We start from the raw sequence: 144,179 nt of genomic DNA on the forward strand, positions 1-144,179 counted from the left end.
GATCATCCAAATACTTAACGTAAGTAGCTGATTCTCTGAACAGTGTAACTCCAGGTGCCGGCTGATGGCTGCCTTGTTTGGAACGTCACTGATGTGTTCCTTTTGAGCTCTCCACAGCTGGAAGGGCTTTTTCTAGGTGTAGCTGGCGATGGAACACGTGCCTTCATCTCATTTCATCTTTCTTCGTTTTCACTGCTTTTTCTCGGGACATTCTGAAATTTTGGGCTTTTCCCAAGTTTTACTCATCAAAGACTGTATTTCTGGAGCCTGATAGGCGCGTAAATCTGGTCAGGAGAAGAATTCATCATCAGGAGTTAGAGGAGAAAGAGGAGACTTCTGAGGAGAGAGACTGGCTTAGGAGGAATTGCATTTTATCGGGGATCAAAATGTCCTACTAAGGCCATTCACCGTGACTTTCCAGGGGTCTAAAGCTCCGTGGAATGCCTCCTCACTTACCACTGACTTCTTTTCTCCCTTTCTTTCCTTCCTTCCTTTCTTCTTTTCTTCCGAATCAAAGGTTCTCATCAAAGACAATAATAGCTGTTAGGAACAAATATAATGCTTTTTACTAATTTATTAAAATATTACAGTTTAAACAGTTTTCATTTTTTTTTTCCAGCGGGGAACCAGGAGCCTTGTCCTGCTTTCCGGCATGAACCAGGTCACACTCCAGTGGGACGTGATAATAGCCCTTTACATTTTCTTCAGTTGGTGTCATGCAGGTATAGTATTTTGAGTATCTATCCTGTCTTTTATTCAGCAAGTAAAATATTAAGTACTTTTTATTTTCAAGGCATCATGCTTGGATTTCTGAAGAATCAAAAATTATTAGATTGGGAAAAATTATCTGTAATGAAATTTAAAAGTCCAACCTCCCTCCTAATGCAGGATTCCCTTCTCAAACATCCCTAACAGACGGCCTCTAACTCACAGATGAACATTTCCACGAAGGACCTTACTACTTTGAGCTGGAATGTTCTCTCTTTGAGCTTTGGTGACTGTTAGATGATAATCCATCAGACGTTTGAATTTAACTCAATTCCACAAACCATTTGTTGATAACTGATAATTTACACAACCATCTGGCACTATGACTTTGAGAAATCCAGGAAGGGGGTCATCAGAAGTTCAGGAGGGGCACCCATCGGCATTTGGGTGTTCCTATTGGGGCCAAGAGCGTCCTGGGCGGGCGGCAGAGATTCCATTACTAGGAGACAAGCAAAACCAAGGCAGGGGTCTAGACCTTAAAGGAAGCTTTGCAGATCATGCAGGTTACTCAGAATAGTGACAAAAGCAAAACCGTTTTCTAGACAGTGGGGTGCAATTATATTACAGATGGAGAGGTAGCCCCATCCTCAGACTGGAGTCCCTCAAGCAGGGTGTTGGACCTGCCAGAGTCAGGCCAACAGCTATCCAAGAAGATTAAGGGGAAATAAGACACTAACTACTTTTTCCAAGTTTCTTGATATAGGCAAATGATAAGGAGGACTTCTGTCTATAGGGTCAAGTGACCAATATACAGCAGAGGGAAATAAGATGAGCCCGGGACGTGGTGTTAGAGGACTCTCTGATGTCCGTTAGATAGTATGCTATGTATTTTTGCTCAATCTGCTATGAGTATTTCTAATATCATCCAGACTACATTTTCCCAAGTTTTCTACTACAATGTTATGTTACTCCTTTTCAATAGCTTAGCTAAAATGAAAAATAACATATTTAACTTTCCTCTGACTAATTTCATAACGCATTAAAAAGAGAAATTAACTTATTTTTGTATGACTTATTCTTGTGTAATCCATGTTGACTCCTACGGATCACTGATTTTCCCTATACACTGAAAAATCACTGACTTACTAATACATTCCCAAATGTTGGGAAACTCAGGGGTACAGAGTTTCTGGGGTTCTTCTTTCTTTGATTTTTGAAAACCAGGACAACATTTGTCCAAATCTGGTCTTCTGACATTTTTGACATTTTCTATGTATTCTCAAACACTACTCACATTGGTTCCATGAGAGTATTCACAGGTTTTTTTAAGGTGCTGGAGATGTAGTTTGTCTAATCTTGAATGTTGAACTCATCGAAAGCAGTCAGATGCTTTCTTAAAACTTTATTTTCATGCCTTTGGCTTCAATTCCCCGTTGATAATGATGGAATTACTTTTGTCACTACTTCAACATTTAAATATTTATAGTTTATATGTAAATGTTCATTACGTAAATGGAAATATTGAGGTACATTTATATTATACAACAAGTTAATTCTTTAAGCTTTGTATTCCAAAGATAAGGGTCATTTAAAATCAACTACTGACCTTTAATTATCACTATTTTGATAACCTTTTAAGATATTTTAATACAAGCGTTTCCAGAAAAGGTCTATAATAAATTTGACAGAAACTTTAGTATGTTTTCCTTGATGTGAATTGAATTTAATTAAGATTGCATTGCATTGTCATTGGGGTTTATGAAAATCACTTTATATAAATGGTTCTTTGTGATAAAACTAATACATTCACCATATAATTTTTTAAACTGGCCCTGGAGTCTGCAGTGCCAACTGTTATTTCTGATCTTGCCTTTGAAAAACGGTGTAGCCTCATAAAGCCTCAGTTCTCTAAAATGGGAGAGGGAATTCTGTTTGCTCTTTAGACAATTAGAGAAGCTTTAAGACCGACTCTAGCTGTGTGTCATGCTGTGAACAGAAGCATGGCCAAAACATACTATAATAAACTGATCCATTGAAAGACACACACAGTCCTAAACTCTTCTCCAATGGAAATCACTTAATTAATAGAAAAAGATACATTTTAAATGCAATGGTATATTCCTCTGAATCTCCTATTTTAATGTTTTACATGTAATTTATTATTTTATCTATTTGTTTCCAGGAATTACAAATATAAACTGTTCTGGACGCATCTGGGTAGAACCAGCCAAAATTTTTAAGATGGGTATGAATGTCTCCATATACTGCCAAGCAGCAATTAAGAATTGCCAACCAAGGAAAATTTACTTTTATAAAAACGGCATCAAAGAAAGATTTCAAATCACAAGAATGAATAAAACAACAGCTCGGCTGCAGTATAACAGCTTTCTGGAACCACACGCCTCTGTGCACTGCACCGCGGAGTGTCCGGGGTATTTTCAAGAGACATTGATATGCGGGGAAGACATTTCTTCCGGATGTAAGTGTCGCATTCAAAATGCAAATGAAAGCTAATCTAATGATTAACTGGTAATTACCAATCTTGTCTAAAAATAGAGGCAAATTGAAATAGTTCACTCCTTACAGTAGTTTAAGACAGGAATTGCAAACTCAGACGTCTTCAGGGGCCGGGGTGGTGAAAGGCACGCGTTAAGGAGGCTGGCGGGCGGTGTGCAGACGGGAAAGCGTGGAGGCGTCCACAGGGGCGGCTGCTGTCCAGCTGCAGCATTTATGAGGGCCCGGTGTTCCTAGATCTTTTGACTCTGCAAAAGAAAACAGAAATGTGAGTTTTTAATGTGAGCTCTACAAATTTTTAAATGTCACCAATGCACTCAAAAACAATTTTTCAACACTAGGCTGGCCAAACACAGCACATGTGAGGGGCAGCATCCTCAGGTTAAAAATGTGGCTCTTTTAATCTGCTTTTCACTTATGTTTTTTCTTTATTTGCTTTCCAAACTAATATCATTAACCTTGAAGCAGATTCCATTGAGAAATTTAAGGCTAAGATTTAGGGAGAAAAAACAGTTGCAAAACTAACTAGCTTTGTCTTCCTGCTATAGTCTTTACCAGCTGTGTGACCTTGGGAAAGTTGCTTAACCAATCTGAGCCTCAATTCCATGTCTGTAAAATGAGGCCAATTATCCCGGCTGTGGTAAGCACCAAATTTTAATAATTTATTTGAAAGCATATTGTAGACTTTAAAGTATAACACTAATGCGCCTAAACCTTGAAAAATCCCTCCTTTTCATAAAGCATGGGAAGATTCGGATACAATTCCCTGGTCCTAATCCTACTGCCCCAACTGTGAATGACTTTGTTTGCTATTATAGTCGTTAAGAAAAAATTTAATCAAGTTAATATTAAAAATATTTGCTAAATTCAATTTATGTTTAAAGTATTCTGGAGATGTTTAAGTTATTATAGTAATATGGGCTGACTTGTGTAATTATATACTCAATTCTTGGTTCTACTATTGCAAAGGATACATCACTAAGTTCAGCCATTGTGCGACTGAACTCTGGGCATCTGATCTTGTGTGATTTTCAAAAGACAGAAGAGCGAAGGTGAATTGGGGAAGGAAAGAAATAAGTTTTACAGTCACAGAATAAGGTTGGCACACTTATGCCTTAACCTAACGGTAATGTGCTAAACTTGTGCTAAATTGTGGGAATTGAAACCACAGGCAGACATCTTATCTGATGTATGAAGACCTTAGCTTGTCCGCATCCTCAGGAAACATGAAGGACCCTTAATGCTTAAATACTTTACCACTTATCCTTTGGGGTGGAGGTGGGGGTGTTGAGAGAACATACAATTTCTTCAGAGGGCACGCAAGCCACCTCCACGGCTATGGGAAAAGGCTGGTTTTTACTTGAAGCCAGAGAGAGAAAGGAGACAGAAGAAGTGTGGCCTCCTTGCCTGTGTTGCAGTTGGTGACCGAGTGCTCCCGAGGGCTCTCCCAGTGTCAGCTGAGGGCCTCGGCCCCCAAACACAGCCACCAGGCAATGCTTGGGGTCAGGGAATGCCTTTGCTCCCCCTCCGGCGCAGTATCACAGAAGCACTTATATTTCGGGCTCATGGCAGCTTAGAAAGAGCATCACTCTTTCCATTTATTTACTCATGAGCTGTAACTTCTTACGTAGACCTCTGGTTATGAGGGTGAATTTGTAACTGCCAGGTAAGAATTGACTCAAACCCCTGGATTCAAGAACGCTGTGTTCTTGGGCTCTACATTCTTAGCAAACAAAACTTCCTGTTTAAGTAGGTCAGAAAAAGGTTTTTGAGGGTTTTTGTGGTCCTCTAGAAATCACACTGCTTTCACTGAGTCACAGGATAGTTGTCCTGTGAGCTTCACTATGTCAGCTTATCCTCACTGTTGTGGACAAAATGATTATGTGTATTTTTTTAGACTGGAGAGAAATCAGAAAAGGCAGAAGATGAATGAGTCATTGCTTTCTCTGAAAAGATATCAAAATATATTGAAAAGTTTGGCTACGTTAACGTGTTATTTGTGAAATACAAACATCACAATTTCCATTTTTAGCCACAATCTTAAACACTTCTTAAATTCTTACCTGTGATTAAATGCACATATTATGGAAAGTTTGTTCTATCAGACTCACACCAATCATAGGATAAAACACTATAAGATGTCTTTCTTCATTTAAAAATACCAAATTAAAATAAACCATACATGGAATAGTCATGTTTCCACTTAATCATTTATTTAAAAATTTAAATCTTTTACTTAAATTTTAGCCATCTTTGATTTCTACTTATTGTGATGAAAGCAAACTTGTTATCCAATAAAAGTCTCTGAATGTTCGCCTTTAATGCGGCTGTTAAGCATCAATACTGGCATAATTAGGCTGGCCTGTGCTCTCCTTGGGCGAGGAACTGAAGAGCGATTTTCGCCAGAAGCATTGGGCCTCTCTTCATTCCAGTTCTTCTTCTTATTACCATTTTATTCATCAAGGCAATCAATTCATGGGATACACTTTACTGGCAGGTTACTATGCACCAAAAATGTGTTAAATGCTAGAAATTGAATGAAAGACTAACAGCCTCTGACTCAAGAAGCTCTCAGTAGAAAACGATCCTTGGCTACTCTTTGAATTGACAGGGCACCTGCCTGTGATTAATGAGAGCCCCAATAATAAAGGAGGGGTTGAACTGGTAGGAAAGAGCACAAACTTCAGCCTCATCCTTGTGTATTTCAGGGTCTCCCCTAGTAACTGGCTGTATCACAGGATTTTATCCTTGGACATAGAGTACCCAGGCAATGAGATCTAACAATTTGGTCTTAGTTTCACAACCGTGGTCACACTCCCATCTTTACATCGCTTCACATTAACAAATATTGTCTTTATTTGCATATGTGTATAGAATCCATTTGATGTTTTGCACAGTTAATTAAACATCAGACATTTATAACCCTGAGCATTCACTTCCTATAGAATGCTGTGGGATAACATAGCCCAAAAGATAGACAGTTGTCTTTTATGAAGCTAAATCAATGTTACTCTCCATCTGAAACCAGAGGAAAAAATTACTTCAGCACAAATCACTGTAATCAATGAGGGACCACAACACAGTAAATATCTAAAATGACTTAAATTTATGTTTCCACACCTACCTCCATTAAAGCTCAAATAAAACTTAAAGGATTTCTTTACCCAACTTGGAGCTCCATTTCTCCCCATTGTAACTCAATGCCACAACTCATCCAAATGTTTTAAAATGCTTTAGTGTGTTCTTACTGTTTGAAAAGTTTTTTAATTGTAAAATCAAATTACATTCATTGTAGAAGTTTTTAAAAATTTAGACTAGCAAAAAAGAAATAGCGACCATCTCTATAATCCTGTAATCTCACCACTAACAGAATCCCTCTTTAATAATTTGAAATATGTCTTTCAAGTTTGTCTCGCTCTCTGTCTCCCTCTACCCCTCTGTCTGTCTGTCTGTCTATCTTTCTCTCTCTCAAATGAGACCACTATATTATATTATTTTGCAACCTACTTTTTTCACTTTATCATGTGGTCATTACTTAATTAAACATATTTCTAGTGCTTTCCAAAGACCAGATGCTTAAGTTGTCCTCTATCACTTTATTTTTGAATGTATTTTAGGAGTGTATTATAGTTTATTTAACCTCATTTTTATGTATTAAGGTCATTTCCAATTTCTTCATTATTATGAGCAATACTTTCAGGCACAAACTTTAGTCAAATATTTTTGGATATCTATGAATATTTCATGAAGGATATATTCCTAGATGTAAAATTGCTGGGTTGCAAGATATTACTCCAGTTTTTAGAGATCAGATTGTGATATGTAAAGTGTTCTGCATAAAGGTTGCCCCAATTAGCACTCCCACCAGCAGTGTGTTAGAAGATTTCCCTGAGTCCTTTCCAACACTGCAGATTACCATTTTTCAAAATCCATGCCAATTTGATAAGTCTAAATGACGTCTATTATTGTTTCAATTTGCAATGAGGATAAATTTTTTCGTATAGAATATTTGTTTTACAAGTAATATTCTTGGTCAGTGATTTGCAGGTGAAGTGCAGGAATATATTTCTCTTTAGGGTAAATCTGTGGGTGTGGCTTCTGGTGCATAAATATCCGTGTTTTTACTCACTATGAGCCCCCGTTCTCCCATTTGTCTGGTCATTCTCTGAGTAGTCTAGTTTCTCAGACAGAATTGTGTATGTAAGGCACTCTGAGAGAACCACAACTGAAAAGCTAGCATATGATCAACACTCAGTATTTCCATCCTTCATTTTTGGTCTTGGTAATTTATTATTGGATGATGTAAATGAAAATTCCTGGGGCTGTTCTGTCGTTATGGGGGTTTCATGGCTCCAGAGGCCCCAAGGGCTCCTATGATGTCATCAGAACCCTCTCGTCTTTTCCCACCTCTTGGGTGTTGTTTCCCCCTCTGTTGGCTTCACTCTTAAATAGACTGTTTCACTATGACAGCAAGATGGCCAGCCAGCAACTCACAGCCACACATTACTGAGAGACAGCAATTTCAAGCGAGAAGAAAGTGCCTCTTTTACATTGGCTCCAGAAAAAGTCCCTGGGAGAATTGTGATTGGCTCTTCTTGAGTCATATGTTCACTTCCAAGGGAAATACTCGATAAATCAGCCTAGGTCAAGGCACACTTCTGCGTGGAGCCCAGTGATTGACAGCTCTTGGGCGGAGGTAGAGTGGGTGGGGATGAGGTTGGGTGTAAGGGGAGATAGATGTCAGTTCTCAAAAAAGAAAGATGCTAGCAGAGAAAAACTAACAATGCTGTCCGTAATATGGCCACTCAGAGAAAGCTGAGGAGGGGTGAGGGAAGGGAGAAAGAGAGAACCTTGAAATAGAATTCCGTGAATACCAAAATTTTTTTAATCTTTTTTTTATTGTGGTAAAATATGCACAACATAAAATGTACCATTTTAACCATTCTTAAGTGTACAGTACTGTGGCGTTAAGAACATTCACATTGTTGTGCCATCACCACCAACATCCATCTCTAGAACTCTTTTCATCTGCAAAACTAAAACTCCGTATTCATTAAACGATCACTCCCCATTCCTCCCTCTCCCCAGCCCCTGGCAACAACCATTCGACATACTTTCTGTCTTTGTGAGTTTGACTATTCTAGATACCCCATATAAGTGGAATCATACAGTATTTGTCCTTCTGTGTCTGGCTTATTTTACTTATCCTGATGTCTTCAAGGTTCGTCCGTGTCGTAGCATGTGTCAGAATTCCCTTCCTCTGTAAGGCTGAATAATACTCCATTGTATGTACGAGCACTGAACTTTTAAAGTGAGTGGTGGAATAGGCGCCAGAGGAGAGGACAGTCTGCTGGAGGAGTAGAAGAGCACTTTGGAGAACTCTTTCACGGGAGTCAAAAAGACAGAGGTTTTAAGAACCAAGTGACCAAAATACCAAATGCTGCACTGATCAAGCTCAACGACGATAGCAAAGAGACCCTGGGATCTGTCGATGAGAAAGTCAGTAATGACCTTAGTGACAGTGTTTGGTGGAATTGTGGGCTGAATTGTGATTGTTTGGGATTCAAGAGTAAACGGGAGAGATGAATGGATAAAGAAGATGTGGTGTATATATACAATGGAATACTACTCAGCCATAAAAAAAGACAAAATCATCCCATTTGCAACAACATGGATGGACCTTGAGGGTATGAAGTTAAGTGAAATAAGCCAGACAGAGAAAGACAAACACCACAAGATTTCATTCATAAGTGGAAGATAAACAAACACGTGGATAAAAAGAACAGATTAGTGGTTACCAGAGGGGAAGGGGGTTGCGGGGTGGGTGAAAGGGATAAAGGAGCACATAAGTATGGTGACGGATAAAAATTAGACTACTGATGGTGAGCACAATGATGTCTATATAGAAACTGATAAATAATAATGTATACCTGAAATTACACAGTGTTATAAGCCATTATGATCTCAATAAAATAATTGAAACAGAGGAAAAAAAGAGTAAATGGGAGATAAAGAAAAACACCAGTATAATGGGCTCTTTTAAAAAGTTTAGCTGTGAAGGAAAGGAGGAAGATACAGTGGTAGCTGATGGGAGAGAATTTGGGGAGGAATTGGTTTTTTGAAAGAGATGAACTTGATCATGTTAACATCCCCAAAGGAGTGGAGAATGTAGTAAAAAGTGCAAAGGAGAAGGGTATGTGTGATGGCAAAGTGGGTTGCAAAGTGAGCCGGTAAGGATGGCACCGGGGAGGTGCGGAGAGCAGGTTGACCCAAATGAAACGGAAAGTTTATCAGCTCTCTACTTTATAAAGACCTTTTGTTTCTATGGTGGCTCCTAAGTGATCCATTTTGTTGCAGATCCACCAGATGTCCCTGACAAGGTAACCTGTGTGATTTATGAATATTCAGGCAACATGACTTGTACCTGGAATACCGGGAAGCCCACCTGCATAGACACAAAGTATGTGGTGCATGTGAAGAGGTAGGTTCCCTCCTCCACAGCTTATCACGAGCACTTCCCCTGCAGCCCGGCCAGTGTCCTGCCTCCAGCAGGATCCAAGAAGCCAGCCCCAAACAGGAAATGTACCCTGACCAGCCCCAACTCCCTAATTGTGATTGGAAAACTTCCAAAGCCCTTCTCAGGCTGTTGATATTTTCACTCTGTGGGGCAGTGGGTTCTCTAATCCTTCTGCCCTTTTTATTCATCAGTAGGTGACGGGTGGCAGGGCCTAAGGGTGACACAACACAGCGCAGTTTTAAAGAACCTTTGCTTAAATCCCAGCTCTATATCCTTCTAAGGTTTAGGCAACTTAATCTCTCCAAATTGCCATTTCTTTATCTTTAAAATGAGTCTAAAAATAGAACTTAGTGCACAGGATTGTTCTAATTATTTAAGCAGAATTTGGCCTCTAAAGGACCACAGCCCACAGTTAGCACTAAATTCATGGAAGCTATGACTTATTAATAATGACCTCCAAATCTTAAATTCGGTGTCTGTACGGGCTGACCATCTCTCCTGGTTTGCCTGAGACTAAGAGAGTTCCCGGGACACAGGATTTTCAGTTTTAAAACTGAAGGTAATAATTAAATGAAAGTAATAATTTTCTACTTGGAGTCAAGAAGGGCTTTGTGGAAATGCTCTTTTGTGTTCTAACCATAGCCAGACTTCAAGAGCCAAGACAATCACGCAGCCAAAATCTAAGTTTTGCACTTAAAGAGAAATGGTTGATTATAAAAATTGTGTTACTTCATAGTAAATTAAATTGGGGGAAAAAAGCATGTTTAGATCTTCTATTTAGAAACTGCAAAATAGGAAAAGGTTCATATGAAAAATCCCTTTTCCCTCCTCAATGTCCATAGTTCAAATCCTTCTTCATTATGTTTAAACTATATCCATGTGCATCAGTCTGCTTTCGACTCCTCCGACAGTGTTAAAAACGGAAATAAAACCATTAAATTCAAAAAAACAAAGTTGTGGGCAAACTGGGATAAGTTGGTGACCTTATCCATGTGCCTTGTTTTGTTATTTTATCTTTTTTTAAACAGAATGCCTTCAATAGTGTATCTGAAGTACACTTTTTCTGTTAGTAATTCTCAAAAATTTCATAAACTCCTTATTTTTAAAAAAGCATTTATGGGACCCTACCGTCTGGCAAGCACTGGACCCAAAGATTTCTATGTGCTACATCATTTTATTTCCTATACAACTGTGTGAGGTACATACAATTGTTTTCCGATTTTTGCAGACACAGTGATCGAGGCTTAGCGATGGTAGGTTGGCGTAGGGCCAAGCTGCTACAGAGGGAAAGACATGGGATTTGTGCCCGGGCTAGACAGGCTGCCTTCTTCCTAATTTAGCTCTTTTCTGCTGAAGCGGTGGGGAACCAGATCACAGGGCGTAGCTAAGAGATGCCGTCCAGGTGTCATCGTTATGGAAGAGGATAACCTTGCAATCTCACTCTCTCTCTCTCTGCCTGTTAGATACTCAGAATAATTGTGATTAAGTGAACCGTAAAAAGTAACACCTCTTCATTCAAGAAATTCTGTGTAAAAACCAGACAGATACTATGAATACATTGCTGTGTCTAGAGTTACTGGCTGCCTGGCGTGGGCAAGAAGCTCACATCTTTCATTCTAAGGAGAGGGTAGACTGAGGCGCCGTCAGGCATCACTGAGAGATGGAAATGCTGAGATCAGGGAAAGGTCGTGTTGACAGATGATATACAACATGCTGGGCGCTGCGCTCCATACCTCGTGTCCATTACATCTTCAGTCCTCAGCTCAACCACACGAGGTGACTATTTTTGTTGTTCCTATTTTATAGGTGGCTTGAGGAGCCCCTATTACCTCTCCACGGTCACTTGGCTAAGGAGTAAGGGAGACAGGATTCTAACGTGGGTCCGAGACGTAACCTCTACCCCTCGCTTCTGTCCCCTAGAGAGGAAAAGAGGCCGTGAGGACAAGAAACTACAGTCTCATTGCTAAGTGAACTTGAGGAATGTGAAAATGAGGGCAGTAAGGGAGCAAACCCCACAGTTCAAGCTCGCAGAAAAACTAGGTAGTGCCTAATTGACAGAGAAAGCCTGGTGCCTGTCTCCTAGAACCTTTTACTGTCTCGTGGACCCACTGATCTTGGTTGTTGGCTAATTCTTTTAAAAAAAAAAAATACAGTAGCTTTATTGAGTAGAATTTACATACCATACAATTCACCTTATTTAAAACATACCATGCAATGATTTTAGTACATTCACAGAGTTGTGTGACCGCCACCACAATAAATTTTAGAACACTTTCATTATGCCAAAACGAAACCCATATCTGTTAACAGTCGTTCTCTATTTCCCCTCAACTCTCCCAGCCCTGCATCCGCTGTGGGTCTGCCCACTCTGAACACTTCATATAAAAGGAGTTATGCAATACCTGGTCCTTTGTGACTGGCTTCTTTTGCATAATATTTTCAAGGTTAGCTACGGTATAGTATGTCTCAGTACTGCATTCCTTTTTTATGGCTGAATAATGTTCCGTAGTACAGATATATCACATTTTATTCATTCATAAGTTGATGGACATTTGGGTTGTTTACACTTTTTGGCTATTATGAATAATGTTTCTATTAACATTCATGTACAAGTTTTTGTGCAGACATATATCTTCATTTCTCTTGGTCAGATATTTAGGAACAGACTTGCTGTTTAACCTTTTGAGGAGCTGCCATAGTGTTTTCTAAAGCAGCCTCACCATTTTATATTCCTACCAGGAGTGTATAAGTGTTCCAATTTCTCCACACCCTTGCCAACACTTCTTATTATCATGTTGGTTGTTGCCATCCTAGTGGGTGTTGGTTAATTCTTTCAAGCCCCACTAACCTGCTTTCTCTGGTTCCTGACAAAATTGCATTGTAAATTTGGAACAGACATACCACAACTTGAGAAAATGTATTTGTTAGACAGAAACTTGCCAACCAAGTATTATTTAGTATCGTAAAAATATTGTTTAGTATCATAAAAATATTTTCCAAATATTTTATAAAATTAGTAATTATAGATTTCTTTTAAAATCCATTAATGCATTCAATTATATATATTTACATTATTTAGACATGGCCCTTGAGGGACGTATCTATTTTACAAAGCAGGCAATATTTGTATTAATTATGAGTACTGAGATTGTTTTCAGTACTCAAAATTCACTCTAAAAGCATTAAGAATGGATTTACTAAAGATTACACTGTCAGAGATATCCACTGGAAAGAGCAGAGGCTTTAGCGTTTTACACTGATTTCCAGTTCTGAGAATTATTCAGTCAGGTAGCTGTCTTTTATGATGCAAATATCAGAAAACTCGAGTGCAGTGACTCCATCAGATGAGGCTTTACTTACATCAAGCCAACATGGTAGGTAGTCAGAGCTGGCAGGATAATTCCAGGATACTGCACGGTCCAGGCTCTTTCCACCTTTCCCCACTGCACTCTCTAGTGTGTTGGCTTTAATTCTCAGATGCTGCCCCTCTACGCTTCTCATCCAAGTTCCAGGCAGGAAAAGCGGTGAAGGGTAAAGGACATCCTCCCATGGACTTCTATGTGCATCTTATTGGCCAGAACTGAGTCACACGTCTACTCTATGTGGATGGGAACCCGGGAGAAGGGCTTGTAGATGGATTTTAGTACCATCTTCTAACAGTATCTGCCATAGTTGCTAGCTGTGTGATCTTAGAAAAGTTATTTAGCTTTGCTGAGCCTCAGTCTCCTGTGAAATGAGGATAATTAATACCATACTGAGTTGTTATAAAACTTATAAGAAAGCAAATTATAGGAAATGGCGCGCAAATAGGAAATGCTTAGAAACAACAACCAAAAAGGTGACATTAGAATATTATGGTGACACCCAAGGCTGACTCCCTAGGCTTGTTTGGTTCATTCTGACATCAAAACTCAACTGATTTGGGAAAGAAGATTAATGTAAAGCCACAAATAACTGATCGTTTACAGGATATTATAAACAATCATGTTGTTTACATTATTTTCAAGTGACTAATTTTGGACAGATGACTTTCTAGAAAGAGATGTTAAATGTGCTCTAAGTAAGACTAATTTTCTAGCTGTTGTGTATATGTCAATAGTAAATTCACTCATTCATTCAAAGTAGAGTGTAGACTCAACATGGGCCAGAATTTTTGCTTGTTTCGTTCACAGCTATATCTCTTGAGGCTAGAATGGGGCCTGACACAGTGTAAGAGCTCAATCAATATTCATTGAGTGATTATTCTAAGTGATAAGTAGAAATAGACATTTTCTGCATTCTCCCATTATAGCTTCTTTAAATAATAATTACACAAAGTTGTACATATTTTAAAAATCAGGTTTTTTTCACAATCTTTCCTGAAATCCAACAGTAAATTATAGCCAAACTTAAACAAATCTACCCACATTTTGAATGGATAGAGTCCAGATTAATGAAATTTTATCATATTTTAAAGAGGACATAAGGATGTGAAGGATTAGCACAAAAATGAATGTTTTCCTCTAGCAAATTCTAAGAATGACCTCCTGTAGGCACAAATTGGAAACAGAAATGAACATCCGTTCCTCTCACAATTAATTAAAACTGCGCCCATGAGTTGAAAAAAATTAGAGATGAGAAAGTCAATTTTTCGAACTGTCAAAAAACTCTCCCTCCAGGAAAAAGTTGACTTATAATGAATTTTGTGGTTGAGGTAGTAAGCATCAGGTTTAAAAAGGCTCTTTTAGATCCTGGGTTTTTAGGGTATTTTCCACTCGGGCAGATAGGTAGAGCTCAGCATCTGCAAGGTTTCACTTCCAACTTCTGTGGTTCCATTTTCCTGTAAAATCACAAATATAAGAGGTGTTTTGCTCAGGCCACCCACTTGTTCCACTGGTGGTAGAAAGGTGCCATTCCCTCCATGGCAGCTTCTGGGCCATTGGGCCTCCTTGGGTGTTGGCTTGAAGTTGTAAAGTAGAGGAATTGTGTCTATTGCTTCAAGAATTTTCTCTCTCCCCAGTAGCTTTGGGATGACGCCATTAGCAGAGCTGTATGGCCATTCACACACCTCCTGTACCCCTCTGTATTTGCTATGTATCACTGTGTGGTGATAGAAAAAATAAACCTCTGCTAATAAGCATCTACCTACTGTTGTCCTATTGCCTTCAATAGCTTCATGTAAATACGTTCTTTCTTTATCTTGAAAGCTCTTGTAATGTCTGGTGCAGTGCCTTCTACTCAATAAATACTTTTTAAATGAAAATGAATGCCTGATGGCCCTTCATTCTATTCCATTCAAGTCAACTTAGCAAATATTTATTAACATCTCATGTCTTCTTGGCACTGTGTTAAACTCTAGAGGTTCTTTTTTTTTAGACAGGCACCATCTCTGTACATGACAAGCTCATAAGCTTTTTAGAATAACACCAATGGTGGAATTTTCAGGCACCGTGAAAGAACAATAGGGCAATTATTTTTAGATGAGCTGCCATTTCAGACCCCCTAAAATCAATTGCCTGCTCTGCCAGTTCATCAGCCCTGCTTGTTTTTGCCACATCTTCTTCTCCATATGCGTATTCCTGTTAACCAGAAAGAGTTCTTAGATATTATTCCAAATATTAAGACTCTGATGTTTCAGGAATTCTATTAGGGCTCAATAAGCAGTTCATATTTTTCAATTCATTTCCTCACTGATTCTGTACCTCTCCTCAGAGAGCTAATTACGGCTGGGGACAAACACGAGCTTTACTGACTGATATTACCTTATACGCATGACCATGGAGCTCACCTGGGCCCAGAGAGCCACCCAGTGGTCCGCCTACATTTTACTGGCCAAGTCACTCCCAACTGAGCCAGATAATTCATTATTTCTTCTCTCATTTCTGGCCTCCAACATATTTTCTCCCTCCTTATTCTCTTCTGGTGACCTGCTTCCTCTTTCACTGAGAAAACAGGAGCAGTGAGAAAGGCCACAATCTACTGACATCTGTACCCACACACTTGATCTTCCCTTCGACTACTGTGGATGGACCATCATTGTCCTCAGGCCAACTCTCCACTGTGTACTCGCTCTTACCCCACCTGCTTCCTGGAGGACGTTGCTCCAACAATTTTCCTCTTCATCTTCTGCAGCATCACTTTTTCTATTGTTACTAGATTGTTCCCGTCAGCTTCCAAACACGCTGTAGCATCTGCCCTCTTGAAAAATACAACTCTCCCTTGGTCTCTCTCCTCTGTCACCCTATTTCTCTGCTCCTCTTTACAGCAAAACTCCTCAAAAGAGTTGTCTGTGCTTTCTGCCTCTCCTTCCTCTCTTATGTCTTTTTAATCTACTTTAGTCAAGTCTTTGCCCTTCACTGAAAGAGGTCTTATCAGTGTCACTAATGACTTCCCCATTGCCAAATCCATGGGTTTATTCTCAGTCCTGATCTTCCTTAGCAGGAGTATTTACTACCAGAAGCATCTAATTTAGCTTTTTCTTCCTTCTTTTGGCTTCCAGGACACCACTCCCTTTTGGTGTTCCTATGTCCTTCCTAGATGCTTTTCCCCAGTCTCTTTGGCTGATTCCTCTTCATTTCCAGGAAAGTAATAGCCTCTGAGCTCTATCCCAGGATCTCTTGTTAGCTCTATCCACACTCGTTACCTAAAAGATCTCATCCAAATGTACGGTGTAAAACTCCCTAATTTAACCATCTCCAGTCCAGACATCTCCCTGAGCTGCAGCCACCAGGTATCTAACATCCTACTCAACATTTCCTCTTAGACGTCCAGAAATATCTCAAAGGTAACATTTTCAAAGCCAAACACCCAGTTTCTTCTCCCCAGACTTGCATTCCCCTTTCAGTAAACGGCAACCCCATCCTTCACATTGTTCAGGTCAAAATCATTGGAGCCCTCCTGGATTCCTCTCTATCATGCCCCTCAACAATTGATCAGCAAAACTTACTGGATCTATCTTTAAAAATTTGACCTCTTCTTACTACCTACAATGAGACCCTGGTCTAAGCCCCTCATCTCTCATCTTGGTTAATGCAAAGACTTCCTAACTGTTGCCCTAGCTTCCACCTTTGCCCTTCTACAGACCGTTATTCATAAGTAGCCAGAGTAAACCTTTTCACACACACCTCAGGTCGTGTCATGTCACTCCTCCGCTCAAAACCTCCTGTTTCATGCAGAGATCAAAGCCAGAGACTTTCAGTGGCCCTATGTGACCTTACAGTGCCTGCTTATCTCTCCCTCCTCCAAACCTCTCTGATCTCATTTCTAACACCTTTCCATCTCCCTCACTCAACTGAAGCTTCCTTGACCTCCTTGCTGATCTTTCAACAGTCCAACTAAAGTCCTACCTTGGGGCCTTTGCATATCACCCAGAATGCCCTTCCTCCAGAGGACCACAAGACTTGATCCTCTATTGTTCTAGTGTCACCTTCTCAGATGGGCCTTCCCCATCTCCCTAAAAAAACCCCAATCCCTACTCCTAGCACTTCCTAGCTCCTTTTTTTGCTTTATTTTTCTTCTGAACATTTATCACCACAGGATGTATTATATATTTACTTCTTTCCACCAGAATCTGTGCTCCAGGAAGATTGGGATTTTACAAACTGTTTTGGTCAATGGTGTAGCACCAGGGACTAAAGTAGTGCTTGGAACACAGTGGGCATTACATAAATAACTTTGTGAATGAGTGATTAAAGCAACGGAAGACACCATTCATGTTTTCACCACAGATTAACAGTGTTTACTGAGGATCTATTAACTACAACTAGGGCTGGGTGCACAGGAAACTTCAGAGAAATATACATCATGCTGATTTCCTTCAACAAATAATTTAGGCATTATTAGCACACATACAAAAGAAATAGAAATAATTCAAAAACTTTGTAATGTACAGTTTTATGTGAAAATAGTTCTAAAGTATAGTCAGGCATTATTACGGGATTCTTCATCTAAATTAGCTGCTTTGTGGTCTAGGTGCTAATATGAAGGTAGACCTTAAAAGCAGAATTAAGTTACCTAGTGACTATGGTTAATGTCGCTTTGAGAATACGTTTCCATTTTGACTTGCGGTCTCAATACGTGTGGTAAAAGAATTAGCCACAAACCAGTTAAGAACATGTAAGTGGTTTTCTCTAACTGGAAAATACTCAAAGATGCCCTACTTACGACTTATACATAGTTACCATTTTCTTATTTTCACATTTGAATTCTTATTTGGCACGAGGTTAGCACAATTTATGACAAATTCTCTGTTAATGTGTTTATGTTCCACCTTATTTCAGAAAGAATATGAGGCGAAATTGTAAACACCTGAATTTAATGGCAGACTCTGACTTCAGATACAAGCAAAGAAATTTCACTTGTTGAGATATAACAATTTTTTAAGGTTTCATTTGTATTCTTTAGAATGTTTAAAAGTCCCACGTCATGAATGATGTGGGGTCGGTGAGTCAAGGAGTCGAAAGAAAGATTTCTTGGACTCTCAAGGTCTGGCAGTAGTGCTCTTTTATTCAGAGAATGGTATGGAATAGCATGGGGACAGGACCCATGGGCAGTGAAGAGCTGCTGCAATGTGTTGAGGGTTAGGGCTAAATTTATAAGGCATGGGTACGTGACTTATTTTTACTAGACAAAGAAAAGATGATGTAGAAAGTCATTAAATGCTTTCAGTGCAGATGGGGTCTGGTTATTGTATGGTCATATAACTTTAGATGTGAATCTGGTCATATAGATTGGCATGTAGGCCAGGATGCCCTGGGCTTCTCTCCCTGGGGCAGCCCTAATCCACACCATAAAATTCATCGGGTCATATAGATCGGCATGTAGGCCAGGTCACCTTGGGCTTCTCTACCTGGGGCAGCCTTGATCCACATCAATTAATACCTTTTAATTCATAATAATAATTGTTTGTTTAATAAGCCTTTTATTATGGGTTAGTCCACCTGTTCCCTGCTTCCTTACCTCATTTCCTATGACAACAACAACAATGTTGTATTTCTGTCCTAAAGATGAGTAAACTGAAGTATGTAGAGGGTAAGTAACTAGCTCCAAGTCCCACCACTGATCGAGGGGCAGAGCTGTGATTTGAAACTAGCGCTGCTTCTAAAACCCAAGCCCTGTGCTGTTCGTCACCATGATCTGTCCTTCTTGTCCTCTCCTGGTGTCCGTAGAGTACTCCCTGCTCGTGACAGAGGAAAGAGGCAGCACCAGAAAATATGTACTGAGAGCTAAAAACCTGAGCTGAGTGGAGCAGCTGCCGCACCTGCACGCTCTGAACCCTGCCCCCCAGCCGCCCCCCGTGCCAGCCTCAGAGAGACCCCTTGATTGCCTGCTGAGGTTATCAGGCTCTGGTAGCGGCAATGTTTAAAATATAGATAGGTAATTTCTGTAGTATTTTGATTCACATACGCATTTATCGCTTGGTAGTGTAAGGCTGGTTCGTCCTTTCCTCCCTGGAGTTCTGTCTCAGCAAGCTTTCACTCTGGATTCCAACAGATCTGAGTGGCTGGCAAGTTGTCATCCTTGCCGGGATATTGTGGGGCTGGAGAAATTTGGGAGTTGCTGAATAGATACACAGTAGTTAACAGGACCTGAAGTGGAGCTCTCGGGATTTCATGAAATGCCAGTGATTTTTAAACTCTTTCTTCCCCACAAAACCTATCAAATCAGTCCTCTGGGACAGAGAGCAGTTGATGGTTCTAGATACAGACATCAGGCCAGCGCTTGCCTCAGCAGCACAAATACTGTAATTGGATCAGTGCAGAGAAGAAGACATGACCCCTGATCAAGGATGACATGCAAATGCGTGAAGCATTTCTATTCTCTAAAGACAAGAATGTAGGGTACTTGTCTTTTCCCCATTGTTCAAATTCCAAGCTTATTTTCCTTCTAAGTTAGCATGTGTATGTCAGGTTAGGTTTCACAATGCAGTACAATAATATACCGAATAGATAAAATAGAGACAGAGCCTAGACCACGGCCACAACTACCAAAACACAGAAGAAAGATAAAATAAGAAAATAATATTTTAAAAAATCCTTCACTTTCTTTTGTTGGCTTTTAAGGATGGTGGAGAGAAATTTGTTAAAAACGGCATACTGAGGCTATCAGAAAGGCAATACGCTGTTGACCTCAATGGAGAAACTGGCATAAAGTGCTGATTTACATGGAAAGAGAACTGGGCTGTAAATATGCTATAGTTCTGGTCTCAGGCAGATGTCCAAATGCGGCTCCCAGGGAGAGCGTAGATACGGGGTGGTCGTCCGTGTGGAATAGCGATTGAAGATAGGAAGGTGAATGAGCCAAGGGGAAGAGCAGAGGAAAAAGGCAGGTGCCGAGGGCTGCCCTCAATGTGGTGGAGTTAAAGGAGCTGGGGGGAGAAGGCAGGTGGAGGGTCGGAGGAGAGATGTCACCAAGCAGATGTGAGAAAGAGATGAAGGAGCTGTCGCCCAGAACACAGGGTCTGGGCAGCCAAGGGGAGTAAGAATTTTAAGTAATCAAGAGAGGCAGATGCTAAAAGGAGGAGTCAGAGGACTTTGCACTGGAAAAGATGCCATTTTAGAAGAGCCGTTTCACAGGAAAAGTCAAGGCAGAAATCACAAGAGGCTTAAAGAACAAATGGAACTGTAACAATGTAATTACCAAGGATGCAGAAATTCTGACTGAGAAGCCGAAGAAGAGGAAATAAAAAGATTGGTAGTTCAAAGGGTTCCTGAAATGTAAACTCAGTGAAGTCTAGTGAAAACACTTTCCTGTTATGAATGGACTTGATTGTAGATAACAATGTTTGAGAGTCTGAGGGGCCGATCTTTATCTCCGCAGATGTTCCTCACGAGTTCTGAACCAACTGAGGGAAATCAAAGAGTCAGCAGGAGACAATCAAAATATGAAAATATTCGTATCTTAAATCTTTTATAATATGTATTCCTGATGAAGCTTGATAATGGAGCACATGGCTTTGGAATGTGGCAATGGTAAACTTTCTAATACTGGTCCTCCTGGAATAAATAGGTTTCCTGCCGTCGCCCCCAGTCACAGCCAGGACTGGACAATGCAGGTCCCCACACGGGGACTCGCTCCTCTAACTCTTACAGCATCTCGGAGGAGCAGACCCGAACAGGTCACCTCGGTGGTCTTTGGACTCCCGAGAGAAAAAGGGAGAGAGGAGAGGACTGAGGCTCCACCAGCCAGATCTTCATGGGGAGAGTCATCCCCAGCTTCAGGTGGAAGGGTGGGACAAGAGACAGGAGGTTTGAGGACAATCTCTCCTCACAGAAACTGGAAAAGGAGGGAAGAAACAGTCCCCAGCACTCTCCTCACCACTGCTCCCAACCCCACTCCCTAAAAAGATGGTGGAGTAGACATTTTTAAAAGATTTAAAAGAGAGATCAAACTTTCTGACCAAAGCCAACGTCAACTAATAACATTTTACATTTTAGCCTTAACAAATAGCATTTGAAATTTTACTAAGTTTAATTGGCTGGTTAGAGACGCTCAGTCACTCAATTATAGAAACTTAGATAAATATAATTTGAAGTAATAATTTAATAGTTGTCTCTGTCTCTCATTCCAAACTGGGTCTCTCCTTCTCTCTCCCCCATCCTCTTCAGCAAGAAACGACTTCCTTTCCCCGCACCCAATCAGCCCCCACATCCGGCCAAAATCCACCGAAGGGCTTTCTGACCTGCTCTGATCTACTTCAAGTTACTTCTTGCACATTCACGCTGCAGAGTATTGAACTCGTTGAACGTTCCAAAAAATGCCATGTCATTTCATTGATTTGTATTGGATCAGGCTGGGTTTTCCTGCCTGGAAGGTTGGTCTTCTCCTCCCCTCCCCTCCCCAGATCTGCCATCCCGTCCTGACCCCTCCTCCCATTTTACCCCTCACCCTCCACCTACGTCTGGCAGCAGTGTCTGACTGAACCCTAGGCAAGGCTCCTTCGCAGAGGGTGCTCATTTATTTCAGACTACGTCCGGAGCCCACTGATCCAATAGGCGCAGCGGGCAAAGTGCCCAGGGCCCTGGATACTTTTAGGAGTCCACAAAGATGTTTCATTTCACTTAAAATCAGAAGAAAAAATGAATGTCAAAGAAAATATTTTAACATGTGTAACGTTAATATATTTGCTTTTGTATGGTAAAACACAACTTATGTGAACATACGTGTGTATATATATAAACATAAAGACCTCCGCCCCACATATATACTTTTTTTTCTTGATGGAAGAGGGGGTCAAAAATACCTGGGCCCATGAAAGTCATGCTGTGGCCCTGGACAGTCTTGCATTTCTTTTTTAAAATTCTCAAAATAAAATCAATTTTGATTCAGTTTTTTCAGTAAAAGTTTGCATTCTGAAAGCAGCCTAAACAGGTAGCATCCAAAGATTGAGGAATAATTAATTCAAATCAGACATAACTGGTGATTATAATCTTTTTTTTTTTAAGTTTAGAGACAGAAGAAGAGCAAGAATATTTCACCTCAGATTATATTAACATCTCCACTGATTCATTACAAGGAGGCAAGAAGTATCTGGTTTGGGTCCAAGCTGCAAATGTGCTGGGCACAGAGAAGTCGAAACCGTTACGAGTTCACCTGGATGATATAGGTAAAGAACACGAAAGTCTGTAGTGTCTTTACAAAGAAACAATTAATTTGTGCTGACCTAGTCAAACAAAGTCCAGGTCTGAAAGGTCCTGCAGATCATGATAAAGAAAACAAGAAACACCCATAATCTACCTGCCCAAGACAACTCAAAGATAAGGACTGCTATCGTTGCACTGTGTATCCTTCCAGTCTAATTTCTACACGGGTGTATGTGTTCTTACAAATACTTAGTGATAACTTCTTATGGTTCAGCATTATTCTAGGAGCCAAGGAGAATAAGATAGACAAGGTACCTGCTGCCCTAAATATCTTGCAATCTGCCAGAGAGGATGGAAAGAAACAAAGATTACTGTAGAGCGCTATGAGTCTGATGTTGTGAGGAGCACAACAGGCTGAAGAATTCTGCTCTAGACACAATTGTGCAAGTTATGTTTTTGTCTGGTTTTATTTTGAAAAGTTTTGCAAAATACATAGAAGACTGTGGAGAATCATGTCGACATCCCTATGTTCACGAACCGGATTTAACAAAGGTTAACATTTTTTGCTTCAGATATTTTTAGACTTTGCCTTTTTTAACTTACAGTATGGAATAAATATTTCTATTAATTTAACCTACAATATTATTTTTAATGAATGTCTTTAGTCCCTTACTGTTGGAGATTTAGGCTGTTTTCAAATTTTCACCCTTATAAGCTATGTTGCCGTGAACAACCTTTTGGCTAATTTTTTCATAGTAGTTGGTTGTTTCCTCAAGATAAATTCCAAAAAGTAATTGCCCTTGAATCTTTTACACCTACATCCCAGGCCTAAAGCCACCAAGTGTGAACCACCCTTCATTTGGAGATCCCAGGGGCAATTATTCCTGTTTTATTATTAAGGGTGATTTCAGCAGGCTAACATTTACGGAGCATTTTCTTCAGTGCTAAGCGCTTTCACATACGTTATCTTATTTAGCTCTCACAGGAACCCTATTTTGTAGGAGAGACTATAATTTACACACGGGGAAACCGAGGCCAGGCAGCATTAGGAAATCTGAGACTGCAGAGCTAGGGAGCTTCTCATTCCAATCTCCTCGACTCCTGTCCTCGGTCTTTATTTAAAAGCACATGCAATGTGTCTGACAGCTCCTGCTGATTAAGGACCTAGAGGATGTGATGCCTTCTCTTGGGGTACAACATGGGCATCTTTGGGAGATCACTGGGGTCTTCTATGGAAACTAATATCTCAGCTTCTCAACTCCCTTCTTCACAAAACCCAACTATCTCAACTAACAGGATTAGTCTAAAAATCTGTCCGTATGCTCTGGATATTGGATTTGAAAACAAACACTGCTGACTACGGTGGAACGACAACTCTATTGTATTGTATATTCTTGGAGTTATAGTTCTCTTGACCATAATCTACACATTTTTGTAAATTTACATTTTGAGGCGTAATGCTGTAATATGACCTTTCTTAAAACAGGTTCCCTTCAATGGGTTAATGACGTTTAAAGGCTATCATGTCTAGCATCATTCTGGCAATGTCATTTTTAAGAAGTAAATTATTATTAATAGTATTGCCATAATTATTATCATTGTGGTCTTATCATGATCTTAGTATCATCGTATCTATTTATTGAACACCTACTGTGTTCCAGACAATTAACATGAACATCACATTAAATTCTGGAAACAATCATACATGGTACTACTGTGCCCATTTTATGGATGAAGAAAGAGATAAAATAATTTGCTCAAGGTCACACAGCTAGTAAGGAGGAGAGCCACATTTGGTTCCAGACTTGCGATAGGTAACCACCGCCCCCCCCCCCCCCCTTAAAGGGAAAGTCTCCTCTGGCCACCACCTCCAAACCTGAGTTCTCAGACTGCAGACCGGGAGCCTCTTGTTCAGAGTTGTTATTTCTCCTCCTCCTTTCTCACTGAACAAAGTGGAAAAATACCAGTTGACAGTGTAGGAGGCTCCACCCAACAGAGCGCCAGATTCTTAATGGATGAGCTATGTTCATTCGTGACACTTTAAGAATGAGACATTGCAAGTTAGATAAATGGACTGTTCTATGAAACAGAGGACAGAAGACTCTCCTGGGAGCCATTTGCATGTAACAGCTCCGGGATTGGGGTTTAATTAAGTTAAGGAGGCTGTGCTGAAAGGCAGGGCTGAGTTAAGAGCGCAGTAACACCGTGCCAAAAGACATGCGGGGGATGCTTCAACCTGTAGAGAAATGAATTTGAATAGGAAAGTGCAGTGCTTCTGGCTGCCATTTTCAACATTAATTCTCGTCCCCATTGAATAATTATGGTAAATACATGCTTTTGGGAAGATACCAAACGACGATAATCTGGTTCTTTATTTCAATACAAGTGGAAACTGAAAATATGGCATATATGATGATTTGATAGTTTTGGGCTTTTTTTTCTTTTGCAATTTATAAATATTTCATGGCCAGCAAAACTGAACAATATATTGTTTATGGATAAACACATGTGAAGTAAAAAAATATAAATGAAAAGCGATAGAACCGTTACCGTAAAATGAAGGATAGAAGTTTCCTCTGGTGGGCGAGGAAAGGAGGCTGGGAATGGTGTTCTGCAGCCAATGAGTCACGCCTTCCTCAGGATCTAATTGAATTTGTTTGTTTTCCAAATGCATGGCTGGTCATTTCAAAATATTTATCATTTCCTTCTTATTATAGATATTTCCTTTTGTGGTTTTATCATATGATTTATCAGATGCTAAGCTCTCTTTTATAGTTGGGTCTGGATTAGACAATTTTTTAAAAATGTAAGATCTTATGGGAATGTTTGAAACCTGGGCAATGAGAGCAAAAATACAACCTCTGGGTCTTGTGTAATAGGCTATGTGATCAAGTACATGTTATATAACATAGGTTTATTTGAAAAAATATGAGCTCATTCAGACCTAAAGGCTTGGATCTCTACCGCGTTGGCCTGCTCTGTGCTAAACCTCCAACCTGAACCTGACTTCCTGGGATCTGCATTTCTCAGGACTGAACAGACTTTTGGCTCCTCCTCAGAGCAGTTCTCTCTGCAAAAGGGTCTCAGCATGCTTGTGCCGCTACACCAGTGGAAGCCAAACTCAGAGGGGAGGCAGGAGAGGGCGGGTGATTTACCTACAGCATTGAGGGAGCCGAAATGGCCCAACTGGTCTCATCGCTCTGCAGATCCACTTCCCTGATTCTAGAAATCTCTGAATACTGATTTCTAGGAAACCTACTAGGAAACTCAGATGATAAAAGTGCAGTGCAGTAACCTCTTTAATTAGATTAATTCTGCTACTACTACTTTTGTGTTATGCTAGGTTTAGCCCAGGGATTTTATTATAAGACTGTGCTACTAGAGAGCAAATCTTTAATTTTTATATTTCTCTATACCTATGCACATAATTTTAGATGACAGTTATTGATAATAAAACAATAATTTTCCCAAAGAGTAGTTTATAAACTTAGAATAAATGAAAACTATTTCATAGAGAATATTAAACTGTAACAATGGTCCCTAAAAACACACAAACAGGCTCTTGAGCTCTTTGTTAAAAATACATCTAGCAAAATTATAGGTTTTCACTCTTCTATCCTGCATATGGGAGAAATGGAAAGTGCCATGGTTCTATTCTGTTTGGACAGAACAGACTCACAGTATTTACACAGTTTAGAAATCTAGAGATTCCAGTTACACCACTGTTCCCAGTACATCAAAAGAACTAGTAGGATAACCAATCAGAATTTCAGTTCCCTTCTCATAGTTATTATCATAGAACAAAGCGATAATCGGTAAAATCTTAGAGTCTTGGAGACTTGCTTTGTTCAAATCATACTTTCAAGTACAGGTTTATTTTAATGGAGAACAAAACAAGTTAGCAATAAATATAAATATTCATACAAATTTCCCTATAACACAAGAAAATCAAAATAATATTGTGAAAGGTCTCGATTTAACATCTTATCATATCAAATTCTCTGAACTGAATTTGGGATGCGAAATATCATCTCTCCCTAAACAGATGCACAGAAGAAAGGATAACTCCTCTATAGCTTTTTCACCCTCTTCTGCTAAGAACACCAGGCTCTGGAATTTCATTAGTTAGGATTGTAATGGGGTGGGAAGTGGGAGAAAGACAAGACCGTTAGAGTTCCATTTAAAAGAAATGGAGAATAGGCTGAATAGAATTTTACTGAATAACAGCAATTTTCTCCTACATAATAGATTAGAAAAAAGAAAAAACTCATTAATTATTCATTAGATCATGACTGTTTTTTAGTACTGTGAGTTTTAACATGTCTATATATTGATGAAAAGATATCGATTTCTCTCTAGGCAAGTTTTAAATCTGGGGTTTCGTTTCTGTTTCTCTGTTTTTCTCTAGTGATACCTTCTGCGTCCATCATTTCCGGGGCGGAGGATATAAATACTACAGTGCCCAAGACTATAATTCATTGGAATAGTCAATCAACAATCGAAAAGGTTTCCTGTGAAATGAGATACAAGGCTACAACAAACCAAACTTGGAATGTAAGCCGCCTTTCACTATTCTTTAGCATGAAAGTGAATGGAAAAAAGCCAACCAACCATCAGTGACCACAGCGGACCTGTAATGATCTATTTTACATGTTTTTATCCGATGGCTGGTGTGATATTCAATCCACTCTGGTTTTAATGATTACCATATGCTTCCAAACAGAGGTGTTTCCTAAAAGGTCCTCTTGCCTTTTGTAAATTGCTAAATGGACAAATGTCCAACCAGAAGGGATCTGTCTATTTAGCTCCTTGCAATTCGGTGTCTCCAGAGTGAAATTTACATCCAGGATCACAGATGTAAAATTTAAGGATTCCATGCTAAAATTTAACAGAATCCAGGGAAATAAAAACCGAGATTTTTATTTCAAAAAGAACTTCAGATTTATGGGTGTCTCTTTTTAAATGAAAAATGTGTAGTTCAAAAATGTAAGATTTTTAGTAGCATAGGCTCAGTCTTAGATGAGCATAAGGTAAAAAGTGAAAGTCTAGACAAGCTAACCATCCTTAAATACCAACGGTAAGTTACCACGTGTCTCAAGAGAGGTACAAGGTTCATTAGTAAAATCATATCACACGACAGCATCTGTGAACATTATAATAAGAACTCACTAATTTGAACTATGGGGGAACCCCAGTCTGATTGAAAAAGTTCCAATTTTGGTGTATTTGAAAAGAAATGCCATTTTATTATTTTCAAATACAATAAACTGCCATTTAGTCAACATAGTTAAAGAATGGAGTCTCCAGCTTTGCTTAATTAAGAGTTATGTATCACGTGAATTTACCAGTTTTCAGGGAGTTAAATGAAATGGTATGTATTTAACACTAATCTTTGGGGATTAGCGTGACTCCAAAGTCCTCTGCTGTTCCCGCCTCATCATGCTGAGCTTCGGTTTTCCTGTAGAGCAATGGGTTTAAACAGTGTCAGGAAGGCGAGGGTACAACTCTACTGATTTCGTGATGTTCTCTAAAGATTGCTCTTCCACAGTAAATCCCTGATGTCATCTTGTTTATTTCCTCCTGTTCACTTAGATCAGAAATGTGAACTTTATAGCTGTCTAGCTTACACTTAGATGCAAGTCCATGTTCTGTGTCCTTTGGTCAATGACTAAATGAAGATCCTGCTGGACTCCTTGATGAAATAACTAGGGCACCTGTGTGCACAGCAACCCCACACTGAAAGCCTGGGACAAGCAAGATGAAAACAAAACAAAAACCACAGACAATCTTTTGCATATGTAAATTTTATGTAAATTTTAAACCAATATGATCAAAATTCACAGGTCTTTGATTTTGAATCAATGGGGTTTTACTCAATAGGACACCTGTGGCCCTTGTGTAGTGTCACGGTCATAGGATGATACTGAGAATATGAGACTGCCTTATTTGGTGTAAGTAGGAGAAGGTAAGAGGCTATAAGAACATTTAGAAAATAGAAAGGAATTATATTATCAGTGTCTCTAAATCGGTTTTCAGAAACCAGCTGTTTCCCGGTTGAAACTCTTGTCCTCTGCCCCCATTGGTGTGCTACATAGGCTACTGTGAGACCTAGTAACCTAAGAGGTAAATTTGGGCTCACTTTTCAAAATCTCTTTATCGGAAGAAGGCAAATGAAGGAGCTCAGAGAATGCTTGTCTCATTTAATCTTCATAACAAACTTCCAAGACAGGTGGTGTCAGCTCCATTATAGAAATGAGGACACAGGGCTCGAAGGAGCTTAAGCCGAGTTCTCAAACTTACTCTGTTAGTGACTAAGTGCCTCTCACAGACCCTCCATCTCTTTGGGCACCCAAAAATATTCAGAGAATGAAAGAACAGGTTTTGATTAAAAACCTGCATCCTATCCCTTCTACCATGATTCCTCACCCAGGCAGAAAAAGGCGGATTACTATTTCCCTCTGGAAAGTCCAAGTCCAGTGGGTAAGAGCCAGAGGGAAGCTTTGGTTTTGACATCTACCGCCTCATCAGTTTCCTCCGGCTCACACATTGAGTGCTATCTGCCTGCGTGTGGGGAGACCGGCGGTCAGGGTCACAAAGACTAGGGGCACACACCGGACTGGAGACGTGCTCCCACCTCGGCGCTGCCTCCCTCAGATTTGCTGGAGGAGGCTCTCTGCCTCAGAGTGGCAGGCAGCGCGCAGGAAAGCCTGGCGGCTGAGCGCACAGGCTCTGGGGCACAGCCTGGCTCTGCTACTTTGTGGTAGTGCCACTGTGGGCAAGTTCCTTGTCCTCTCTGTGCCTCATTATTCTGTTACCTAAAATGGGAATAAGATAGGCACCTACTTCCTATGGTGGTGGGGACGATGAAACGATGTAAGAAGGTAGCCCAGAGCCTGGAATAGAGTTAACGTGCACTGAATGCGGCTGTTACTGTTACTCTTCGTGTAAACCTCAAGGGGAGCCACGCCACAGGCATGGTAGAGCAAAGGTGGCCCACCTGAAAAATCAAAACCAGCGCACTGAGGGGGCTTTTCAGCCACTTCCAGCTCAGCTGCATAAAGACCACGAGGCATCAGCCAGGCCTTCAGGTGATCCTGCAAGGCCGACACCACAGAGAGAATATTTATCGACTTATTAGTCATCTTCACAAACTGTCTCCCTGTTCCCTAAAACTTGTGTCAGAATTGCACTCACGATCCTCAGCAGCAATCTTCGCCCCCTTCTGTGCCCCTACCTCGGGAGCAATCGCCATGCTGTATATACTCACCCCCCATCTCCATTTCCCCATCCTTTAACTATCGGCCCCTGGAAAACAGGGCTGGTCCATAATCATTTTTGTATCTCCATTAATTTTTATAATGTCTAGTTTATGTAGATGATATTTTGAAACATCAGCTATTAGTGTTATTATTTGCCTTTAATGGTGCCCGACAGCAGTGACATAAGGTAGGGAAATGTTGGCTATAGGTTCCGGTAAATGGTAATTCCTTTCTCCAATTAAGCTAGACCAGGGTATTGGCAAACTTTTTATTCAAGGGCCAGAGAGTAAACATTTTAGGCTTTGAGGCCATTGGTCTCTGTCCCAGCTGCTCAACTCTGCATTTGTAGCGTGAAAGTCACCATAGAAAATAAGCAAATGAAGGGGCGTGATAAAATTTTAATTTTGGACCCTGAAATTTGAGTTTCATGTAATTTCCATGCATCATGAAATATTCTTCTTTTGACTGTCTTTCAACCATTTAAAAATGTAAAACCCATCCTTAGCTCATGGGCTGCACGAAATCAAGCATTCATTCTTTTCCAGGAAAGGCTAACCGAACAGTCCACAGAGGAAAGGGCAAATCCTTGGTCCTTGCATTTCCAAAGTGTAAATGCTGGCCTAAGACAGAAGACTTGGAGGAACATGTGATTAGTCAAGACTAAGTTTCCCAGGCATCGCCCCCTCCCTCCTCCAGCAAACACAGGGGAAACGTTACCTGGGCAGAGAGAGGGGTACATTGCAGGGTCGGGTAAGGGAGAGGAACCAAAAGAGTTTAGACACTAGTGGGTCACAGAGAAGGGCCCACTGGGCCATGTCCCAGGTTGGGAGTCGGAGCAAGTGGGATTGTAGAACTCTCTGCATAGATTGGAGATTCCTCTTCCCTTCACCCAAGGATGCTCCCAGACACTTAGACATAACCCTAAGGAAAGAGGTACCTCAGACTGATGGCCCCACCTTTAGAATTGAGGCTCTAAATAGAAATTAACTGCTATAAAAAATAAAGCTGTATTTCTTGCTCTCAGTATCAAACTCTTTCCATAGGCACTGTTAGGTCCAGCTCTCTCAATGTGCGTTTTAGCCTCTCAAGGATCATTTTGAGGCATCATCTTGTGCTTGCAAGGTCCTAGGCAGTCACCAGCTTTGCCTCGTAGCAGAAACAACTCTGTTAACAGTTCCGTAAAATTCTTCTTTGATAAGTGGATGAGAGATGAAAGATGATGAGGTGAGAGTGATGAGAGAGGGTGAGAGCGATGATAAGAGATGAGAGGATGGTGCAAAAAGACCGGGCAGTGTTCCACTCTGCTGTCTACAGGGGCGCTAGGAATCGGAATGGACTCGACAGCATTAACAACAAAAATTTCTTCTTTCTATTTTGAAACTCTGGCAGTGCTTTAGGGCATTTCTCTTCTTCAAGAGGGCTTCTCTATAAACGTAATGGCGAGAGACATATTGGAGAATAACAACTGCCCTCCAAGAGAAGCGAATATGAAGCAGAGTGCATTTGAAACTCAAACTTTCAGCACAAGTAAAATCTCTCCTGGATTCCAGGAGACCCCAGATGCCGCCAGTCATATTTACAAAGCAGGAAATTCCAAGGGCCATGGGTAAAGACATGGCTTATGGGAACTCTCAATGTTATCTTATAGGGAGCATGATATCCCCCAAATAGATATTTTCTTGAATCACGTTTTCAATGCATTGCAAGTTTTAAAGATTTACATTAAGATTTGGTTTTAACAGAAGAATCCCTAAATGAGGTTGATAACTAGCTCTTTTTTTTTTAATCTTGATAATTTCAACTTTCTCTTTTGCGAGTGTCTGGTAACTGTTTTCTCCTAGTTGCTGCATGCATAAATGCGTTTCTAGACATACGTTATGTTTTCCTTTCAACCGCGCTTCACCTTTTCAGTAAATCTGCTTATCACACAACCTACTGAAGTGCTGTGTAAATGCCTTGGTTTCTCCCCTCTCAACCAGCTCGTTCGGGGGGCGTTTTTCATTATGTTTCACAGTAGGCTGTAGTGCCCCAGAAAATGATGTGTAAGTTTATCCTTCAGCTATTTTCTGCTTCTCTTCCACTGGATTTTCACAGTTCAACATTCTTAGATATTTTTTTGTCTCACGCATACATATATATTAGGCCTTATAGAATCTGCATAAATTTGCAATAAGAATCAATTTAACAGCTCAGCTTGAGTAATTTTTTCTACAAGTCATCATTAGCCAGTGAAATTATTTCATCGTTCGTGAGTAATTATTGATCTAAATATCCAGCTGCAGGGAGAGAGATCGAGAAGGAGGAAGACAGACTGGATTCAAACAATTGCTAATTGGTCCCCCACTTCCCACCCTATTAAAATAAGCTACTCCAAAATTAAGGATATGTTACGTTTTGGACTTTCTTGGGATTTAAAACCTTGAGGGAGTTGTCAAGCACAATGCAATGTGCGTTTCACTTTCTGGTTATTTATAGCCATGTTTTCTAGAAAGCACTTTATTGCTCGTCGTTTTCCCAGGGTCTAGAAGAGTGCCTGGAACATCATAGGTTCTCCATCCATTTCTGCTGAATGGAGTAATTGTTCGTTTTAAAGGCACACCATATCATTTCATTATTGTGATTCGTCCACTTTAGGTTAAAGAATTTGACACCAATTTCACATACGTGCAACAGTCAGAATTCTACTTGGACTCAAACACTGAGTACGTATTTCAAGTGAGATGTCAAGAAACGGGTAAAATTTACTGGCAGCCCTGGAGTCCACCTTTTTTTCATAAAACACCTGATGCAGGTGAGTGTGTTTACATATTTAATCTCTTAGGCTTTTCTTTTGCCCTCTGACTCTCTTCTAAGTACATATACGTTTTTTTCCTTGACTTCTATCAAAGTTGACTAAACCAACTAGGGCAGGTGGTAACGTTCAAATTGTTGTTTTGCTTTGATTTTGTTAAGGCTGACTACAATTTACATAATGGCTCTCAAACATTCCTGGGCACGAAAGCCAGCTGGCACGCCTGTTTATGGTCCCTGCTTCCAGAGGGCCTGAGTCCACGGGCCTGAGGTAGGGGGTTGGGAGGTGCTCAACAGTCAGCTTTTCTGCCAAACGTCCTGGGTGACTGTGGGGCTTATAATACTCTAAGACCTTGTTTTGAAAAGCATTATTAAGAGTTACATTAAACTCTTTAGGCCACACTGATAAACTATATTCACCTAAGAGAGACACAAGTCAAATCATATCAATGAATATTGATTACCTACTATATGCAAAGCAATTAGAAAGAGTTAAAACACTTCAATATATGGGATTATTTCTGTTCTCAACAAGATCTAGTTGCCCTCTTGTTTATCTTTAGATATTTCCCTGCTCTTATTATTAATTTTCTATCCATTTACATATGTCATTCAATAAAATCTTAGCCAAACAGACTTCAGTTGTAAGCAAACAATAAAAGGAATCTATTGTAATTGTCATAACAATGCATAATAACTCCATGATGGCCCCATTAGGCTGGAGAGGTCTCCCTGCTGCAGGTAGCTTGTACGTTAGATTTAATTTTTTCTTTTCAGAACTGAAGGGCTTAATTATAATCACAGTATTGTTCATATCATCTTGTTATTATATAACATCTTGAAATTGTATTTTATGTTTCAAAGTACTTTGACATACATTATAAATATTGATGGCCGCCAAATAAGTAGAGGGAGCTGAAGCGGCGAAGTCTAACTACAAAGTTCTTTTGGCGCCCCCTAATGCCCAAATCTTAGAAACACATTATCCCAAGTCTCAGTTCTCTCTTTTCTTTAAAGATTGGCACCTGAGCTAAAATCTGCTGCCAATCTTCTTTTTCTTCCTCTTCTTCTTCTTCTCCCCAAAGCCCCCCACTACATAGTTGTATATTCTAGTTTTGGGTCCTTCTAGTTGTGGCATGTGGGACGCCGCCTCAGCGTGGCCTGATGAGCGGTGCCATGTCCGCGCCCTGGATCTGAAATGGCGAAACCCTGGGCCGCCTAAGCCGAGGGAGCAAATGTAACCACTCGGCCCCGTGGCCGACCCCATCAGTTCTCTTTCTTAAAAGTTAGTTTTTAATTTAAAGTATTCTGTCTTCAGTTGATATTGTTAAGAATTCTTAGGACTTTACATGCCATTTTATAGTAGTTAGAATTTAGTTGATAATCCAATTATTTTAAGATGAAATCTGAAATTGTCTAGCAAGATTATTCAAATTGATACTTAGCCACTTACGACGGATTACTATGAATAAGCTTGTCTGATCTTTGCATCAGCCATGTCTGGAGGTGTAATTGGAACCATTTTACAAATGAGGAAACCAAGGCACGGCTTGCTAAATAGCACGTTGCTAGTGGGTAATGGTACCTAAACTAGAACACAAATTTCCTTACTCACCACCAGCCCTCAGCAATTTCTTTTTAACCAATTACAACAAAGTGGAGGAGCAGCTGCCTAAAGTGTCTTGCCAGTTAAGTACAGGACCACAGATGTTCTCCCTTAGAGGTAAAGGTCGTAAGCCCCCAGGGGAAGGGTGCAGGAGCCCCACAGCCACCCTGTCTACATGTACAGTCTTTGTTTCCAAAGGAAAAAATCACTGAAGAGGCAAAGACACCACTTAAAATTAGATATCCCTGAAAAGTTGCTTCTATCCAAGTTTAACATGTCATCAAAGAGGAACCATCAACACATTCCTTTCTAAGACACATGAAATGAGAGACAGTGAAAGTGTGTTGGGGAAAGTGCTAATATTAAATCTTTTTGAAAATTCATCTTTTTTCTGCTTGTAAAAGCAATGCAAGTTTATTGTAATTTATAGCCTAGATATAACTGCTGTTTATATTTTAATGGATTTAATACTGTTTTTTTCCTATGCACACATTTTTTTAATGATTGTTGCTGTGGTGTCTATACTGTTTTATATCCTGATTTTCTTATTTAATCTATCTTGTGGAGTTTAAAAACCTATTTAATGGCTGCACAGCATTCCAGTTTATGGATGTACTATAATTTATTTAATCATTTACCTATTTTAGCAATATCTAGGTTATTGCATTTTTTTCATTATCAATCAACTTCTTTAAATAGCTTTGTATATAAACTCTCCTTATGTCTTTAGGTCTTATTGACTCAAGACTTAAGCACATTGTAAGATGCTTGATGTAAATTGCCAAACAGCTTTTTAGCAAATCTTTAATATCAATTGCTTTTTAAAAAGGTATCCATGGAGAGACAGTCGCTCATTTAGTCATTTGTGAAGCGTTCATTTAGCCTCTACTGTGCACCAGGCACTTGCTAAGTATTTGCAGAACCTCAGTGAGCAAAGGAAAGAGAGATCGCTTAATTCTGGAGAAGGCAGTCAACAAAAAAAATAATAAAGTAAATTACATAGTATTACAAATAAAGAGATAAATGAAAGCAGTAAGAATCAGACCTCACAACTGGACTTTGAATTGTTTCGCAATTGAAAAAATAAAAAATGCAGTTCTGTGACACTTTAGTTAATCGACTTGTTTGATAATGGGGTTTTTGCCCAGTCAAACTTTCCCAGTGATTAATTAAAGGTTTATTTGTTTACGAAGAAACACAGCCCAGGCAATAGTGCTCCCTCCATGCAAGAATCTCCTGTTTTGTTCTGTAAAATTCTTACACGTGTATCACTGAGTTTATCCATCCCAAAACAATGCGCTTTCAAAATTTATGCCCAGATGGCACCAGAGGCAAACCACCAAGTGGGTGTGGCTTGTCGGTGGGCCCTCCTCGTTCTCCTGGGTCACCCTACCTCTGGAGAGTGCCCGTCCTTGGCGTTTAAAGACCTGGTCTCCAAGAGAAACGGAGCAAACTCAATTAGAGCGAGGGTTAAATGACTTATGAGACTTACTCTCTTATGCTTCCTTGGAGTGGTCAGACTTTAATGGAAAACAAAGCCTTACACGAAAAAAGAAAAAGAAAAACTCAGTGTCTTAGAATGTAACATCAGGCTTTAGCAAACACACAAGAGAAGTTTCTCTGGGTTAGAGACTCATATTTTCCTATCCTGGTACAATAGCAAGAAGCTAATTCAGTGACTGAACCCAGGGAGACTTCAGGATAACAAATAATAATCGATAACCTTGACTGGAGGCTCCCTGAGTGTTAGGCACTGTGATAAGCATTTTACATGTGAACTGTCATTTCCTCATCACTGCAGCCCTATAAAATCATTATTCCCATCGTGCAGATGAAGAAGGTGAGGCCCAGGGAGATTAAGCGTTTTCCCAAATGTTATAAAGCTGGTAAATGGTAGAGCCAGGGCATAATCAGGCTGTGGGATTCCAGCACCCCCACTCTAGCTCTGCGGTTCTCCTTCCCAAGAGACCCAGGAGGGTCCCAAGTCAGCCTCCCGTCAGCCACCTCACCAAATCCTCCTCCACACATTGGCTATAATAAAACTATGCCAAAAGATCTTCATTTTTCTTGTACTGTTTGTTATGAAAATGCGAACAACTATTAACCATAAGATGCTATCAACTATTTCGAAATCCTTTGGCATGAATACAAGACGTGGAAGCAGATTTGGGTTAGGGCAATGAGAATGAAACCACAGGACTCCAGGAACCTTGGGACTGGATAAGGCAGTCTGAAATGAGGACAGAGTACAGGGCGACCAGGTGGCCCTGCCCAAGACAGGACCACTGCAGGGCAATTCATAATGTGTTTTTCCAGTGGCCCTGGTCCAGTAAAGTGTCTAGAAAGCAGTGTTTCTCAGACTGGGGTCTGTGGGCCACCTGCATCTGAAATGCTTGAGAACCAGTTTTAAACGCAGACTCCTGAGCGTCTCGCCGAGCGATTCCTTGGCAGTGACGTGAAGGAACCACTGCTCCAGAGGGCACTCTTTAAGAGGGAGAAGTGTCATGAAGGATGGCATAGGGGGTGGGCAGGAAATGTGGACAGAGTGGGGGAGACCTGATTGCTGAAGCCATTGCCTTAGTGGTGATGGTTTGGGGAGCAGGAAAGGGTGGGCATGTAAGAGCCTCAGGCCATTATCTCTTGTACCATCTGGTCACCTCTCTGCTTCCTCCTCCTCCTGCCCACCACTTCCTGAGTCGCTGATCGTCCCAGCCCACCTCAGCAGCTAGGAGCCCCAGAAGCACAGGACGTGGGACTATGAATACGACGTCCCACGTTACCCCTCTGCCCTCTGGATGTGAGGTTTCAGCTGAGGCTGAGAACCACCCAGGACTGTGGTCGGAGTTTCTAGACCTCCAACCCGGACGGTCACTGTAAAAATCCCTGGGCTCTTTACACAGTATGGAAAGAGCCCCAAAGGGGAAAAGATAACCTGTCACCGTAGAAAACCAACGCTGAAAACATGAAAGTCAGCTCCCTAAATTCCCCACTGCCGATGTAAAAAGGTGAGAAGAGGGCTCCTAGGTAGGAGTGTTGCTCAGTTCTGCACCGTGATACGGGTCCCTTCGTGATGAGAAAAGGTGCAAACTCCATAATCCCTCTGATGACAAGTCAGAGGCCTGATGGAAGGGTAGTCACATTTCATAATGACTAATTAGCTTGCTGGAATTGCTACCTGCAGTAGAAAAGTTTCCCAGAGAAATCGTATTATTCTTTTTTTGACAATTCTCCAAAGGAAGGCAAGTATGAGCAAGATATTAAACCACATTGTACTTTGTTCTCACAAAATACTAGTGGTTGTTGCATTACCAATGACTCCTTAGAGATTCTTATTAATTTTTCAGGACTTCAGGACATTTAGTGGCTAAAAGAGCAAAAACAAATGTTATGTCAAATGGAACTAAATATAGGTGATATTAAGTATAACGCAAATTAGAGGGTGGCACCCAGAATGTACTTTTCAAAAATTCCATTACTTATAATTAGAGATTTCTGATTCATTCATATTGAGATGGGTTATAAATTTGTAGATTCATGGTTATTAAACAGACACACAGTTTTCCTTGAAGTACTAATCATTTTAAACCTTTGTCTGGATTTATTTAATCTTCTTCATGTCCTGTGCCTAATAAATCACCAGGGTTCTATAGAATAAAAACAGCTCATCAGAGTTTCACAATCTCTCTGAGGTTTGCAATATCCACCCATAAGGAACAAAGATTATGCTTTTCTATGAGGAAGGAGTCATCTCCTGTATTAGTTTCCTTTGCTGCTGTAACAAGTTATCACAAACTTAGTGGCTTAAAATACAAATGTATTGTTTATAGTTCTGAAAGTCAGAAATCCAAACTCCGTATCAGTGGGCTAAAATCAAGGTATCCGCAGGGCCATGTTCCTTCTGGAGCTCTGGGAAAGAATCAGTTTCATTGCCTTTTCCAGATTCTGGAGGCTGCCTGAGTTTCTTGGCTCCTGGCCCCATCTTCATCTTCAAATCCAGAAGCATAGCATCTTCCCATCTCTTTCTCTGACTCTGACCCTCCTGCCTTCTTCTTAAAAGGACCCTTGTGATTTCACTGGACCCACTCCTGTAACCTAGGATAATCTCGCCATCTCAAGTCCCCTTTGCTATATCAAATAATCTGTTCATAGGTTCTGGGATTAGGACGTGGACACCTTTTGGGGGGATGTCATTATTTGTCCTACCACATCTCCTCACTTATCCTCTCACCATATGCTATTGTAATTTCTACCAGTCATTGTGATTAAGAGCAAGCAAAAGAAATCAACTCCGGTTCTCTGAAGCAGAGAGGGAATTATTAGAAACATAGCTGGAAACAGGTAGGAAAGCTGGCAAAGTGGTCGTAAACAGTATCCAAGGGAGAGCAGGAGCCAGAACCACAGCCGGAATCGCTGCCTAGGAAGAATCTGGTGAGGACTCTGCAGCTGGCACTGTGGTCACTGCCACAGCCTGCTCTGTGCCCTGGACACCTCGCTGGTGCTGCTGTCACCAGACCTTAGACAAAGCTGCTGCTAGACGGGATTTCCTGGAGCTGTGTGTCCTGTGTGAGTGGGAGACGAGGGCATCTGGTGGGCCAGGCTGAGGTCGTCAGCTTGTAGCTACTTGCTAGCCATGGGGGGAGGGAGTCTCCGCTCCACTGAGGCTTCCACAGCGGGAAAGCCTTACCTGCCTCTTCCCTATTTTATGATGCCCACAAAGAAGCATGTCGTGTGCAGAGCAACTAAAATATGGCGAAATTCCGCTAGACTGTTCCCACTCAGGAAGAGGTACATCTTATGCTTCAGAGCAAGGCTGCACCTTGGAAGAATCTCCAACCACTGGGTAAAACTAGGAAGCTGCCCATTCTTGCATGCAGAGTTTTGCTACACTTTGACATCAGTCCCACACCTCTGTGTGGTCCATGTTACTTAGGGAAGTTCCCTGGTGCCTGCTGCTTTTTGTCTTTTCCTCCTCTGCTTCTTTCTCTTTAACAATATGATTGCCAGACATATATTTCTTACTTTCTCCTCCCTAACGTACTCACAGCCTGGAGTATAAGCCTGAAGAGAATCCCGCGACCCTGTCTAGGCACACCCTCCCCTCCTTATATCCAAGGGTGGCAGTGCAACATGTCAAATGACTCATAGTTTGACTTGTTTTTCAAGGTGTGGGAATGAGTTTGTTCTCCCCGGGCTTCTGCAGCCATTGTCTTCTGCTTTGCCAACTGATGCCAGCTAGTGGCAAATCTTTATCCTCAGCCCAGTAGGGTTGAATTCCAACCACAGGGCTAAGCTGGCCTGGGGAGATAGCACTTAAATACTATGAAACAACTGAGATATCGGGAGAAGGAGATTAGAAAGAGAGAAACCAAAGGAAAGTTTATGTTTTAAGAAAAATAGGACAGAAAAAAACTCCCAAAATTTGAAAAACACACCCTTTGTCTCTTTTAATCTGACTCCTCTTTCTTGAATATCTAGACCCTGAAAGAAGGGCCTAGAAGGTCCCCATGTCAGCTCTGGTCAAAGCCTTTAAGATACAGGCCTTGGTCAGTGTGGCTTTGAGACCAAGACTGACAAAGGCAAAAGCAAATAAAGAAGCCTTGTGAATGTCTATATCCTCTGGCCCAGGAGTTCCACTTACGGAAATTTAGCCCTTAGGAAATAAGCAGAGACCTCGAAAGGACATTTATGCACAATGATGTTTATCCTAAGCTAATTATAATGGTAAGAATTTGGAAACAACCTAAGAGCCCAATAATAGCTGTAGCTAACACTAAGTAAACTTTCAATTTGTGAAGGCATGGTACCGAGTGCTTGAGGTGAACTGCCCTCAGACCTCAGGAATGAAGTGCTGTTATCATCCAATTTTACAGATGAAGAAAGTGAGTCACAGAGTGGTGGAGCAACTTCCCCAGGGCCGTGCAACTCCGAGCGGTGGAGCCGGGACTTGAACTGAGTTTTGTCTGAGTCCAAATCTGGTGTTTGAAACCGGCAAGCTATCAGTTTCTCAATAAAGGGCTGATTGAATAAATACAGTGCAAATGATGAAATATTAAATCGCCATTAGTATGACAGTTCTGAGCAATTCTTAATAAAATGAGGAAATGTTCATGACATAATATTGAAAGAAAAAACAAGACAACATTTAGTGAAGAGCATGATTTCTACTAGGGGCTCAGACATACACAAATGTAGAAAAATGGCTGTGTCTAGTTTGGGAACAATGATAAAATTGTACTTTCTTCTCGATACTCTTCTATACTTTCAAGCATCCTACAATTAGCATGTATTGCTTGTATAATCAAGGAAAATAGTTGGTTGTCAGAAGAAAATAACTCTAGACTAAAAGATTCTAGAAATCAGTGCTAATTGGCTTGGGCCAACCATAGCCCATTGTGGTGGGGTGCCTCCTACACTGTGGCACGCCCCCAGGAGAGCCAGGGACAAGCCTTAGCACGGGAGCCTGGAGCCATCCTGCTGCGGAAGTGAGGTGATAAGTACGGGGGCCAGTGACCAGCACAGACGTTGTCAGAACTGGATGGGAATTGTCAGTCTTCGACCCCGACCCGGGTGACTCTGGGCAAGTCATTTACCCTTTCCACAACTTAGTTTCCACTCCCGTAAAATGAGGACAATAGTCTTATCTACCTGATTAGGTTGTTGTAAGCATTCAGAGAAGGAGAACAGGTCAAGTCTAGTACATTACCAGGAACATAACTAGTCCCCAGTAAATGGTCGCTTAAAAAGAAAAGCAAAACTCGCTTCGCCCCGTGGCGGGGGACACAGAGGGAAGGGCTGGGAAGACTGATTATCACCCTAAGGAACAGATGGAATGCATTATCACTAAAACCAAGGCCTTTTGTGCAGATTTGATTAAATTAGGCTGGTATTTGATGGGCCACAGAATATTGTTATGTTATACTTCTAGCTCTGTCCAGGAATAAGGAACTACATATTTTTTTGTTTGAAACCACTCTAAGTTCCCTCTGAGCACATTATCTTCTTGAAGACCAACTCTAAAGTCCAATGTCAGTGTGTATAAGTTATATAAACATTCTTACCATATTACAGATGATTTGGGATTTCTGAGTATACTCAAGTACGTGCCGCGGAGTAAGAAGCACAATTTAATGTTCTACAGGCACAGACTGGTCTCATTATGGACATAACTCCACAGACATTAAATAAATAATGAAAATGTCATGAGATTTTCCTGGCACATTAAGCAATACACTGATGACTGGAGCTGATATAAACAACGTTTTTCAGCTGTAAAGGCTCTGTGTGTGTACACCATTCTGTGTTTGTGAATGCCTTTGTGTGTTAATATTCTTGGAAATACTATAAAATACTAATAGCAAGTGAATTAAGGGGATGGGATTAGGGATAGTTCTTTCTCTTTCCTGTTTATTTTTCCTGTTAAAATTCTTTTCTATATTATAGCTACTGCTTTTATAATGAAAAATGTTAACTATGATTTTAAAAGAAGTGACCTAGGGTGCTGGCCTCGTGGTGTAGTGGTTAAGTTCACCCACTCTGCTTTGGTGGCCCAGGGTTTCCAGGTTTGGATCCCAGGCACAGACCTACACACCACTTGTGAAAGCTATGCTGTGGCGGCATCCTACATACAAAATAGAGAAAGACTGGCACAGGTGTTAGCTCAGGGCCAATCTTCCTCACAAGAAAAAGAAAGAAAGAAAAAGAAGTGACCTAGCCACTTGGTGGCAGTATGCTGTGAAGAATATAGTCTATATGGCTTCATTTCAGTCCTATGCTTGAAAATTTTGTCATCGGGCTGGATTTCTTCTCTGACAATCTTGCTTACAAATTGTGTCACTTCAGATATCTGATTCTCTGTGAAATTACCCTCTGATAATTAAGCATCTCTTTTAAATGTCTTTAATTTAATCTAATTTAAATTAATGCAGTTGGTTAATTTGAAACTATGATAACAAAAAGATTCTAAAGGAAGATGATATTTTTTTTCTATTAGGACTAATAAAGCCCTATTCAGATGTGAAAATTATCTTTATGTGATGCAAATTAATAACCAAATTTCAATGCCAAATAACCTTCTGCAGTTTATACAACAGAATTACACTAAACTGTATTTTTAAAAAGAATACTCCATATTTATATATTTACTTATTTATTTTTTGATGAGGAGTATTGTTGCCGAGCTAACGTCTGTGCCAATCTTCCTCTATTTTTATGTGGGACGCTGCCCCCTCATGGCTTGATGAGCAGTGCGTAGGACCACACCCAGGTCCTAACCCGCCAACCCTGGGCTGCCAAAGCAGAGTGTGAAAACTTAACCACTACACCACTGAGCTGGCTCCTTACTAACCTGGACCGACAGCACCATGTGTTACTTTTAAATAAAAATGCTAATTTTAAAATCATGAAAGTGAAAACAAAAATAATCCAGCAACTTACGCTATAAACCCATGATCTTGCCAAACCGAAAATTTTTTTACACTTTAATGTAATATTGCTATTCTTAAAATTTCAGAGTATCACAGACTCCTGCTTGGGCTCCCTGAGAATGAGCTTAAACCTGTAAAACAATAATTTAGGTGAAAAAACCTGGCTGTTGGCCGTTGGAGCACAACCTTGCTCCCTCGCAGTTCGATGGAACCACATACTTGGGAACAAAAGAGACTTAGTGAAGCACTGAGAAGCTGAAAAGAATTTCTGATTTGTCACAATTCACAGTGAAACATTGTCCTCTTGCTGCAGAGAAGCCAGAATAAAAACACAGGAAAGAGCTTTCGGTTTTTCTGATGTTATCTTCTAAAATCTCCCACTCATTGTTCTTAGAAAACTTCCCTTCCACTGAGCCTGTGCCTACACTCAGATCAGACTTTTTCAAAAATTTCCAAAGACCTGTAGGAACCTTTTTATTGGAACTCTATGATATTTTTCTCAAAGAGAGTTGCCCAGGCCACATAGCTCATTATACAGGCCTGCGATATCTCGGTGGCAGTTAAGGACACTTCAAGTTGTGATTTCTCCCTGGCCCCAAAAGTAATTCTTTAAAAAGAATTGGAAGACTGAATAAATAGGGCTTGAGGCACTCTTGGGACTCCAGAGCTTAGAACCATTTTCAGGAATGTCGTCTGCCAGCTGGGAGAGTCACGTCCTTGAAGTCACCATCGACAGCTTTTAATTATCAGGAGAGAGGAGATGGGTAAGGAAGCTCCAGGATTCTTTTGAGTTCAGACTAAAAGCGAGTTAGCTGCCAAGGCTGGTCACCCCACCCTGGTCAGAAGCTTTCATCAGCAGTGTCCTGACAGCCTTTATGACTAGACAGGGCTGGCCAGGATCCTTGCCAGCGGGAAAGGAGCAGAGGGAAGTCATTAATGGCATTCCATCCCCGTGTTACATCCTCAAAGTGGCAACTAATCAAAACTGGGCTCCTTATGTGGAGCCAAGATGCTGTTCTCCAACAGCATCTCAAAGACAGTGCAGCGGCCGGCCCGGCGGTGTAGCGGTTAGGTGCGCACGTTCTGCTTTGGTGGCCTGGGGTTCACCGGTTCGGATCCCAGGTTCAGACATGGCACTGCTTGGCAAGCCATGCTGTGGTAGGCATCCCACATATAAAGTAGAGGAAATGGGCACGGATGTTAGCTCAGGGCCAGTCTTCCTCAGCAAAAAGACGAAGATTGGCAGCAGTTAGCTCAGGGCTAATCTTCCTCAAAAGAAAAAAAAAAAAAAGACTGTGCAAAGGCAGAAGTGACACGTCTTGGAGACTCTTACGGAAACCTGAACTTTATTGCACCGTCTACTGGAAGGAACCAAGCAGAGACCAGTTATGGTGCATTTTTCTGGCTCAGTGAATGAAATAAAGCTCCTCGCTATTTGCTGCCTAGGAGCCTCACGAAATTAGTGGGCACGCTTTGAAGGTTTACAAACCCTAGGTAGTTTTTATCGTCCTCTCAGTGTCTCCCCCTTAGGATTTACCCAATTAAATAGAAAGAAGACGGGACACACATACTTGGAGGCCACTGCTTTCAGTCCATCTTTCGAGCCTATTAAAGCTACTGTTTTACTTTAATCATCTCCAAACAAGGGAAGAAACACTCAGGAAACTGGTCAACCTGAGTGCAAAAATGTAAGAGATTAATGCTATTCTGCTTTCGTTTCAGTTCCCCAGGTCACGCGGAAATCATTCCAACATGATTCTCAGAATTCTGGGCTTCTAATTACTTCCCTTTTTAAAGGGCACCTTACTTCTGGTAAGAAAATGCTAGTCAGGTTTTTTGAGTAGTCTTTACTAATCATCCATTTGAACCCTCTATAGTGAAAATTCCTGCGTCAGGCCTGTTTCTAGATAATAAGATATGCCATATGCTTTCTATAGGAAAATAGTCAACAAAGATCTGCTTAAAATTGAATTTCAGGAGTGGTTTAGGTGGATTTTGCCACCTTTTGCTATGGATTGGATACATTTTCATTTCAGTAGGTGCTGGGCTCAAGACCCCAAAACTCCAAGACCCCAAATCCTGTTTTTTTAAATCCTGAAGTCTGCCTTCTTTCTATTATACAAACCAGCTCCCGTTTTATTTGTTAGTGTGACTCAGTATTTTCCATTGGTGAACGTACCTAGATGTTTTAAGCATAAAAAGATATTAGATCAGGTTGTACAACGGACAAATGCAACTTTAAAGAGAAACTTCAGATGGAAAAATTTCAGGCATGACTATTCCCCACTGACCACGTAGACCGTTTATCTCCTGCACAGAAATACGGCAGGAGTAGTATAAGAACTTTTGCAGGTTATATTGACATTCTTTAGACTTTCGTTTATCTGCTCAACAAATATTCATTAAGCGCCACTCTGTGCCAGGCACTTGTTCTGGGGGCTGAGGAGTCAGCAGTGAAAAAATGAACACAGCCCCTGTCTTCATGGAGCTTCCATTCTAGACAGACAGGGGAGAAAAACCGTAAAAGAAGGTCAGGTGGTGGTAAGTGTCCTAGAGAAACAGGAAGAAGGTGAGGGCGCCCTGAACTTGCAGATGCGAATCAACCAGGAGCCAAGCGCTAAGGTTCAGAACAGACCCCTAATCACGGATGCCCACCCAGACCTGCACCTTGATGTTTCCGTGGGAATCGTAGAGGCTAGGGGCTCTCAGCAGCCGATTTCACAGGGACCATTGTCTCTGTCTTACAGAAGAGGAAACTGGAGCTTCAGCAAGTTTGTAATTATGCCCTGGGGTTAGGGAGCTAGTAAATGGCAGAGTCCACTTTAAACCGGGTTTCTCAGGTTGTGTTCTCAGTCACTCTGCTCTCCTCCTTAGATTGCTCTGCCGGCCCCATCTTGATGTGGGGATTCTCTATCCTCTTCCAGGCACGAATGCCCAAGGGTATGTTGCAGCATGACCTCCCATTAGTTGTTTGAAATCTTTAGCAATAGAGTTTTAGTCCTAGGAAAGCACTAATCCCATACCCTACTGGGGCTTTGGAGTGAGCTCAGCTGCTCGGGCCCCTGCCCACCCATAGTCTTTAGGACAGGGGCTGGGCACCCTGAGACCCCCAAGTGTATGGTAGGTGCAGCTGGGGAATCACCAGGGCACGGCTCATAGAGTGTCCCTCACGTGGTAAATATCCCATAAATATTTGCCAAAGGGAGGGAGGAAGGCAGGAAGGAGCACAGAAGGGAGGCCAGTACCCAGCACGGCTCAGAACCAACTCCAGTGTAATTTGTGTCAATTATAGTCTATATTTGAAAATAGGAAATAGAGTTTTTCATGCACTAGGGAGAATATGTGATGAGCCCGGTAGGTAACACATGTTGAATATATTATATTAATTATTTAAAAATTTCAGGTGATTAATTCAACTTCAAAATGCAAGAAAAGCATTGTTTTTAAAATAAAATGTGAGAGCAAGATATATAGCAATTTGGATTTCTTTCTTATATATTGTTCTAAGTAGAGTGAATGTCATTTCTCAGCAGGAAAAAATTGATGAACAATGGATTTTGAAGAATGATGACAAGTTGTGCATAACTTCTCTCTTGCACAAAAGGTTAAAAAAAAATTAAAAACCTCAGTTGTGACTGTGGCCAACTTTAGAGTCTGTTACAAGCAACTGGAAATTCTTACTTGTGTCCAACAAACCAAATGAGGTTTATCACTGAAACTTTTATATAAAATATGCATGCATAAGCTCAGAAAACTGTCTAATGCTGACCACATTTGCCAGAGATGCACTTCTAGAAACCCGCTGACATCAGATACATGCAGCTCAGTTCTCTCAAACAAGAGGTAACCGTGAGCAGTTTGGAAGGGCTGTCACTAAAGTCCAAGATAAAGGTTAATTTTATTCCCCCTCCCTCTTTTCCTTTGAGGTCAATGACCTTCGCTTTGAGCAGAGTAGAGAGAGCAATGATTCTGGCATCACACGGACACGAATGCTTAGCTAAAATTCTTTTTCTTTCCTTTCAGACAACGGGCAACAAGACATTCACCTGTTATCGGGAACCGTCTCCTTTGCTGTCATGTTGTCGATTCTCTCTTTGATTGGGATCTTTAACCGATCCCTCCGAACTGGGTAGGTTTTTGTCAAATTTCTGTTTGCTGATTTAAACCACATATTTGTGCCACCCAAATATAGTCAATTCAGTTATTTACTAGAAAAATCCGTAAACATTTTTATTCAGAGAAAGGAAAAACGAAAGGAAGAGTGTTTAATGAGTACCTACTCACGCCAAACGCTTTACAAACGTCATTCGTTTATCCTCACAATGACCCTGCCAGAAAAGCTCAAAGGCCTGTTCCACAGGTGACTGAGAGGAGGAGGCTGAGAGAGGTGAAGTGGTCAGCCCAAGGTCACTAAGCCCGAAGCCAGGAGTCCAGACCTGGCTGATCACAGCCATGTTCTCTCCTTCACTACGCAGCCTTGTCTCGCTGCCCTCCAGTTTACCTACAGTGCTGGATTCTTCAGAGTGCTCACAGCGTCCCCCGCCTCCAATTCCACCCAAGTGAGTCCCCGGAATTGGCGGGAAGAGAAGCGGCAGCATCTGAATTCCTCGTTTCGATGCCAGTTGTGTTGGTGTTTTGGCATCTAGCCCCAGTGCCCGTTCTCTTTGGCCTCCTTCAATCATTTTTTTTCCGACATAGTATTAGTAAAGATCTATGTCTAGTTATTGGAAAATGAGACTTGGAGGAGCTCAAGGCCTTCACTTTCCGAAATTTGCCGGCTTCACTGAGTATTTTTAATCCGTTACTAGACCAGCGTTGTTTGATGGGGTGGTCCCCCAGCCACATGACAGATTTTCACACACACGGCTGCTCTGTGCCCGCCCTGCTCTGGGTTTCTCTTTCTCGCCATCACTTGCTTCATGAGATCATCTTTCTTTTTTTCAAATTTATAATCGAAATGCAGTAGAAAGATTTGGAATGAGCTATTCTAAATAGAGTATACTAGTAATTTTTTTATTTACTAAATAGAGCATACTAGGCTTTTTTCTCAGAACTTAAGTATTTAAGTTACACATTAATAAACACATCCCTGGTATTCTTGTGAGGTGGGCAAACTAATATGGAACTTTATTTTAATGTATACTTGATTATAAAGCCCTTTGAAATATCTTAATATTCAAACTTGTACCACATAAAAATAGTAATATTTGTGTTGTTATCCAAAGATATCCTATTTAGTGTGAAATTTGAAATAACATTAAGCTTGTTACTAAGAATAACCTAAAAGTTAACTATCTATCGGTAATGACATATAAGAAAATAGGACAATTCTTTGCTAGTTTAATTATTTAAATAGGTATTCTTTTTAAAAAGACAAAAGAAAGAAGAGACAATTCCGATACAACTTTTTACATGTGAGCAGATACTATTATTTGCTGTAACTATACATTATTTATAAAAGCCTTTCTTCAGAAACAGAATTGGAAAACAGAGGGCGAAACATTTTAAATATAATGAAACCAAGAATAGGTAAAAAAAAAAATAGATATATATATAAATATGTTCTCACTGTATCAGCATTCTGTATAAAAACTTTTCTACAATATGTGAACTTACTAATTGAGTCTGTTTAGATATAGAAAGAGAGTGTGAATTGGTAAAAAAGCTGAATCATTAATTATATAAATATGTGTAAAGAAATTATTTTTACCCTACAGTTCAGAGTCAAATTGGGCTCCCAGAGTTCATCCAGCCATTTTGGTTGCTACTTAGTAAAAGTCCTTAGAGAAGCAGCTTAAACAGATAAACAAGTCAGATCTGTGGTTAATGGGCCATTATTAACACGTAAAAATGCGCCAGAGATCAGCTTAGTCTGTTCTAAGTTCCTGGTACAACCTCTTTGCCCAAATCAATTTGTACTGTAAAAAGCAGAAAGCGCTTTCAACACAATGGCGGTGCCAAAGGACAGCCTGTGGGACGAAGCGGGGTGTTCACAGCTTCTCCCTCTTCTTTCCTTCACCCCACCCCAGTGATCGTTAATAAGCACCCAGGCTAACTAAAAACCAGTCTTCTCGCTGTGCCACACCACTGCAAAACAACCTCGTCAGCCTCCTGCTCCGTCCACATCACCGAGGTTTGGCGTCACCACTATCATTTCAACCGTATTTGTAATCATTACAAATTCAGAATTAGAGGAGCTCAAATTATGTGGTTTTCTTACACAACATTCTTTTCTTTAATATTTTTCTGTGGTTATGGTCACCTTGGAAAGTTCTGCAAAATATCCCTTAAGTCTTCCAGACTTTTCCACACTGGCCTCTCCTGCTTGTCATGGTCTACCGTGTTTAACACGTGTACAGTGTCACTTCCGGGGTGATTCTCCCACTTATCTTGAATCTAGTGTGTTTTTAAATGTTCCGGCTCATTAGAGAGAAGCAGAGCCATAGAGAAAGGAGGAAAATCTGCAAAGATATTGAATCAACTTCCCACTTAACTTTTTAAAGTGAGAGATGGAAATCTTAGCTCCTGCGTCAGAAAGTTTGATTTTTATTATGCATACCAGTCTAGTTGATTTTCTAATCTCCCACACGATTGTCTGCACCGGTCCCAAAATGAAATGCTTCTTCTAATAAGTCATTTTTGGTTTTTAGAATTAAACGAAGAATCTTATTGCTAATACCAAAGTGGCTTCATGAAGATATCCCTGATTTGGAAAACAGTAATGTTGTGAAAATGCTACAGGTAAGTACAACCATTAAATAAAAACTAAATGGCAGCTGAGACCAAGAGTGCAGTCCAAATAATTAGAGCAGAATTTCTGTTCAAATTAATAAATGTGTGTGCATATTAGCACAACTATATAAACATAAGTAGCAACAAAATTATACGTATTTCAAATCATACTTAAGACAGATGAGAGAATGGAGTTAGGGGGAGAAAAGAGAGATGGAAGAAAGAAACAATGCTATTCAAAAGAGAAAAGTGGAGTGGAAGATTGTGGGCCAGGTGCCAGAGTCACAAGCAATTGGTAGGTGTCTTCAGGGATGAAAGGAGGAGGGCAGAAAATCTCAGCAGAATGAGCCTCAAAGACACAAAGGGAGTCCCCGTCTTGCATGAAATTGGAGAAGCAGGTGGAGCCCAAGGAGGACACCACTTCATTCCTGAGACCCGATGGAATTAGAGAAGATAAATATGAGAGGACTGTGGGATATGGTGTTACCAGGGGTGAGCCATGTTTCCAGTTCAGCAAGGGAGAGAAGGGTGCGCTGGGAAGACCCAGAGGGTATAAGGGACTTTGCTGGTTATGGGGGAACTGTGGCTGATTGTGGAGGAGGGGAAGGAATCTGCTATGTGTGCTTCTCCTACTTTCCGGCACTCTGGCCTGGCTGTCAAGGGGCTCAAAACCCAGTCGATGGGACAGACACATCATCCAAGCATTGCAATGCGGCAGTGTAGGTGCAGAGACAGAAATGATGGGAGTACAGAGGAAACACATGGAAAGATGAGAAGGATTTGCTCAGGAGAAACAGGACATTCACAATAGAGAGGACAACAAGAGCAAAGGCGCAGGAGTGAGAAGAGCGTGTTGGGTGTTGCCTTATCGAAAAGCTTGATGTGAATAATGGCTGGAATAACGTTGGAGTGGTTACTGGGATCAGGTCACAGAAGGTCTTGTTGTCATGGAATTCAGACTTCATGCTGTTGACCAATAGTTTTCAAACAAATTTTTTGTTTGTTTGTTTGTAGCCACGGACACTTTGGTTCCAATGATAAGAGGAAGACAAGTATTTGTAAAACAAATACAAGTGGCTCTATTTGGAGCTCTGGTGAGCCCATTAAACAACTCCTTCCCCAGCCTCAGAGAGGTCCCCAAGACAGCAGTTCCCAGCTGTGTTAGGATCCCAACACCCAGGCCACCACCCAGGATCTCTGCGAGAGGGAGGGCAGGGGACATCCAGGCACCAGTCTTTTCCAAAGCTTCCCGAGGGATTTCATCACACAGCATGTGTTGAGGACACTGTTAAAGGGCTCAGAAGTAGTGCTTGAGACAATGAGGAGTCAGTGAGGGGTTTCCAGATGGAAGTGACGTGGTCCTAGGAAAGAGGCGGAATAGGATGGCCAGAGAAATGAGTGCAGGGACGTGTGGGCAAAGCGTCGAGAAGCAAGGCTCCACAGGGCTGAACACTTGGTAGAGGGTCTGCAACATAAGAAGTGAAATGAGTCTATGGGATGTGACAAGGAGCAGGTCACTGGTGATCCCAAAAGGAGGACGGACCCTTGATACTGGAAGGACGGAAAGGGTGTGGACGGGGCTGATTTCAAAGGAGGTAATGCTGCCTACTAACAGTGGAGGGATGCTCTAGAACAACTGAACCCACATGTGTAATGAAGTACATAGTTAATTAACCACACGACAAGAGCATATTCTCAGAACTACAGGTTCTGTAGTCTTGATGTTCATTCCACTTACGGTTCTATCTTGCTCCTCTAGTAATTATCCTAGGGAATTGGGGACTTCCTGTGGCTCACAGCATTGTCCCTGACCTCGTTGTGATCAGGTCCTCTTCTTCCTGTATTGTCTTCACTCTGGAATACTCCCTGTTGCTCTTCTGTGTCCTTCACTGTGGTCCGACTTCCGCCCATGCCCCACTCAGCCTGAAGCGAACGCCTCCTGCCTCAGAGCGCAGCCGCCTTGCATTCCCAGTTTCCTGTAGCCTGTCTAGTTCCTTTGACTTTTTCTGACCTTGGACTACATGTCTGCCCATCCCAACCCAAACCCGGCAAGTTCCCTGGGGAGGCGGAGGCTGAAGAAAATTTGAATGACACTTCACACTGCTTTATTGAAGGTCTTCCTTTTTGCCAAACTTCCTTCCCATCCTGGGCTCCTGGAGTTAGAAGTGAACCTTAGGGTTTCCCTCAGATGAGGCTTTGTTTTCTGCTCAAAGACTCAGGGGTAGTGTTCTACTCAGCTTGGGCTGCTATAACAGAATGCCACAGGCTGGGTGGCTTACACAACAGACTTTGTTTCTCACTGTCCTGGAGGCTGGCAAGTCCAAGATCACGACACTGGCAGCTTTGGTTCCTGGGGAGAGCTCTCTTGCTGAGGGCCGCCATCTTGCTGTGTCCTCATATGCTGGAGAGAGATTGTCTCTCTCCTGTCTCTACTTAGAAGGGCACTAGTCCCATTGGTGAGGGCTCCACCCTCATGACCTAATTACCCCTCAAAGGCCTCACCTCCGAATGCCATCACATTGGGGATTAGGGCTTCAAGATATGAGGTTTAGAGTGACACAAACTTTCAGTTCACAGCAGGCGGCTATAATTCTATAATGGTGTTGGGTGACAGTTGTTTACCCTGGGAAGCTAGCCGTCAACCCGAAGGCCTCGAGTCCTTTTCTTACCCAGAAGAGTCATCAGGCTTTTATACAAATAAAAATCTCCTTCACTCACCCTCCCAGTCATCACGAACATGTCTGAATTGTAAGTAACCACACACCTTTAGAAACTCAGCACAAAGCATTTATTACAACCTTCTTCTCGAACGGCAGCAAAATAGGAGTCTCCTCTCCTCTTTTCTTTTATTTAAGCACCAAAATATTTTCCTGTAGTAAGGCCCCATTATATTAAGAAATATTCCAACATATTCCAAAATCCAAATTTTAGAAGGCCCTGAAATAATATGCAAGTTACTATGCAAGACATTTCTTTCTCTTTAAAATTTTTAAGTCAAGACATGTGCTTAAACTGCGCATTATTTTTATTATTCCTTTCCTTCAGTCTCCTCATGGGAGAATTTAATAAAGATTTGGAATCAAGCAGGATAACACAAGACAAAAGCAGGAAATCGTATGGGAAGAGAAACAACAGGAGAAAAGGGAGGGGAAGGAAGGTTGAGGGAAAGCTGAATTCCAGTCCTGATTCAATTATCCAGTTGGCCTCTTTAAATGAGTTTTGTAAAATAAAACAATGTCTTTTCTTCCCAGGAAAAAAATGAATTTATGAATAATAGTTCCAGTGAACAGGTCCTATATGTTGATCCGGTGATTACAGAGATAGAAATCCTTCTCCCAGAAGAACACAAGCCCACGGCCTACAAGGACAAGAATGCAGCATCTCTGGAGCCCAGGGACCGCCTGCAGAAGTCACTACTCACCAGTACGACAGTCGTGTACATTCCTGATCTCAACACCGGCTACAAACCCCAGATTTCCAATTTTCTCACCGGGGGAAACCATGTCGGCAATGGTGATGAGACAGCTTCCTCAACCCTCGGGCCGGTTGCTTCCTTGGACCTGGGAAAGAATGCCAGGGTTAAACAATATCCTAATTTTGCTCTTTCTGTCGCAACTATGAATTCACTGAGCAACACTCTATTCCTCGAAGAATTAAGCCTCATTTTAAATCAAGGAGAGTGCAGTCCCCCGGACACGCAAAACTCAGTAGAGAGGGAAAGCCCCGTGCTCCTGGAAAATGCTTCGCCCGATGAAACTGTTCCAGAACAGAACCTGCTGCCTGATGACTTCGTCTCCTGTTTGGGGATCATGAACGAGGAGTTGCCATCTATTAATCCTTATTTTCCACAAAATATTTTGGAAAGCCACTTCAACAGGATCTCACTCTTGGAAGAGTAGAGCTGTGGAGTCAAGATGAATAAGGGCACGCCGCCTTACAATCCAGTTGGAGCTCACCCCTCAATGTGAATTTAATTCTGCCTACTTTTGACAATTAGAAAACTGAGATCCAAAGATGGAACATACTGGGGCTGGCCCGGTGGCGCAGCGTTTAAGTTCGCACGTTCTGCTTCTCAGCGGCCCGGGGTTCGCTGGTTCGGATCCTGGGTGTGGACATGGCACTGCTTGGCAGCCATGCTGTGGTAGGCGTCCCACGTATAAACTAGAGGAAGATGGGCACGGATGTTAGCTCAGAGCCAGGCTTCCTCAGCAAAAAGAGAAGGACTGGCAGTAGTTAGCTCAGGGCTAATCTTCCTCAAAAAAAAAAAAAAAAAGACAAAGATGGAACATACTTCATGGTCACAAAAGAAGCAGCGATATTAGTGATATTTCCTGTATTTTTTTCAAAGTATCGACTACATCCTTTTTATTTTTCCTCATTGCAAGGCACAGAACAGGTCTCTCTGCTGTATGAAGGATAAATAATACACAATACGAGGCAGTGAAATAAATGCTGAAAATAGTTTTTTAAAGTTGAGACATTAATATTTGCTTGCAAGGGGAGAAGCAAATTTAATTTTCATTTTGTTGCTTAAAATTCTCTTGAGTAGGCAAAAACATAGCCCCCAAGAACAAAATAAGTCAAGGATAGAAACAGAGGCGCCATTAACTAGCCTGTTTGCTGTGTTATTTTTTTCTATCACTTTCCATTCAGATGTTAGGGATCTGATCTTTCCTTCTTTTGATTTTGGCCTAAGAGAGCTATGAAACGGTGACGTGTGGCGATCATGAGGTGGCTGTCTTCATTCACGTTAGAGTGATGCATTTTCCTCCCGTGGCGTAGTTGGTGCATCAATCACACTAAGTAGAGTTAACGAGGTAGCAGATGCAGCGGATCAGCAAGGAGGGATTATTTCTTTAGTCATCAACCATGTACTAGATATATGTCAGAAAAGTGTTGTTAAAACAGACATTTGTCCAAATCTGAGGTGGCAATACTTGCCACACCTGCCACTGCCCCCATCCCATGTCTCTGCAGACATCGCTAACTGATCACCACGTGCCTTTCTGCTGAGCCCTAAAGTGGCCTCAGAATCCTGTCAACGTGGCACCCCTGAGGGGCACGGCCAATAGGGCTGGGCCCTGAGATGAACTCTATCTGCCAACCAGGTCAATGTTGAACGGTGAGTGATCTTAAAAACATGAAATGCGTATTTTAAGCTGAGAAATGGTATCCAGCGGACTTCTCTATACCGATTCATTTTTATGGTGAAGGGGAAAAATTTTCTAATGATCAGAACGATTTGAAAATAGGGTACATTGCCCATTGAATTTCTCTTTCTCTTCTGACAGTTGTCAAAAATAATAATTTATATTCAGATGTAATAGTTTAATTTTGTTATAACATATCAAGCAGTTAAACAAAAAACAACGAGTTGCCTGTCATGTGTTTAGCACATGAGCAAGCCATTTTGTTTTGTTGTCATTAAGTGTCCCCATGAGGAGGATGGCCGTACATCCTTGGTTTGTCCTGGTTTCTGACTGTTGTCCCAGAGTTCACTATGACCAGCGTGCCCCTTCACTCTCAGAAGCATCCCGTTTGGATGATAAAGCATGTGGTTACTCTATCCATGCAGACTGCATAAGGTCCATCATATAAGTAATTTATCACAGTCCATCTCTTTTTTCACATTGACAATCCTCTTTATTTTGCTTTACATCATTCACTAAAGCCCTTTTTCCTCAAAATGGATCATTACTATTCACAGTGTAAAAAAAAGTAGCCCGTGCTGTGAAATTCTATTCTATTTATCCTTAAATGTGTAAACATTTGTTGTACTTCACGTATTCTGAAAGGAGCATATTTTGAGTCACTAATGAAATGCTAATATTAAATATCTTGGCTTGTAAATGATTATACCTCTTTGCTTTACTCCTCTCCAAAGAGAGAATCTCACGAAGCGAAGAGGCAGGTCGTATTTGAGGTAGAAATAACAAAAGACTGAGACAAATCTTTGATGTTTACCAACCTGATGAAGACAGCTGTTAACGTGTGAGGAATATTTTCATAGTGTATTTCAGTATGATTATAATCTGCTGCATATCAAAAAAGCTTTTGTCAAGCTTAAGGGGTGGCAGCGTTATTTGATCTGTGCAGCTTCCATTGCCACGGGCGTCTCCCTTACCACTTCTCCTTCTTACCTGCTGGAGCGGCTGCTTTCTCTTCCTATGGTACCTTCCCCACACCCACATCACTGTTCAGCACTGAGGGGACACTGCTAGTGCCATCTGTGCCATTAGCCCTTCTTGGCCCCAACAGACTAAAACTTGAGGCTGTGCCTCTAATGGAGGCAACGTGCCTGCCACTACCCCAACTCCCGGAAAATTTCAGCTGCTTGTCAGCAATGCGACCTTGGTAAACGGGCAACGGTTGTCTTTCCCTGATTCTTTTATTCAACACGTATCCACTGAAGTGTTGAATGTCTCTACTATGTGCCAGGCACTGGGAGTGATGTGGATGTTAACAAAACCTTGGGGCTTATATTCTAGGAGCAAGACACAGACAACACATGGGGCCAAGTCATCATCCTTCTAGGAACTTACATTTCAGTGGGGAAGCCCGTGAGGATAGGAGATGGAGGCAGGCAGAAAAAAATAAAGGAGAAAAATGCCAGATAATAATAAGTGCTGTGTAGAGAGGTAAAACGGGATAATGTGGTGGAAAGCGACTTGGTGGCCACACTATGCTGGGCGGTCAGGAAAGGTGTCTCCCAGGAGGGGACACTGACGTTGCCATCTGAATCGCAGGCAGGAGCCAGCGTATGAGAGTCAGCTTGCCAATGATAAGTCCCTTAGATAGAAAAACTCTCCAGTGGCTAGTGTCTCTACTTTCTTCCCTCCTGCACAAGTTGCCCCAAGCCCCACTCGCCTGCCACCTCACCCTTCCTCGGCCAGAATTTTCTATAGATTTGGGGGACAAGTGTGTATGTTTTCACATTTCCATCTAGCCCTTGGGTGTATTATCAATTTTCTCTCTCTGAGTCTCACAGCCTTTGTAAGTTGCTGCTTCCTAAACGGATGTGTCATGCTTCTTAGCGTGGGTTAAGGAGGAGGAGGAAGAGAGAAAGAGGAAGAAAAAGCCCCTGGAGATACCCTTGAGAGGAAAGAAGGGGAGAGAAATACAAGGAAACAAAGACAGATCATTACTCAGTAATGCTGAAGGAAAACGGAATGCCACAATTCCGGACAATACTAAAGCTGATTCTGGGGAATCCATTTTCCTCCTGTTCCAGAATCTTCCTCGCCCCTACCTCCCTTTTCTTACATAGAAGCAATAAGGGGAGGCACAATTAAAGTACAGTTTTGGGGTGTTTTCTTGGTTTGTGTGTGTGTTTTTTTATCCTTTTTTTAATGAGGAATTTGTTTCCACCAGCATTAGAAATGATATTGATGATATAAGAAGGCTTATGCGTTTTACCTTGTGGTTCTCAGGTAACACGGGTTGCTGTTTGGCTCTCCTGGTCCGGACGGTGTTCCCAGCGTCTTTTATTTTATTTTCAGCCATCCTCCCTTTGATAGAGGCAGTGCATGACTATGGCATAGGGCAGAGGCTTTCAAAAATAAATTTTAGCCGCTGATCCCCGTTCTCCAAAGGAAATGTGTTGCAGAAGCTTAGAATGTAAACCAGGGGAAAGCAAATCTCCAGCTGAAACAGCAGCTGAAGGTCATGCCTGCCCCCACTCCCACCTGCCCCTGAAGCAGCCTAGACGTGCGGCATGGAAATCCAAGCCGGGGGTCTCTCCACACCTAGGGGAGCTGGGTCCTGGCCCAGCCTTGAGAAGCCTGTACCTCAGACTGTACCAAACTCTCCGTCTCAGCCACAAGCCTGCCGGCCCAGGTGGAGGGGACCAGGACTCCCCCAAACCTCCCTACAGCCTGAACGGCTTTGCAAAAGGAGCTTTCTCTCAGAGGCTGCCAACAGAGGTGCACCACATGCAATAATTAACTTGTTTCTTTCCAACTGCTTTATCATAAATGTCTGGATTTTGTTCAAATTTATGTTCTTTTGTGATCACTAAGAATAAAATATTGTGTTGTGAACGTAATTAGATTTTATAAACCCAAAGATTGTCGAATTGTGCTGCAGTTTATCTTTTTATGAAGTAATTACACCAATTATAGGAGGTGATGTTTTAATGGGAAATGTTACCCACTTGGCAGACACTATTGATTTAAAATAAAAGAAGTGATTAAAAACCATTTATGGAGCTCTCTTGGGTGAAAGCATGAAACCAATATAAAATAATTGGATTCTGACTCCGAATGGGTTGTGTGGGACTGCTGGATGCGATAATCAAGGCGATACTACAAAGAACTCCAACAAAGGTTTGACGGAGTGTTATTATGTCTTTCCCACCGCTAAGACTACACCGTTAAATTCCGATTAACATCTCATGTTAGGCCGCTTAGCCATTTTGCTAATTTCACTTTTCAACTTAATTTAAGATAAATCCTCTGCAACTTTTATAGCCAGAATTTTCATCAATTTTCTGAAGACACATTTCCTTTATGCTTATGTTATGGAAAACAACTTATTATCTAATACTCATAATTAACATTTAGCAACAAATTAAGAATTTATTCTTAAATGATCCATTTTTTGGGGGGCAGTGAGACAATTCTGGCCTCTTTACATACATAAGAAGAAAAAAGAGAACTATACTAAGCAAGTGTTGCAGAAACAGTTCTTTCCTGAGATCATTGGTTCAAAAATTCAAGCAAAACAAGATGCTTTTCTAACCAAGAAGGCATACCCAAAATTAGTGCCTCTGTCGAAGACAGGAAGGAACTTGTAAATAGTCAAACACTGGAGCCCAAGGGTGAGACGTGTGTGGGGACCTGGAAATGGCCACTCCACGATATGTCTCTTTGGCATGAGGATTATTTGAGGCTGATTGCTTTTGATAAACTGGGACAGGGAAAGAGGCTCTGAGGAATGGAACTTGCCCTTTGTTAGGACACATTTACATTTGTAAGGTAAATCTCTATCTGTAAAGGTGCCTCCCTCTCTGTACTAGGAAGAAGAAAGGAGATGACCTTCTCTTTAAAAACTCTTAATCAATACCAAAGGCAAGGACTTAAAATCTGCATTTTATTGTGCTAGTCTGGTAACCTCCTGTAACTAACTTCCCTCCCCCTCCCAATGCTGGCATTTCTTAAAGATTAAGCATCTTTCTTTAGGCTGGGAACCGATTGCGGCACTCATCTGTGACTCCCCCAGCCCGAGGTAACACACCTGCCACCCTGCGGCGCTCACTGAGACGGCAGACCTACCTGCTGTGTCCATCAAGCACTGTGCCGACAGGGCAATCTTGTGACTATTGTGGGAGGGACATTTCAATCCTATGTGAAACACCCTGTTTGGGGGTATATAACCACTATGTGCACCCCACTTCTTCGGTGCCCTTTCTTCCTTCGGGAAGAAAGGCCCCGGGCCATGGTTCCTCATAAAGCTTTGTTTAATTTTCTCTTGCTGTTCTGTCTCATGTGAATTTAATTCGTTCTCCGGCCAGACGAACCCACATTTGGGGAGAGGAAATGTCCTCCTCCCCTACACGTGGAAGTCAATAAACCCAGCTGCTTTCTTTCTGTTCATATCCTGCCAGAGAATTTTATTAGAAGTGAGTGAGAGAGAAAGAGTACAGTAGTAGAATTTTTAAAAAAATTTTGTTTCTAAGCTATGTAGTAATTCATGAAAAAACACTTTAAAAAGTCTAAGTAATAGCAATGTAAATGGAGTGAAAAGTGACAGACCCTCTTGGCACCCCTGCCTCCCACACCCCATCTCCATCATCAAAAGTGGTGACTCTCAACAAGGTAGTGTTTTTCTTTCCAATTTTTTTCCACCTAAATGGTTAACATACGGTATTGTTCTACGACTTGCTATTTTCACCTATCGATATACCTTGGAAATCTTCACGTCATTATATATAGCTTTATCTTATTCTTTTAAACAATTGCATAGCATTCCATAGAATAAATGTGTTTTAATATATTTACCTGTTCTCCTGTTGAGGGACATTTAGGTTGTTTTCAGTTTTTCAGTATTATACTCATTCCTGTAATAAATGCTCGTACACACATAAGAGAATTTGGGGGGAGAGATAGGTGCCTAAATGGATGGAGCAATAACGGGAATCCAAGGAACCTGAGAGGAGAGGCGGGAAATGTCAGTAGCTGGTGGAATGAAGAGGAGCTGAGGAAAGCTGGAAAGCGTGTGGGTGCAGGTGGCTCAGGCCCCTCCTGTGCCCCCAGGGAACAGCGCCAGCCCCGAATCCCTACCCCGCTCCTGCTGTTTTGCCTTCCTGTTCGGGAGTTCCTAAAGATGTGCAAAATCTGATATTCACTGGATCCTAGCTGATGAGATGCTCATTCCAAACCTCTCCTTACCTGGACTTAAAGTTCAGCACTCATTTTGCCTCTGGATTCAATGTAGATGTATCTTATCTTACTGCTCAAATTGAAAATCGCTTGTGTTTCATTAAATGAGGAGATTGAGATTTTAAGAAGCTGCCAGCTGCCGAGTATTTGCAGGTTCATTTTTCCTCTTTTAGTATTCATTGCACATTCCGTTCGATGAGCTCCTTTGGAGATTCCCCTTGACTGAATAGAGGCAGCCTGTGAGAGACGGGAGGGAGCTTGCTAAAGCCCAGAGAAGTGCAGAAAAGGAATTCTAATGCAAAAACAAACAAAACACAACCCAGAGACTCTTCAGAAACACAGTAGGTGACAGAGTCAACCTATCCTCATCACTTTAATGAAATGATTTTTAAAAGCCCTCTTTAAAATTCTTTTTTCCATTTTGTTTCTTTTGTTTTACTAAGCAATGCAAATCCTCATTTAGCAAAAAATTTGCAGACAAGCATGTAGAACCACAAACATAGCTGATGTTGCAAATAGGTGGACTCAACTTTCTTCTTTCATTTTCCCTTTAAGAGCCTGGATAAGGTCAAACGATCAGGGTTTTGAATTTTGAATCCACCGCACCCCAAGTACGTGACCTCGGACAATTGCTGGAGTTTCATGTTCTCTGGCCTTGGCCTATTTTCTGGGACAAGGACACTGATCTTGGCGTATCTTGCTAAAGAAGATTGGACTGAGTCGTCCACTCTCTCCTTCCTGAAACCTTTTCTTCATTCCATTCCCAGGACACCACATGCCCAAGACCCCTTTCTCTGACCGCTCATTCTCAGCCTCCTTTTCTGGTTTCTCCTAGCCTCCCTGTCACATAAAGATTGGAGGCCCCTCAGCTCAGGCCTCAGTTTCTCCTTTGGTGACCTTATCCATGCTTGTGGCTTTAATCGCTATCGACATGTCGTGAAAACAGATTAGCCCGACCTCTTCCTGAACTCCAGACGCACACATCCAACTGTCTGTCTGGCAAGCCGTCTGCGCGTCCTCACAGCCTGTAAGATCCAATGTGAGCTGACCTCCCAGGTCTTCTCTTCTCACAGGCGTCCCCATCTCAGCAAACAGTATTGCCATTTTTCCAGTTGCTCACAAATCTAGGTGTCATCTTTGACTTTGTTTTTTGCTTTCACTCCTCATGTCTACTCTGTCAGGAAATCCTATCCACCCTACCTTCAAAATCAATCCAGAAATTAGGTCACTTCTGACCACCTCAATTCAACCACGCCCGTTCAAACCACCATCATCCCCTGCCTGGGTTATTATAAAAGTCTGCCAAGGGCCATCTTCAATACAGTAACTAGATGCAACTAGGTGATCCCACTGAAACAACACTTGTCTGTTCCAAACCTGTCAATGGCTTCCCACCCCACAACTAATAGTAGTCCAGTTCACTACAGTGACCTGTGAGGCCCCCCCTGGTTTATCTCTCTCTGTCCCACTGGCCACCTAGTAAGCACCTCAGGGCCTTTGCTCTTGCTGTTCCCTCTTCCGGGAACGCTCTTCCCTGAGATTGTCACATTGCTCACTAGGACACTAACTCAAGGCCTTCCCTGGTCACTGGATCTAAAATTGCATACCCCCCCCCCCCATACTGCCTGCTCTCCTCCTCCGCTTCTCCTTTCTTTGTAGCACTCACCACCAGCTGAAATCGAACATACTGCACATTTCACACATTGATCTTGTTCATTGTCACCCGCTACAATACAAGATCCGTGAGGGCAGGAGTATTTGTCTGCGTGTTTCCCCATAAATCTTTAATGCTTAGAATGGTGCCCGTACATAGACGCCCAATAAATATTTTTTGAAAGAATGAATGAAGAATAGGCAGTGCCCCAGTCTATTAATTCCAGCTGCTTCCCACGAGAAGGAAAGCGACATTACAGGAAGCATGGCGGCGCTGGCAGACCGCAGGGGCTTCCCGGGGCTCTTCTGTAACACTCTATTCATTTATCACCATTGTCGTCGTTTCTCTCCGAACTGCCACTGTGTGATAAGAAGCAATGATACAATGCAAAAATATTCATTTTTCTTTTCAACTGTGCAGTTTTCTTATATTTCTTGGATCATTTCTACATGACAGTTATTTTCAACCACCTTTTTCACTTTTGCCCAAAACCCCTACTTCAAATGGATTCATGCGGCAGAGTTAACAACATGTCAGTGAGAAAACAGTATCTTTCATTTCTTCAGGAGGCAGTGTTTCTAGACTCTACACTCATCAGACAGCTCTCCGGCTGATAATTGGGGCAGGCAAATTGTGTGGAGTATTAAAGAAAACGTGCAGACAAGCAGGTGTACTCGCCTTGCAGAACATTAACCAAATTGCTTATAGAGAACAACAGCTAAATTCTAAAAGGCCGGGCTTTCTTATAGTTGATATGAACTTTGGTGTAAAGAAATGTCACTGAATTCTACCTAAAATAGTGAAGTAGAGATAACCCATAGAAAGTACGCATGTGCTCCTTCCTTCCTGCCTCCCTTCCTTCCTTTTTCTCTCCCTCCCTCCCTCCTCCCCCCACTTCTCTTCCTTTCTTATTGTTTTAAATGTCATCTAATTTTCTTTCAATCTAGCCTGTTAGTTTTCTAAATGAAGCTGGTTGGCTTGGTGGCTTGTGCAGAGCGGCGGAGCTGGGGGCAGACCCCACCTTCCTGATCCTGGCCCAGGGCTCCTACAACCTGTACCAGATTAGCTGTCTAGAAATGGACCAGCTGTTCTCATCTGCCTAACATTAGAACCACCTGAGGACTTTAAAAAAAAGGAAAAACCAAACTACTGAAGCCTGATCATCACCACCAGTCTCAACATACCTTTTTTTTAGGAAGATTGGCCCTGAGCCAACATCCATGCGCATCTTCCTCTATTTTATATGTGGGATGCCTACCACAGCATGGCTTGATAAGAGGTACATAGTTCCATGCCCAGGATCTGAATCAGCAAACCCCAGGCCACCAAAGCGGAGCACATGAACTTAACTGCTGCACCACTGGGCCAGTCTCTCAGTGATACTTTTTTAAACGTTCATCAAGGGTATTTTGTGCACTGCCAGGGTTGAAAACCACCCACTTCGTTGCTCCCCCTTGTGAAAAGGGACTTTTTGCCTTTGTCCTTTATTATTTAGCACTCCCAATTCTCACATCACTTCCTCTTCTTAGGGACAACAAAGGACAATCAATAGGAGTCCCTCCACCTCACTACCACCCCATCCAAACTTGCTTTCATCCATCCTCTCTCCTTACTTCCATAAAACAAAAGAGGGACAGCTTCCCGGTGTCAGGCTGACCTCTCCACCTGGCCCTGACTCTCCCCTCATCTGGGCCTCCCTAGGGACTGGCTGCAGTTGTCTGCTTGTATATCACACACATCTTGTTCCCATTTCCAGTGTCTTGCTCATAGACCTGTGGTAGAGAATTCTAATTGTCTATTCAACATCCATTCCCACATTCTTATTGACAGAACTCCTCTATTATTGAAGCAGCAATGCGCCCTGAGAGAAGACACATTTTCCAGCCTCCCTTGCCACTAGATGTGGGCATGCAACTGAGTTCTGTCCAGTGACATATACATAGAAGCTGTTAGAGTCATTTCCAGGAAGTCTTTTTAATCTCCACATTTTTGTGGCTTCTCTGGTTTTCTTACTGTAGTTGATTTCTAGTTTCATACCTTTGTGGTCAGAAAAGATGCTTGGTATTATTGCAATCTTCTTAAATTTATTGAGACTTGTTTTGTGGCCTAATATGTGATCAATCCTGGAGAATGTTCCATGGGCATTTGAAAAGAATGTGTATTCTGTGGTTTTTGGATGGAATGTTCTGTATATATCTACTAAGTCCATCTGGTCTAATGTGTCCTTTAAGGCGAGTGTTTCCTTGTTGATCTTCTGTTTGGATGATCTATCCATTGGTGTAAGTGGAGTGTGAAAGTCCCCTACTATTATGTGTCACTGTCTATTTCTCCTATGTCTGTTAATAATTGCTTTATATATTTAGGTGCTCCTATGTTGGGTGTGTAGATATTTACAAGTGTTATATTTTCTTGTTGGATTGTTCCCTTTATCATTGCATAGTGCCCGTCTTTGTCTCCTGTTACAGTTTTTGTTTTAAAGTCTATTTTGTCTGATATAAGTATTGCTACCCCCACTTTCTTTTCTTTGCCATTTGCATGGAATATCTTTTTCCATCATTTCACTTTCAGTTTGTGAGTATCTGTAGGTCTGAAGTGTGTCTCTTTTATGCAGCACATACATGGGTCTTGTTTTTTTATCCAATTGCCCATCCTATGGCATTTCATTGGAGCATTTAGGCCATTGACGTTTAAAGTAGCTATTGATAAATATGTATTTATTGCCATTTTGTTACTTTTTTTCTGGGTGTTTTAGTAGCTTTTCTCTGTTCCTTTCTTTTTCTCTTGCTCTCTTCCCTTGTGCTTTGATGACTGTTGTTAGTAATATGTTTGATTTCTTTTGTCTTATTTTTTTTCTTGCTTATTATATGTTTCTGATTTGTGATTACCATGTGGACCCTATTTAATATTCTATGTATATAACAGTCTATATCGAGTTGATAGACTCTTTAGCTTGACCTCTTTCTAAAATCTCTACTTTTTTACTCTCCTCCTCCCACATTTTGTGTTTTTGAAATCATATATAGTCTCTTGTTTAGTGTGTGTCTATTCATTACCCTCTTATCATTGAAATAGGTGATTTTAGTACATTTGTCTTTTAACCTTTATGTCATCTTCACAGATAGTTGATCTGCTACCATTATTATTGTCTTTTAACCTTTATATCATCTTCACAGATAGTTGATCTGCTACCATTACTATACTTTTATCTTTGCAAGTGGTTTTATTGCCTGTTTTTTTTTAATAACTTTTTTCTCTCTATTTGTGGTCATTGCTTTCCCACTTAAATGAGTCCCTTCAGCATTTCTTGTACAACTGGTTTCTTGGTGATAAACTTCTTTAATTTTTGCTTGCTGGGAAGCTCTTTATCTCTCCTTCCATTCTGAATGACAACCCTGATGTTTTTTCCTTTTAGCACTCTCTGTGCTTCCTGTACTTGGATGTCTGTTTCCTTCCTGAGGTTGGGAAAATTTTCATCTATTATTTCTTCAAATAAATTTTCTGCCCCTTTGTCTCTTCTCCTTCTGGGACACCTATAATCCAAATGTTGGCATGCCTGATATTGTCCCTGAGTTCTGTTAGACTGTTCTCATTCTGTCTAATTCTTCTTTCTCTTTTCTGTTCAGCTTGGGAGATTTCCTCTAGTCCTTCGTCTAGCTTGCTGATTCATTCTTCTGCATCCTCTACTCTGCTATTGAGTCCCTCTAGTGAATTTTTCATTTCCAGTATTGTATTCTTCATTCCTGATTGGTTCTTTTTTATATTTTCCAGTTCTTTGCTGATGAGCTCACTGTGTTCATCCAGTCTTCTCCTAATATCTGTGAGCATCCTTACGATATTTTGTTTGTACTCTTTGTCGAGTAGGTTGCTTATTTCTGTTTCATTTAGTTGTTTTCTGGGGTTTTGTCCTGTTCCCTTGCTTGGAAAGTATTCCTTTGTCTCATCATTATGCCTCTTTCTCTGTGCTTATTTCTATGTATTAGGTGAGTTGGCTATGTTTCCTGATCTTGGAGAAGTGGCCTTATGTATGAGATACCTTATGAGGCCCAGCTGTGTGCTTCCCTCTCATCACCCAGGAAGTCTTTTTAAAAGGAGAGAGAGATGAGTGGAATAATATTTTCTCCTCTTCCTCCTCCTTCCTCCTTCCTGAGGACTGGAAAGTGGACATGATAGCTGGAGTTCCAGCAGCCATCTGGGACCATGAGATGACCTGGAGGAGGGAGCCATGCACTGAGGATGGTGGACCAGAAAGATGGAAGGAGCCCATGTCCCTGCTTTTTTTTTTTTTTCTGGTGAGGAATGTTGGCCCTGAGCTAACTTCTGTTGCCAATCTTCCTCTTTTTGCTTGAGGAAGATTGTTGCTGAGCTAAGATCTGTGCCAGTCTTCCTCTATTTTCTATGTGGGATGCCACCACAGCATGGCTTGATGAGTGGTGTGTAGGTCCATGCCTGGGATATGAACCCACGAACTCCATGAAGCAGAGCAAGTGAACTTAACCACTTCGCCACCAGGCTGGCCTCAAGTCCCTGATGATTTTGAGGAGCTGCCCTGGAGCACTTACCTCTACCTTTAGATGAGACGAATATTTTTAAATCACTCTTATTGGTGGTCCTGCTATTTGTAGCTGAATTAATTCTAATGGATGCAGTAGGTAATCAGAAATTCTTTTTTCAAAGAATGGATGGAATACAGCCCTATGGTGTACGCTCATGTTGTGTGGGGTACTCATCTATTGTCTCCCCAGTTCCTTGTTTCTGGGAACTGCTCCTTTCTTCCCATCCACACATTCCTTCAGCGTCACACATTCCCTGGCCAGCTAGCTACAGTGGATTGCTGTGAGGTATCCTAATCTGAGCTGGGTCGATCAAAGGCCTTCCCCAGGACTTGCCTCTGGTTGTAACAATTGGGTGAGAGGGGCACACCTGACCTATGCTGGACCAATGAAAGACTTTCCCTGGGAATTTGGGGAAACATAGCCTCTCTCCAGGCACAGAATTTTGGATGCACAGTTCAGAAGCTGTCATCAGCTGTCTTTTTCTCTATGTGGCCAGAATAAAAGGAGGATGTCTGCAGACAGAGAACAAGAAGATTGAACAGATGAACAGAAACGGGCAGAGAGGAGAGATGGAATGAGAACTCTAAATGCATCTGGACCCCTGGTGTTCACTGTTAATAACGCTCAGCCACATTCATGACTTACAGGAGATGAGAAACCACCATACAGTCTTTCTGCTTATGCTTCTTAGAGTTGTGTTTCTGTTATTTATAATTGAGAGTCCTAACAATACAACCCCTTAGAATTAAAAAGAAAAAAGCTTTGTATTTTGCTCCCAGAATCTATATGATTTTCTTTTAACAATGATTAGCAACGATTGTGTGTTTGTTTTATCTTCTACTCTAATTTACCTGAAATTGAACAGGGACAACTGTACAAAGATACCCTGACATTGTTTTCAGTAAATTGTTCCTGGAGTGAAACCTCAAGCCATCCTGACAACTTCTCCCTACGTCAAGCTCTTTGCAATTACAGACAGAAGAATTCACAGTAAATGCAATTCAGCTTGAAGAAAACACCATAAATATTAAAAGCTATGAGGGACCACTGGATTGCATTATCAACTCTTTGTGCCTCCAGTTTCGAAGACTAAAATAGAAAGGAAGCACTAATGTTTTTATTTAATAAATGTGTATACTTTGCATGTTTCCATCTCAGCGATCATGCCTGGATAAAGATATTACATATTATCTGAGATGAGGAAAATCCCTTTAATTACATGACTAAGTTTCAGAATGTGAGCAAAGTATGGCTAACCAAAATATTCAAGGGAACTGAGGCAAATTTTCTTTTCTATGACCACGCACACAAAAACCTTCCTCACGATATCAAGTTTTATGTGGTGTAGCATGTAAAAGAGAAAGCACCTTATCTGTGTTCGTGCAGAAGCCAGGTAACACTGTCCTAAACTGGGGAAGAAATGACTTCAGTGTCACCTCCCACATCTTCTGCTGTAAACAGACTCCAGGGCTACTGGGTGTCATAATCATTAACACGAACTTGCCAGACACTAAATCTCAGTGCACAAACTGAAAAAAGAAAGTATCTGCTATCAATGAGTTCCACGAATTCGTACTGGGCTCTTCCTGTACATTACTTAACTTCCCAGCAACTTGGGCGGTATTGTCATCGCCACTCTACAGTTCAGGAAACTGAGTCAGAGAGATGATGCATCTTGCCAGGCTCACCTAGCTAGTAAGCTTTTGACGTAGGTCACCTCATTCCCTCCGTGTGCCCAATTCTACCTGTGCCCTACGGTCAATCCCTCAAGGTGTGGGAGCTGCTGTTTAAACAGTTTCTTTAAATTTACATGCCACGAAAGACTGGAATCTCCTTTTTGCCAGCAGTACACTGAGAATATAGCGGTTCTCCCCAGAGCATATTAAAGCCAGCAGGTGTGTGTAGTAGAGAAATCACGAAAGGCACATCACTGAAACATTTTCAGAGTCGGCAATAACAAATCATTTAAAAACTAGGCTTGACCACCAAGTGCAACACGTGACCCTGGACTGAATCCTATGCCAAGGGCAAGCGTGACAGGAGATTTGTTACCAAGATTATTAGTGGGACATTCAACAAAATTTTAATATGGCTGTGGATTATTTTTTAAATGCTGTATCAGTGTTAAACTTCCTGCATTTGATACTTATACTGCGAATACTTAAAAATATACCTTTATTTGTATAAAAACACACTGGAGTATTATAGCTAAAGGGCCATAATATATGCAAGCAACCTCTCTCAGATAGCTCAGTAAAGAATTTGTATTGAGAGAGAGAGAGAAAAAGGAAAAGTGACAAAATGTTATGAATAATCTGGTAAAAGATGTATAGGAATTCTTTGCATGCATTGTTTTCACAATTTTTCTGTAAGTTTGAAATTATTTCAAAATATAAGGTTAATAAAAAAAGCGCTAGGCTGAGACCCAGGAGTCCTGGACCCAGGTTCAGCTTTCCCATTACTACCTGAGTGGCATTTGTCATTTCATGTAACCTCTCTGGACCACGTAAAATACAGAAGTTCCTTGTGTAACGGTGGGTCGGCATCCCACTACAGGGAGAATCCTCAGCTCGTCCATCCCCACCCTGGACAGCGTTGACTTTCCCACTGCTCCGGACAGCACTGCAGAGAAGCTGTGCAGGGGCTTCCTTGTGCTCATGTGCAAGCTGACCCTAGAGTTGATCCACATGCATCAACGAGGATAAACTCCAGAATATAACAGCGAAAAACAGCACGCTGCAAAAGGCTATGTAAATACGGTCCCATCTATGTAAACTTTCAGACAATAAAATACATCATAAAAGGATAAACACGTACACTGGATTGATACACACCAACTTCACCAAGGAGGTTACCTCTGGGGGGGAAGATAAGGGGCAGTAGGATGGGCTTTAGTTGTATCTATAGTTTTATTTCTGAGAGAGAGAGACAGAGACAGAGAGACAGATGGAGAGAGACACAGAGAGTAATAAAAGGTTTCAGCTGAAGAATCTCTCAGTCCCTTCCAGCTCTGACGGTCTACATTCGAGTTAGATTTGTAACCTTAACAAGCTTTACAACCTTTAGCCTGGTCACGAGTGTGTGTAGACTAATTGAACAGAATTCAACAAGCACGTATTGAGAAAATACTTTACGCAGGGCCCTGAGCCACCTACCAAGGTCGTCAGAGATGAATAAAGCATGGTTTGGAATGCTTTGAAGGAAAAAGGACTCTGATGTTGTATTAAAGAAAAAGCTTGGTTAATTATTTCCTTGAGATAATGGAACTTAGGCTACAATTAAAGGAGATAATGAACACGGCGGGGGGGAGCGGTTTGGTCGGAGAAATGCTCATAGCCATAATTCCTGATGTGAAAACAGGAGCTTCCCGTTCTGAGCATCCATTGTTGGCTCGGTGAACCGCCTAAGGAAGTCACACCCCAGGAGGAAACGTGTTATTACACGTTGGAATTAACCGGCCCTCCATTAACAGCTACAATTGAAACTGCGTGTTTTGAAACAGCAGAAAAACACAAGCAAAGAGAAAATATTTTTGATCCAGGTCAGGGATCATTTAAAGTAAAACAAAGCGGAAATTTGGTAATTATGTGGTGAATTTCTGCAACTCAATAAACAAACTGAATAGTTCAAGCAAAAAGTGCATCTGTTGGTGCATCACACCATTACAGCCAAACATCTCTCTACCTCGGAGAATCACCTTACAGAAACATGAACAGAACAGGGGTTTATCCACGGAGTCTCTTTTGGTAGAAAAGGACGGAAAACCTAACTCAAATGAACTTAAAGGAAAATAGGAATTTATTGGATCAAGTAACTAAAAAGTCCAGGGGCAGAGTTAGCTTCGAGTCCTTGACCCAGGAGCTCAGGCGATGGCCTCAAGACTCAGCTTCTCCCCATCCCTTGATTTGTCCTTCTGCGGTGTTGGTTTCATTTTCAGGTTTCATATGGCGGCCGAGAACACCTCCTGTCTCAGGGCACTCTCACTGCCAGCAGTCCCAAGGAAAAAGAGATGGTCTCAGCTGAGTGGTTCCTACACAGATTCCAATATTTAGGTGCTTGGCATGACCTGCGTCACATGCTTATCTCTAAACTAAAAACTGGTGCCAGGGAATGCAATGCTCTCATTGGCCAGGCCGAGTCACATGCTCACCAGAGGAGTCAGGGGTTAGCACATATGGGGGATGACGTGTTCTCAGCTGACACTTCTCACACTTTACTGTGCATTAAGTTGGTGGGGGGATCTTTTAAAAGGCAGATTCTGATTCAGTAGATCTGGAGTAGGCCCAGAGAGTCTGCATTTGCAACAATCCTGGACATATGAAACTCCGCTTAACATGCTAAACTGCCATTTTAGGATTGCAAGTATAGTGAGCTGCAGGCTGGACCAGCTACAGAAATTAAGAGGCCCAGTGCAAAATGAAAATGTGGGTTCGCTGGTTCAAAAATTATTAAGAATTTCAAGAAGGTGACAGCAGAGCGTTAAACCAAGCTCAGGGCTCTTCTAAGCTCAGGGCCCGTGCAACCTCACAGCTCACACACCTGTGAAGCCAGCCTTGATTGCAGCCTCCTGTTCTGGTGAGTCTGGGGCCAGAGCAGGATTGCCATGAATGGTGGGAGAGAGACTGGGGCAGACCCTGCGGTCCTTCTCTGTTCTTCTCCCAAACAGGTTCTGCCTCACCTTTGAACAGGCGCTGAACAGCTATTTGAAACACTTCTCTCTGGAGGAGCACCAGTTATCAGCCTGCTTGTGGAGCCCACGTCCCTCAGCCCCACTCTCCTGACAAAAGCCCTAAAATGCTTACCTGCTTCTTAATTGCCCCTGATTTTACTCCCATATTAGGCTAGTGTTCTTGCTACGTGTCCCCAAGGCACCTTACACTTTCCCCATCATAGCACTTAGCACGTATTATTTCTGCCAACCAGCTCAGCGGTCTGTCTTCCTTCCTGGACCATAAGTTCAAGGAGGGTGGGGACACAGGCTGTTTGTTAATCTCGGTGGACCCTTTCTCTAGTGTGGTGCCTGGGACCATGTTTTATAAATATCTATTAACTGAGTCGACAATTATAGTAATAGTTAACACTTTCAGCATTGTTAGACATTTAAATTTAGCCGTTCTGGTGGGGAGCGATGGTCTCCTATTGTGGTTTTAATCTGCATTTCCCTGATGACTGGTGAGGTAGAACGCCGTTTTGTGTGCTTATTGGCCTTGTGAATACCTTCTGTGTTCGTTTGCCAGGGCTGCCGTGACAAAGAGCCACAGACTGGGTGGCTTCTACAACAGAAACTAAATTTCTCATGATTTTGGAGGCCAGAAGTTTGAGACCAAAGTGTCAGCAGGGTTGGCTTCTGAGGCCTCTCTCTTTGACCTGTGGGTGGCTGTGCTCTGTCTCCACGTGGTCTTCCCTCTGTGTGTGTCTGCATCCTAATCTGCTCTTCTTATAAGGACACCAGTCACATTGGCTTAGGCCCGTCCTAATGACCTCAATTTAGCTTAATTACTTCTTTAAAGGTCTTATGTCCAAATGCAGTCTCATCATGTGGTGCTGGGGATTAAGACGTCAACATATGAATTTGGGGAGAGGGGACAATTCACGTAACACATAACACTCTCTTACATGGAAGTGTCTTTCAAATCTCTTGCCTATTTTTCATTTGAGTTGTCTGCTGCCAGGAGCTCTTTGTGTATCCTGGATGCTGTCCTATTTGCCTCTTCTCTCTCTATGGACTCCAGGGACATATATATTAGACATTTTTATTGTGTCCTTTATGTCCCTGACATCTTTGTCTCTCCTGGCTTCAGGTTGGATATTTTATTCTGACCTCTACTCTAATTTACTTATCTTCTCGTTAGCTGCCTCTGATTTACTATTAAATCAATCCATTCAGTTCTTACTTTGTATTTTTCAGTTCTATAACTTCCATTTGATTCATTTTTATAGTTTCCAGGTCTCTGACAAAATTCCTCAACTTGTTGTTTAATTTCTTAAACATATTCTCATAGCATTTTAAAATCATGTCTAAAAACTCTAATGTTTGTACCTCCTGTGACTCTGTTTCTATTTTCCTTCTGGTTTAGGTCAATTATTATTTTTGTAGGCTCAATTATTTTATTTTTTTTAAAGATTTTTTTCCTTTTTCTTCCCAAAGCCCCCGAGTACATAGTTGTATTTTTCTTTTTTTTAGTTGAGGGTCTTTCTAGTTGTGGCATGTGGGGTGCCACCTCAGCATGGCCTCATGAGTGGTGCCATGTCCACGCCCAGGATTCGAACCAGCAAAACCCTGGGCTGTCAAAGCAGAGCAGGTGAAGTTAACCACTTGGCCAGGGGGCCGGCCCCTTGATTATTTTTTTATTGAGTTCTAGACGTTGTACATGAAGAATTATAAAGGCAATTTGAGGCTCTGTTTGACTTTTACTTCTGGCAGGAAGTTTGGTCAGAGGTGGGTCATCTTAAAGCAATCCGAGATTAAAATAATGCAAAGCGAGGCTGCGGTTCTTGTGAAGCCAGCCCATTTCCCATTCACATTTACTCCCAGGACGACGCCCTCAATTTCCGTGACCTGATTCCTGATTTTCCTGACCTCTTGCTGACTTTTCTCTTATCTCTTCTACTTCTCGTCTATCTCATTTTTTCCACATCCTTTAAAGTGGGGGTTTTTAAGGGTCCCGGGAACTTTAGAAAATCTCCCCAGATGATCTTATGTACTTGCATGTTTTCAATTACCACCTTCATGCTGATGACTTCAACAGCTCTCTGTCTTGGCTAGATCTCTCGTCAAAGTTCCAGGCTAACATAGCCAGCTGCCTACTAGACATCCTCCATGCTAGCCCCAAGCTGCCTCAAACTCAGCACGTCCAAAGCTGAACCCATCATCTTCTTCCCCAGACCTGATCCCCCTTCAAGTTTCTTAACCCCTCAAGTCATCCTAGACTCAATCTTCTCTGTAACTTTCCATAATCTCCTGGTCGAGTCTTATTTTGGAGTCTCTTTCTAAATGTCTCTTAATTCCACACTATCCTCTACATCTCTGTGCCTTGCTCACAGAGTACCCACTCTCTCCTTCCTCCAATCATTCTCCCTGTTTCAAGAATGACTTAGAAAGAGAGTTAGGTCAAGTCCTGAGAATTGGTTTTAAGTTCTTCAATAGCTCTCTATCTTCAGGATGATTATGTTTCCTAAACATAACATGCCTCTTCCTTTGTCTTCTCCTCCAAAGACCCTTTCCATCTTATCAGCCTGTCTGTCTCTTGTCCATGTAATCATTCAATTAACTTTGATGTGCAACTTCTATGTGCAAAACACTGGGCTCATGCATCCTCCATGTTCCTATTCATTCTTCCAGACCCGCTGTGAGTGTCACATTCTGTGTAACTCTGTTTTTGATTCCCTCAAAATGTTAGATACTCTTCTGATTATTCCCATAGCAGTGTGTACATTCTAAACCTTACCCTTGCGCATATGCTGTTTTTTTGTATTTGTTTTCTTCACTAAAATGGGAAAAGATTGAGGACATGAAATGTCTACCCACATTGGCAGTCTCAGCGATTGGCACTGTAAACTGAATGAATGGTTGAATGGCTGAACAAATTCAAATATGAGCTTTAGGAAGATTAAATTGGCAAAAAAGTAATTGGGGGTATAATACAAAGGCAATGAAGACTTGAACTAGGATGCTGGTAGTGATGACAGAAATACTAAAAGTATCAAGGCGGCAAGGTTAAAAGGATTTGACATTCAAGCAAAAGTTAAGAAAGAGAGAGAAAAAACAAAATTTACTCGAAGTCAATTTTATTCAGTTATACACCCCTTTGAAAATCTAAAGAAAGCTAAGGACATTCATTCCTGAAAAAATGCGCATACGCTCATTCACAAAATCTTTTTGCATATTACATCAGGAGATTCCTTTCTTAAACATCCCCCACTCAAGTTCACACATCACTACTTGAAAGCTGTGAAATTGGATGGATTGGAGGACAGCGATAACATTAACCAACCTATGAACAACTTGAAAAATAGCTGGTTCAGAGGCGTGGAGGGAAGTTGGGTTTTGAGAATATAGAAGATCCTGTAGTGTGCATGGTTTTGACTTCTCTAGAGAGACCCTTGAGAGCATGACATGTGTAATTTCCAAGGATACTGAAGCATATTTGAATCCTGGGGCACTGCCATATAACAGCAAGTCACTTAGTTAGCCCAGCTGAGTGCCTAGCAAAGGAAACTCAACTTCTTTATACACCGGCCCTAACAAAGTGAAAAAGATTAGCTTGTGGGATGGGTATACGCAAAGGAAACTCATGGCTTTAAAGGCTAAATTTAAATTGTGAACCCAATCAAGCATTTCCTTATGTAAGAATTAGTAGACATATTCATTCACCTTGACTATCAAGGTTTACTGTGTTGAGTTTGAAATGCTAAAGGACCACAGAGACAGAGATGCTTATTAGACAGTTGAAATGGTTATTGGAAAAGGAACTGAAATTGAGATGCAGATTTGAGAGTCCATCTTGCTGAGGAGTGAATTTCATATATCTAAGTATGAGATTACCAAGCCTAATAGGCTGAATTTTAAGACAGCCCCAGGATTCCTGCACCCTTGTAGGCACAAGTTTGTATGATCCTCTCCCCTTGGGTGTGGGTGGAAGCTGTGTCCTGTCTCTAGCCAACAGAAATGGCAGAAGTGATGGGCTATCACTTCTGTAATTAGATACTTCACATGGCAAAGGCGAAGGGATTCTGCAAATGTAACTAAGGTCCCAAATCAGTTAACTTTGAGTTAACCAGAAGGGATATTATCTTGGATGGACCTGATCTAGTCCGATGAGCCCTTTCAATGAGGGACTGAGGCCCTCCCTGAGTTCAGAGAGGTTCTCCTTCTGGCCTTGAAGAAGCAAGCCATCATGAGTTCTGCAGTGGCATGGAAATGAATTCTGCCAACAGCTCTGTGAGCTTGGGAGAGGACCCCAAGCTTCAGATGATATCATAGCCCTTGTCAACACCTTGGCTGCGGCCTTGTGAACCTGAGCAGATTCGCAGGCTGAGCAGAGAACTCAGCTGAGCTGTGCCTAGACTCCTTATCCATCCAAACTGTGAGATAATAAGCATAGAGTCATGCATTTCATAACGACATTTAGGTCAAAGATGGACTGCATGTACAACAGTGGTCCCATAAGATTAGTACCATATAGGGGCCGGCCTGGTGGCACGGCTGGTAAGTTCACACATTCCGCTTCAGCAGCCCAAGGTTCACTGGTTTGGATCCCAGGTGCAGACGTATGCACTGCTTGTCAAGCCATGCTGTGGCAGCATCCCACATATAAAGCAGAGGAAGATGGGCATGGATGTCAGCTCAGGGCCAGTCTTCCTCAGCAAAAAGAAGAGGATTGGCAGCAGATGTTAGCTCAGGGCTAATCTTCCCCCCCACCCCCAAAAAAGATTAGTACCATATAGCTTAAGTGTGTAATAGGCTATCCCATCCAGGTTTGTGTGAGTACACATTTATAACGTTTGCTCAATGATGAAATTGCCTAATGATGCATTTCTCAGAACCTATCTCCATAGTTAAGTGATGCATGACTGTGTGTCATTTTAAATTGCTACATATGTGGCAATTCGTGATGCAGCAATAGAATACTAATATATCAAGGGAAAAAGAATACGGAGAGAACAAAGAGGGTAAAAAAAAAATCTACATTTGAGTGACTGGGAAAAGAAATAGGGACAGTAATGGGTATTAAAAGGGGGGTGGTGGTCAGGTGTGTCTTAGTCAGTTCAGGGCGCTATAACAAGATTATCAGAAACTGGGTGGCGTAAACAACGATATTTATTTCTCCCCGTTCTGGAGGCTGCAAGTTTGCATCAGGGAGCCAGCATGGTCAGGTTCTGGTGAGAGCTCTCTTCTTGGCTTCCTCACAACAGAAGAGAGAGCTTAGATCTTCTCATCCCCTTATGAGGGCACTAATCCCATCTCGAGGGCTCCATCCCCATGACCTCATCCAAACCTAATTACTTCCCAAAGGCCCTACCTCCAAAGACCCTCACATTGGGGATTAAGGTGTCAACATGCGAATTAGGGGGGACACATTCTGTGCATAGCAAGCGGAGACTTCCAGATAATCAGATAGTAGCTGATATAGGAAGCTGTCTCTAACTCCAAACACACAGAAATACTGAATATTAAAAAAAATTGTTTACGATATAAAGCCAAGCCAAAAGCAAGAGAGAACAGCCCCACTTGCCAGAAATGAAGAGGGGCTCAAAGTAAGAGCATCGAGTAGGAGCTAAAACAGAACAGCTCACGGGGGTAAAGGAAATAATTATAGACCTTTGGGACTAAAATTTTACTGCCTCTGAAGAGAACAAGCAAACAGCCTAGGAACTGTGCTTGATGGAAAGCTTGAGGGATCCTCTGAACCACACAAGGCGGTCCCATTAGTGAAAGTGAGACTAGGAAATCTCCCCCAAACCAACACAATAAGACAATAAAAAGAAATAAGAAGTAACAGAATTAGAAGTGAAGAGACAAAGGTTTCATTATTTTTAGGTGATATAATAATTTACATAAAAAATCCAAAATAAACTACGATAACCAATAAGATAAACTATCATCAAAGGTTGTTATAATAATTTACCAGAACAAGATCAGTATATAAAAATCATTGGTGTCCCTTGGTTCCAGCAATGTCCAATTAGAGAACATAATCAAAAGATTTCATTTATAAACCAACAAACAATAAAACAGATCAGAATTAACATAATAAGCAATGCTAGATCTTTATGCAGAAAATTTTAAGTAAAAATTATTAATAAAATGACTATACCATATATATAGTTTGAAATTTTAAAGTACACATAGAAAGAAATATTATTTTAAAATTCCCTCTCACCCTTCCTCAGCCACTCAATTGTCCTCTTCCTGGGTAGCCACTCAGCTTCTCCTGCATTATTTCAGAGATATCCTATGCACACACAGGCAAAAGAGAATTAAAGTTGCAAGTGGCATTACAGCTGTTAATCAGTGGACTTTGAGAGAAGGAGATCATCCAGGAGGGCCCAATGTAACCAAAGCTTCCTTAAATGTGAAAGAGAGAGGCAGAAGAGAGAGCATGAGTCAAGTGATGTGAAAAACACTTGACTGGCCGTAGTTATCTTTGAAGATGAAAGGGAGCCATGAGCCAAGGAACACATGAGACCCTAGAAGCTGGGAGAGGCAAGAAAACGGATTATCTCCTAGAGTCTCCGGGAAAGAATGCAGCCTGACAACACATTGATTTCAGCTCATTAAGACCCATTTCAGACTTCTGACTTTCAGAATTGTAAAAATTTGTCTTGTTTTAAGCCACCAAGCTTGTAGCAGTTTGCTGCAGAAGCAATAGGAAACAAATACAATTGGATAATGCAAAATTCTGAAAAGGAGGAGGAGAAACGGATATCCTCGTGTGCCACTCATGTGAGTGCCAACTGGTACAGCCAATTTTTTTTTTTTTTAAAGATTTTATTTTTTCCTTTTTCTCCCCAACGCCCCACGGTTCATAGTTGTGTACTCTTCGTTGTGGGTTCTTCTAGTTGTGGCATGTGGGACGCTGCCTCAGCGTGGTCTGATGAGCAGTGCCATGTCCGCACCCAGGATTTGAAGCAATGAAACACTGGGCCGCCTGCAGCGGAGCGCGCAAACCTAACCACTCGGCCACGGGGCCAGCCCGCGGTACAGCCAATTTTGGAGAGCAATCTTATAGTACGTAGCACAGCTCAACGTGTGCGTCATTTATGACAGACAGCCCTGGTGGGGTAGTGGTGAAGGTGTGATGCTCTCACTACTGTGGCTTGGTTCATTTCCTCGTCAGGAAATCACATCACCCATCTATTGGTTGTCATGTCGTGGTGGCTGTCTGTTCCTGTGACTCTGAAAGCTATGCCACCGGTATTTCAAATACCAGCAGGGTCGCTCATGGTGGAAAGGTTTCAAGAGAGCTTCCAGAGGGAGACAGACTAGGAAAAAGGAGCTGGCCACCCCCTTTTGAAAAAAATTGCCATGAAAACTCTATGAACATCAGTGGAACATTGTCTGATACAGTGCCAGAAAGTGACAGGATGGCGCAAAGAGCCTGGGCAGGGTTCCACTCTGCTGTACACAGGGTCTCTAGGAGTAAAATCAACTCAATGGCACTGACAACAAATCATTAGGACCCAGCTCTTCTATTTCTGGGTACACACCTTAGAGACACATCCATGTACAGGCACAAGAGGCATACCTGAGGATGTTCATTCATCCAGGCATTATTTGTGGTAGCAAGGAGTTGGAGGCAACCTAGAAGCCCATCCATATGAATAAGGATACGGAAATGTGGGTTAACTTTTGATGGAATGCTATGCAGCAGGCTGAAACAATGAAACTAAGCTGCTTGTAACAACACGAATTGACCATAAAAATATGATGTTGAGACAGAAATAAAAGTAAAAACAGTATTAAATTCATAAAATAGTACCATTCATTTAAATGTTTAAAACATAACAATGTTAGATATTTATCACACATTCATATGTATGTAAATAAACATATGGAATGTGGATTAGAAAGACATATATTCCGTAAGTGAGAGTGTCAATGCCGTGGGAAGGAGAAGAGGACTGGAGATGGAGGATAAATGAGGAAAAAAGAAAAGAAGACCAAACAAAAACTTAAAAGGGACATCAACTAGACTCGACAACACAACAAAAAAAGAGCAATGACTCCAAGAAATAAAATCAGAAAATGGATACCACAGAAATACAAAGGATCATAAGAATCTGCTATGGACAATTATAGGCCAAAAAAATTGGACAACCTAGAAGAAATGGATAACTTCTTAGAAACATACGACCTACCAAGACTGAATCATGAAGAAATAGAAAATCTGAACAGACTGATTACTAGTAAGGAGATGGAAGCAGTAATCAAAAACTTCCCCAAAAACACAAGTCCAGGAGCAGACGGCTTCACCTGTGAACTCTAATGAACATCTGAAGAAGAGCTGATGCCAATCATTCTCAAATCCTTCTAAAAACATAGCAGAGGAGGGAACACTTCCAAACTTATTTTGCGAGGCCAGCATCACCCTGATACCAAAGCCAGACCAGGCTACTACAAGAAAAGGAAATTACAGGTCAATATCCCTGATGAACATAGATGTAGAAATCCTCAACAAAATATTAGTAAACTGAATTCAACAAAACATTAAAAGGAAAACTCACTATAATCAAGTGGGGTTTATTCCAGGGATGCAAGGATGTTTCAACATCCACAAATCAATCAGTATGATACACCACATTAATAAAATGGAGGATAAAAGTCACATGATCATTTCAATAGATGCAGAAAAAGCATTTGAAAAAATTCAACACACATTCACGATAAAAACTCTCAACAAAGTGGGTATGGAGGGGATGTACCTCAACATAATAAAGGTCATATATGACATGCCTTCAGTTACTATCATACACAATGGTGAAAAGCTGAAAGCTTTTCCTTTAAGACCAGGAACAAGACAAGAATGCCCACCCTCACCACTTTTATTCAACATAATAAAAGAAAACCTGTCCAGAGCAATTAAGCAAGAAAAAGAAATAAAAGACATCCAAATTGGAAAGGAAGGAATAAAACTGTCTCTACTTGCAAATGACATGATATTGTATATAGAAAACCCTAAAGGCTCCACCCAAGAACTGTTAGAACTAATAAAGAAATTCGGTAAAGTTGCAGGATACAAAATCAATATACAAAACCAGTTACGTTTCTATGCACTAATAATGAACTATCAGAAAGAGAAATTAAGAAAACAATCCCATTTACAATTGCATCAAAAAGAATAAAATACGTAGGAATAAATTTAATCAAAGAGGTCAAAGACACGTACACTGAAAACTATAAAAAACTCATGAAAGAAATTGAAGAAAACACAAGTAAATGGAAAGATATTCCATGCTCAGAGATTAGAAGAATTAATATTGCTAAAGTGTTCATATTACCCAAAGCAATCTACAGATTGAATGCAATCCCTATCAAAATTCCAATGGTGTTTTTCACAGAAATAGAGCAAAGAATCCTAAAATTTGTTTGGAACCACAAAAGACCTTGAATAGCCAAAGTAATCTTGAGAAAAAAAGAACAAATTGGAGGCATCACACTTCCTGATTTCAAACTATATTACAAAGCTATAGTAATCATACAGTATGATATTGACATAAAAAACAGACACATAGAGCAACGGAACAGAATAGAGAGCCCAGAAATAAAGCCACATATCTGTGGTCAATTAATTTACAACAAAGGAGCCAAGAATATAGAAAGGGGGAAAGAACAGTCTCTTTGATAAACAGTGTTGGGGAAACTGGATAGCCATATGGAAAAGAATGAAACTATTTCACTCTATACACAAATTAACTCAAAATGGATTAAGACTTGAATGTAAAACTTGAAACTATAAAACACCTAGAAGAAAACATAGGAGGTAAGCTCTTTGACATCAGTTTTAGCAATGATATTTTGGATTTGACACCAAAAGCAAAGGCAACAAAACCAAAAATAAAGCAAAAAGCGGGACTACATCAAACTAAAAGTCTTCTGCACAGCAAAGTAAACCATCAACAAGATGAAAAAGGCAACCTACTGAATGGGAGAAAATATTTTCAAGTCGTGCATCTGATAAGGGGTTAATATCCAAAATATATAAACAACTCACACAACTCAATAGCAAAGAAAAATCAGATTAAAAAACAGAGGATCTCGGGCTGGCCCCGTGGCCGAGTGGTTGGGTTTGCGCGCTCCGCTGCAGGCGGCCCAGTGTTTCGTTGGTTCGAATCCTGGGCGCGGACATGGCACTGCTTGTCAGACCACGCTGGGGCAGCGTCCCACATGCCACAACTGGAAGAACCCACAACAAAGAATACACAACTATGTACCGGGGGGCTTTGGGGAGAAAAAGGAAAAAATAAAATCTTTAAAAAAAAAAAAAAAACAGAGGATCTGAATAAACATTTTTCACATAGACACTCAAATAGATAACAGGTGCATGAAAAGGTGCTCAACATCACTAATCATCATGGGAATGCAAATCAAAACCATAATAAGATATCACCTCACACCTGTTAAAATGCCTATTATCAAAAAGACAAGAAATGACAAGTGCTGGTGAGGATGTGGAGAAAAGGGAACACTCGTACACTGTTGGTGGGAATATAAATTGGTGCATATTGTTTTCCACTATGGAAAACAGTATGGAGGTTCCTCAAGAAATTAAAAATAGAAATACCATATGATCCAGCAATTCTACTTCTGGGCATTTATCTGAAGGAAACAAAAACACTAACTTGAAAAGATATTTGCACTCCCTGTTCACTGCAGCATTATTTAAAATAGCCAAGACATGGAAACTCGCTAAATGTCCATTGATGGATGAATGGATAAAGAAAATGTGGTGTGTATATATATATATACACACACACACACATACACACAATAAAATATTATTCAGCCACAAAAAAGAAAATCCTGCCATTTGCAACAACGTGGGTGGACCTTGAGGGCATTATGCTAAGTGAAATAAGTTAGACAGAGAAAGACAAATACCATATGATCTCATTAAATGTGGAATCTAAGAAAAGAACAAACACACACCAAACCCATAGATATAGAGAACAGATTGGTGGTTAACCAGAGGCAGGGGGTGGGGGTGGCAAAATTGGTGAAGGTGGTCAAAAGGTACAAACTTCTGGTTATAAAATTAGTAAATCCTAGAGATGTAATATACAACATGGTGACTATGGTTAATACTGTGTTGTATATTTAAAAGTGGCTAAGATAGGAAAGCAAAGAAGTTCTCATCACAAGAAAAAAATTGTAACTATGCATGGTGATGGATATTAACTAGACATTGTGGCAATCATTTCGCAATATATACATATATCAAATCATCATGTTGTGCATTTGAAACTAACATAATATGTCAATTATATCTCAATAAAAAAAATTGTAACCATGCACTTTCCCTGATGCTGAAATCCTACTTCGAAAGATTTATCCCATGAAATAACCACACATGTTCAGAAATAAGTAGATAAACTATATAAAGGATATTTCTTGCAATATCATGCATAATAATGGGAAATTACAAATAAAAATGTCTATTAAAATGGAAATAGTGCACGAATTGTGGCCTATATATACTTCTGATATGAGGAAGTTATTTAAGAAAAGTATGAGGTAGAGTCACACACCTTGATGTGGAAAGAACTTCAAGATGAGTAATGCTGGTAAAGAAACAACAAGCATACTCTGGTCCCAAACACACCACACAAAGAAAGGGGTATGTTTGTGAATACGATGAATAGAAAGTGGGTGTAGAGATTAGAAATTGTTAACAGTAGACACAGCTCAAAGTCATGTTTGCTTGGGAACTTTGCATAAATCGAAAAAATAGAAAGTGTCACTATCAAAGTATGGTGTGGAAGGACTGAAAGAGATTATGAGAGGACCAAAATCTCCCTATACACCAAAGAGTGACAATTGTTGAGTCTGTGATGGGGGTGTGGGACAAATGGCATTGTTCATATTTTGTTCTCCACTCTTTTGTATTCATGACTCTTGCCTGAAAAAAAAAGGGGGGGGGGGGCCAGCCTCGTTGCCTAGTGGTTAAAGTTCTGCGCACTCTGCTTTGGCATCCTGGGGTTCACAGGTCTGGATCCAGGGTGCCGGCCTACTCCACTCATCAGCCATGCTCTGGAGGCATCCTACATACAAAATGGAGGAATATTGGTACAGATATTAGCTCAAGGTTAATCTTCCTCAAGCAAAAAAAGATGAGTGCTGGCAATGGGTGTTAGCTCAGGGTAAATCTTCCTCACATACACATGCATACACAAAAGTACCGATGTATTAGTCATAAAAAAGGGGTGAGGCACAGGACTTTAAAAGACTTGCATGCTGCATACTCCATGTACTGACAATCATACTCAATGCAATTCTATACATCTAGGGCAAGGTGAGCAAACTTTTCCTGTAAAGGACAAAATAGCAAATATTTTAGCCTTTGTAGATCACATAACATATATAATCTCTAGAATTCAGAAAAAAAATTACTAGATGTGCAAAGAAGCACAATTAATGTGACTCATAGGTAGGAGAAAGATCACGCAATGAAAATAAACCCAGAAACAGCAGAGAAGATAGAAATAGCAGGCAAGGACTTTACTACAACTATGATAAATGTATGCAAGGATTTAAAGGAAAAACTGATAAGAGAGATGAAAATCATGAAAAAGCAACCAAATGGAACTTCTACAGCTGATAAATATTTTAGTATCTTATGTAAAACTAATTGGGTGCATTTAATAGATTTGGCACTACAGAAGAAAGAGCAATAAACTTGAAGACATAGCAAGAGAAACTATCCAAACTGAAGCAAAGAGAGAAAAAAAGTTGAAAAAAAAAGAGCAGAACCTCAGTGTCCTGTGGGAGAATATAGAGCACTGTGTAACTGGAACCTGAGAAGTGGGGCAGAAGAAACACTTGAAGAAATAATGTCTGAAAAATTTTTGAAATTTGGCAAAACTAAAAACCCACAGATTTAACAAGCTTAACAGATACTAAGCAGAATAAACACCAGGAAAACCACACCAAGGCACGTCACAAGATAATATTGAAAATCCGTGATAAGGAGATCTTGAAGGCATCAAGAGAAAAGAAGACATTACGTACAAGAGAACTTCTCACCAGAAACAATGCAGAGCAGAAACATGGAACAATGTCTTCAACGTGCTAGGGGGAAAACACCTGTCATTTTATATACAATAAAAAAATTCTTCAACAATGAAGGTGAAATAAAGACATTTTTACACAAACAAGAGCTGAGAAAATTTATCACTGGCACACCTGCAATATCGGACATTTTAAAGGAATTTCTTAAAGTGGAAGTGAAATGATACCTGATGGAAATGTTGATCAATACAAAAGAATGAGGGCACTGGTGATTGTAAATACGTGGGAAAATATAGAAAACTTTTGCTTTCTTTTTTTAAACTTCTTTAAAAGGTAAACAGTTAAAATAAAAGTAGTAACAACGTATTGTGGGACTTATGATAAATATGAAAGTAAAATGTACAATGGAATAGCGTAGAAGAAATGAAGATACAAGTACCCTGCTGTGAAGTTCCTGCATTATGCACCATTTGAAAGTAGACTGAGATAAATTAATAAAACATATTTGTAAAGACTATCAGACGTATGAAAAAGATGTTCGTAGGCAAGGATATACTGTTTAAATCCATGAGATACCACTTTTCACCTGTTTGATAAAAATTCCAGCAGATGGAGAGCACTCACTGTTGGTGATAATGTGGTATGCCAGTAAGAGCGTGAATTACTACAGTTTGGATAATAATCTGGCATAATCCATTCAAGTAAAGAAGCTCTTACACTTTGATTCAACAAGCCACACGGGAGACTTTACTACACACAAATAAAAGAACTGTATATTTTTACACAGCTGTGTGTAAGAATATTTTTATTTTGGTAAGTATGCTGTATTTTTGTTTGGGGGAAAATTGGAAAAAACCCGAAGACCTATAAATAAGAGGATGGTTGACTAAACCTTAGGACACGCATAGTATGCAGTACTTGCAGCTATTGAGAAGATGAGTTAGATCTATTATGTGTTATGGAACGAAGTCTACACCATGTGGTAAAGAAAAACAAAAAGATAGACAGATGGATGCATAGATAGTTGAACAGCATGGCTCAATTTTTATTTAAATGTAGAAAAAAAGCCTATTATGCTTTTACATATCTATAATGGCAAGAAGAAAAATGTGGAAAGAGTCTCATAAAACTATTACTTTAGGGGGAAAGATTGGAGGGGAGAGGACAAATTATTAAAATTTGATATTACTCTGTTGTGTTTGACTAGTAGGAAAGGATACTTATCTGAGATTCTTTCTGTCTCAGTTTTAGCAGAGGTCCTGTAGGTCAAAATCAAAAACTCTAAGACACCATCCAGCAGACAGCAGCGCTCCACACCAGCAACTTCTGATGTCTCACATTTTCCTCCTTTCCAAGGGGTAGCGTTCGTTGTTGCCCTTCCACCACTTTACATCGTGGGTGGGGAGTGGAGAGCAGGAAACGTGCGTTTGGGGATTACAGGCAGCGGACCAGAGGAGTCATAGACCACAGGTGGCTGCCACTGCTCACTACTCAGAGAACGTGGCTCTGCACTGGATGAAGCGACCAGACAGGATTTGGGGTGTCTCACTTGGGAAATCAGAGTATTTTCTATGCCTGGGAAGCATGGAGCAAAGGGATATTTGGAACGTAAAAGGTTGAAATGTAGAAAAGAATGTTAATACTCACCGAGCATCCACGTTCCAGAGTACTCTACATTAGGCTTTCATTGAGGAACTCTGTAACTAACTAAATAAATGAGGAACATATGTGCGGTTTGGTGCAGGAATGTCTTTTATGTGAATCACTCTCTTCTTTATAAGAACCTATGAAACACTTTCTCTCGGGCCACTGAAATTCTGCCTCTGATGATTAGGTTAAAAGCCATTACATTACGGAATCCAGGAATCCTGTAACTCACCAGTTGAGAAGAGCAGAGCCAGATTGTAAACCAAGTTTATACAGAATGGGACCCTGTAGCTGACAGTGTTTTAAATTTGCCTCATGTCTCATTTTACTCTTTAACCTTTATTTTCATTTAATAAGGGCTCTGGCAACCTAAAACCTCTTGAAAATGCATCCCTCCTCCCCAAGACACGGCATGTTCCCTGTGGTCTGTTCATCTATAGACAACATCTGTGCTCGCTGAATGCCAGCTGTGGAAAAGTTACAACTCTGCATTTTAAGAATCTTTGGGGATTACTGATAATCTAAGAATCTTACACTACAGTTTTCTATATAAGCCTTTCAACATACAACATTACAAGTAAATTTAGGAGTTATATTGGTGTCCTGTAAGTGTGACACTTTGGACAGATGAGTAAAATGAATAATTAAGCGAAAACTTTTAGAAATGGAACTTTTGCACAGTGAAGCAGCAAGGATGAATAATTAATCTTAGCTTCTGATCTCCTGATTAAAATAAAAGGTTAAAATGCATGTCAAAACCCTCTTACTAAGCTTATCTTGTGCCAACATTTGTCTGAGGCACTAAGTCACTATGTTGGCAACCTTCTTAGTATTTATTCTGACAAATGACACACAGCGGTTCACAGCACAGTGTGAGTAGGTATTTTCAGGACTTTTGGTATCAGCAGTGAACCAAAATAGACACTTAAAGGAATGGAAAAGTACCAGCAATGGAACCTGAGCTAGTATTTCCTAGAAAAGTCTTTGTTGCTGTCACTGTGGTTATTCACTTAACTCAGCTTTTGATTCATCTAGCTAGAGCTACGCGGAGGCCATCTCACACCCCTAGACTTCAAAATAAGCATCCTAATGCTCATAGGTTGATGCTCTGGGTGGTATGTTAGGCTCTTGCTTCATCAGGCATTCTCCACTACTTAGGCCTTGTTCTCACAAAACACAGAAGCAAGATTTTTTTTCTCTAGCTAGACAGGCAACCACTGCCAACAGCCACACATCCACTAAGGAAACTCCCCAGATACTAACAGGAGAAGGAGCAGGAGGAGAAAGAGAAAGGAAGAAAGAAAACAAAAAGCCCTCTACAGATGGTTAGATCCCATACGGAAGGGTCACTGACTTGCTAAGAAAAACTATACATAACTTTCCAACCACTTGTTTTTTTTACTTCGTTGAAAGTTTTGAAGATTCAACACCACCTGTAACTTTGGTTCACCAAAGGGAGTGAGATCGCTCCAGAATAAGTCAATTCAACTCAGTAAACATTTGTGGAGCACCTGTGCCCTTCACTGTGCCAGGTGCTGGAGATAAGGGAGCAAACAAGACAGATGTGGTCCTGGCATTCATGGAGCCTATAATACAGGGGAGATGCAGGCAGGATGAGAGAACTGCTGTTATCCGTAACGATTAGCACAAACCTTCCCCTGATCTTTTACCCTAAAACTGAATGATACACTGATAGACTTAGAAGATGATAATTGCTCTCTGTAAGATTGGTCATCTTTTGACTTTTTTTGCATCTAGGGAAAAGAAAAGAAGAATGAAGGCTATCATTGTTCCCTGCATCTTACTGTATTCTCATAATTCATTGTTCTTGCTTAACAATCAGATTCAAGTCCTTTCTCCAATACCGCTCATCTGCTTCCATACAGGAAATGGCTCGGATGCGTTTGGAACACCATCTTGCGTCTGGCTTAGCAATTTTATAAGATGCTGCAATTAGAAGTTAATAGACTAGTGGTCTTTAAACATTTTAGATTGTGCACTCCCTCAGAAAAAAGGGATTTGAGAATACACCTCCAATATATGTTCAGTTGTTTTTTTCATTTACTTATAAATTTTACATATGCATAAATATATATTGCAAATATATATTTACAATAATATTGTAAAATCTACACAAAAATACAAATTAAATTTTAAACTGAGATAAAGAGTAAAATACACTTTTGGAATATTTTAACAAAATAAAAGCCTTTCTTCTCACTAAAAATTATTGAAAATAAGCTAATCTATGAATTATACAAGCTTATTATTAACATTTGGTTACCATAATTTGTTACCCCGATATTGATTAGTTGTTCTTTCAAACTAATCAGAAGCTGCTGCATTTTCAGATTTTTTTAACAAATGGGTACAAAATTCACTGAACTACTCAATTAAAAGATTGAAACAAGATAGCAAATTGTTTCTGAGTTTTTTTAAAACTTACATAATATTTAGTAAAAAAGAAAAAACCCACACAATAAAGGCAAAATTTTGAAATATTTGTTTTCAAATGTTCTCTTCATAGCACTTTCTCGTGCAGTGTTAAAATGTTATCTTTACCTTGAAGGAACAAAAGCCTGTGATTTTTTTCAGAAATATCTATTAGGTAACATACTACTGAGAGACACACATCATTACAGCAAATTTAGAATATTTGCTTTCTTATTGTAAGAGAGAGAAATAAAATAATAACTCACTTTTAACTAGGATAATTCTTTTTTTTTAAAGATTGGCTCCTGAGCTAACAACTGTTGCCAATTTTTTTTCCTGCTTTTTCTCCCCAAATTCCCCCAGTACATAGTTGTATATTTTAGTTGTGGGTCCTTCTAGTTGTGGCATGTGTGATGCCACCTCAGCGTGGCCTGATGAGCCGTGCCATGTCCGTGCCCAGGATCCCACAGGGGAAACCCTAGGCCACGCAAGCTTAACCACTCCTCCTCAGGCCGACCCCTAGGATAAATCTTTTAACCTTGTTGCAAATGATTTTCACAATCATTCACCATCTCACTACACAGTAATGTTAAGGTTCTACAGTTTAAAAGATTTATTTTATCAAATTATTCACATGGGTAAATTGTTGAAGTATGTAAACTACAATATGTCTAATCTCATGAAAGCAGCCTACTGTACTTTGTCCAAGTACCTTTTTCATACTTAACATCTGCAAGATCGCGAGGTGCCCTATGCCCACTGCCCGCACAATACAGTGAGGTAGTTGGCTCCACACGTGCTCAGCAAACCTGGCTTTGTTTCAGTGGACTGGAAGAATATCCCAGAGACAACAGTGGGACAATCTTTTAAGAAATGCTGTGTTATTAACACTCATGTCACTGAGGATGATATTGGGTGAAACAAAAAAGTAATTGGGGGCGTTGGTCTCCGAACGTGAATGTATCTAAAGAATATTTTAACCAACTTATTTTGCTTATATATTCCTTCTTATTTGAATGAACAAGAGTGGTAGATAGTAAACATATACATCTAAATCTATCTAAAAGGAATATTTCAATAAATAAAATTTTAATTAAAAATAGTCTAAGTGACAAGAAAGCATTGCGTCAACGTTTATGAAGCAGTTCTTTTTATTTCTTACTGGTACATAAAAAATGATCTGTCTTGGGGTTGATGACGTCCTAGATTCAACGAACTATTGTCACCAGGAAGGGCACCGCTGTCACCCCTCTGCATTTGGTGCCATTCGCCCTGTTCCCTCAGAGTCCCCCTTAGAAGATACAGAACACGGGACGCTTTAGGGTCGGTGTCATGCCACCTGTTAAAGGCTCGTTTCTCTCTCCTTTTTCAGACAGCAAGCACAAATGAAAGTCAGCTTGCTTCCCGCGCCGGGTGGTGCGCGCAGCCCAGCGCCGAGAGCCGGGCGCGGGGTGCGGGGAGAGCTGGGCGGCCCAGAGCGCGGAGGAAGAAGGTCTCCGAGGAAAGTTCCCGAATGAGTGTCAACCAAGTGCCACTTGTCTGTGGCTGCGAAAGCCGACGGCACGGTTTTGTCGGGCTTATCGCACTCACCACACAACTCGGCAGTTTTGACACAGGCTTTCCTACCCGCGATTTCTCTCCCGGGAAACGGAGGTGTGGCGCGGTGACCGCCTCCTCCGGGCGACACGGGCCCAGCCCGCCCGGGCGGAACCGGCCCCCGGCCCCTGCGGGGAAGCCAGGGCGCGGGCGGGCAGGGCGGCTCCACCGAGGCCCGCCGCCGCCTCCGCCCACCCGGGGCCCGGGCCGAGGGCGCGGCGCTCCCCGACGCCGGGAGCGCGCTGAGTGCCCGGGGGCGCAGGGGGCGGACTCCGGGGACCTGGGACGCTGGCCGAGGCGCGCCGGCCCTCTGACGCCCGGAGCGTGGTGAGGGCCTGGGGCGCAGGGGGGAGGGATCCGGGGACCCGGGACACAGGCCGAGGCGCGCCGGCCCCCCGACGCCGGGAGCGCGGTGAGTGCCCGGGGGCGCCGGGGGAGGGATCCGGGGACCCGGGACACAGGCCGAGGGCGCCGTGGCCCCCGACGCCCAGAACACAGTGAGTGCCCAGGGGCGCAGGGGGCGGACTCCGGGGGCCCAGGACATTGGCTGAGGCGCGCCGGCCCCCGACGCCCAGAGCGCGGTGAGTGCCCGGGGGCCCGGGGGGAGGGATCCGGGGACCCGGGACACGGGCCGAGGGCGCCGTGGCCCCCGACGCCCAGAGCACAGTGAGTGCGTGGGGGCGCGGGGGGGAGGGCTCCGGGGATCCGGGACATTGGCTGAGGCGCGCCGGCCCCCGACGCTGGGAGCGCGGTGAGTGCCTGGAGCGCGGGGCGGGGGACACCGGGGACCCTGGGACACGGGCTGAGCTGGGAGTCTGCTGCTCCCGAGGGTTTGGGCGGCGGCCTCTCCTCACCGAGGGCCGCGCTCTCGGGGCGCTGCTGATCCCTCGAGGTGCTGTTTGGAGTTTGGCCAGATGGAGGCGAGGGGCGCTCCCGGAGCGTGACACAGGATGGTGGGGGCTGAGGAGGGAGGGGATGGCGTCTCAAAGCGCAGAGGGCCCCCCTCAGGGTCCAGCCTGGGTCCCGGCCCACGGGCGTGACTCGGGGCTTGAAAATGTGAGGAAGATATGGAGTCTTAGTCTTGCACCAGGGCGAACTGTCTCTTCCTCGGCAGCATTTTCCTGCGTCCTCTGTAGACAGACCCCGAGACCTCGCCTGGCCGGTGACTAGCGGAGCGCTTGGTCCGCCGGCTCAGCCTCCGTTTTCGCGTCTGAAATGTCTCTGGGGAGGTCCTTGTCACCTGGGTGAGGGGCGCTAAATATGAGCGTTGTCAGAGATGAAGTACCCTTATGATTAGCTCTGGCTCTTACAGATAGTAACCTCAAAGCATACAAAAGGCCTTTTCCCTGGTGTGTCTAAAGAACAGGACAAAGTTCGTTTTTATTCCTTTTTAAACTCTGAATGATTGTTACAATCCCCTAGTGTATATCTTGTCTGGATAAGAATCTTTGTTGAGCACCTACTTATGTCCTTGGCCCTTGGGTACACATTGTTATCCCATATAATTCTGTACGAACTGTATGGTTGAAGTGGTTGTTGGTATTCCCATTTTGCAGAGGTGGAAACTTTCTCTCTTTGGTGAGATGCTGAGGTACAGCTTTCTGTCTCCAAACTGGGTGCTGCTTGCCTTTGCGTCTCTGGCTCAGAACGTTCTGTCCACCTCCACTTGGGCAAGCGAACGTTAGTTTCTTAGTTCCCATTAGCAAAGAATGCTCCAGTGCCCTGTTTCTCTGTCACACAGAAAACTGAAAGAACTTCTGTGGCTAAGAGCTGACACTCTCCTCCCTAGTTTTAGTGTGAAATCCTCAATTCATTACTGTTGCTTTGTTAGGCACTTAAGGCTCTAAAAGAGTTTGCAACATTCTTTTGTCATGTGTTGTGTTTCTTGAATGTTGTGATGGTTACATAGAATAGTAAATTTCCAAATTTTGGCAAGCCCTGAATGTTCCCTGTGTTAGAATGAGATCTAGTGTGAAAAAAACTCTAAAGCACATGTAAGATTTTTATGGGAGAAGAATCTCTAAGGACAGCAGATGTTGCATGTCGTTCCTCAATTGTGGGCTTATTTTTGTATCACGGCACCTGCTTTGTTCTCTGGCCAGTTATTTGTCATCTTTGTAATTACACTTACAGCACTGCTCTCAACTCTTACATGTAAATTTGTGCAGACTAACCTGAAAAGAAAGCCAGATCCCAAAGAAGCCTTGTCCAATGTCCTTTGGGTGCTCTTTCCTAATGGGAACAATGGTTTTTGAAAGCACAGGTAGGTACTGAACATGCAGTATGTCCAACACATTGTGCTGGTCACTGTAGTGAATATAAAGAGATGTAAGACCCAGTTCCTGTGCTCAAGAGGTTAAACTGTTTGGGAAGACAGTAATTATGAGAACACTGAGCATGTCATAAGTGCTAGGTGGCATAAAGTCACGTAATATAAAGCAGGTTTGGGATCTAGCTGCAATCAAATTAATCTTTCAGTGGTGAGCCAGAAGAACAGGCAAAGAGACAAGTCAAAAAGCCAGGCTGTCTAACGTAATTCTGACAATATCCTTGAAAAGTAAGTGATATTATCCGTTTTCTTATAATAATAATAATGGCAAATGACAGTATTTATTGAGCTTTTCCTGGGTCCAGCCACTGCACTGAGAGATGCTCATTTAACCCCCATAATCCTGTGAAGTAGGTGCTTTAGCCATAAGGAAACTCAAGCATGGGAGGTAGTTCTAGTTTCTCTAATTTACTTCTGGTTTTTCTGTATTATCTTAGTCAACTCGCAGATTTCCCCACCTGTAGAATAGAGATACCAGTAGTTACTTCATATAGTAGGAGACCAAATATTAACAACTCAGTGATATGCTCTGCATTGTGATAAATTGCCAAGTAAATGCCTAGAAAAGATTGCTAAGATTAGAATCTTTTTTTTTTGGAGGAAGATTAGCTCTGAGCTAACTGCTACCAATCCTCCTCTTTTTGCTGAGGAAGACTGGCCCAGAGCTAACATCCATGCCCATCTTCCTCTACTTTATATGTGGGACGCCTACCACAGCGTGGCTTTTGCCAAGCGGTGACACGTCGGCACCCAGGATCCGAACCAGCAAACCCCAGGCAGCCGAGAAGCGGAACGTGCGCACTTAACTGCTGTACCACCGGGCTGGCCCCTAAGATTAGAATCTTAATTTATGTCCCTTTTGCAATGATATGCCGAGGAAAAGGAAAACGTTAAGTAAAATATCAGGCAGAGATGCTGATACATGGAGTGGTTCCTGAAGAGACTTTGGTTGAATTCTTTGTTTATATAAGAAACCTCGAGAAACATCTTGGGATGGTGGTCACACTCCTCCCCAGTGTGCCTCCAATTATATCAAGATAGTTGTGAAATTTCTAGAAAACTCAAAAAACAAAGTAATTGTAATGTGCTTTAATATTTCTAAATAGCACTCTATGAAAAGCCTCAGGGGTTACAAGGTGAAGGAAAACTTGCCAGGATTTCACAATACCCAAGATCCAAGGGGAACCCTTCACCCCCGTGCCCTTGTCCACAAAAGAGACTTCAAGATTGAGGATGTCCAAGCAGAACCCTTTCCAATAAACTAAGGAAGAAAAGTTAGTGAAAGAAATTTAATTTTCTCAATAAACGTTGATTGCCATTTTTCAAATAAGGAAAAGAGGCTTTGAAATATGAAGTTACTCATGTTGGTGACACAGATAGAAGTGGAGGAACCAGGATGGTACCCAGGTCCTCTGGACCCAAACACCATGCTCTCTCCAGTACATCGTCCTTCCCAACAGAAGATGGCTTATGTTTTTTTTTTTTTAATTTGAGTTCATAATAGTTTACATCATTATGAAATTTCAGTTGTACATTATTTCTTGTCTGTCACCACATAGGTGCTCCCCTTCACCCCTGTGCCCACTCCCCATCTGGTAACCACTGAACTGTTTTCTTTGTCCATGTGCTTGTTTATATGCCACATATGAGTGAAATCATCTAGTGTTTGTCTTTCTCGGTCTGGCTTACTTCACTAAGCATAATTCCCTCCAGGTCTTTTCATGTTGTTGCAAATGGGATGAATTTGTCTTTTTCCTGCCTGAGTAGTATTCCATTGTATATATATACCACATCTTCTTTATCCAATCATTAGTCGATGGGCACTTGGATTGCTTCCTTGTCTTGGCTATTGCGAATAGTGCTGCAATGAACATAGGGGTGCATATCTTACTTTGGATTGTTGATTTCCAGTTGTTTGGGTAGATACCCAGTGGTAGGATAGCTGGGTCATATGGTAGCTCTATTTTTAGTTTTTTGAGGAATCTCTATACTGTTTCCTACAGTGGCGGCACCAGTTTGCATTCCCACCAGCAGTGTATGAGGGTTCCCTTCTCTCCACACCCTCTCCAACATTTACTGTTTTTAGTCTTAGTGATTATAGCCAGAAGATGGCTTATTTTATTTGTAGTTCTAGAAGGATGCAGAGGGTGAAAATAGAGAAGCTTGGATTGTTGAAACTCAGTTGAACAAGTGCCATGAAATTTGTAGGCTTCTGGAGCTCATCAAAGAAAGAAAAGAGGAAGTGTAGCAAGTAACATCAGTTGATTTGAAAGTACCTTGTGTCTTCAAGACTCCATCCGTGTCTCGGTTCTTCTTCCCTTATTTCTTTTTTATTGTTCTATTGTGGGAATGCTTGTTCCATTTGTAAGACAGTTCACAGGACAAATGCTTCAGGGGTTGGGGCCAGATAAGGTTCCCTAATGCATTTTAGATGTAATTTGTTTAGCCACAACATTTCAGGAGCCCATCTATTTTGTCTTGTGTGATATATTTGAAATGGAAGTAAAGACAAATAGAATTGACAGAAAGAACATTCCAGAAAAACAGAAAAGAGAGAAAAGTCTAAGGGGACCTTTGTTAAGGAAAATAATAAAGTCATAAAGGGGAGAAGGAGAAAACAGTCTGACTGAGATTTAAAAACAAGAAAATAAACAGGACCAAAAGTTCAGAAGTCTCCTGAATTTGAGCAAGAAAAGCAAGCTCCTATACATGGGTAAAATTAGGACTCCAAATGCTTACAGTGAGATGAGAGAGAATTCAGGAGAGACTCAGCAGCTGCCTAAGAAGGGAGAGCAGGTGGGTGTCCAATTTGGCTCCTGTGCGGGTGTTGGGACTGTTGGGTAGACAGAAGAAAAATCAGAGAATATTGATGTGGTGTTTCTTTCCCTCCCCTTCAAGCCACTGAACAGGCCATTATGAAGGGGCTGATTTGATGTTTGGGGCCTGGCAGGTTAGCATTTGTCCTTGTTATGGCTTGTTAGGTTTTTCACCAAGTGGTAGATTCAGAAGGAAAAAGGAGAGAAAGCTCCAGTCAGGACAGTTCTTTTCCTGACAAAGCTCACAAAAAGTCAGGGCAAGAGAAAATTAGCTCCGATGGCTAAGTTGCAAGTTAGCCACTTGGTTCTGATTTCCCTTTTCCATCCTTATAGTGGACTAGATCATTAGAGATGGTTACATATTGTGTCTGCACTGGGTTTTGTTGTTTCATCCTCTTTTGAGGGAGGTAGGTATGAGAAATAATGATTCAGGCTTCTGGAGATTATAAGTGCTTTCCTAGGTAGATTTCAGAAAGATTGTATGTAACGTGCATGGTGCCTGGAACATAGTAAGAGATCAGCAAGCTGTAGCATCAGTATTAACTGTCGTGTTAACATTAGCATTATTTTTAGTACAGTGTTGCTACTGATCAGAAGCAGTCTCATATGCTAGAAGTGTGTTGGATTAGAAATCGGAGACCTTGGGGCTGGCTCTGTGGCTAAGTGGTTAAGTTCGCGCACTCCGCTGCGGCGGCCCAGGGTTCGGATCCTGGGCGCGGACATGGCACTGCTTGTCAGGCCACTTTGAGGCAGCGTCCCACATCCCACAACTAGAAAGACCTGCAACTAAGATATACAACTATGTACAACTATGTAAAGGAGGAAAAAAAAAAAAAAAAGAAAGAAATCGGAGACCTACTCCAAGACCTATGTTCTGATCTGGATTCTGCTATTTAATGTGACCTTTGACAAGTGCCCTCTTTTCTCTAGGCCTTAGTTTATCTATCTGTACAATGGCAAAGGTAGAATAGATGACCTCCGCAGTGTTGTCTTTATGCTGATCTGCCCCCAGTAAGGCATGTCTGGAAGTCGCTTTGCCTGCAGAAGGGAAGGATTTTGTGTCCTGCCTCCTTGAGTCAACTGAGTAATTAACAGTATCATTTGATGAGCGTTCAGAACAATCACTTGGTTGTTCTGCAGCGGCCCAGACTCAAATGTCTGCCGTTGGGCGGGGGAGGGAGTGCAGGGGCATGCTAGTTACTAGCTAACCTTTGAGGTTTCTTCCTCCTCTAACTTATTAAATTCTAGGACAGTCAGGGTTAAGAGTAAAAATTGCCTAACATAGGATTTTTTACCTAGTCTAATAAAACATTCAATTTCAGTACATTGAAGGTCATAGGTGATTTAGAAAAGAAATGCAGAAGCAGGGCCCAGATGGGAAGACAGGAGCCAGCCTCAGTGGAGTGCCTGCTTTGTGCTAGGTATTCTCATGGGTCCATGACCCTGTCATCTTAGTCTTCCCCATAACTTTGTCTAGGTAGGCATTACTGTACCCACTGTAGGAATGAGGAAATGGCTTTTACAGTTAATAGCACACCGTGGAACGGAGCTCACGAGCCTTTTTCTTCTCCCCAGTACCTAGCTACCCTTTGAAGCTCGTGTGGTGCTACAGAGAGAAGTAGTGTGGAAGTAGAAAGTATTCCTGCCTTCATGAAACTGTCACCTGTGGTAAGGGTTTTTCCTAGCCTAGTAAAATGTGATTTTGAAGTGGCTGCATATTTTGCACTTCTTCCTGGATAAATGGGGGAAAGAGACTCACTGGGGGGTAACTGTTACCTCTGCCCTTCTGCCAGTTGCTGTATTTCTCAAGGTCCCCACCCCCCCTCATTGAAACATTGTTTTCACTGTCTGGAAACTGTCACACTTGAGTGATGAGTCAATGACATAGCACACTTTGTTTTTCTGATTCAAGAGAGAGTTGTAGTTTTAATATTGACCCTCCAGGCAGGCTGCATGAAGGATGTTTACTGTTGATAGAAGGTTTCATTTTATTGGAAGATACCTCATTTACTTGAAGGTCTTTGGGGTCTGAGTTTCTTATAAATGGAGAAGCTGTTTTACCTGGTATTCAGAGAAATTGAGCAAGTTTGTGTTTGGATCCATGTACTGTATAAACTTGAATTTGTCCTCTGCTTTGCCTATTTCATATATAGGTTGGGTATATATATTGTATATATGCATATTTCATATATATACATTTTTAAAATTCTTATAATAACCAATTGAATATTTGACTATTGAATATTTGACTATTTGGAGAATGCTATGGCTTCATGAATTGCAATGCACAAAGTGAAAGATACCCTGTAGATACCCTTTGCAGTCAGGAAGCAGATTAAATAGGTTCTCTTTAATCCCTATGTATCTGTTCATTTAGTTATCTTCAAATTGTGGCCTCTGCCTGTGAGGAGCTGGAAAGATAATGGAAGAGACAGGCAGACACCTAAACAAATTTGTTCCATTCAATATGGCAGGTGCTTAAACAGGAGGACGCCAGGATGCTATGAAGATAGTACAGTCATGCGTTGCTTAATGATGGGGATATGTTCTGAGAAATGCATCCTCAGGCCATTTTGTCGTTTGTGGACATCATAGAATGTACTTATACAAACCTAAGTGGTGTAGCCTCCTACACACCTGGGCTGTCAGGTACTAATCGTCATATATGCGGTCCACTGTTGAGTGAAACGTCGTTATACGGCACATGGCTATGGTAGGAGGTTTCAGTCTGACCTGAAGACATAGGTAAAGCTTCCCAAGACCTCATTACTTCTTTCCGTCTCTACTGCTATAGCTGTGGTCCACATCACCATCATTTCTTACGTGGGTCCCTGCAATTGCTTCCTAACCGGTCTGCTTGCTTCCACTCTGGACCCCATACACGGGGCCAAGGCTAAGTCTTTTGTTTGTTTATTTTTTGTTTTTTTGCACGTGTGTGTTTAATGTAATTCTTATCTTGTAACACACCAATTAAAACTCAGTTAAATAAATTAAATCTCTAATTAAACTGGTTTCTCATAGCTTTGGGAGTAAAATCCAGGCTCCCTTCCATGGCAGACAAGCCCGTGGTAAATCTGGTGCCTGCCTTCTCCAATTTAATCCCAGACCATTCTCCCCACAGTCACTTTCCCCGCCTCCCTGACCTTATTTCTGTGCCTTGTCCACAGCAGGCTTATTCCTCTGGCTCCAAGCTTTGTACTCACCATTCTCTCTGTCAGGGAAATTGTTCTTGAGGCTTCATAAATCTCAGCTGCATAAATCTCAGCTCAAGCTTCATCTTCTAGAAACACCTTCAGGGGCCGGCCTGGTGGCGCAGCGGTTAAGTTCGCACGTTCTTCTTCTCGGCGGCCCGGGGTTCCCCTGTTTGGATCCCGGGTGCGGACATGGCACTGCTCAGCAAGCCATGCTGTGGCAGGCATCCCACATATAAAGTAGAGGAAGATGGGCACGGATGTTAGCTCAGGGCCAGTCTTCTTCAGCAAAAAGAGGGGGATTGCCAGCAGGTGTTAGCTCAGGGATAATCTTCCTCAAAAAAAAAGAAAAAATGAAAGAAAAGAAAATAAGAAGAAGAAAAAAAATAGAAACACCTTCACTGACCGGCTTCTCTCCTCCCGAGGCTCTCCCTCCCCTTAGCCTCTCTTCAGTTCTTCTTTTATCATTATCTGAATTTGTTTGTTATTTATTTCTTTGTTTTCTCTCTCCCTACTCCAGAATGCTGGTTCCATGAGAGCCAAAACCCAGTCTGTCTTGTTCTCCATTCTATCCTAAGCTCCAGGCACATAGCAACTGCTTAATCCGTATTTATTGAATGAATGACTGAATAAAAGGTGTCTGAGCTGAGTTGGGAGGACGAGTGAGACTTAGCCAGTCTAAGAACAGAGGAAAGGTAAGAGAATAGCAAGAACGAAGACGCAGAAGCATGAATTGACAGGAGACGTGCAGCGGAACTGTAAGCAGCTCGGTGTTACTAGACCGTAGAATGCTGGCAGAGAGCCGTGGACCCCCAAGAAATCCATTTTATATTCTCTGTAAACTGAGCTCCATCCTCAGATTTTAGAGCCACCACACTCCTTGGCTCAGGCCCTCTTCCTCCGTCTTCAAAGCCAGCAGCAGCAGGTTGAGTCCTTCTCACATCACAGCTCGTTGACTGACTATTCTGCCTACTTCATCACATGATTAGATTGGGCCCGTTTGGGTAATCCAGGATAATCTCCCCATCTCAAGGTCGCTAACTTTAATTGCATCTCCAAAGTCCGTTTGTCATGTAACATAATATATTCACAGGTCCCGGGGATTAAGGCATGGGCCTCTTTGTGAGCCATTGTTCTGCCTACCACGGGGATGTTTATAGAGGGTTTTCTATGGCTCGTAATCCTTCCCCCCTCCCTCCCTCCTTCCCTTCTTTCTTTCAATAAACGTTTATTGAGTACTCTTTCCCGATGCTAAATGCTGGCATACAGCAATGAGTAAGACAGTCAACGTTCCTGCTCTCGTGGTGGCTTAAATTCTAGCACAAAGATAGATGACAAACAAGTAATCAAGTAAATAACAAGGTAGTTACAGATTGTGCCATGAAGGCCGTAAGGCAGTGAGTAGAAAGTAGCTGGGCAGGACCACTTTGGCTAGGTGGTCAGGGAGGGGCTGTCTAAGGAAGTGACACATAATCTGAGATCTGAAGGATCTGAGGCAGCTACTAAGAACCAGGGGAAGAGGATTCTAGCACAGGAAGTGGAAAGTGCAGAGTCCTCCAGGCAGCAAATTGCATGTCTTGTCCAAGGAGCAGGCTGAAGGCCAGTGTGAATGGAGCACGGTGAGCAAGGCAAAAGAGTAGAGCAAAGGATGGTGGCAAGACGGAGAAGGGAGGCCATGCAGGGGCTGTGAGAGTGTGTGTGGTAAGGACCTTGGGTTTTATTCTAATGGCCATGGGGATGTGTTGAAGGGTTTTAAACAATGACAGCATTAAGCAGGTAATATCATCTTAAAAGGTAGTCAGCTATGTGAAAATGACTTGGAAAGGGGCAAAGATGGATTGGAGAGACACATTAAGGGGCTACTGTAGTCATCTGGCGGAAAGACGACAGTGGTTTGGACTAGGGTGAGGATGGTGGAAATTTCTCTAGGGTGAGAAATGGAAAGCAGTGGACTGATCTGTGACACATTTTGGAGGTAAAATTGACAACACTTAGTAATGGTTTGGTTTAGAGGGTGAGAAGGAGGGTGGAATCAAGGATGACGTCTAGGTTTTTGAGCAACTTAAGGGATAAAAATGTTATTCACTGAGATAGAAAAGGCTGGGGGAAGAAGCAAGTAAATAAACAAGGTAGTTACAGATTGTACCATGAAGGCCATAAGGCAGTGAGTAGAAAGTAGCTGGGCAGGACCACTTTGGCTAGGTGGTCAGGGAGGGGAAGGAAACCAAAAATTCGAACAGAATATGTTGACGTTGAGCCGTCTGTTAGACGTCCAAGGAGACGGATGCGCCCAGACAGATGTCTGAGTTGAAGATATGCATCTGAGAGTCTTTAGCGCAGATGATATCTAAGAGCCGGGTGACCAGATGAGATTCCCCAGGAGAGAGTAGAAATAGAGGAAGAATAATGTCTTGAGTGCGCTGAGTTCCTCCAAGAGTTAAAAGTCAGGAGGAGGAGGGAGAGCAAGCAGCAAAGACTATTGAAGAGATGCCAGCATCGTTTGGGGCTTCGCCGGGTGATGAGTAGGCTAGAGGCAGAGGCTTCAAAGAAGAAAGTGAGCACTTTCCTAGAAGCCCACCCGGACAGGACTGTCGTATCTCTAACACTTAACATCGCACCTGCCACGTGAAGGGTAGCTATCACTTGAATGAACAGATGAATGTTTCTGAGGCTCTCCAATACACCTAGCACTTTTCTAGGTATGGGAATAAGAGGGGAACGTTTGCCTTGGCTGGTTCCCAGTGGCCTGACGTCACAGAACTTTCTAGCCTGCTTTCTGAATTTTTGGCCCACCTTTAATAGAAGTTAGAGAATTTGCTAATGACTGATGGGGCCATTCCTTAAGTTTAAATGTGGAAACAACTGAAAATCACCAGCTTGCGTTTTCCAAACCATTCAAGAAAAAAATTCTTAGTAAAATAAATAAGTAATAAACACGCAAACAAACAAGTAAAATTGAACTTCTGTAGAAAACCCAAACAACCCCCCAAACCCTTAGGATTCATTTCTTACTGCAAGAGATCATCTTTTACTAAGTTCCAGGGTGGGGGGTGGGGGGGCTGGTAATGAGGCATTTTTAGATTTCCTGTTACATCCAGAAGGACATGGCCAGGTCAGAAATTCTTGTTAGTGTGGGGATTTAACACGACTATGTTTGACTATGACGATGCTGCCCTGTTTGGAAGAAAAGACAATTTTGTGTGGGACTGAGGCTCAGAAGGTTCAGTACCTTTCCCCTGCTCTCAAAGGATTTAATTGAGTTCCAAAGGACTCCAAGGCCATGTCTCTTTTCCCACCCTTTGCTGACCCCAAGAAGCTTAAGTGACATGGGGGTTAGAGGTGGCCAAGATTTTCAAATTACTAGTTGTAAAGGTATACTTTATTTTTTAAAAAATAACAAACAAAATCTTAACAATATGGAGAAAAGTAAAGGGGCATTTTTAGCCCTTCTCAATGATGTTGATTCTGGTATTTTCTGAATGTATTTAACATGAATGAATTTGTCTTCTTTTACAAGGAAAAATACAGAGGCGTATTCCAGAGTTGACTGTTGATGGCATGTACAGTTAGAGGGTGCTTGTTGGCACTTATTTTTATCATCATGTCGCTGTTGGTTAAGGCAAAAATAGGTAAGGTATTTCTGTTACCTAGTCTGTGGAATTATTTGTGGTAAATTCTCAGTTACAGATAAGGTAGGCATTGGTGGTAGATGTTCTGGTAGTTGATCTTTTATAGTCAATCTTCTGTCACGTTTGAGTAGAGAAGTCTGGTTCTCTATCTGTAACTGATATGTATTTTAATTTTTACTGATGATTAATGTAAGAGTATAATCATATCATTTCCTCTTAGGAAAGGGAGTAGGTGATCGAGCTAGGCGTCGTGAATGAATGTTTCACGTTACACTGCATTTTAACAGAGGGTATTCATGGGTGAATTCAGCTATGCACGCTCAGTAAGCTCAATTTTACGTGTTTGTTTGCTTGTTTATTACTTATTTATTTTACTAAATATCTTTTTCTTGAATGGTTTGGAAAATGCAAGCTGGTGATTTCCAATTGTTTCCAGATTTAAACCTAAGAAATGGCTCTACCACACTGAAAAAATAATGACTGGCATTTTCTCTGCTTTTTTTTTTTTTAAGGAAGATTAGCCCTGAGCTAGCATCTGCCACCAATCCTCCTCTTTTTGCTGAGGAAGACTGGCCCTGAGCTAACATGCGTGCCCATCCTCCTCCACTTTATGTGTGGGATGCCACCACAGCATGGCTTGACAAGTGGTGTGTAGGTCCATGCCAGGGATCAGAACTGGAGAACCCTGGGCTGCCAAAGCAGAACGTGCGAACTGAACCACTGCACCACTGGGCCAGTCCCTCTTTGCTTTTTTTATTGGGAGCTTATTTTTGACTTTCTGGCCCATTAGGATCAAAGAAGATTAAAGAAACAGAAAACAAACATATAAGTAAGATAAGAGAGAGAAAGAGACTTAGTTTTAGTTATGAAAATAAAAATGAGAACTTTTTATTTTAAATGAGTTTTCAGTATTTTCTGTATTTGATTTAAATAACTTCTTTACCAGTTTCTGTTTGTGGTTGTTGATTCAAGCAATCTTACTGTTACCCAAAAAAGACTTTTGGTGGAGGCTTTATATCCATCTAAAAATTCGGGGTGAATCTATAATTCTCAGGTTCTTTCCTTTGCAGTTACTGAGCACCATCCAAAACTGTTCATTTCTGAATAGTTGTCATGTTTATTGACGCAGAAACTTCTGGACAGTAGCAAGGACCTCTCTTTTAAATCAGAGTTTAATGTAGTACCTGGAATATCATAAATAATATGGAGAACTCTTTTAAAAAGCATACATTCATGTAATTTCATTTTAGCTGTACTGGGTGATGGTACATCCAGCCCATGGTCTTACATCTTGAAGGAATACCAAAATATGGCATGGTAAAACCTAATTTCCATCCTTGGTGCCGACTGCACCAGAGTAGTAATCTGGTGAAAAATCTGCATAAGAGAGATTGGTTTTTCCTGGAATTTGTATTCCTGAATGTTCTTCCAACCCTGTTTTCTCTCCACTTTCCTACTTGTAGTTCTGGGTATAGTATTACTGTGTTGAGAAGGATGCATGTTTTAATGCAAATACAGTTAGACTTCAATATGTTTGCCTTCTGCTCTCTTTGTGCCAATACAGCCAGAGTAATGTAGGTTACTTATATTTCCATGATTCGATGGGGTTAATTTTACCCTGCTTTTAGGAATTACGCGCCTCTGCATTTTTAAATGGGAACTCACGTACCGACTGAGTATTGCGTTGTGTCTTACTGCAGACGTGTGCAAGAGAGGGGACGTGACCGTGACGCCGAACCATGTAATTTCACTGGGATCAGCAGTCAATATTTCGTGCTCTTTGAAGCCCAAACAAGACTGCTCGCGATGTTCCCGCTGCAACAAGTTAATCCTCTACAAGTTCGACAGAAGAATCCATTTTCAGCAGGGTCGCTCCCTCAGTTCTCAAGTCACAGGTCTTCCCCTGGGTACAACTCTGTTTGTCTGCAAACTGGCCTGTGGCAGTAGTGACGAGATTCGAATATGTGGGGCAGAGATCTCAGTTGGCGGTGAGCATTCCATTCTGAATTCCTAAAAATTGGTGATCTTTGGGTATTTGTCATGTGTTAAACAGAAATTCAAATATAGGGCAGTGTTCCTTCCTCTCCCACCACATGAATATATTTTATCTTGAAAGCAACATGAGCACCTCAATGTGAGAAGTCCAGAAATCAATAGAATTGGGGTCTCATTCGGTAAGTTTCTCTTCTCTTCTCCTCCTCCTCCTCCTTCTTCTTATTCTTCCTCTTCCTCTTCTTCTCTCTTTCTCTCCTCTTTTGGGCCAGTAGGGCCATTTACTGTAGTCCTTGGACTCCAATGGCAGGAAAATGGATCTGTGTAGCTGAGTCTTCATGCCTTCTTGACTTATGAGAATTTGTTCAAAGCGACAGCCTCCTAAAACAAGAAAGAGATGTCTCTTTTGGTTTTTGCAGCCCAGGCTGACCACCCAAGGCTGAGCACTTCTCCCCTCTCTAACTTAATGCACAAAAAAATCCTTCTTCCATCTGCACTCACTCCTGACCACTGCCTATCATACTTAGCAGAGGTTAAAAGAGGACTATCATCATACTTATTATCTTTTCCTGGGTTTTCTAGAAAACTGCCTGAGGCAAAAGTGATGTGCTAACACTTCGTTGGGGGAGGAGGGGAGTTGTAGAGTTCTAGAGAGTGAGGGAGTGAGCCAGGAAAAGAGCAAAGCAAACACGAGGTGGTGACGTTCCGGAGCTGGCCAAGGTGTCTACAGAAAATGCAGCTGGGTGCTTGGTCACTATCAACATCCCCAGAAAGAACATATGGAAATACAATGGCTGGGGAAGAGAGAAGAATTAAACTGTCTGCCATTGGTCAAAGCTCACCCAGAGGGTATCAACCTCCCCCTCCCTGGTCCCTCCAGGCAGCTGCTGGGGGTAAGAACCAAAATGTCAGAGTTGGCATCTGCAGCATGAGCCGCAATCCTCAGGGGGAGCCAGCAACACACCTTCCTGCAGGTTGTAGCCTGCATTCTGCAGCCTTGAACGCCCAGCCAGCAAGGCAGTGAGCATGCATGGGCCCTGAGTGGTCCCATTGCACTCCACGCCTCCATGGTTCCAGGGAAGCTCCAGAGTGGCAGATGAGACGCATGAGGAGAGTAGGAGGAATTTGCTGCAGCAGGCTGGCTGACCCAGATGCAAGGACAGGGTCCCTGTCGTAAAGACAGTGATATAAAGCTCCGTGAGACTCTCTTCAGGAAAGATGGAAACCTTTTCTCTGTGACCTAGAAGGATATGGTCAATGCTAGGCAACTGGAGGGCCACCAGCAGCTCTGAGCCGAACACCAGGCAAGTGAGCAAGCAAATCCCTGGGGGGCCAGGAGGCATAGGCTGGTCCGGTCCTCCACTTCCAGCTCAGGGCCTCCTGTTCACACCGCTTAGGGGTCACGTGCTCTCAGCTCTGAAAGTCTGTGGGGTCGTAAAAGGAACATGGGCTTTGAGTCCCAGCCCTGCCACTGGCAGTGTCCCCTTAGACAATTTCAATACTCTGAGCCTCAGTTTCTCCATCTGTGTTATGGAAATGCTAACACCTTCCTCATGCGATGGTGTGGTGATCGGAGGACAACCTGTACACTGAGTGCTTGGCCTAGGAGCAGGCACACAGGGGGCACGTAGGTGATGAGCGCTAGTGTTGCAGTTCCATTCGGTTTTACTCTTTTCTTCGTGTGTGCAGCTTACTGGGTAGCTCAGCAGGTTTCCCTTAAAAGAAAGTACATATGTTGGTTGTAGACAAAATGAAAATTTTTTAAAAAAACACTATTGTTCCTCATCTCCCTTGTCCTTGGAACACCTGAATCTTTCACCCAGGTAATCCACCATCTCACTAGACCGAACTTACACATTCGTATCACACATTCCTAGCTCTGCAACGTCAGCTGCAGGTGTCCACAGTGCTGCTGGCATTTTCTTCCTTAGGAGGCTCACAACAGCCTTGGAAGTAGCATCCTTGCACATGTCCTTGGCCCTTCCATTCCGCTTGCTGTCTTTGCTCAGATACACAAGAGTGCTGCAACCCTTTCTGGTTTTTGACTGTTGCCTCCCGCGTATGCGGATGCCTTTGTGGCAGTTTGAGCCTCGGAAGGTCTTGGGGATGGTGGAGAGTGTCTGTCACGGGGCAGCTCCTTTGCGAGGTGCTGCAGGGTGTTGCTTATGCAGCATGCTCAAGTGGTAACCACACCATCAAATGGCTGCTCTTTGAGCAAGTTTAGCACCTTCAAGGTGAAGGACTGACTAGAAGAGATGCATTTTTTCTGAGTATGGCTAGTCATCCCAAGAAAAGACACAATGAATGTTGGTTTCACCCAGTGTAGTAAGCTTAATTCTGTCTAGTGAGGGAGTAAGCAGCCCATTTTCTTCTTTGTGATAAATGGTTGTCCATAGTGCCATTGGGTATCCTGAGAGGGCCGGTCATGTAGTTGGCCGGGTCTTCAGAACTGGGGATGGGTCCACAGCCTTGAAGCCTTTCCTTCTTGGCCCCTTCCTGGGCTGGTGTTGCTCTGCTGCCCAGGGCTCATCCAAATTGTGTAGTAACTCAGCAGTCAGTGCTCTGCTTGACCTCATAGGGTTGATCTGCAAACTAGTGAGACAACCAAGGCAATAAATGAAAGACAATGGATTTTTGTTCGATTGTTTTCAATATACGCTTAGCTGTTGATTGTTTCCAAAAGCTGTATTTCTAAAACTTTTTATTTCCCATAATAAGTGGGACTCTTAAAAACAGTAACAAGCATAATACTCATAATAGTGTCTTAATTTTCAGAGGCTTTGGTTTCTGCCCTTTCCTTGGCATCAGCTATTATACATTTGTGTTGAGGAAAATTAGGTCTGGTTTCCCCAGGGACCAACAGTCCCTGTCGAAACCGAGTCCTGGGCTGAAGTAGATACCTTAATTTCATGGTCCAAGGAACTCACACTCAGAAAGAGGACTTGATTTGTGTGTAAAAGCTGTGATCTTTAAAATGACAGTCTTTGTAAACTTGGAGGAGTAAAGGTGAGAAGGAGAACTAATTTTTTCATTATGTAGAAGTGCCAGGAACTTTATATCTCATTCGGTCATCAAAAGACCCTATGAAGGGTTAGGGTAAAGATGGTGGTTTGAACACATGCATTTACTTTCATTCCCCCTGAAATAAAGCCAAGATACAATAAAGAAAGTTTTCTAGAGGCACAAATCCAAAAGGACAAAAGAAAGGGAGGGTAGATGCAGCAACAAAATTTTGGGAGCTGGAAAGCAGGTGGAGCAGTGATAACTGGCTTAACTGACAGCTGGCAGTGAGAAAAGTCAAGATGCAACCTGATTTAATGCAGAAGCTCCCGTCCGAGAAGGACTCAGAAATTGGCGTGACCATGTACTTTCTGAGAGTGAGGGTAAAAGTGGGGCTAAAAATGAGAGATGTGATTGAAAATCTATTTCAAAAGCAGATTCTTAGAGCCCCTTCCCAATGCCACGCAGCTGGACAGTCCTGCTCCACTTCACTGGCATCGCACTGGAGGCTGGATAGCTGAGATCTCTGGCCTAGTTTCAGCTAGTTCCCTTGAGGTTGGTGGCACCACACTGACAAACAGAGGAATTAAAGGAACACTTACATTCAGGCCTGTACCCTCCTCCAGGCAGATTAGAAAATCTTCTCTGGGAAATCTGACCAGGCCAATAGGAAATATCTAAAATTACTGACAACAGAGGTTCCCAAGAAAACCTAGCCAGATCACCCTGCACTGAAACCTAGAGTCAGCAAGTGCCCTTCAAGTGACGCACACGCAGAGCTCCAATGTGTAATTTAGTGCCTGCTCCTGTATATGCAGAAAATACAGGGATCTGAGGAAAAGGTCTAACATGAAGGACAGAAACCAAAACAAACATGTGGAACAAAGCTTATAAGCAAAGTGGAAGAAATAGGATGTATTCAAGGAGAGGAAATGTTAAAAAACAAAAACTATCCTTGATACCCTTAGAGATTTAAGAGAAAATATTGTGTACAGAACATAAATAGGATGCCACGAAAAGGAAATATTCAGAGAATAGAAAACATGCTCTCCTCCAAAAAATGATAAGCAGAAATGAAAAACTCAATGTGTGGGTAGAAATATAAATTGAGGAGGTTTTCCCCTCAGAGTATAGCAAAAAGACCAAGAGTTTTAAAATACAGAGGATAGAATATAAAATTAGAGGAAAGTCCAAACTATGAAAACTAGGGATTTTTAGGAAGAAAAAAACAGGAGAGAATCTTCAGAGAAGTAATTCAAGAATGTTTCCCAAACCAAAAGACAAAAATTCCCAGAATGCATGAACTCTTTGAGAATCAATAAGAATTAAGGAAAACAGACATTCATTAAGCACATCTTTGTGAAAGTTCAGAATAGTGGGGACAAAGAGAAGATTCTAGAATCTTCTGAAGAGGGAAAATAAACAATACTTCAAGAATCAGAATGACTTCAGTTTTCTCAGGAGCAACCTAGAATGGAGACATCAACAGGGCATTGCCTTCAGAATCCTGAAGGAAAGTTCTTTTCAACCTAGAGTTCTATACTCAACCAAAATATCAGTCAAGTGTGAGAGTAGAATGAAGACATTTTTAGCCATGCTTAAAATATTACCTCCCCTGTACCCTCCCCAGGGAACGACTGGAGGATATACTCCACCAACATGAGTAATTAAGTCAAGAAAGAAGAAAGCATTGGATCTAAGTAACAGGAGATCCAACACAGGAAAAAGAAGAAGGGATTTCTAGGACACTGAGAGCTTGCAATTCCAGAATGACAGCTGCATACCAGGCAGGGAGGCAGACCCATCTTATTGGAAAGTTCGCAAGGCTCTAAGAAAGAGGATTTCAGGCAGATGAAACTATGGGAATTCTCAGTGTGCCTAACTATGTTGAACAGGGATTCAGATAATTGGCTTGAGAATTTGGAATTATATCAATAAGAAGAAAACTAAACAACAGAAAAACGAGACAGTTAATTACTAACTCCAAGATAAACAAAGAGTTGTACAAATAATGAAAAGTTAGCATAACTTACATGGCTTACTCCTAGGTAGTTGTGTATACAGATGTATAAAGTGTGTCTATACACATATACTTGTATGGGTGTGTATATATATACACATACATACACACACGGAAGAGTCTATTATTCTAGGAAAAGAAAGAGTTTATTATTCCATTAAACAAAACTATATAAACTACATATGTTATACCCATTTTATAGATGAAGAAACTGAAGTTTTGAGAAATTAACTTGACTAAGGTCACACAGTGGGTGGTTACTGTGTCTGGGTTTATGGTGTGTGCTAAGGACAAAAAACATTTATTCCATCAATTAAAGCTTTTTCTGGTGCAGACAATATGCAGGACTTCAGTGGTATACTTGTTTTATCTCAGCCAAAGGAAACATCTATGGACATGTGGGGCTCTGTATTAGGGTGGAATATGATAACCGAGCAACAGAGTCTTTTCTCTCACCTCCATTAAATCTGAGAAACTCCTAGCTTTGGGTTCTGTCTTTGACTACAAAATGGCTTCTTTTAAAAATACACACCTTGTGATAGAAGGGGCCATGCCTGCCTTGTACTCTCTTGTATTTCCACAGCAGGCTCTGTGCCTAGCCCTTGGAAGGCACTCACTGTCTACGTACATAGAGAACTAATTTATGAGTGTTCATGAGGTGCTCCAGTGATGCTGCAGAAGTCAGATTCACATGGCACAGCCCAGAAGGACGTGACTAGCACCAGTGGGTAGAAGTGTCTTGGCAGCAAATTTCACGTCAATGGAGAAAGAAAGCTCCTAATTTTTAAAGGTTCCTAATATTTGAATGGGCTTCATTGAAAAAAGGAAACTCACCATCACCAGGGGTAACAGGGCTGCACCGGGTGTTCACACGTCAGGGAGAATAGTGGCATATGGCGGGGAAGCCTTGCACTCAGGACGGCCACACCTGGGCTGGGGCCCCCTTCTGCCACTTCATGGTTTAGTCACCTTGGGAAAGATACTTAACCTCTAAGTCTCAGTTTCCTCTTTGGTAAAATGACGGTAATAATAGTACATACTTGATGGAGCTACTATGACGTCTAATTGAGAAGAACCACACACTCAACACTTAGCAGAGGACTTGGCAAATAGTAAGAGTTTGATCCATATTCACTATTATTACTATTGTTATTAGAAGAAATTTGTGCCTCGGGGGCAAATTTGAAGTTGTTGGCATCTAAAATAGTTCCCGCTCGGCTGGGTATGGGAAATGTGGGGGGAGTATTGTTATCTTCTTGGCAAAGAATGATAATGGGATTGAAATATCACCTCTGTGCTATTTAAAACATGAGGTTTTGCTCTTTCTTTTTAAAGTTGTTCCAGAACAGCCTCAAAACTTATCTTGCGTACAGAAGGGAGAACGTGGGACCGTGACCTGCATCTGGGACAGAGGCTGGGGCACCCACCTCTATACGGTGTATGCTTTACAGTGAGTGAGACACTGCATTTCTGCAGGTTTTGTGTAGGTCATCTCTTAGATGGTGTTGAGAAATATCTAACAGTTCTAGTTTTATCAAAGAGAAAAAGCAATAGACCCCTCTGGATAACTGGATACTTAGAAAGAATTCTGATGTTCATCCCTGAAAACGGCTGCACTCATCTGACGTGTCAGATGTGAGAGCTTGTGTCTTGGGCCTGAGGTCTAACTCAGAGTTCTCTTCAGGGCATCCACGGCCCACACTGTGGACGTTCTTCCCTGCGCTATTAGGGTTAAACTGGCTGAATTATCTCCCTTCTCCCTTTTGTAGTTGCGGACTCTTGGCGTCATGATATATAAATAGACTCTTGCTTGTGGTAGCTTTCCATTAGCCTTGGAGAAGTTTCTTTTTAAAGCACCTTTGCCTAACCTGAGAGTCCACAAAAAGAGAGAGTCTGGGAGATTCTTCTCCTTGGAGTTGATTCCATAATCCCATCAAAAGATCCAGCTGCTTTGCACTGTGCCTCAGTGAGCAGGAGATGGGGGAAAGGAAGTGGGGCCCAGGGTTCCAGTCTGTACTAGGAGCTGGCACTTCTCTGCTGTAAATGCCAAGGGGGCCACAGATCCTTTGGATCTGATTCTGTTTGCTCTAAGGAGCCAAGATGTCAGCCAGGGTTTTGAGAATTCAGGCAGCATAGGCGTGGTTATTCATCTATACGAACATCAAAAAAATCTCGGTCCTACCAAAAAGAGGGAGGGGGGGAGGTATGGTCCTATTAATGATCCTAGAATACAAATATTCCCATAGTGTATTCCCTAGTAAAACTGACTATAAAGAATTTCTAGAATTTTAAATATTTGAACATTTTGTTCTTTTGTGCTAAAAAGGAGACAGTAGCACGTAAAGTATCTTGCTGAACACCATTGTCTTTTATTTACAGGTTAAATGGACCAAAAAACTTAACTTGGCAGAAGCAATGTAGTGATCATGATTGTGACCGTTTGGACCTGGGGATCAGCCTGACCCCTGAATCCCCTGACTTCGGTTACACAGCCAAGGTTACTGCGATCAACAGTCTTGGGAGTGCTTCTTCGTTTCCATCCACGTTCACATGGTTGGACATAGGTACATATTACTGAACTCGTTGTAAGTGTCATTCATTGGCACATGAACAATCACTTGAATGTTCTGTGATTGTTTCAAAAGGAACAATGGTTGATGGAGAGTGGCCAGTAGGCACAGGCAAAGGACAGATGTTACTTTGAGGCAAGTAAAAGAGTCTCTGACCCGAGAGCTACGTAGAGATGGCTGTATAAAATGGGATGTTCAACATTGTTCTCTCTGTTGGAGAAATAAGAGCCCCGGCTTCAAATCTCAGGAAAGCACCAGCCGCCAGTGATACCATCTGACTGAGGCGAGGTCCTCTGAGGGTATTGGAGAAGCTCAGTGCAGGCCTCCTTGGTGGCGGTGTCTTTTTACCCCCATGGCTGCCCCAATGTTCTGAGATAGATAGACTACGTGTGGGCCTGCTGGGCTAGGGCAGCCAGGTGCAAACTATAAGTAAAGTGTATCAAGGTACAAATGCATCTTGCTCTGAGAATACCTAACTGCACCCCTCCCATCGGCTTGGGAGGTGGAGTGAGCCAGTCCCAGCACATTTCTGACAGTTGAATCAGAGGCCAGTCGCAGGCATTCCCAAGTTCTGACCATGCCAGGTAGACTCTGGGCTTCTGGCCTGCCTGAAATTCCAGCCTCACACTCTGCCTCTCATCTCTCTTCCCACAGCACCTCTCTGGACACATACTGCTAACTGTGAGTCTGCATATAGGCATTTACTGTACATTTTCCTATCACATTTCTCCCCACCCTGCCTTCCATCCTATCTTCCATCTCTTTACATTGACTCTTCATCTCTAAGTCACCTTCTTTCTCTCTCATTCTTTTCTTCTATTCCCTGTTCCTATGTCCCTTTCCTAGAACCTACCAACATTTCTTCTCCTTCTGCGGAGATCATCACTAGCTATCTCTGCCTTCTTAGGCATCGTAATTGGGTTTGGCACATTTTGTCGTTAGTGCCGTCAAGTGGATTCGGAGTCCTAGCGACCCTGTGGACTGCAGAGTGGATCCCTGCCTGGTCTTTTTGTGTCATCCTCTCATCAGACAATGCTCTGCTGCTATCCATAGGGGTTTTTTTGGAAGTGGATGTCCAGGTCCTTTTTCCTAGTCTGTCTTAGTCTGGAAGCTCCGCTGAAACCTGTCCACCAAGGGTGACTCTGCTGGTATTGTAAACCCCGGTGGCACAACTTTCAGCATCACAGCAACACGCAGCCACCACAGTATGGCAGCCAACAGGTGATGTGGTTCCCTGACTGGGACATGAACCCAGGCCACAGCAGTGAGAGCCCTGAATCTTAACCACGAGACCCCCAGGGCTGCCACGTTGCTTTTCTTTAAATCATTGAATTAAAAGGAATTGACACTATCTATCACTAATATTGGTGGTCGTTTATTTGGTATAAGTGAGGGTAGATTAAGGGGAATTATTTTAATGATTTAGAAGTAAATCAAACTTTTTCTTCTTTCTAAAAGCCAGGAACTTCTCTCTTGTATATTTCACCAAATTTGGTGGTTGTGCATCTTACAAATGAGTTTTGTTCAACTCTATATCTCATGTTAATACATACGGCAATTTTGGATCTCGGAGCCTGAATCATGCTTTTTTGTTTGTCCTGGTCACTAGTGAGGCCTCTTCCTCCGTGGGACATCAGAATCAAATGTGTGAACGCTTCCGTGAGCAGATGTATCCTTCAGTGGAGAGACGAGGGGCTGGTGCTGCTCAATCGACTCCGATATCGGGCCAGTAACAGCAGGTCCTGGAACATGGTAATGGTCTTGAGAGTGGGGGCCAAACAGGGAGGGTGCTTAGGGTCATGGCACACATCTCTGTCTTCTCACACCAGCAAGGTGGGGAATTTAAGAATGTTTAGCCCACCAGGCCAGCCTGGTGGCACAGCGGTTAAGTTTGCACGTTCCACTTCAGCGGCTGGGGGTTCGCCGGTCCGGATCCCGGGTGCTGACATGGCACTGCTTGGCACACCATGCTGTGGTAGGCATCCCACGTACAAAGTAGAGGAAGATGGGCACTGATGTTAGCTCAGAGCCAGTCTTCCTCAGCAAAAAGAGGAGGATTGGCAGCAGATGTTAGCTCAGAGCTAATCTTCCTAAAAAATAAATAAATAAATAAATAATCTCTAGTGTAGAAACTTCTCCCAGGCCTTTTTGAAAACTGGTAATTTTTAACCTTCACTAGTTTTCAGCTGGTTTCAGGATCCTGTTTGGAACCCGTGTAGATGGGTTCTTAGTCCTAGGAGATTTGGGCTTTGTTTTTTTGAGAAGCTATTGTTTCAGATTAATGTCATGTGTATTCAGTAGCCCAGTCATTGATATTTCTTCTCATTGAATGACAGATCTGAAAAGATAAAAAGAGTTATCTGGTCTAGTTGCTTACCTTTATGTTAAAGTTCTATACATTAATTTAGTATTAATAGACACCTTTAAAAATCTTGTCTGATTCAAGGTTAATGCTACAAACGCTAGAGGAAGACATGACTTGCTGGATCTGAAACCCTTTACAGAATATGAATTTCAGATTTCCTCTAAGCTGCATCTTTCTAAAGGTAGCTGGAGCAATTGGAGTGAACCACTGAGAACACAAACACCGGAAGAAGGTACGTGTCAAAAAACAGAAAGAGGTGAATGGAATGGGAGGAAAAAAGGGGGGAGAGAGGAAGATACAGTGATTCCCCTGGAACAGAGTCTTTACAGTACTGGTACTGAGTGCATTAATTAACAAGTTCATTTTGGCGTTAACTAATTACTGAGACTGTCCAGGGAGATTTGTCTCTATTGCTAGGAAATTTTTAACATAGGAAGTGCTACTCCTGCTTGCACATATTGTCGTGTTGGTTACAAGCTTGTGCCCAGTAATGTTTAGTTATAACTCTCATTTCTGCTTCACAACTACCTCAGTAACTCTCTTCTTCCGCAAAACTCAACCAGTAATTAATTCCATTCCTTTATAGTTAAACCTTCATAAATTTTACCTTTTGGATTCTATGAAAATTAATATGGCTTTCTAAGCCATACTAGAAGTTTAAAAGAAAGGTAGACTCTGGATACATAACATTTTAAAATAAAAAGTTTGACATCCAGCATTCGTTTCTCCTCCAAATCTGGCAGCCCTGCACTTCTTCATGCCTTTAGTACTGTCCGCTCAGATGAGCGCCACCAGACTGCCCATAGCTATGAAAGGATGTCAAATAGATTTTCCAGTCTGACGGACTTTTCTTTTTGGTAATTATTGGGAAGAAAACTTTATTGAAGTGTAATCAAATATTTTGTTGAAGCAAAAATTCTTATATGAACTTTATGCCAATATTAACAAATCCTTGGAGACACGAGATAGCCATCTGAATATTAGTTTTCAAAAGCACTCAATTAGTGATATGATATAGAACTTTTCATAATTTGTGTAAATTTGGTTCAGAGGAAAAATTATTGGCATGGAGTCCATTGCTTTATTATCTGGAGAGTTTGAGGTGTTCATGTGAGAAACTCTTAATGCTTATTTGTGAAACTTAGGGATCCGTGTGCATGTAAACTGGCTTCATGATTATGTTACATTCGTTTCCTTTGAGCTACTAATGGTTTTTGATGGCTGATGACACTTATCAATCATACCCCAATGACATTCAAGGACCTAAAGAGCCTATTAATAAAATATAATACCTAATATGTGAATTGTAGAATAATTGTATATTCTTCCTTTCTTCTTATATTAATTGCATTTCTCTATTTTAAAAAATATTTAAAAATGAATTCATCCAACAAATTACGATTTATTCCCTCTATTTTAGGATAAAAATCTCTTAAGTTAATCTTGAGCCACTTGCTCTCTGCTTGTCATTTTTATAATCCAGAACTTACTCCTGTTATCCTTTTATTACACAAAGTAATGTATTTTTTTTAATCCCTCATGGATTAGGTTTTGTTTATACATAGTACAGATAAAATTCTTGAAAATGGGCCATATTTTATGTGCAAGTCCAAGGCAGTAAACAGGCTGGGACATTTTTAAGTTATATCACATTCGACTAAACTATAAAAAGTAGGGAAACTCTGGGCTTGTGAATTCTTGTCATTCTCCCTCCCATTTGAGAAAGACCTGCTGAGAGATATGTGAAAAGATTTTTCTGGTTTTTTTCCCTCTAAGTGTCTATCTGTCGAATTAAAAACCCCTGAAGGTAACTTTGTCATATCCTAGAAAATAAACCACCACCGTGACAATGCGTGTAGCACCCTGTTATGCTCCTGCACCCGTGGATGGTTATGAATGGGGAGCTGGCTTCTTCAGAGTAGGTGCAGACAGCCATGCAGAGAGAAACCCGTACTCCTGAGTTACCACCGTTAACAGCTCCGTGGGCTTCCTGTCGACGTCTGACTGTCCCTTTTCTGTGTGTGATCTTTCTGTGGGCTGTCTCTTTTCTCTTTTCTCTGAGCTGCATGGTTTTCACCTCTCACCACTGTTTCTGTCATCAGTTTCTTTATGAAACACCAACTGATGTAAACCTAAAGGTGTGAATTTTTTGTGAACACTTCTTCCTTTAACCCTTTAGACCTGGACTCATACATAAGTTGGCATCTAAAAAAATTACTAGTAAGCTTTTCTTTTCTTAGTTACTCTCTAAAACTGTGAACCGTCTTAGGATAGAGATCTTTCTCTGCAGCCTTTGCTAATCAAAACTAGGAGCAGCATAACCTCTCCCGGAGGATTGGGCGCACTTATTTATATCATGTCAGCAGAGAATGAGGGCCTTGACTCCAGGTGGCCCTTTCCCATGTCATTCAGTCCAACTCTTATGTTCCTCCATGAAAAACACTTTTAAATGACCACTAAGTAAGACATGGAGTAAAAGAAACCACTTTCCCATGTTTAGGAGGATAGTCCCGCGCTCCTATCCATCGAAGGCATGCCTGATCCTGGGGAGCGAGCCGCCATATTTTGCTTCTAGTGGGAAAACACTGTTGAGTTTGGGCTGTATGGTGTCCAGCCATGCCTGAGAATATGGCCAGGTGTTGGGGAAGGCACTCCTTCACCACTTTGAACCCCCAAGGCGGAGACTCCAAAATGAAGATGCGTGAGGCGTTCCTTAGAGCTGTGTTATCAATCATGTGTATCTGTCTGTTCACTCACCGTTTTCTGAAGTCTTATTTACACATTTGATCTTGTTAAACTCTACTGTGGACTGTTAATAAGGGAAGTGTTATGTGCTCATACTTGTGCCAGAGTGGTAAAGGAGGAGTCCCCCTCCACCACTGTGGTGATGGCATGGGTGATTGGTGAGAGACCCCCAAAGAGGGAGAAAATGCAGCGTTACCAGCTGCAGCCACCCCTTCTCACATGGAGAAGCTAGGCAATTCATTCATCCATTTGTAATTTTAAAATATTTCCAAGAAAGTTTCAGTGTGAAAAATTAAATACTAGAGGTTATTTTACCATCTTGGTTAGCAAGCATTTCTTAACAGCCTAGCTCAGGGGTCAGCAAACATTTTCTGTAAAGGTCCAGAGAGTAAATATTTTCAGCTTTGCAGACCATACGATCTATCACAACTACTAAAATTTGCTATTATAGTGTGCAAGCAGCCGTTGATGATATATAAATGCATAGACAAAACTGTGCTCCCATAAAGCTTTATTTATGGACACCGAAATTTGAATTTTATATAATTTTCACATATCACTAAGAATAATTCTTCTTTTAATTTGTTTTCAACCATTTAAAAATGTAAAAACCATAATTAGTTCACAGACTGTACAAAAACAGGGAGCAGCCCACATTTGGCTCACGGGCCATAGTTTGCCATCTCCCAAAGTAGCCAAACTTGAAAGAATCCTACTTGTGTCCTTTTGCCTAAGGCTTGAGGAAATGGGGACGGATGGTTCTTACCCTTCTAAAGAGGCTTACATGCAAACATTTTCATTAGAAGGAAAATGTTATGTTTGAGATCCAATAATAGTCCCTACCCTCTTTTATTATTCTTTTGGTCTCCCCTAAGTTGAACACCTACCCTGGAAGAAATAAATGCTGAGCTCAATTATTTGACAAGTTGCTGATCACTCCAATAAGAAGAAATGCTTTCCATGAAGCCCTCCAAACAGAAACCAATGAAAAAATTGTGTTCTTCTGGATGGCCTGTGAGGAATGTGTGTGTGTCAGGAGCTCTGCCAGGTGCTGGGACATAATGAGAACCAGTCAGACCCTCAGACTCAAGAGTGTCTAGTCCATCTCAGAACATTAGGGGACGATACCTGAAGGAGCTGACACCAAGAAAAATGCAAAGTCCAAAGGGAATCCTGTGGCCTTCCTCCATCTAGGACGTATGGCCTCCGAGGTCGTTGCAACAGGAGAAGGGAGCTGTTTCCTCCTTCAAGTGCTCGATTCCCTTGAATTCTGTGAAGTCACGTGTTCCTGGTTTTTATTCTATCTTATTGGCCAATTCTTTTTGGTCTCTTTTACTGGCCGTTTTTCTCTTCTCAACCACAATTCCTATGGCTTTACACTGGGTAGGATTCCTTCTTTACCTAGCTGACCTCGTCCAGTCCCATGACTCTAAAACTAGATAAATAGAGAGAGACAGAGACAGAGAGAGGGAGAGGATAGAGTTTCAGTCCTGGACTCTCTGCAGAACTTCAGATTTTTATTCTAATTGCCTATTCCATATCTTCATTTTAGATGTCAACAGACATCCCAAATACTGCACAGCCTAAACAAAACCTTTTATTTTTTCTTCAAAGCAAAATCTTTCTAAAATACTTCTGTTTCAATCTTTTCTATCCCAGTAAATGACACCTCTGTCTCCCTAGTTACTCAAGTCAAAATTTGAGAAATTATCCTTAAATTCTTCTTTTCCCCCACTCCCCCATATCAGCAATTGACTCTCTCTCCTAAACACGTTCAAAATCTGTTCATTCCTTCCATTGCCACTATGATTATCCTAGTTTAAGCTACTTTCTTCTTACAAAAACTAACAATGAAAGGAACACTTACGAACCCAACATTCAACTTAAATACTATAAAATTACCAATATATTCTTACCCTTGTCATGCTTCCCCAGAGGTAACTGCCATCCTGGATTGTATGTTTATCATCCTCATACTTTTCTCATAGCTTTCAGAAATGTATGTATCTCTAAACAATAATTAGTTTTGCTTGTTTTGAGCTTAATCAAAATTATATACTACACATAATCTTTTGCAACTCACTTTCTTCCCATCAGCAGTGTAACACAGTGCCTCCATTGATTTCAGGATGGATGAAACATCCCTGCTTCTACTAAGAAACAAACTCTTCACTTGTGATCTGTATGGTTAGAAGTTATATTTCTAAAAAAAAAAAAAGTTGATGGAAGTATATTCAACTATGTCAAATGCTGCCACTAAGGCCAATGAAATAAGAACAGAGAAGTAACCATTTGATTTGGTAAAACTGAGTTCACTGCCAACCAGGAGCAGTGTCAGTAGGGTGATGGGGACAGAATAGCAACTGGTATGGGTTGAGACTGAATGTGAGGTAAGGGAATAAAGACGGTGACAATTCATAACTCTTCAAGAAGTTCTGTGAAGAAGAGCAGAGATGCGGGGCAGTAGCTGGCACAGGATGTGGTATTGAGAAATTCTTTGTCTATCTTTTTTGTTTTTAGGATCAGAGATAATCAGTATATTTGCAAGGTGATGATAAGGGCCCGGCAGAGAGGGAGAAATTAATGATGCAGGAAAAGTGGGAGAGAGGTCCTTGATGAAGCAGGAGGATGGGATGCAGAACTCGGGTGAGGGGTTGAACTTTGATGGAAGTAGGGATGCTTCACCCACAGTATAATCAGCGGGGGTGCTGTGTAAGAGAATTGGTGGTGAAGTTTGAAAGTTTTCATCGTGGAAAGATGGGGGAATCCCTGCCTGACTACTTCCTTTTGCTCAGGGAAGTGTGATGCAAAGGCATCAGTTGAGAGAAACGGATCATTGGAAATGGGCCGGTGGAGGGGCTACAGCACCAGCCGTTGGGAAGGAACACCCATGTGGATGCTGGACCATCAAGAATAGTGACAGAGGAGAAAGAAAGAGTTGACAAGGGAGAGTGAACCCAGTGTTAAACACCATGACTCAAAGAGGAGGAGGTTGGGGAGTCTGTATGGGACTTCCCATGGAGGCATAGCAGGTGGTAACGTCTGAAGGCAGAACCCACCACTAAAAACTTGTTTAATCAAGCAGGTGTTTGTAAGATCTGTTTGAACTGTGTTGTTTGTAAATAGATTTTGGATAAACGTATCACACCCCAAAGAGTGGACCTCAAGGAGCCAAGGCGGTGAATCACTCATCTCTCTCTCTTGTCCTGCTTACGGCATGATTTGGGCCGAAAAATCTTTGCGTGTTTCATTTAGTCCACTACTTGAAACCTCTCAAGATAGGCCTTTTCCATATTTCCTTTGTGTTAGATTCTCCATTTTCAATGTTCTTGGAGGTCTTTATACTCCTGTTCACTGCGGGCTGAAGCAGTGGAGGGCTTGCTCTCCACGGCAGTTCGGCTGTTCTTGTCCACGTTCCTGCACCTGCCTTGGCTTCAGATGTGGATGCTCCTCTCAGTAGAACGCATGGCTTGGCCCTGATTTCTTTATCACATCTGTTGTTTCACAGAACCTTGCACTCTTGGGATTCTCGAGTTGAAAGAACCCTGGGGTCATTTAGATCATTTAGGTCCACCTCCTGCTTAAATTAGGATATTTTTTTCATATTGGTGACTCCCTCCTCTTTAACCCAACAATCTTTCCCTTTCCATAGGAGATGCTTTCATCTCAGGAGAGCCGACTTCCATTTCTCAATATTTGTGTTTTTAATCATTTGTACCCATTTGTTTTGTAATCATTGGACACACAGGCCTTTGACTTTCCTTTTCCACCTGCCTGTAGTAGCTGTATCTGTCTTCTGTTAGATAACACTGAGGTTAGAACTTTAAGTGACTTTGTGTTGGTTGAATGTCAAGGGTTCTAATATTAGCCCTTTGATTGCTTTCTGCAGCAGTGGTTTGACACCCCTGGTCATGAAACGTTACCCTTTGAAACTCGTACAGATTCAGCTAATGATTTCCCTCCCAGAGGCTCACATTGCAGGTGGGCACCGTTGAAATTTCAGATTCACTTTCAGTTTATCCTTTGAAGAGAATGTGATTCTAGAATTTGATTCTTAGTTCTGTAATAATCTGTTAGGTTGTAGATCTTTAATGAGGCAAGGAGTGTTCCCTTTAAAATTCTTACAAATATGTAATTAACTGAAGACAGCGCTATGGACCAAGTCAGCTGGCTCTGACACTGAGCATACCCCAGTTTCAGGATGCTGATTATGTAGACAACGTCTGGATTATCTCATCTGTGGCACGTTCCTATCTTTGCTCAGTACATTGACCTGTAATGGAGGAGCAGCGGCTTTAGAGACGCAAGACCTGGGCTCAGCTCTCAGCTTTGCCATTGACCAGCTCTGAGTGTTCTGTAAATCATTCAACCTTTGTCAGCCTCCTTGTCCTTGGCTGTAAGACAGCTGTAATCACCTGCAACTGCCTGCAACCTCAGCGTGGTGTGAGGATTAAAAGAGATAATGTACATAAAGTGTCTGAATATCACCTGGCACATAGTAGGTGGTCAATAAATGTCAGGTCCCCTTTCCTCTTGCCTGCGCTTTTTTTTCTTTTTTGCATCTGGACAGCAGAAAAAGGTCCTGGGCTTGCTTCGTGGGTCACTCTTCATGATTCTGAAGGACTGGAAGCATTTTCAGAATGTCTTATGTATACGTTTCTTACTGCTGAGTCCTCAATGAAAGGTAAACACTACACTGGTAGGAAGATGGGGGGAAGAAAAGAATGAATGTTCAGAAAAATCAGAAAGAGAAGAGGGCAAGAGAGGCAGGAAGAGGAGGTGACAAACGAAGAGAAGAGAACACATAAGGGGCACGCCTGCTGGGGAGGGAAGTATTATAGAGAAGTCAGCAGCCGTGTCAGAGCTAGGCAGGGGCATGGTGCAGGGCAAAGACCACGGGCTCTGTAAGAAAACAGACCTGTGTTCAAAGCCTGGCTTCTCCCATCATTAGTTCTGGGACCTTGAACAGGTGCGTTAACCTTGCAGCACTTCAGTTTTCAAATGAAGAAGACAACACAACTAAATTTACCAGCTGCTCAACATGTGTCAACACTCTTCTATTCATGTAAATTCTCACAATGGCCCCATGCCATGTGTAGAATCATGATCCTCGTGGGGCAGATGAGGAGACTGGCTTAAGGATGTGGTTAACATTTTTCGAGATCAGAGAGCCGAGGTTTGTCCGTAGATGGTCTGGCTCTGGAGCTCACACTTTAACCGCTGCACTAAGCTGCACACGTCACGGGGGTGACGAGGAAGTGAGGTGTAACTGTGAAAGAGCCCACACAGGACCTGCCCAGAACGTCCCTTCCTTTCCCTCTTTCTCTTCTCCTCTTCCTTGCTGCTTGTCTTCTCTTATCCATGTGGGACTTAATTTTCTGGAAACTTCCATCTGGTTAAATGGAACTTGCTACTCCAGGAGGAACCTCAATGTACCCTCACTTCAAATACACTTTAAGTGACTGTTAAACAAGTTAGGTTGGTGCAATTGAAGCCTGATTTCAGGGGTTGCTTCCATTGACTCCCTCCCTGGCTATAAATCAAAATAAATATGATAGTGGGAAAAATAAAACTACTTCACCCACTCACAGACACACGGGCGTACACACACATGCAGACACTCTTACACAGGAGCTGATTATTCAATTTCTCTTCAAGTATGTTTGATTGACTTTCTCAAATTGAATTAGGTCATATTTGACCATTGTCTTACAGATTGGCGGTTATTTCTTCTATGGGTTCAGCCTGTGCATCAGCATCAAGTAGATAATATTGCCTGATTTGTCCATTTGCTCATTCATCATTGAACAAAGAGTCATCGGAAGCCTCTTACATTCTAAGCACTGTGCCGGCGTGAGGACGGATGGGATGAATGAGAGAGGCGTTCCTTTCAAGTACACCATTGTCTAACAATCATAAAACCCAATAATTATACCACAACATGAAAAGTTCAGGAGTGGCGATGAACACAAAGTTTATTATTTGTATTTTGTATTTTTACACGATCGGAAAATGTTTCCCATATGATTTATGTCTTTAATTTTCTCCTGAGAATTCTTTTTGCATTCCAGTGAAAAAGAAATAACGATACATACTTTCTTTATTTTATTAGTACATGCATTAAGAGTAAGTTAGGAACCTAATTTCCTCATCATTTAAAAAAAAATTTTTAAGGTAACTTTGTTTTTTCTGATTTCTGTGGCCAAAGATATCCATGTTCATTGTTTAACAAAAGAAAAAGGAAAATACCGTGGTACAAAGAAAATTGAAATTATGCTATAAGTCTACTCTCCCAGAATCATTTATAACCAATTGACTTTTTCAAGTTTTTATATTGTGTGTGTGAGTGTGTGTGTGTATATATATTTTTTCATTTTATGAAAATATGCTTTTTCCCCTTCAAAACAGAGCCTACCGGGATGTTAGATGTCTGGTACACGAAACAGCCCATTGACTACAATAGACAACGGATTTCTCTTTTCTGGAAGGTAAGTCTTCAGTGCCAACTTAAAATTCAGGAGAATTATATATTTGCTTCTTTGTTTTATTTTGGTTTTGTTGAGATACAATTGCCATATAAAGTGAATTATATATTTGAATAGTAAGTTTTAAGCCCAGAAAAAGACCTTTTATTTCCCTCGTGGCTTGGACACGAGGCTTCAGAGACCTGGTTGGAGCTCATTTTCTCAGCCACATCCTCATGATTCTTAATGTCGTTTACTTGTGCCAGATGAGGGGGGGCTCTGCCTGAGTTCCTGCCTCGACACACTTGTGTCTTTTCCTCCTCCACCTCAATCAGGTCAAGGTCCCAAGCATGTCCACCTCTGACCCCACTACGCCATCTCTTCTGACTCTTGTCCCCTCTCTGCCCACCCTTCTCTGCCCACCCTTCTCTCTCCTACGTACAATATGCCCAGCAGTGACCAGGCCACCTGACTTATTCACTTTTTGGGAAAATAAAGATGGGAATCTGGGCCAGCCCGTGGCCGAGTGGTTAAGTTCACATGCTCCGCTTCAGGGGCCCAGTTTTTCACCGGTCCGGATCCTGGGCATGGACCTAGCGCCGCTCATCAGGCTGTGCTGAGGTGGCGTCCCACATGGCACAACCAGAAGGACCTACAGCTAGAATATACAACTATGTCCTGGGGGACTTTGGGAAGAAGAACAAAAAAAGGAAGATTGGCAACAGATGTTAGCTCAGGGCCAATCTTTAGGGAAAAAAAAAAAAGAGAGATGGGAATCTGTAGATGTGGATATTTAGGAATTAATTTTCTATAGTCATTAAAAAGGGAGAGAGTGGAAGGAAAGCTGCCCTTCCTTTCCAAGAACTCTAACAATAGTAGAAAATAACACTCATAGGAATAGAAAGCCTCTCTTTCTCAGGAAGAGTAGGAAGACAGTAGTAAACCCAGCAGCCTTCCAGCAAACAGTGAGGCCTAAGGTCGTTACAGGATGTGAAGGTTTCACGAAGTGCCGAAAGCTGGCACGTCGTTTCATTTAATCCTTAGGAAAACCCTGGGAGGTGGGTACCCAGGATCCCCACTTAACAGATGGGAAAACTGAGGGTCAGAGAGAGGAAGTTCTTCCCAAAGTCTCCCAGCTCCTAAGGCAGAGCCGGGACGGAAGCCTGTCCACAGCTCTTTGTGCGATATCACGACTCGCCTTTGTTGAAGGAAAACACTGTTTGCACCGGCATGCTCGTGAGAGGAGGTGTTCAGGTGAGCCGTCCTCCCCCCTCTTTGTTTCCCAAAACCTACAGCCCTCTCACTACACACTTTCCAGTTAAGGGTAAACAAACAGTTTTGGAATTATGAAGCTGATGAGCACGAAACCAGAAGAGTCAGAGTGGGAATGTAACGTCCTCTGATGGGGTTAGCATGAGAGATTTCGATAACTGCAGGCTTCTTCAGTTTTAAGAAATGAGCTCTTCCTCTTTTCCTTTCTCTCTCTCTCCCTCACGCACACAAACTGTCTCGTGTAAGAGAAGACTACTATAAATAGCTTCGTGAGTCATACTCAAGCTCTTCACTTTGAGACTAAAACTGCAGCTTAAAATTTGTTTTAAAATACAGCCATTTTTAACAGCAAGACAGTTCTCAAAGCAAGACATTTAGAGCAGCCGTAACATGTGAATATGATAGGAGAACCCAGCCCAATTGTTGGCTGTTGGTTTTCATTTTTACAAGTAAGTGACTGGTTAAAACCAAAATTCTTCCTCCCATAAAGATTCCTGCTCCCAAACATCTTCAACGGTCATCTGAAGAGCTACGCTGTTTTAGTCCCTTCACTCCTCTCTACTCCAGGTTTCTCTTGGTAGAATGAGGGCAATGGTACTGGTACCTGTGGCTGATGAGACCGTTGGGGGATCTGTCAGTGGGATCTCTAGAAAAATCTCTGGGGCCACCAAGGACAAGTTAAATGGTACTACATCTTGAATTGTTATCTTAACAGTGAAAGCAACACACCCAGTCCTCTGTCTGTGTGCTCCTCTCTGTAACAAAGAGGGTTTAGAAGAGGCGGGATCCAGGTACTTTGAAACTAGAATAAACATTCGTTCCCACAGATAACGCTTAGCAAAAATGCACATTCTTCTCTGCTTCTCATTTTAATCTTCTCCCTAATCCTCGCAAAGCTTAGTGTCTAAAGTGACGTCTGGGAATTCGAAAGGACTTTAATTCTCTTCTAGCCCACTCATCCTCTCATAAACATTGCTCCCACTCTAGCCAGGACAGACATGCCTCTGCTGGGACCTTCTGGGCCAGGGAGAAGTCCACCTTGTGGGCAGTCCGTGCCATGATGGGCATCTCTTATTGTTAGAAAATCTTTCCTTTCGTGGAGTGAGAATTGTGGGTGCTTTGGACTGGAACTGGCTTGAACAAGAAACCAAAAAATGTAAATACTAGAAGCTTCTACAACTTGATGTCATGACAGGGCACCTTCAAAACCTGCAGTGACTGTCTGGCCTGAGAGGCCCCATAGGAAGGTCGGATCCAGTCGTGAGTTTTGCAGGGCCCCTGCAAGATCAAGTCCTTGCCTGCCAAATCCTGGGCTTCTTCAACGGCCTCAGATAGGCCTCCCACCTCGGAGTGGGAATGAAACCCTCACCAGAGGGACTGAGTGAGCAGACCTGCTTTGGACAAAGAACCACAGAAGCACAGACCTCTAGAGCGCCAGGAAGTCTCACCAGCATGCAGTCCCACACTCGTGACAACCGTGGAAACAGGTCTCGGAGGTGGAGGGCTTTCTGATGGGAGGATTTGGTGGAACATGGCGCTTGTCACCGGGAGCCTTTCCCGCCCCTTCTCTTTGGAACCACTCCTGTCCCACTCGTCCAACTGGGGCTCCTCACGCTGCTCTCACGAAGGCTGGAGAGTTTGGCGGGGTGCTGCCGTGCCACAAGGAACTCCTCCAATGTCAGACTGCCGGACCTGCTGCAGCCAGGTCAGGCGCTTGGTGGTGGGGCCCGAGTCAGGCCTCCCCGGGGAGAGGAAGCAAGGCTGGAACTTTGAGCCATGCTGGGAACCCCGCTGAGAGGGACACCCCGCCTCGCAGAGAGGGGATTTCAGGGCTCAGCCCAGAGGAAACCCGGAGTAAAACCCCATGGCCTGTGAACACAGTGAGAGGGTGCTTCTCTCGCGGCTGGGGAAGTGCGAGCTGACCTTTCGTTTCTGCAGGATGTTTACACTGGAGGAGAACGCCTGGGTGCTGAATGGGTGCAGCTCCTGTGCGTGGGACGAGTGTGTGTGAGTGTGTGTGTGGGTAACATTTGTGCATATCCGTGTGTGTTGTACATGTGTGTGCGAGTGCAAAGGGTATGTGTGAATATGTGTGTGAATGTGTCTGAGTTTTGTGGGTATGAGGAATAGTAAGTGTGAGTGTGGGTGTGTATATGTGAGTACGTGTGTGAGCGAGTGGGTGCATGTGAGTATCTTGGTCCATTCAGGCCGCTGTAACAGAGTACCAAGGCCTGAGCAGCTTATAAACAACAGACGTCTATTTCTCACAGCTCTGGAGGCTGGACGTCCGAGATCAGGGTGCCAGCGCGGTTGGGTGAGGGCCTTCTTCTGGGTTGCAGACTTCTCATTGTGTCCTCTCATGGCAGAAGGGGTGAAGGAGCTCTGGGGGACGTCTTTCATCAGAGCACTAATCCCACTCTTGAGGGCTCCACCCTCATGGCCTGATCACCTCCCAGAGGCCCCACCTCCTTACACCATCACGTTGGGCGTTGGGGTTCCAACATGTGAATCTTGGGGAGACACAAACATTCAGACCACAGCAGTGAGTGAGTGTGTGTGTGTGGGTGTGTGTGGGTATGAGTGTGTGTGAGTCTGGGTGTGCTGAGGGTGAAGGAGGCCTTTGCTTTGTTGCTCCGGTTCCCACGTAGTTACTCATTTTTCCACACCTTGGTTTCTCCTGAAAGCTTCATTTCCTGAAGAATAGCCTGTATTACTTTTTGCCACAGCTATTTTTAAGAGAAAACATACTTTCTGTGTTGGAGCCAAAAAGCACAACCTCATCTATGAAATAAAACCAGAATGCCTGGGCATTGTTGAAGCCACAAATGCAGTAACAAGTGGACAATGTCGCGGTGTCACAAACAGCCCCAGGGTTGCTTAGAGCCCTCACGGGGCCTTGTGGCAATCATCTCCCTGGGAGTCCCTCCATGATCTCCTTCTGTGCAGAGGCTCCTGTTGTTTCCCGGGCTCTGATTAAGCATCTCAGTCCGTGATTCCCATACACTCTCTTCCAGTGAATGCAGCATGTGTCCGTTAAGAAGAAAAATCACCTCCAATAGATAGATAGATAGATAATGCATGAGAAGATATGACAATGGCTTAGAGCCGCATTAACCTTTCCAGTTTCCCCTGTTAATTTCTTCCAAGTCCTCTCACTGTCTTGATCACAGCAAGTCACAGACTTTCTGAAGTTATGGTTGAGGCCGTGGGTCTGGAAGAGAAATACCTGTGTGTAAATGAAGCTGAATTCACTCCATCCATTCATTCGTTCAAACAAACTAGTATGTTAAAGCTCTTCCTTAGAGCTAGACACTGAGCTGCATGCCAGGATGTGGAGGCCGACTAGACCAAGCCCATCCATGGGTCCTTGAGCTCCCAGTCCAGCAGGAGGACAGACAGAGGAGTGGGGATGGCAAGGGCACTCGGGTGTTAAGAAGGAGTGGAAGATTCAGCCGGGGGGTGACAGTCGTGTCACCCAATGGAGAAGGGAGTGGGTGAGAAGTCAGACCTCTCAGAAGGTGACACTGGAGCTGACGCCACAGGAACAGGTTCCCAGGACAAGGTGGGACAACCCTTGGCAGGAGACCCTCGGGGGACTATGGATACGGCAGATCATGGTGGTGAAGTGCCACCTTGTAGAAATGAAAGCAAGCCACAAATGCAGGCCACGTGGCTAATTTAAAATTTTCTCATAGCCACATTTTAAAAAACTAAAACGAAACAGGTGGAATTAATTTCAGTAAATATTTTATGTCACCCAAATATATCTGGAATATTATCATTTCAACATGTGATCGATATTTAAAAATTATTAATGAGCTATTTTACATTCTTTTTTTCCTGTGACATCTTTGAAAACTGGTGTGTCCACTAAGCACCAGTCCGGTACAGTGGGTCAGAGCTCCCCTCCAGAAAGCCCATCTCAGTTCAGACCGGCCTCTTCCAGGGCCCCATGGCTTCCCGGGGCCACTGGCTCCTCCTGCGCCGGACGGCGCAGCTCTACGGCCTTCACAAGCAGTGCCAAGAGTCAGGGAACTCTTGGTTCTAAAAGTCGGGAAAAGATTCGGAGTTTTTATTTAATTGTTAAATGAAGTAATTCATTTTGGTAAACAGCTACCCTCAAACCAGAGAATGCGAGAAGGAGGAGAAAATAACAAGCCCCAAAAGCAGTTTAAGCACAGCCTCAGAGAGACTGTTGGGATGGGAGGCCGCTCAGTCAGTCCATTCTCTGTCTCCTTCTCCCTGTGTTTCTCTGCGTCGTATGAAGAATCTTCCAGCCTGTATGGCATCGCACTGAAGGGACGAATTCTTTGGCCTCCTCATAGGAAAGACATTCAGTACAAGTAGAAAGTGTTATTTGTAACCTGATTTATAATGGTGTGGACAAAGGTCTGTTGTAAATCCCCAGAGAAGACTGGCTGCCAGGAGCTGGAAGCCCTCATGTAATTATAGGAGGTGTCCCATCTCAGAATCAATATTTGAGGACAAAAGCAGCCGGTGGGAAGATTGCGATAGTTTTGCTATAATATTCAACTCTCTCTCCTCTTCCCTCCCAGTCCCTTGTCCGTCCCAGGCGGCAGAGCGTTTCTGAAGACATTTTCAGAAAGGACGGGCTGCTTTGCCTTGCTTACGAGTCACATGTGGCACCGGCTGTAACGGAGGGAACTTTGTTTGGCTAGCAGAATGTGGTCACTGACAAAGATAAGAGAGTCAGTAGCAGAGAATTAGCGGAAGATAGGAACAGGTGGAAGGGGGGTTAGCATTTTGCTCTTACAAAAGTCCCCATCATTGTGCCATCTTTCTGGCTGCGGAACAAGATGGAAGTCATTATGCCGGGGTGCTACCCGGAGGTCTGACTATGGGTCAAATGGGTTCAGTGTAGCAGCACACCTGGCGAGTGTCCACTCATGCTGCAGCGCCAGCAGTGAAGAGTTTGACTTCCAGATACAGCCGGGCTTCCTGGGCCACAGTCCCAGCTTCACCAGTTATTGGCTGTGTCTCCCGAGCAAGGTGCTTAACCTCTCTGTGCCTTATTTCCTCAAGCGCGGATAGTAACAGTATATGCCTCAGAAGCTCATTGTGAATTGTGAGAAGTGTTTGCTGAGGCACTGCTGGGAGGCAGACTTAGCGCGTGACACTGAGGTACAAAGAGGAGCGCGCAGGCCGGCGGGAAGAGACATCCGGAGATAGATGGTTTCAATACGGTGATTTTAACACTTCCAGACGAGGGTTGTCGTTTGAGTCACTCCTTCACTTTGGACTGGGGCTGCTGAAGGCAGGGATGAGTTCTGAAATCAAGGTACCCAGGCTTAAACTCACAAATCCTGTGCTCTTGGTAATCAACTGTCTGACATTGCTGTGTTTGACACGGTTTACTTCCCTGAGCCCACTGAATCCTTCAATAAGCCTATGCTGTGCGTAGAATCATCCTCATTTTACAGAAAAGGAGATGGAGCCTCAGAGAGGTAAAGTAATTCTCCTAAGGTCACACAGCTGCTCTGTGGTGGAGCAGGAAAGCAGAGGACCGGCTCTGATAAGAAGAACTGAGTCAGCAGTGTTCCGAACCAAGCCTCCCCCACAGAGAAGGTCTTCACAGACAAGCTGTGACTCGCAAGTATTCAAATTCTCCAGCTTTCAAAGGGGTCGGATCACAGATGCTCTTCTTTGATAGAGGCTAAGCTCTAACAGGTTTGGTTTTTTCAGATTATTTGCATCAGGGGAAGTCCAGAAGTAAACTATTATTTTATGACAAGTACAGTAGTTTTTTTTAGGCTCTAAGAAGAAATGGTTTCTGCATTCATAGGAGCACCTTCCTCCAATAGACGGCAGGCCCCCCCTCACCCAGTGTTTCCCTTTCTGCACTAAGTTACCCTGCGATTAACCGCGATCCAAAAATACTATAGAAAATTCCAGAAATAATTCCTAAGTTTTAAATTGTGGGCCATTCTGAGTAGCATGATGAAAAATCTCGCAGTGTCCCGCCAGGGACGTGAGTCACTCCGTTGTCCAGCGGGTCCACGCTGTATACGCTACCTGCGGGTCAGTCGCTTAGCAGCCGTCTCCGTGATCAGACCGACCGTCCCGGTATCACAGTGCTTGTGTTGCAGTCACCCTTCTTTTACTTCCTAATGGACCCCGAGCGCAAGAGCAGCGATGGTGGCTATTCGGATACGCCAAAGAGAAGCCGTAAAGAGCTTCCTTCCAGTGAAAAGGGAGAAGTTCCTGACTTAACAAGGAAAGAAGAAAAGATTGTATGCTGAGGTTGCTAAGATCCACGTAACTTTCATTACAGTATGTTGTCATAATTGTTCTATTTTATTATTAAATAATTGTTGTTAACCTCTTACTGTGCCTAATTTGTAAATTTAGCCCCATCGGAGGTATGTATGTATGGAAAAAACATCGCATGTGTAGAGGTCGGTACTGTTGCGGTTTCAGGCCTCCCCTGGGGGTCTTGGAAAAGTACCGTCTGAGGCTGGGGCCGGGGGTCTACCATAGTTAAAACAAGACAAAAGACCGGGCCCTGAGTTCTGACACATGTCGGACTTTGTCCTGTGTGGACTGCATTCGCCAAGTTATTTTGGATGCTGAAAGCCTTTAGGCAGAACTCTTGTAACAGGCTCATGAGCGAGCTGTTCACTCTTTATTCTTGGACAAACCTAAGTCGGAAAGGCTAAGTTTACGAAGTTTAGATCGTTTCCCACAGGACGGAGCAGAAAGAAAACTGCAGGAAAGGGGCAACAGGACAGCTTTTCCTTTTCCTTTCACTCTTAGTCACAGGAGACGTGACAGTGACAGGAGGAACACTGGCTTGAGCCCGGCTCTCAGCACGGACCAAGAAGGTACGAGAAGCACCCGGTCTTGGAGAGGCTCCCGGGGAGCCAGACAGCGCCATCCTCCCTCACATCCGCCAGAGGGCGCGCTCAAGTCTCACATTACTTTTCTGCCGGAACTACTTGAGTCAGTTTCTTAACCTCTCCAAGCTTCCGCACCCTCATCAGGATGGGGAGCTGTAAGGACTAAACGTGACAACAGATGCAAAGTCCCTGGCTCATGATAAGGCCCAATAAGTGACAGTTTCTCCCTTATCACTCACCCAGTAAAAATAAGTTCATCTGGAAAGACCCAGCTGGCTCCGCAGGTCGAAGTTCTTCTGGGTTCACAGCTTGTCTCCTTGTGACTCAGGACCTGTTGGCTCTGGAAAAAACAATTCGGGATCTCCACCCTCCCAAAATTGCTGACCTCATGTCGTTGCTCCACATCAGAACGTACCACAACCTCACAATTACAGAAGCTGCTTTGCAACTTTGGACCAGAAGGGTGCCTGGGGAGTCCAACTATGAAACATGGTGCCCCGGATTCACTTGTCTCAGCCTTGCCAGTAGAGCGATCACTGGTCTAGAAGTCAGGAGCCCTGGATTCCACTCTGAGCTCCTCCATCTATCCCTGAAGTGGCCTTAAGCAAGTTGCATCATGTCCCTGGGACCTAGTTTCCCCATTGATAGAATGGAATGTTGAGTCAGCCGTCAGTCTGCAGCATCCTTCCCACTTCTGTTGTTCTGTGATGATAGTCCTTCCATCAAGGCCAAGTGTAACCCAGGGGTGATAGATTGCTTACATTATTTGCAAACTTTATGTTACTCTTATTTTTTTAAACCAAACTAATTATACTGTTTTCAGTTGCTTCAGGAGAATATGTGCCCAGCTGGATAAATACTTGTTTTTCTATTGGCTCATGGGATTTTTGTTCCAAGACTCTGTTGGGCAAGTTAGGCCCATTTTGGAATTTGGTTAAGGAGACCAGTTACCTGAGAGATGGTAACCTTTATCCCAAAACTTGAGCTTGACGTTTTGTACAAGCGTAAGTCACGGCATACCGTATTTATGTGTCTAACTACCTCAACCCCCCCTCACCTTCTCCCTGATATTTTCACCTCGAAAATATGGGATTTGGAGAGGGAAAGCAAGGGTCTGGGGCCAGCCCTTCACTACCCCCTGGGAACTGTCCCTCGTCTTTCAGATCCACGCCTGTTTGCTAGATCTGTGATCTGCTGGATTCCGCAGCATGCACCAGGCAAGTTCATCGGATCCAAGAGGACCTGCCACTCCCCCTTTTCTCAGCCCCCCATAGGATCGAGTGAGACTTCGGAGCTGTCTCTGAAGAATGATGAGAGGGAGGTCATAAAGGCTGATTGCAAGGTGTTCTCCAATTAGGGCTCAGTTTCTTTAGTTGTCAGAGTGAAACTGGAGACCCTTGGGTCCCTGGCAAGAATGGGGGGCTTTGTGAGCCCAGTTAACTCCTGGGGAGTGCCTTGCGGGGGAATGCATGGGGTGGGGCTGGGGTAGGAGTCCTACCTCTGGACCCAAGGAGGAGGCGGGCAGGAGAGAGCGAGAGCGCTGAGGGAAGGGTCCACCCTAGCCAGCTTTTGCTTTAGTTTATCCTGTTTTTAACTCCTATGACAAGAGGCATGCTTATTAATAACAGTTCAGAACATCACAATTTCAAAAGTACGCCCTTATTTTCATCCACGTGGCAGGCCTATGAGCTCAGCAGAGATGGGCATGTGAAAGGCCGACTTACTGGTTCTCGCCAGTACACAAAGCTGTTTTCCAGGGGAAGGCTGGATGTGCACCCGAAGGAGCCCTCCGAAGCTGGCCTCCACCTGGGGCACGGACCACGGGTTACGATCCCTTGTGGACTGGGGAGGGGGACCCAGGACAGGACCTGCAGTAATCCAGCTCCCAGAGCCTGAAATATCAAAAGCTGGACGTTCACGGATGATTTACAGGGAGACATGCAGCTGTGGGGTCAACCCGAAGGCCTGAGTCAGCAGACAGGAACATCCTCGCTCGGTATGCTGCTTATTTCAGAAGGGAAATTATCATCGGAAGACCAATTTATTCACTTAAAGTGAAAAATACAAATTTCAAGTGAACCAGACATTCATGTTAGCCCAGCCTCTCCTGACAGATAAACTACGTAGGAAACCAAATTCTTAGAAGATCGCTCAGGGAGTAGCGAGTCAGAGAAAGGGGCATTTGCCAGTCTCAAGGTGTGTCTTTCAGCCGCTTGAGGCCACTCCGCACCCCAAGGAAGCAAGAGCCTTGCCAAGAAGTCAGTAATGCTCGAGTCTGGTGAGCTGAGCCCTCCCTCCGCGTGCGAGGCATGGACGGGCGCTGCCAGCACTGGCCTTGGCGGCACTCCCTTCTCACTGCTTCTGTTTCCCATGGTCCTTATCCAAACAGGGCTACAATACAAATCATGAATTTTCCGCTTGCTTTCTGGGACTGCTCCCAAATGATCTCAGTTGGAATTTCTGCAGTTCCAAAACTCATTAGTCACACATTTATAAACAGTGTCTTCGTTTCCTAGCACAGATGGCTAATCCAATTCACTAAGTGTGGATTTTACTAGGTTAGCTCTTGAAAATCCTGTTTTTGATTTTGTGAGCAGCCTTCCACTTTCTATAGACAAAGTTATACGTGTGTCTGTGTGTGTGAGTGTTTCACAAATTTAGAAATGGAGATTCAGAGGGGCTGAGTGCCTTGCCCTGGGTCACACAGCTGATGATTGAAAGAGCTGGAACTCACACCCAGATCTTCCGAGTTCAGATCCCACTCTTGTTCCATTGGATGTCATCAAGTTTTCTACTATTAGGAAGTTTCATTTGGAAGCAAGAAAAGAAAATGTGTTTTTGAGAATTAGCTTTAAAAAATATTAACTGACTTTTTTTCCCCGAAATGGCGGGGATGGGCTGAGGCATGAAAGTGTGCAGTAGAGGAGATGAGAAGATGTAAATAAAAAGTCACTCAGAGGTCGCCTCCTGCCGCAGGGCCATGAGGCCCAGGCACAGAGCATCCAGCGACCTTCTCTGAGAGTGCACAGTAAGTGGATGTGTTCTGTTGCAGAATCTGAGTGTGTCGGAGGCAAGAGGAAAAATCCTCCACTATCGGGTGACCTTGCAGGAGGTGGCAGGGCAGGAAGCCACACTACAGAACATCACAGAACATACCTCCTGGGCCTGGGTGGTTTCCGGAACTGGGACCTGGACTGCAGCTGTGTCTGCAGAGAACTCAAAAGGCAGCTCCCCGCCCACTCACATTAACATATCGGACCTGTGTGGGGCAGGTAAGTGCCGCCTGTTCCTTCATATTGTCCGTGGGATCTGTGTCTTACTCATCTCCTCTCCAGCCCAGGGCCTGGCGTGATAGCCCAGGAGCTTGGACTCCAGACTCAGCAGCCTTCAGAGGCTGTCTTTTCCGCTCAGCCTGTGAGTGGCCTTGGACAAGTGAATTAACACCTCGAAGCTTCAGTTTCTCCCTCTCGAAAGTTGGGATTATATTACCCGCCTTGCAGGTCATCGTGAGATTCAACACAGAGACTAATACACAGTAGGTGCTGAATCAATGTTAGTTACGAAATACGAGTTACATTAAATTGAACACTAATATCTGGCTAATTTTTCCAGAAGCAAGAATAATATGCGTTGTCAAGTTCTGGAAAAAACATCTTATACCTACAATCAAAACATATTTTAAAATCAATAGTATTAAAATTATTAAAATGAAATTCTGATTGTAATGATATTATAGTAAAAGCTTTCTATACAACAGCTCTTTATTACACAAATTTAGATATGCATCCAGTTATCTACACTGACAACCTCCCAACTAGCTATCTACATTTGAGAGTACCTCCTCTGAAAACTAACTTCTCAGGATAAAAACCCATGATTAGTCAAGAAAATGGATATTCATGCTGTTTCTCAAGACCTGAATTATAAAAGCATTCCACGCCAAGATCATTGGCTTAACTCTTCCCCAAAATGCCTAACAGAATAAAACTACAATTAGATCCTTCCTTCCTTAAAATTCAGTGTAGCAATTTTAGCTACATGTGAGTCCAGCAATCATTTTGAAGAAGTTTCTACCAAAACATATTTTATAAAATGTATATTTTATATATTATATAAATTATATATGAAAAAATATATATGAAATATATATGAAATAACTAGAAAATAATACAAGTAAATATTCATATCACCTTGGGTTGGTATAGGAGTTAGGAATTGCTCTTAGCAATAAGGGGTGCTCTGAGCAGACCCCTGACTGCAGTGACTTATTTATTCTCTCACATAAAAGAAGTTCAGGGGTAGACAGTTCAGGGCTGGTGTGACAGCTTCGTGACATCATCAGGACTCCAGGCTCCTTCTTTCTGTTCCCTCTGCTAAGTTGGCTTCCATCCTCAAGATGGACATGGTCCAAGATGGCTGCTCTTGCTCCAGCTATTTCCTTCTAGGCAGTAGAAAAGAAGAAGGGAGGGAGAAGGGCTCAGCCCTTGATCTTGATGAGCTTTGCCCCAGGTCACGCGACACACTTGCAGCCATTGACTGTCACCTGGCCACGCCCAGCTGCTGAGAAAGGGGTTTCAGGCAGCACTGCTCCCTTGCAAAGATGACAAGGAGGGGTATTTGGTAGCACCTGGTAATCTCTGCCTCTCGTGGGGCAGGTCCCTAAGGCAGAAACCTGAAGGTAAAGATGGATTAATGATGGGGGAAAAAAAGCTTAAACTTTATACATAGTAAAATGTCTTTTTTAAACACCGTAAATAAAACTTGAAAAATGTAAACGGCAATTTAAGAAAAGTATATATCACATTTTTGGCAAAAAGAGGATTGATTATCTATTTATCTAACTTTTTCAAATAAATAAGAGATCAGAGGATATGAACTGTCAGCTCAAAAAATAAATATAAAAGGAATAATAAGGGAATGAAAATATGTCCAGCCTAACTGGCGATCAATGAGATGCAAATTTGGGAAAAAACATGAGAAACTGAAGTGGGCTGAGGAAGAGCAAGAATTAGTACAACCCACGTAGGTGAGAGTGTCAGGAAAAGATACTCTTGCACACTGCTGTGGGCGTGCAAATTGGCACCGCTTCCTGAGGAGCAATTTGGCAATTTGTAACAGACTTTAAATAGGAACATATCTTTTGACTAAGAAATTTTACCATTAGAAATATATCCTCAGCAAACGATAAGAGCTTAAAAAATGTAAGCATGAACATGTTTGTTGAAAAAGTTTTTGCAATAGTGAAACAGCACCCACAGCCTAAATGTGTGACCCTAGAGGATGGACTGGTTAAGTATATGACGGCCGTCACCTGCCTTAATCCCACGCCAGCATTAACACGATGCTGTAGCCAGGCTTTTATCGACATGGAAAGATACAGAAAATAAGCGAAAAAGCAGGCTTTCAAGAGTACGCGTGGTATGATGTCATTTTAAATATATGTTCACACAGTACACATTTTAGCACAGTAAAAACACCTGGGAGAATGTACGTGGACCTATTAAAGAGGTCATAGCTGCATCATGGCATTACAGATGATCTTTCTTCCCTTTGGCTTTTTATATTTAAAAATTTTTCTTCAATGGATAAGTACTGCATATGTAATTTTAAAGGGAATTCTGTGGGAGGAAATTGAAATCATAGCACTGTTTAGCATGCTGCTCTTGTTAAAATGTAACATGTCAAAATACCTTACTTCCTCAAACCTCACCGCAGATGGGTCTCCAGGATATAGGCAGCGTGAGTTTTCTGGGCCCATTCCAAGTTCCTCAGTTAGAGTTGGTAACGGCTTGTCAAAATGAAACATTCATTGTTTCAGAGTTGGCCCCTCCTTTTTTTATTCAACAGTGATTTACTGAGCATGTCCTGTAGAAGGTAACGGGAGTCCAGCAGTAGGTAGAAACACCGTTGAGGTCCTCCTGTTATATATTGTCGAGCGGGAGCGCAGACACATACACAAGTAAACTGCAGCGCCGTGTGACAAGTGTGAGACTAGCGGTAGGCACAGGGAGCCCCAGGAGCAGAGGAGCACGAGCATCGGCTGGGAGGGGAGGCGACGTGAGCACATCTGAAGACTCAAGTTGGTGTTAGCCGGGTGAAGGAGGGGAGGTGTGTGGGCGCGAGGGTGTGTTTTCAAGTGAGATCTGAGTGGGCGTGTAAGTTGAAGAGAAGAACTGGTGTGGGGGAGAGTCGAAGATAAAGGGGAGAGGGGAAGTCCCTGGGGAGCTGGAAGCTGATGGGATCCAGTGGCTAAAAGAGGTAAGAGGAACACTTCCTCCTCTCAGAACGGAGAGTTGTCACATAGGGATGAGGCTCAGTGAGGATGAACGTGGAGGGAAGGTGAGGTAGGACATTGAAACAACTCTCTAGAACATTGAGGTAGCTAGGAGGGTCCTGGGCCTGGAACTCTTGGCGTCTCAAGAGCCTGCTGCCTCTCCTACGACCACCCGGACCATCCAGTATAATCAGTTGTGAGTCCCAGAGTGACCTGGAGGACAGACCGCCAAATCGCGTGGTCCCATCCTTGAGTGGTCTTGTCTCATACAAATTCTGAATGATCTGTAGGAATAGTGGACCATGATTTTGTGTCTCCCTTTCTTTCAGTATATGTTCACACTACTTACATGTATAGCTTTTCTTCTAGGGAGGGAAGAAGAATGCCCCAACAGGCAAAGATATGTTGATTTTGAGAAAGTAGGGACAACTTTATCGTAAAAGCCACTTGCCACAGTATTGCATATCAAGAAGCCCAAGGATGATTTTGTTGGTTTATAATGAAAACTGAATGTATGCTAAACCCACCATCAACAAGTAAAAAGTATTTAATATTTCAGGCCAGTTCCTGTGCTTAAGAATTCTTGAAACTACAGGAAGAGGCAGAAGCCAGTCTCGCCATTCACAGAGGCCCACAGGGAGGTGGGAGACTGAGGCCCCCAAGACGTGCAGTAACTTAGCCAAGACCGAATATCCCATTAGTGGCAGAGCTGGGCTGAAAAACCAGGCCACCTGTCCCTTGGGTGGGCAGTTTTTCCAAGTACCTTATCAACTTCATCACTGTAGACGCTCTCAGTGAAAAGGGAAGTGGGAAGTTGAATGAGGCTAAGGGAGTAATTTTGGATGGGGTGACAGAGAGAAGGTGAGTCGCTAGCAGAGTTGTGAAGGAGAGAACGCGCCCTGGCAGACATGGGCAGGGTGGGGAGTCCAGGCTGGTTCCTGGCAGGTGTGGTGACTCAGGCGGGGCGACACCAAGGTGATTTGCTTCGACAACTCCAGAGAAAGCAGTGGTTGGAAAGGCTATTGCAGCCTGTCATCTGCAAAGGGTCTTATGAGCCCTAGGTGCTCAGTAAATATTTACTGAATGAATACATTTCATTCTCAAAAGGAAGATAATCCATGGCATAGCCAGGACATCAAATGCCAAAGGAAATGAAGAGAAAGGAAGTACTGTTGGGGATTCCAGCTCCTGACAAGACAGGCACCACACCGGTTACCCGCTCTCACCGCCAAGCCAGGCCCTGAGGAGCACAGGAGAGGGCTGATGGCTGAGCCCCTGTGCGTGGGAATAGTGCTGAAGGGGGCGGGCTGCAGGAGCACTTGCTGGTTGCCTTCCTTTTTCTTGCCCGTATTGCCCTGATATGATCATAGCCCGGGCATTTCTACTGTGGGGCTGGTAAGTCCAGAGAACCGGGCAGAGGAACTTCACAGAAGCCCAGAAACCTAACCGTGGGGAGGGAGCTTCTGGCAGAGTGCCGGGGCGCTGGCTGCCCTGCGATTTCTCCAGCACCTGCCCCCTGGACCTGGCAGTTACAGAACAGAATGACAGCCCCGCTCCCTGTGAAGAGCAGTGCCAGCCATGGAGGCACCGGTAGGTTCTGGAGGGGCCAGGTCTGCCTAAGGGGAACCTGGGGACAGGTGGAGCTCAGGTTGCATCACTCCAGGCTCTCTGGCCGGAGCTTCCCCCACGCAAGAGCTCCTCCTCCCACCTAAACTGACCTGGGGAGCCGGAGCGACAGCTAAGCTTTCACTCCGGCTGGGAAAAATAAAGGCATGGCTGCCGATGAGCCCAAGATAATAAAACATGATCCTGGAGGAGAAAACTGGGGGAAATCTGAGAGGCATGAGTTCTGGGACAGAAAGGCACCAAATGGAGCAAGCTGTGCCACAGGGAATCTAACGAAGGCCACAGACAGCACGGAAGCTTGGAATGTGCATGAAGAGTGTCCTGAGAAAGATGAGAGAGGCTGCTAGACACAGGAGTCAGAAAGAGGGGTGTGTGAAGAAGCCCCCAAAAAGACTCAGTATGGGAAGTTTAATTGTTGAAATAAAGAACTTAGCCAATAGGTGGGATAGCAGAAAGGACTGACCCGAAGACTGAATCAGTGAGTGGAAGATTGGGTGAGAAACTCGCCAAAAGGCATCAAAAATGGGGAAAGAAGCTGAAAAGTGAGAAAACTTAAAGCACTGAAAGAATAGAAAGAGAAGTAATGACAGCAGCTTAAAAGGAGTCCCAGTAAGAGAAAAAAGTAAATGAAAGGGAAAAAATACTTGAAAATATTTATCGAGACTCTTGCAGAATGTACCGTCTGGTGCAGGATGTCGATAGAGGGGAGGCTCTGTGCCTTCCACTCATTTTGCTGTGAACTTAAAGCTGCTCTAAAAGTAAGTCTATTTTTAAAAAGTCTACACACACAAAAAAAATAGTGCAGAATGATCAAGCAGCGTCGACCCCAAGAAGAAAAGGATGGATCAGTATCAGAAAACTGTATCACTGTAATTCATCACATTAATACTGAAAGACGAAAAAAGGGATGTGTTCTTGACAGATGTAGAAAAGCATTTAGTAAAAAAATGTTTTTAGTAAATAAACAGTATTTTATAAAAATAAAACCTATTTGAAAACTATGAATAAAAGAAAACTTTTTAGTTTTTAAAGACTTTCTACCAAAAACATGCAGCAAATATCACCTTAATAAAGATACATAGGCACATTCTCTTTAAAGTTAGCAACAAGATAAAAAAAAAGGAAACAGATTTAATTTAAAGATTGGGAAGAGGAGATAGTTTAAGTGTGCAGCTAATAAGATTATGACATGGAAAATTCAGGAAGAGTAATAGACAAATCATTAGAACTAATTAGAGAGTTTAGCAGCTTTTCCAGAAAGAAGAATAACACACAAATTAACAGTAGAAAATAAGATGCCATTTAAATAGCAAATTAAAAGCATAAAGTGTTTAGGAATTGACCTAATAAAGAATTTATGAAAACTTTAAGGAGGAATTTTTAAACCTCCATTAAAAGATAAAAAAGCAGAGCTTAATAATTTCAATGAAACAGCATATTTACGAATGGAACAATTTAACATTGTAACAGCATTAATTCTCCCTGAATTAAACTATAAATTTAACTTAATCCAATAAAAAAATACCAGCTGGAATTTTGGGGGATTCCGATAAACTGATTCTAAAAACTACACGGAAGAATGAATTTTCATGAATATCCAAGGACACTGTTAAAAAGGGGAGCAAAATGAGGAGGGGTCTTTACCACCCAGTCAGACGTCACAAAGCCTGGCGATGTGACCTGTGTGTTCTCGAGACTGGGCTGGCCCAGTCAGAAACCCATGAATACATGCACCTTGATGTGTGTCAGGGATGGAATCACGTTTGGAAAAGTTGATTGATTGTGTGGGAAAAAATAATAAAATTTATTCTCTTAAAACAAAACAAAACAAAACCTTTCAGCTAGATTTGGATCAAAAACCTAAATGTGAAAGTTCAAACCAGAGGCCGATAGGAGAAAAGGTGTTGAGTCTCCTCGAGACCCCAAGATAGAAGAATTTCCTAGACAAGACTGAAAATGCACAAACCATGGATACATTTACCTACATCGAAGTAAGTATTTATGTGCAACAAACACGTCACAAAGTTATCAGGGAGCTGAAAGACTGGAGGAAGATATTTTTAGTGGTGAAAACTGACAAGTGATTAACATCTAGAATATAAAAGCTATTTCTGCAAATCAGAGAGAAGACAGGAAACGCAACAAAAAAAAATAAGTAGGAACCAACAGTTCACAGAAAGAGAAATTCAGACAGCCGGTAATATATGAAGAGAAGCTCAGACTCACAAAAAATCAGAAATGAAAATAAAACCACAATTAAATACCACTTTACATGTACCAGATTTGTAAAAATGAGAAAGTCAGAAAATACCAAGTGTTAGTGGGGAAATGAGAACTCTCATGGAGAGTTCTTTTCTCATTGGAGTGTCAATTGATTGGCTCTTTTAGGTCAATCTGGTCATATTTAGTGAAATAATATGTGAATTTACTCTACAGTCGAGCAATTCAGCGCATATACATCCAGAGACACTCGCACAGGCACACACAAGGACATGCAAGAGAATGTTCATTGCATCCGTGTTTGTGTTAGCCAAGCGCTGGCAGGACCTCCCGCTGTCTCTGGGAGACTGGAGCGAGAGAGGGTCGGGGCAGCAGTCTGCGGGCTGAGCTGGGTTTACGGACAGCAGGGGGCCTACGTCCTAAACCCGTGATACTGAGTGAGACAGATCAGAAAAAGCATCAGATGTACTCCCAGCATGGTTCATGAAAGCACAACACACAAGCTCCAAGCAACACTCATTTTCAAGGATACATACATGTCTGAATAAACATGTAGAGGCAGATTAGAAGGGTGCATATTATATTCACCAGAGCAGGTACCTTTGGGGACACACAAATGGAAAGTGAAATGGAAGATGAAGGGGAAAATAATTCTGCAAATAACACTACCCGGGGCCCTGCACCGATGCCAGTTCTCCAAGATCTGAGAAGGAGGGTGAACAAATCTGTGAACCTCAAAGTCCATAAAAAGACATTGGTTCTTCCTAGAACTTGGCTGGGGTGAGCTGTTGTTTTTGCATCTTTATCCACTGAGGTTTTGTCCTTGTCCCCTCCTCTTTTCTTCATACAGGGCCGTTGGCGCCTCTCCAGGTGTCTCCAGCTGCGGAGGGCACAGACAGCATCATGGTGAGCTGGGAGCCTCCGGGTGGAGCCGCCCCTGCTGTCCAGGAGTACGTGGTGGAATGGGCTGAGCACCAGCCCAGGGGCGGCACACAGGCCCCTCCTCACTGGCTGCGGAGCACCCCCGCCAACGTGTCCGCCCTGATCGCAGGTACCTAATTGTTCACCTTCCTTCTGGAGAGTTCCTAAGTTTACATTTTCTGAGGAAATTGCAAGTGGGAACCCAGAAGCGTGCCCTCAGTTACAGGCAGCTGCATGAGAAGAGGGACAGCGGTGACCTAGGGTCACCCGAGAACACAATTCTGTAGCCACAGAAAACCAACTGACCCCCTGAGCATACAAGTTTTCATTATGGAAGATTCTGTGCCCGGCAGAGGCCAGATAAGATGAATGAGTAATTGAACCAAACCAGCATGGCTGAGAGTGAAGTAGTAACCGCTCAGTGGGGTGGGCACCTCCCATTTGGGGGTTCATTTAATTCTCAGAACAGTGCAACAAGAGTTGTTATACCCATGGTACAGAACAGGAAACCAGGAGGGCTTTCATCCCCAATTCAGCTTCTTAGTATTTGTGTGATGATAAATCCAGAATTATATATATGATAACTGGTGTCTCTAGTCTTCAAATCCACATTTGTCACTGGTTACTATCAAGTGATAGAAAGCATCTGAAAATATGTTAAAATGATTGGACAGAACTTAGTGTCTTTTTTTTTGGTGAGGAAGATTGGCCCTGAGCTAACATCTGTTGCCAATCTTCCTCTTTTTGCCTGAGAAGATTGTTGCTGAGCTAACATCTGTGCCAATATTCCTCCTTTTTATATGTGGGATGTTGCCACAGCGTGGCTTGATGAGCAGTGTGTAGCTCTGGGCCCAGGATCTAAACCCGTGAACTCTGGGCCACCAAAGTGGAGTGCGAACTTAACCACTATGCCACCAGGTCAGCCCCATTGATGTTATTTTTAAGTATAAGTTCAGCATAGTGGTTAAAAGTGCTGGTTCTGCACCTAGACTGTCTGGGTGTGAGTCCTGGCTCTGTTACTTACTAGGCTGTGTGATCCAGAGCAAAGTACTTAACTTCTCTGTGCCTCTGTTCCCTTATCTGTAAAATGGGGATAATAATATTACCTACCTCACTAGGTGATTGTGAGGACTAACTGAATTAATATAGAGAAAATGTTTTGAAGAGTGTCTGACACATTTTAAGCACTTGAGGGGCCGGCCCAGTGGCGCAGCGGTTAAGTTCATACATTCTGCTTCGGCGGCCCGGCGTTCGCCAGTTCGGATCCCGGGTGCGGACATGGCACCGCTTGGCAAAAAGCCATGCTGTGGTAGGCGTCCCACAGATAAAGTAGAGGAAGATGGGCACGGATGTTAGCTCAGGGCCAATCTTCCTCAGCAAAAAGAGGAGGATTGGCAGCAGTTAGCTCAGGGTTAATCTTCCTCAAAAACAAAATAAAATAAAATAACATAAATAAATAACTAAAGTGCTCGATAATGTAGCTACCATAATTATTATTATATGTGACAGCGTTAAGATTTTAATAGGTTTTCAGCTCTAAATCCCGTAATATTGTCATTGCACCATGACAGTCATCACACCTGTCCAGGAGGACACACAGGCCCTGCTGAAGGAAATAAGACTTGCACAAGTGAAATAAAGAGAGGACACCGCGGGGCAATACACAGCTGCTCCTTAACCGTGTGCCTCTCTGCTCTAGCTGCTCAGGCTGCTCGTGGGCTGTGCTCGGTTCTAATCACTACACCTACAGAGAAGGCTGCCTGCATAACCCGGTGGGCATCAGAGGAAGTGAGCAAGTCCCTGGGCATCTGGAACCTTTCACGTGGGGACCATTTAGCTGTAGAAGAGAATTCTAGAAGGGTGTGGGGTGGTCTGATGGCTGTTGCTGGCTTCGAGGTGTGCATGAGAGCACGCGTGTGTCCTTCGCTGTTGTGGAGAGAAAAGCTGAGGCCCCCGCTTGGGAATTGCAAAAAGGCAGATGGCAGCTCAGCTTCGAGACAGACCTTTCTTTGCGCGTGCTGGTCTCCAGGCAGTGCGTTCCCTGTCCCGGGAGTTGTCGCGAGAGAACCAATTTTCCTTTAGGGCCGTTCGGCCCAGCAGATCAGATGAAACAGCGGAGAGAAAAGGCATTTCTTAGCTCCAAACTGCCACAAAATTGTAAAGGCTTTTTATAAACTGTATGAGGCCGTCCCCTGGTGGGACAGCTGGAACCATATACTCCCCATAGCTCCTTCCTTTTAGACATTCTGTACTTTACAAAAATACCATAAAATAGAGGACAAGAGAGAATGTTTTCCAAACTTGGGGAACTAAAATGTTTTTAAGCACTTTAGAAATATTTGTTTGAATAAAATCAATATAACACTGGATAAAATAACTTTATTAAAGTTGCTCTCCTGCTTAAAACACTTGGTTAACTATGAGTTTGTGTTGATGTTACGTTCTGGAAATAAACACAAAAAATTAAGTAATTCATAGTTATCATGAATTCAAAATGGCCCTCTCCAATCAGAAAGGGGATTCCTTGCCCTCAGAGCCTCACCAGCCTTTTCCCAGCACCCGGCTGGGGCAGAGTGAGGTGCTTTGGGGTAGGCTAGAACACAAGACAGCTCCTGGATTATAGGTTGGGGGCCCAAGCTGAGGTCATCAGTCCTGTCCTTCCTGGGTGAGAATGGTTCTGATGTACAGAGCCCCTCCTTTTGCAGATATGTAGATCAGGGTGTCTAGAAAACCTGCCTGGATGCCTCGAGGATTTCGGCCCCTTTTCTGCCTGCTCCCATCATACTTTC

At 42.4% G+C, this 144,179-nt stretch overlaps 2 protein-coding genes and 1 non-coding gene across 4 annotated transcripts in view; all 3 read left to right on the forward strand.

Annotated features, from left to right (window-relative positions):
* Positions 1-515: 515 nt before the first annotated feature.
* Positions 516-53,065, forward strand: IL23R (interleukin 23 receptor). The gene is made up of 10 exons (XM_046645861.1): positions 516-722; positions 2,891-3,187; positions 9,580-9,703; positions 22,162-22,322; positions 26,708-26,853; positions 32,193-32,349; positions 44,100-44,189; positions 46,401-46,506; positions 49,028-49,118; positions 52,361-53,065. Exons 1-10 carry the CDS (start codon positions 653-655, stop codon positions 53,006-53,008), a joined length of 1,890 nt encoding a protein of 629 aa, XP_046501817.1. The 5' UTR covers positions 516-652; the 3' UTR covers positions 53,009-53,065.
* On the forward strand, positions 19,435-19,540 carry LOC124230134 (U6 spliceosomal RNA). Its single transcript, XR_006886075.1, has one exon. It is a non-coding gene; the product is annotated as a U6 spliceosomal RNA (small nuclear RNA).
* Positions 53,066-89,252: 36,187 nt separating the features above from the next.
* Positions 89,253-144,179, forward strand: part of IL12RB2 (interleukin 12 receptor subunit beta 2) — a 76,066-nt gene continuing 21,139 nt past the window's right edge. The window contains exons 1-10 of one of the 2 annotated variants that reach the window (XM_046645625.1): positions 89,253-89,426; positions 100,953-101,064; positions 102,765-103,052; positions 109,412-109,526; positions 110,456-110,640; positions 112,256-112,398; positions 113,093-113,243; positions 122,165-122,244; positions 133,402-133,621; positions 141,320-141,520. In XM_046645625.1, coding sequence (XP_046501581.1) covers positions 100,989-101,064; positions 102,765-103,052; positions 109,412-109,526; positions 110,456-110,640; positions 112,256-112,398; positions 113,093-113,243; positions 122,165-122,244; positions 133,402-133,621; positions 141,320-141,520 — 1,459 coding nt within the window. In that variant the 5' untranslated portion in view covers positions 89,253-89,426; positions 100,953-100,988. Of the gene's footprint in view, positions 89,427-95,845; positions 95,913-100,952; positions 101,065-102,764; positions 103,053-109,411; positions 109,527-110,455; positions 110,641-112,255; positions 112,399-113,092; positions 113,244-122,164; positions 122,245-133,401; positions 133,622-141,319; positions 141,521-144,179 lie in introns of those variants that run through there. The other variant, XM_046645626.1, reaches the window with a different exon arrangement.

The sequence above is a fragment of the Equus quagga genome, chromosome 18 (genome assembly GCF_021613505.1).
Source record: "Equus quagga isolate Etosha38 chromosome 18, UCLA_HA_Equagga_1.0, whole genome shotgun sequence".
Taxonomy (NCBI): domain Eukaryota; kingdom Metazoa; phylum Chordata; class Mammalia; order Perissodactyla; family Equidae; genus Equus; species Equus quagga.

Excerpts from the sequence above, each read along its gene's own strand:
- IL23R (XM_046645861.1), top strand. The coding sequence starts at position 653 with ATGAACCAGGTCACACTCCAGTGGGACGTGATAATAGCCCTTTACATT. Across the intron at positions 723-2,890 it reads CTTCAGTTGGTGTCATGCAG|GAATTACAAATATAAACTGT; the intron begins GTATAGTATTTT and ends ATTTGTTTCCAG. Across the intron at positions 3,188-9,579 it reads GGAAGACATTTCTTCCGGAT|ATCCACCAGATGTCCCTGAC; the intron begins GTAAGTGTCGCA and ends ATTTTGTTGCAG.